This window comes from Amblyomma maculatum, chromosome 9, assembly GCF_055883805.1.
Source record: "Amblyomma maculatum isolate TAMU_Amacu chromosome 9, ASM5588380v1, whole genome shotgun sequence".
Lineage (NCBI taxonomy): Eukaryota > Metazoa > Arthropoda > Arachnida > Ixodida > Ixodidae > Amblyomma > Amblyomma maculatum.
In genome coordinates, this window is record NC_139352.1 from 41,668,528 (window position 1) to 41,812,706 (window position 144,179).

The window sequence follows — 144,179 nt, forward strand, 5'->3', positions numbered from 1 at the left end:
TAAGAGTGAAATTTATACCGTCGTTAGCACACCGGGACAAGAAGGCATGCTGCCTCATTGATGTAGCCTGCGTTTTCAAGCATATGACACCGCCGTGATCTCCAGTACGGGGATAAGGGAATGGCTGCGTACGAGTATGCAAGGAAGTGACGTGCACTAGAGGTCGAATAACAGTGAAGGAGTACACAGTCACAGTACCCAGCATGAACACCACTTGGCTATCCAGTTTGCCCTTACGTGCACAGAAAAGTCAGCCCTGCTCGCAAGATGACGCTAGTTGCAGGTGCAGTGTCGGTCAAAGTAGAGTGCGGTTCGACGAGCGCCCGAGCTCTGAGAGGGAACCAGAGTGGTCAGGAGGGCCCATGTAGAATCCTTGGAGCCTCAACTGAGGAGTGAGGAGGCTGCGCTTTAGCAGTAGGCCTCCACGTCGACAGGATGAGGCGGATGCGAACCGCGGTCGAGAAAGCGATGCGGTGGTTGACGCTAGAAGACCCGCCAGAGCGAAGGCTTGTCGAGGCCCACGTGCACGAGGATGACGAGAATGCTGGCCGCAGCCAACAGCAATGGGTGACGCTTAGTTACCGCTAGGAAGGTGGCGCGTCGGAGGCCTATGAAAGTAAAGGTCCGCAGGAGGGACTGGCCGAGGCCGGCGGGACAGGTGAGCTTGGAGTCGGCCGCCACATGAAACTCGGAATCCACTGAAGCAGGGGGGAGAGCCTCTGGCGATGCATTGGCAACGGCTGTTCACAGGATCGCGGGTAGGGGGGCCGGGGCGGCAGGGGTGTGTCACTCACGGAGCAGAAGCACAAAGTGCTGGCAAGAGCCAGCGTGAAGGGGCAACGAAGGCCAGGAGGTTGCGCCACAGTAGGTCGGGGCACAGGAAGGACTGCGCTTCAAGAAGCAGCGAGTAGTAGGCATCATGGTGACGCAGGGAGGCAGCACAGGAGCTGAAGCACGAGCGGCGAGAGCGGGCGCACGCCAGCTCGCCGGAGCGAGCACCACGTACACCCGCACCCACGAGCGTTGAGAGGCGACTCTAGGAACTAGTCCACAGAGGCACAAGAGAGAGCGAACGCGTGCGTCCGCTCTCTTGAATGGTTTATGCAACACCAACACGCAGACTCCTAACAAGAGCGCCTCATTCATTTAAGGACACGTCGTCCTTACCGTTAGGGTGCCGCGTTGTCATCGACGCACGCTTGATACCATATTCCTCTACTTCCTCCCTGACAGAGATTCTGGGTTCGTTGTGATTTATTTACATGCTGTTGAAGACGGAAAGTGGCTAGATAGGCAGCTCGCAAAGTTATGCATCGCTAGAGTGGTCAAAGGCTGCTGTTTCACTATCGGCTGTCGCCAAGCTACTAGCGGCCGTTGTATGTTCGCCTCGCTTTGATGTTACATTATGAAGGGCTGCTTCAGTAAGGAAATGCCCATGAACTACAAAGGACACTACATTGTCACCAAGTCTTTATAATTTCAAAACTAATCCGGCAATTCTCTAAAATTATTGTTAAGGATAAGCTGCCAAGATTTGCCCTTAGATTTGCTCGTTAGGTAATGAACTCTTGAGAGTTCTAGAACTTGTGCCTATATTTAGTATTAACTCATCTTCCGCCTTCATGAGAGTCTGTTATTTCAGTCGTCTTACGGGTTGTTGAAATAGTAGGATTCCTAATCTGAGCTTATTTTTCGCGAATTAAATGGCTGACGTTTACAAATCCCTGCAACTTAACAGGCGGCTGATACTTGCCGTTATAACCAAAAGTAATCCTGCAAGGGGATGTTTTACTTGTATTTCATGTAGCACTTAGGAGCTCCTGATCTAAATCTGTGTGAGAATATTATAAGAATGTTAGTCGCTTTTTAGTACCTTTCTGTCTTCGTGGGCGCCGAATTGACTACACTTTATGGCTGAAAAAAGTACTTCGCAGAAACGGTAGAATGGGTGAAATAATACCGTACCCAAGTGTTTTTTTCTAGCTCTGTATTTGCGCATTCAGGCACTCATTTAAAATGCAAGCTTTTGACATGCTATAATGACGCGCATACTGTGACACAGAATTTTACATTCCAAGAATATGGTACGCGCACTGTTCGCGCCGTGAAAGCCCTGAACTTTGTGCAGAAGCGACGTCGATTGTACTTCTTCGAAATTTATACTCTAACGCTTTCTTTACCTCTCCACTGTCAAGCATCGCATATACGGCTGAAACGCTGTTGAGGAGACGAACATTTTCGTCTCCTGTACATAACAACATTTATTAATTTATTATTGTGCCAGCATTTCTGTTACGTTCTTGAACGTCCCACATATGGCGAAGGCCCATTGACATCCCGTCCGAAACCCGGTGGCATCGGGCGGCTAGGGTCGAGGCACATTCCGAATTGGTGGTCACCTCTCTCGGGCACACATGAACAACCAATCGGGCAGTAAAGGTCTCCTTGCTCAAGTCTGCACTGTTTTGGGAATAAGAAATAGACCAATGCGCGATAAGCTGATAAGATTGCCTGCGACATAAGCCAAGAATGTAAAGAGCAAGAATCAACAATACGGTTATAAATTAAAAGGTTTTAAATACGAATTCAACGGTTGGAATTATGTACCATTAGAAAAAATTATTACAGGGTACATTTCAGCTACGCCTTTAACACACGCCCCGATAGCGTTAAGTTGCTAAGCTATCACGTTATACAACTACATGTCGTCGACAACCTTTGGACATCCTCTGGACATTCTTCGTAGAACTACGTACTAAACGGAACTACTATTTCCTCGGTATCTTTTTTGAAATATTTAGGTGTCATAATTTCCAGTGTCTTATATGGCATTCTCCCGTTACATCCGTTACTAACGATGCTAACCGCACACTTGGCTTTCTTCGGCGTAACTTAGCTCAGGCACCTTTGCCTGTTAAACATCTAGCTTATGTGACTCTTGTAAGACCCAAATTGGAGTACGCATGCGCATTGTGGGACCCGCATCTTCAAAACCTGACATCTACAATTGAATTAACACAAAACCGTGCAGCTAGATTTATCTTCTGTGACTATTCTCGCAATCATAGCGCCACTAATCTAAAAGCTAATGCCGGTCTCTCAAGCTTGCAAGCACGGCGTAAAACATGTAGACTCGTTTATTTCATAAATTTTATCATGCTTTATAACCTAGCACAGCAGTCATCATGCCGATTCATTGGACACCCTGTCGCATCAGCCACACCTTGGCCGTTTATTCGCCCCATGCCCGAACGACAACGTACCTCAACTCATTTTTTGTAAGCCATCGACTGGAACGACCTTCCCGCTGACATCGTCGCTCACTCTAATACCTTTGTTAGACTGACAGAGTTAACTGCGGTTACCGAACTGAACTGTGGTTATCTCAAATCGCCGTTCATCGTTGTTACTCAGCACTCCGGAGTCCTCGGTTATAGGTAGCCTTACTCGGTTATGGCCTTGGGTGGAAAAGACGAACTGAAGCAACAATTCGGTGGAAGGAAATTCTGTACGCAAATATGTGCGTTATTTAGACGATATTTGTTATGAAACATGATATCGATGAGAAGTATGTTTTATGTCGAAAAATTATTGCTTGGTAAAGTTTGTAACACGGGCGCGGACGCTGTCGGCGCGCTGCCTCCCTCCATGGACGCCGCCATCTTCTCGGTTAACGACGCGAAACCGAGGTCGCCAAGCTCGGTTCTCGATAACCACGGTTAGTGGCGTAACCAAGGTTTGGTCCGCCGTGTAATATGGGCTAACTACGGTTTCGCTTAACCGCGGTTAGCATAACCGCGGTTAACTCTGCTCGTGTAACAAGGGTATAACCCAAGCCATTTCAGAACCGCCATTGAAAAGGTTTTTAATCGCGATAATACTGTCAAGCCTACCCCTCATGTAAAACCCCGCACTCCTGGGGTTATTGAGGTATTAGAAACAAACAAACAAACAAACAAAAAATAATAATAAAAAAATAAAAATAAATAAATATAAAGCCCCGCTATAAGCAAGTATAAACATGTGTTTGTGTGGCTTTGGATTAAAATGCCTGACAGGGCATCCAAGGTCACTGGAGGACTTATTATTTTGCCACCTTCCCACTTCCAAGGAGCATCTGGATTAGGCAGCTCCACCCAGATTGCTGGTATCATTCTATCTCGTTAGATCGCACAACCATTGAATTCTCTAGCAATGTCAGATGTCCCCTGCCAGTTCAGTGCCTATAATTGTTCGCTCACTACGACGACGCCAACACTGACACCGGCATAGAAAAGCCTGAGGTTTTTCTTGAGAACAAGAATATATTTTGAGCCTACCCTTCTTGCACAATGTTCATGTCCATGAAATATGGGACCTCCGTAGCCGGCCCTGAAATGTTATGAGATCAAAACTGGAGCAGCAAGAAAAGGTTAAATCCTAGGAAGCTTTTGAAAACATCAACTATTTGTAGCCCATAAATTGTAAAAAAAAACTGCAAAACTCTTAAAACGCTGCAGCATAATGCAAATGAACGATTCCAGCACGAGGTAGAAAGCAACGTTAGTTAGTGGACAATAACCATGGAGTCATCAGAATCGGTCGATATTATTGTCTGAAGGGTTCTTTTGAGGGGCCACTTCAGCTTTTCGAACCGAGAACTATGCTATTTCAAGCACCAGCTGAGGTCAACCTAGGTACGTCTGTCAACGAGCCTGAGGTCACAGTGTGGCTATGTAGCTTAACCATGGTGCCATCTAAGGTGTACAACAACTAAACTTTTGATGACAGATACAGCATCCTGTGTTTTGTCTTCACTCAAAACGGCGTTTCCACTTCACTTAATTTGGTTTAGCAGGGTTAAAAATCCACGAATTTTCATTAAGGAGAAAACATTTATAGGCTAATGAGTGTTCGTCCGTCTGTACCTCTGGCCGTCTGCTGGTGTCGCACTCAACCTGTCGCCAAATAAAGCCATTACCCGCCAACGAGTGATGTTCTGTTTAACCTTTAAGAAAAAAAAAATGATCCTCCACAGAAAATCGAACACCTACTCCTCCGATCACCAGACGAAATCCTTAACCAATTACGCCACGCCGGGCACGAGCAACATATCATGGCTCCCCTTGTATAGCGTTCATGCCGTCTCCATCGAGACGTAGGGGCGCAACGAGGACACCTTAAGCCAGAGCCACGTAAACTACCTTGTCTAGGTGGCTTTGCTTCACACCGGTCTCCAGGAGGGTGCGTGGCTCACGCCACCTACCCTAGCCACAGAAAACAAGCGCCTCAACTAGCATGCGCCATTGCCATCTAGTGCGGCTGCTGACCGCTAATTCAGCACGGAAGAACTACTGCGTGATCGTCAAGGTTCTGGTAAATAAACGCTTCAGTAGAATCAGCCACAAGATGTTTGTCTTATTGCTTATAAAGGATCTTAACAACATCAATAATATTTCTTTGCCTGGTGATCCATTATATTTAACATTATGAGCAGAGCGAGCCTAAAATGTCCAGATTCGGGCCTCAGTGCTCATAGCATAGCTGATTATGCATTTAGAAGTTTCGTGCATAAATGGTCGTTCAGAGTAAAGTAAAAGCGGTTTACCGCTGAAAAGTCGATAACAGCTAGGTCTTGGCGAAAGCTTGTAATTATCAGACAGTACTTAGAATCTTTGTGGCAATGCTGTCGGACCTCATAAACTCAGGCTGTGAGGCAAGTGCTCAAAGCACTATGACTCCGAAAAACATTTCATATAGCCCGAGTCGAATCGGAAGAGTGCTTTATGGCCTCTGGAAATCTGACGTTATCTTTGCAATAACGTGTGCACAGAACATCATACTGCTGCAGGAGCTCAGCGAAATGTGCATTCGTTGTACTTTCGTTAAATGCACGAAGTTATATATGTCTTGCTCATAACTCAACAGGTAATACTTACTCAACAATCATGGCACACAGCAGTACACAAATTGAGCAGAGTGTACCAAAGTTCATCTCCGTGCAATCAGCGACGCTATTGACGGCGAGAAAGCAATGTGCAGATGCGGCCGCAAGGAAGAGATACGCAAGAATAAATAATTTGCTTTAAATACCTTGGCAACAGCATCGCAACCTCAAATGCATTGGAAAGAAAACAAAGCGGAAAGGCACTCAAGGGAGGCAGGAATGGGTAAGCAGTAATTTTATTGTTACAAAAAATGTCGAAATCTATCCTCAGCACGTATGCCTCGATTTCATCTTTCTGTTATAAGCACTGGTAATTCGGAAAACCTTAAAATATCTAACAGGGTTCACATATATTCGCAAATTGTTGTGCACAGCAGAGTGCAGTTATTAGTGAACGAAATATTCAATGTTACTATTTTCAACACTCCTGCGAACAAAGCAAATTCCAATCGCGAAGTACAGCCTCTATATGTGAAGGGCGCGCATTATTATTGAAATAAATGGCTCTTTAGCTAGAAATTTTGGAAAGCAGCGATAACATCCTATTATCTACGCTATGCCTGAAAATCGGGAATAATTTTTCAAGAGCAGGAAAAAAAAAAGGCAAAAATGACAAGACTAATGAAATGATCAGACTTAATGAACAGTGGCCTTGAAACACATGTTTTTATCCTCTAACGCTGTCGAATGTCGAGGAGGACTAAAATAATAGGAAACGTTACGAGTAGCTTTTCTTGATTGTAGGAAACCTATTAGTTTGCACATATTTCTTTCTTGGCGCATTCTTTTGATGAAATGAATAAAATACGTGTTTTGTCTGAGACTATAAAGGCAAGTTTACAGGAATTATTGAATATAAAGTGAACATTTGTCTTCCTACCTTCAAAAAACAATATGTGGTAACTTGTAACCTTGCAACGCTTTGAGCTTTTCGCTTGATCCTTTTATGTTATAGCAGGGAAACATCTCGATATAAAAACCTACCCAAGATCTCAGTCATTTCTTCAAAATGAGCAAATTATACTTGCAGCGTTGTATTGGTTGTTTACGATTCCCAAAATTGCGATAGTAGTGGAAAAAGGTTGAGTGCAAAAATATACGGAAGAAATTTGGTGTTTTGTTTGTCATCTACAAGGGAGTGCAAAATTAAATAGTTTTCGGTATAGGAGCCTGAGAACATAATTTTGGGCTACTGCATACACTATAAATTCAAGAGAAATATTTTCCTGCATATTAAACTTGTATACTTCTGCTCGTTCTATGAATTACGTATTCGAGAGCGTGTGCTCCAAACGTAAGCGGGCTATGTAGTACTTAGGTACAGCATAATTCAATTCGGTGATGAAATGTAGAGCTCAAAGCAAATGCATTTATTTCTCTAATTGAATGGTCCGTATGGTTTTCGATAGTTCGAAAATTCCTAATTTACATTCCCATTGTTTTGTAATGCCAGCGTATTCTAGGTTTTTATAAAACCTATGCTAGTGTGAAACTTTAAGGCATATCGCCTATTCACGGGTGCCTTTAGAGGCAATAATTTTGTTTCTCGTGGCCACATTTTTGGTAGTTGCGCTCGGTAGGGTATAGACAATGGAGCCGCGTGAGCCACGTTTTGTTAGGCAACAACTGTATGGACCCGAAGCCGAAGTCAGTGGACAATTCAAATCTCACGCCTTCCCCCATGGAAGTATGCGTATCGGTGGCATCGAAAATGACTGCGGTGAAATACGAAAAACAAGGTGCCAAATACACACGAAGTAAAAAATGGTGCGTCACGAAAAAAAAAAAATAAAACCTGCTGCGACACGACCAGCTGTGGTATGATGAAAATTATCGGCTCACTAAATTCCGAATAAGGGATACAACGACGTGTCTTCACATATTTTACCATGTTAATCAATGCAGGATAATGTTTTTCTCGAAATTCATTTTTTTATTAATTTGGAAGGTAAATACATTCGTGATATATGCTGGTGCATTTAATAGCAAGAAAAATATGTAAAATAAGTCTTAAGTACAAATACGACATGAAAACGCGCCTAGAAGTCTAGCTATAATTTTCGGCTTTCTATGTGCACGGTCAGGAATGTATAATTTGATGTTTAGAAAAAAAAGGTCTTCGGCATCGAGGCGCCTTGCTTCTGTTTCGTGATGGGAATTAGAAAGGCGCGTTGGGGTTCTGATTCTCTTTTCGTGTTTGATGATAGAGATTACATACCGCTCTCTGTTTGGAGAGTACGGTAAATGTTCTTTTGCTCAAAGGCGAAATGTTCGTTGTTATGCTTTCTAAGCACTTTAACTTCGCCTTTAGAGGCATAATGCCGCAGCGTTAATCACGCACTGAAGTAGGGCGAAATGTTGGTCATGTTGAAAATATTCACAATGGAAACTAAAGCACAAAAGAAAAGACGGGCACACTAAAGGAAGAGACTGCACAGGACATACGCTTAATGGCAACAAAAACGTTTTATTCCGCGCTCAGAATACGTGGGATTCACGAAAACCACAGAACGAAAAAGGAACACCAAGTAACGAGACAGAAAAGATGATAAGCTGTTATTATCTAAAAAGTCACGTTCTTTCTCAGTTAGCAGAACAGATGGATCGCTAATACATGCTTCAGTCGTAGCGTTATGGTACGCTTCCGTGATCTCTCTTGGGCTCTGGTCGAGATAAACCAAGAATATTGTAGTTTGCTCCAGTTGAGCTTGGCAGGGATTCATCTTGCTCGAGGTGCTTTTTAAGATGGCGTGCAAGGTGCGTGCCCGTTCCATTTTCTAATGACCTGCGCTGTTCAGCGAGGCGCGTGTTAGTGCAGCGACGTGTGTGGCCGATGTACACAGCCCGGCATATTACGGGGATCAAGTATACACAACATAACCTTGGCAGTCGATAAAACAATTTGCACGCCTAATGCCACACTTCTTGCGCGCACAAATATTTTGTTGTTCGGTGTTATGTTCTGCACGACAAATTCTGGTGAGCCCCGCCGGGGTGGCACAGTGGTTACGGCACTGGACTAATGTTCCCAAGGACGCGAGATCGAATCCTGGCCTCGGCGGCCGCTTTTCGTTGGAGCCGAACAGCACAGTGCCCGTGTGCTGTGCGATGTGAGTGCACGTTAAAGAACCCCAGGTAGTCGAAATTTCCGGAGTCCTCCACTACGGCGTCTCTCATAGCCTGAGTCGCTTTGGGACGTTAAACCCCACAAACCAACCAACCAAATTGTAGTGAGCTTGTTTTGCGCTGAAAAAACAACGTCGGCGTTATGACGTGCCGCGTCATTTTTTAGCGTAAAAGATGTGAGATGAATATAGGAAAGAATAGCCATCCCATTGTGTGCCTCTGCTTAGATAAGTCGTTATTGTTTTTTATTTTTTTTTTAAATATTTTGGAATTCACAGGTAAAGACATAGTAAGGATAGCCAGTGGTTACCAGCAGGGTGACTGAGCCTCTAGGCTGTCTTTCACCATGTCATGGCAAGTCTTTAAATATTCATCGACTACATCAACATTCGCAGCTAGGAAAGGGTCAGAAATAGATAGTGTTGACAGCTGCTTTTGCATGTAGGGATATTCAACCTTTTGCCAAGAATTCCTTTCAGTCCCAATGCAGCGAAAAGGAATCTCTAATTTACGTGTCTTGACGGAAAAAAATACTTGCAGACTTTCCCCGGGGCGCTTGTGCTGTATGGTCTCTTCCTTCATTGTGCTCTTTTTTTTGCGCTTTCATTTTTGTTATGCTTAATCCCGCACGTTTGCAGCCATTCATGCCGATGCTCGTCTACGCATACCAACTTTGCAACTTAATTGTTTACTCAACCCTTAACGTGTACTTTCTGATTTGGCTTGTATTCATTAGTGATTATGATGATGATTATGATTTGCCCTGTATTCATCAGTGTACAGGTCTGACTGCCAGGTTATGAGAGAGAGCACATGCTTTAAACAACCCGTGCGGACGGGTGTGCAAGAGAAAGGAGTGTGTGCCTGGATAGTATCCAAGGTTCGCCTTAAGTTCGGTTCGCTTCTCAAACCTGTGACCTATGTTAGCAGCCTATGCCAAGTTAAGCGCTTTCGTGACATCTCACTATCAACTGGCTGCATGGCCACCAACCAAATAAAACTAGCCGGAGGCACGTTGTTACTCTATGGGATCCGTGTATGAATAGGAATCCAAGGGTCCCGTGCTCGGTTACTATCTTACCATAAGTAGAAGTCTCGGCGCATCCTGTGTGTCATACGTTCACACAATGTGAAGTGAAGCCATGTAATATGAAAAATACAAACTTTCATAGGCCTTAACATTGCCCGTTGGGCGAGTTGGAAGTTCATCTTAATGTAGGGATTTTATAGTCCAAACATAGACAATTGTGCGTGTGTCTCGCCTTTCTTGTCCTTGTCTATGTTTTGTTATAAAGTTCTTTCATAGGCATTTTCTTGTTTCCTCGCAATGCAAAATGCAATCCAAAATGCAAGAAAGTCTGAATGATCAAGTTTTGAGGCTCGTTGCAGCAGGGTTCCTAGACCGGTCATCCTCAACTGTAGCTGTAGCTGAGGTCATCCTGCCAAAAAAAAAGAAAGGCACCAGCAAAAAAGAAAAACGGCTGAGCCCCTTTCTTCCAAGGCAGTGCCATATGTACACCGTTTATTCCACAACATTAAAAAAAGCGGGCAAGCACAATGTGCCCCTGGTGTTTACTGCTCGTAACAAGCTCTCGAAGTCTTGCCTATATGCATCACTGGGTGTACTGGCGGGATTTGCAACAAACAACATGGGTTCCCATATGCGAACTGTGTGGTAGGAGTGGTGTTCCGCGCACATTCCCTTCTCATGTGGGGCTTCTCCACCCTTATCGCTATTCTCACCAATCCTCCTGTGTTGGCCCATTTCAACCCGTCTGCCCCAACGGAACTTCGCACCGACGCCAGTGGTCACGGGATTGGTGCCATTCTTGCACAGCGACAACGCGGCCAACATTGCGTTATTGCCTGTCAGTCGTCTCCTGTCACCAGCAGAACAAAACTATTCTATTACGGAACGGGAGTGCCTGGCTCTCGTTTGGGCCGTTGGAAAATTCAGACCCTACTTGTTTGGCCGACTCTTCACTGTAATTACCGATCACCACGCCTTATGTTGGCTCTCTTCCCTCAAGGATCCTGCTGGCCGCCTCGGCCGCTGGGCACTGCGCTGGCAGGAGTATACCTTTTCTGTTGTATACAAATCAGGTCGGCTCCACCAGGATGCAGACTGTCTGTCCCGTTATCCCGTCGATCCCCCTTCCTCTACTGACCATTAGTCGGACCCCTGTGTCTTCTCTATATCGTACTTTTCCCAAATAGCTGACGACCAGCGGTTTGACCCAACCCTCAGTTCTCTTATCGACCGCCTCGGCACACACAGCCGTGACTCCTCCCTCGCCCTGTCCTTCCTTCATGGGAATACGCTATACCGCCGCAACATGCGGCCTGATGGCGCTGAGCACTTGCTGGTCGTTCCCCAACACCTACGCTCTGCCGTTCTCGGACGAATGCAGACACCCCTACAGCTGGTCATCTTGGCTTCTCACGCACATATGACCGCGTGCTTCCGGCGTTTCTTCTGGCCTGGACTCTACCACTCTGTCCAACGTTATGTAGCCGCTTGCGACCTCTGTCAACGCCGGAAGAAACCCTCTGTGCTGCCACCTGGACACCTGCAGCCGATTGCTATCCCGACTGAGCCATTTTCTCGTGTTGGCCTTGACCTCCTAGGGCCCTTCCCCGAGTCCTTGTCAGGAAACAAATGGATCGCTGTGGCCACCGATTATGCCACGCGGTACGTGATCACTCTCGCCATTCCAACCAGCTGCGCCGCAGACGTTGCTGACTTCCATTTGTACGACGTCATAATACACCATGGTGCTCCCCGTCAACTACTTACCGACCATGGCCGCTGTTTCCTTTCCCGAGTTGTTGAGGAAATACTTCGTTCTTGCTCCGTTCGGCACAAGTTCACCACTGCGTATCACCCTCAGACGAACGGCCTTACGGAGCGTCTTAACCGCACACTCACCGATATGCTCGCAATGTACGTATCCGACAGTCATCGCGACTTGGATATTAGTCTGCCATTTGTCCCCTTTGCATATAACTCTTCGCGTCATGACACTGCTGGGTACTCTCCATTCTATCTTCTCTTTGGAAGAGACCCCTTACTGCCTTTCGACACTTTGCTTCCCGCCGCTGGCCCCGTCACAACCTATGCTCGCGATACCATCGCCCGAGCCGACGCTGCTCGCCAGATTGCTCGTAACAATCTCACCATCTCTCAAGAAGCTCAAAAACGCCGCTACGACGCTCACCACCGCGATGTGCACTACCCTCCCGGATCTCTGGTGTTGCTCTGGCTTCCGTGCCGTTGTGTGGGGTTGTGTCAAAAACTTCTGCCCCACTACACAGGTCCTTACCGTGTACAACGCCCAGTGACCGACGTGACCTATGAGATTTCACCGCTCCACACAAAGTCAGCGACTGCTACACCCACTTCCGAAATCGTACATGTCGCCCGCCTAAAGCCATATTACTCCCCCTCCACATCGCACGCCTAATACGCACCGGGACGTTGCCTTTTGCCGAGGGGGGTAGTGTTACCTGGAAACGCGGGACCAAAGTAATGCGCTCACTGACGAAGACGATGACCGAGGAACACGGGCACGACAAAGCGTTGAGAAAGAGGACGACACTGACAGAGTGGACACTGCACGGCTACTGAAGTCTCAGCGTCGAGTTCAGCCCATCACTGTGCTGTTACATTAAGTACATCCCCGTAACAATATGTTCGACAAACTGAACACTGTGTCAATGACCGGCGCGGGAGCAGGCTCTAAATGTTGAGAATCTGGACAAAAAGATGAAAAAGAAGATAAGAATGATCAGAAGGAAATTAGAGACCGAAACGCCAACCTTTCGCTTAACTTCGCATCACGCAAGTGTAGGGGAAGATTTGAGAAGACGATGGTTCAGGGAAAGGTGAAAATAATGAGGCAAGGCCTCTTTAGAGGCATATGTAATACGTATAAGCTATCCGATAGTTGCATTAGCGATACTTCTGCCCACATATACTCAGCGGGGTGTGCCTGCTGCAGCATTTATCTGCTGTAACTACAAAAATTTATGACATTACTACAGAACGGTCTGTTGCCAAACAGGTTTCTCATTAAAAACCGCACAAAAATTTTGTCACAACAGAGAATTTTCTGTAGCTTTTTCCGACTGGGTTTGGACGAAGTGACATGTTTACAGAGAACCAGATTTAGTCCATAGGCTAAATAGGCTTTGGAAGTGTTGCGCGAAGGTGCACATAAGCAACCAAGTTGTGCAGCGAAGCCATACGTCATCTTTGCAGGAAGCCATACTGGATCGATGAGTGAGACTGGAAAGAGTCGAGGAGTGATTACGTCGGCTGTCCCAATGAAAATAAGTTATCGCCGCTGCAGAAGAATCACAAAAATGCCCCTAGTGAAATACTCTAGAAGTCTCTGCACTAGTGTGGTATGGTAGTTTTCCTCAATACAATAAAAAATTATGAATGTGGTGAATTTCTTTCTAGGTAGCAAACAAAGGCTCAAGAGACTATCCTACCTATCATTTCTCCTCTTTAAATGTGCTTTTCGCGGCGTATGCACAACAACCATTGTATTTGGGTGTGAACCACGGGTCGCCGCACGGTATGAAAAAAAAAAAAAAAAAAAAAAAAAAAAACGGTTTGCGCTTTCTGAGCCTTCGGTGGGATCTGAGTGGAATATCATGTCGGGCGTACCACTCAGATCACGCGTTACATTGACGACAGTGGTACCGGCAACAGCAAGATATAAATAAAAAAATCAAAGAACAGATTTGCACAGCATAGCAAACAAAAATGTGACACACTGTCTCCACGAGAAATGACGCAATGAAGCAGTAGTGCCCGTTTGGTTGGCTTCACGGCGGTACACAATTGCTTGGAGGCGAAAGGAACAAAATGCGGAATCAGCTATTGTAATTAACGACTAATTATCGCATTGGCCTAATTATTATTTTCGGACATGACATTAAACGCTGGCAAACATTATATAGTAACTATGTATAACAGAATATTCGCAGCCTGTGCGGAACTGTGTGAGGGGAACTTCCCGCGCAGGACAAGTCGGAGCTCCTCGTCCTGCGCGGGAAGGGGGATACTGCACCGCTGGAAATATCGGTCCATGATACACGTATTCCCGAGGTGGAGACAATGCGGGTTTTGCGACTGCTTATTAACAACAAGGGTATGAACGCAGCAGCGATCACCAAGCTCCGAACAGTATGCGAACAGGTCATCCGTATGCTATCTCGGATCGCAGCCAAGAAGAACGGTATGCAAGAAAAAGATACCCTTAGGCTAATACAGGCCTTTATCACCTGCAGTATAGTGTACGTGGCCCCGTACCTTCGTATGGGCAAAACCGATCTAAACCACCTGGATGTTATCATTAAACTGCTTACAAGAAGGCGCTCAGGTTACCCATGAATGCATCTACGCAGTGTCTGCTACAACTGGGGGTGCACAATACGGCTAATAAACTATTTAGCGCATCTTACAAGCCACGTAATGCGATTGGCCACAACCAAGACTGGTCGCAGTGTCTTAGAAAATTTGAACATTTGCTTTCCACGACAAGTGGCAAGGAGACAAGATATACCTCAAGAGTGGAAGAACAAAGTCCTTACGCTTCCGCTCCTCAAAAACATGCACCCGGAGCATCACCATACTAGACGAGTGGCGAGAAGCAAAAAGTTGAACGAATCTTATTCAGGAGAAGAAGGAGCCTTCTTCGTGGACGCTGCGGGTAATGTAGCGGGGATATCAACAATATCAGTGGTGCACCAAATGCAGGTCGTGGACGGGCTTTCAGTTCGTAACGCAGGCTATGGAGGAAGTGGCGATAGCCCTAGCCGAAACGCACTCCGCATCTAAATACACAGTTACAGATTCCCAGGCAGCTTATAGAAACTATATGCACGGCAGAATCCTGCCGCTAGCATGCAAAATTCTGAGTCAATGTAGGACTTCAGTTGCACAGAAGGAGCTAATATGGGTACTAGGTCACCAGGGAGTTGAAGGAAACGAGAGCGCACACGCTTCGATGCGAGCTTTTCTTCCTCAAAATCCTTCTACGCCCTCCCTTGCTGATTTAGGCTCCCCCTCTCCGTTAACAACGTATTCAGAGACATTACAGTATTTGCGCCTTGAAATGCAGACATTCCCGAATCCCGCTAAGGGGCTTAGTAAATCAGAAGAGTGTCACGTTCGAAGGTTACAAACTATGTCATTTAATAATCCAGCAACACTTCACGCCATTGAGCCATTGAGCCCGAATCTTTTTCGGCGCAGTGCAAAGTTTGTGGCCAGAAGGCAAACTGATACCATATGGTATGGGCTTGTCAACAAAATACCAGTATTGATGTAATAAATCAGCCAACGTGGGAAGACTGGGAGGCAGCCCTGTCCAGCTCGGACCTCGAGGAACAACGAGCCCTCGTCGGAAGAGCACGGACAGCGGCTTTTACCAACGATGTCCCGGACTATAGAGCCGACGAGCCTTCCCTTAATCTAAGCCAATGTCAATAAATGTTTTCATCATTATTATCATCTTCATTTCTCCGACCACAAAGCTTCCTTCGTGGCAGTCAAGAACTGTTAGTGGAGTGTTTCTTGAAGCAATATGTGTGAAAAATAATATAATTGTCTGTAGTTGTGCATGCTTGTCTTGCTCAAAATCGTTGCCTCAATCAATCGACAAGGTTGAAACAACTGATGAGTTGCGCTCAAATTTCGCATTAGGAAGTAACGTAATCGTCGGCAAATTTAAGACACGTTTTTTTAATTCAGGGTAACGATAATGGTGAAACCTTTCCTACCGAACGAGCTGTATACGCTGCCCCAAAAAATAAATTTTTTTATGAAAACGCTTCATTTGGCGCATTCCTCTAATCTTTAACCACGCTGTACTCTCATCCGGTTTGGTGGTCGCAGCCCAATCGCAGCTTGTTGAATTCAGGTATCGGCGGTCGATTCTATATGTTTACCCTAGTATACTTTGCACATACTTATGTTCTGTTCCCACAAGCGTTGAAGTAAGCACGTGTAAAATTTCGATGTATAAATTCTGATGTCAATACTGATTTAATTGTACTCACTCGATTACAGCGGTGGATAGCAGTATACACAATGCCGAAATCGGAACAAAGGTCATCTCAGAAAAATCACGATAGAAAATGATTTTCGAAACTTACTTTAGGCTTCTCTAATATGGTATTACTCTATAAGATATGTATATATGCATTATAGTAGGCTGCTATAATTTTAATGTTCTAGCTTTATTATAAGCGCTTTGAAAACTTGCCATAGTAGCCTGGTTACCGCCGTAACTTCAAACATAGCATGAAAACTAGGATAAAAGCTGTTTATACTATGTGTTCGACAGTTGACAGATTTGCTTATTACTGAATTAACGTGAACATTTGATGAATGATGGTGCGCCCATGATAAATATTCGCGCACTTGAGCTGCTGCGGGTGCGAGCGTACTTTAAAGGGTGTTTCGACTCAACTAAAGATTGAAATAAATGAGGGACACTAAATTTTACATTCAAGTATCTCTGCTTTTCTCTCACATTTAAAACTAAGTGAACTATGCTGCTCTTAAGAAATAAACATTTACAAAAATATATGGTTATGCCAGTTTTCTATAATCATGTGCGTTTGTTACCTAAAGAATATTGAATGACTCAATAAGTCGATTAGCTAAAGAATGAAATAATAAAAATATCATATATCAATACAGATCCTGGTAAATTTGATAGTAGAAGCCCGTTTTCCAGGAACCACTCAGATTCTGCGTAATCGCAGGCCTGGTCAAACAGCCAACGTCGGTCTTCTAGGTTCTTGCTTTGGCAGTGCTACCTTCCGAGCTTACGTATGGTGTTTTATGTGTAACAGGCTGTATGACATGTGATTGTGTGACATGTGATTGTGTGACATGTGATGTGTGACATGTGACATGTGATGTGTGTGTGAAATGCGATTGAAGAAGCTTTCGGTCAATTTCCCCAACAAGGACCGATTGGAAATGCACTTTCTGGTGAATGTTTCTAGCGGATCAATCTCTCCTTCCAATGTTTTGAGGGATATTTTGAGTTGCGTATACGTGTTCTATGTGGATGCTACAGGATTTTGAGATAAGTCTGTAAGACCGGCAGCAGGTTTTAGTTCACCTTCAGCAGCTCACTTAGTGTCTCCCCGAACTACGGCAAGAACAAGGCCGGCAGGATGTGAAACCCACATGATATTACAGCACACCTCCTAAGGTTGGATATAAATTGTTGTAGATATTAGGCATCTTTACCGTCAGATGCTGTGGTGATGGCGACAGATATCCCTGGCTCTTCCTCTTTCAACAGCGCATGTACCGAAGGTGGCGCTGGGGAGCTAATGGCTGTGGCGATCATTATTTTTTGACAACCTTTACACGGGTGCATTTAGGGTGTTCAGCAATGCAGTTTAATACCCTAGCACTGATTGTTCGGAAAGTCAGTTCGCAAACAAGCTCTTTCTATCGTAACACTCCGGCAATGTCACACTGCGCTCGCCAGCCGGTACTGGCAGTCTGGACGACTAGCTGCTTTGCTATCCTTTTGGCTGGCGTGACTAGCAGCAGGGAACAGACCGTCACGCAGAACTAGCAGTTAGACGGCCTTGAGGCCAAAAAAGAAGATTGCTGTTGATAGCATTAGGCTGCGTATTGCTCCAAACTCAGAGATAGCTGTAGCCGCTCTTCAAAGAATAGTTGCTGCTCCGGTATTTTTCACCCCAATTTATTCTTATATTCATGATAAGTACCTAGTTCAAGACGTGCTTATATATCATCATTAAGACCGTGTGTGATTCCATTTTTATTGCATATTCTACTTGACGTTACCGGTGTAGAGGCAATGTTCACGACATTCGAAGACCTAATGGCATATTATATGCAACTGCGATGATTGCAGTGGCTGGATAGTATGTGGAGCTGACATCCTGAATATGGTATAACGTAAAAATTGCCTTGGATCACTACTCAATTTGTGCGCCTGTATTTACTACAGGTCCGAAGTAAAAATGGTACGCGCATTGAATAAAAAAGACGTCATGTTTATTCAGGTCAGAAAAGCGGTAGCAAAGTATACAAAGTAGCAAAAACCAAAATGCAAGAATATGTAACGCCAAACAAAGATGAACAAGACAAGCAAAATTAAATAGTCAAGGATGACGAAACTTAGTAGACATATGCAGAGCTAACCAAGAGGAACACAGCTATGCGATGCGCAGATGTGCTAGCGCATATTAGTACCATTTCATCTCTCAAAAATAAATCAGCAGCTATCTTTGTTTTTCCCTCCGTTTTGCACGGGCTGCTCCTCGTCTTCATGAATGTTATGATGCACAAGTTGGAAAACTACGGAGATCTTCTACCTGCTGTCATATTATCAGGCAACCTGTAGTTTCTTGTATTCTACTTGAGAGCAATGTCCGATTAACAATGTCTCGTGAGAGAAGTTAGTTTTGTCGTCGTTTCGAATAACATCTTCTTGAGGCAGAAGTAAGCCTTCTCTAAAACGAGTGAAGGAATTCAAGATTCCAGGGCATTGTTACTGTTGGATGTGTTGGGCAATAGACATGGAGCTGTCTGGTACTCTTTGCTGCATATATTGGTGTTTACAGATATAGTTCAAATCTGGGAAAATACTTTGGTGAATTTACTAAACACTAAAGCGCTTATCAGTTGCAGATTGTCTTTAAGCCGTCGCATGTAATTGGCATTATGGGACATAGTCCGGGCAACTTGTATGCAGAGTTGTACAAATTTTGAAAGGTGCAGTTTGCTCTCTCATTCAGTGCCTTGACGTTCCCAGAAGCCATAGAATTTGCAGTTTTGGTAAATAAGCATCTTGTTTTTGCGGTGAATTGCATTTGCGTTGTCTTGAAGTAGGTATTGTTTTGCAGCTTGTGTATTTTTATAACACCGACATTTCGCGCGTGTTGGACCAATGTTTATGCTTCCACATTAAGGTTTTCAGCCCTTTCTAGCAGAAGACATGGGGAAAATATGCGTTGTGGCATCAACGGCCAGCAGTTGCCAGACCAGCAAGCTGCTTTTGAAAAAGTAAAAAAAAAAACATCTTAAAATATTTACTTTATAGAGTAAGCTCAAATTTCAGGGCTTCTAATTTCATGCATGTGAAGTAAAATGCAATAATCAGTTTATGTCCAAATGTTAGCTGTCATGACCCCGTTAGGCTCGACCAAACGGCAGAAGTTTTATTTAATTAGTGCCAGACCATGTAATCTGCATGCCCATGACTGTTTACATTTGTTGCAACTTTGTTAGCTTTGTCTTAATTTGCAATAACTGAATATCTCGCGCTGAAGGTACGCTGTAGAAATAAATTATTGCTTCTGATAAAAAGAACACAGGCAGTTAGTGATGTTTACAAAAGTACATGGCGAGTTTATGCATTCTGCCACGAAACCTGGAGAAACATGACTTGGCGGTTCACTTTAGCATGCTCATTTTATCTACGTGGCAGCCGGAAATCGCTGTCGCTTGCAAAACCCATATCACTATATCGTCGACGAGCCGAAGCAGATTTTTTTTAGCTGAGATTGGTTTGTGTCATGTAATGAGATTTCTCTATGTCTCATTATCCGAATTACTTTGTGTGCAGCTACACGTGGTTTCTTCGCTTCTTCTTTATGGCATGCATTCAAGCCTCGAAGTCAGCTCACAAACAATCGAATTGTTTTGTGGGAAGCACGTATATCCCTTCATCAGACTGAGACTTAAAACATAATGCGGCGAGAATGTGCTATTCATATTTATTGTCATGCTTCGCAGTGCCTTTATTAGTTATACAGGGAAATCTGCTTTAGAGTTTTAATTTTTTTTTTATATTTTCCTTAGACATTTCAACATGCTATACATAGGTTACTCATCACAAAAATGCTGAAATGCTCAAGAAAGTAGGAGATTGAACGGACATCGCCGCACCTCAGTGGAAGGGCTCTATATGCGAAATTCCGAGGCCGTGGATTTGTATTACGCCGGCGGTTTGTGATTGTTTGGTCTTGTACTTCTTAATCAGCCATCCTCTATGATTACAATAATAGCTCACATTTATAAACAAAAATATCATTCCACGAATCTTTCTTTCGTGTTGTAGAAGCTCTAGGCTCCCTTTGTATGTGTGTCCTAACGAGGCCCTCATTTCCTTACACTTGTTTGCTGATATTATTCTAACGAATGCCTAAAATCGGCCAGCCTTGAAGTATCGCTCAGGTCAACATTTGCCCTTTATGTCAAGATAGACTTAACGTTCTCCTTAAAACCAGACGTAGGATGTTCCGCTACTATTTACGAGGCTGGCGTTGGCGAACACTGTGATGAATAGGTAACACGTAACGTAAACGCCTTACAAATAGAAAATTGAACAGCCGTGAGCATAGCTCAGGGGTAGAACACGCCACGCAAGATGTGTGGATTGTTGGTTCGCCTCACACGATTGGCATGTGGTTATTTTTATTCTACTTCTTATCAAATACTCTGCACGATTACAATTTGCTTGACCTGGGGTATCTACCTAATGTCTCTGGAGCAACATGTGTCACTATTCATAACTAAAATATTTTAAGGCGCAAAAAACAGTGTTTGTCTGTTTTTTGCGCCCTAAACTATTTTAATTATGGACGAAAACCAACTAGCCCAGCAGCAAGTGCTTTTAGACTATGTGTCACTATTACTCTTAGCAAGGTCTGTGGTGCGTCTCCTATCGCTGTGGGGTAGCACAGGTGGGAGTTTAACGCTGTATTATTAAGGTCTCGTTGCGCCCATAATCCAACGTCAGTGTCGTTTTTGTGAGCGACAATCCATGTTCGTGACGGCGCTGGCAGGTGATCGCTGGCGGTTGGCATGGCCGAGCACAGACTTCGATTTCCTGCTCGCCTTAGAAAAAAAAAACACCAATATCAAAAATATCGGATGAGCTGCCAACTCAGGTGGCCCATTTAAGGTGGGAAAGCGGATTAGGAAACATTTCAGTGCTTTTGGATGCCGAGTCGTACACGCTAATCCTGAGCCACGCAAGTATGTACTTTCATGCGGCCTGGTTAAAGCAGGACTTTATATGCCGGCTGTAGCCTATGCCAGGTTGGCCTTAAAGGCGAACTTCAAGCACCCCCCCCCCCCCCCCCCCTAGCTGGACGTTTCGCTGTTTTCTCCGAAATGAACTGGAATACGTCGATTTAGTATTTCAACGCTGAAGTCGAATGCTCAAGTTCACATTAGCGCAAACGTATTGAGCTCTCCACTAACCAATTTATTAGAACGTGCCTCTAAAGCTTACGATTAGGTCATAAGGGTCCATGTTATAAGGGTTCCAATGAGTTCAGTTTCTTTCTTAACAGAATAGCCGAAGTTACAAAAATGGCAGCTCCTGTCCCTTAGCACCCAGCCATGTCCTCCGCATACTACCACCATGAAGAAAAACTACTGCATAGACACGTAGACAATGGCACAATGACTTTTTGACGGGGTGGAGCAAATGTTACATTGCACTAAGATAGAAGCATGCTTGAAGAATTTTTGCATTCTCTCTAGCTATCTACAAAGAGATATGTTTATTCATTTATTACATCCCCGTCATGTACACATTAAATTATTTTGCTGCACGGGAGGCGGTTAAACAACACTGAAACTTCGCTATAAGCGCGGAGTGTGCTTCGAACCTGGATATCAATTATGTGACGCTACCTACTGGGCAGAACCATTTTATGGCACAGGAAATTAAACTGAAGACATTTTATACAGTAAAATGTTCAAAGTAGCACTAAATATTATGCATGTGTAGTATTAGATGCATGGCACCTGAAACCCTGGTATGTCATGGTGTGACTAAATGTTACCCCAGTATTATTGCATTGTGAGAATACTCAGCCAAGCATACATGCGCGTCAATGTCCTAAATTGAAACTCTCACTGAAGTGCACCCATCCGGTAAAATTGCTTCGCTCGAAGACGCTCCGTGAAGACAACCTCGGGCAGCGTCATGAGGTCGCAAAGATTGGCGCTCGTTTTCTTCACTTCATATATCAGAACCTGCGAAGAATAGTTAAGGCATTTTAGTTTTTCACAGTCTTTCAAAGCACAGCGTTCATTAGAGGTATGCAATTAATTTTTCTCCCTAAAGACAAAATAAGATTTAAATAAAGGAAAAATATCACTATTGTAACAGCCACCTATATACTGTGATTCTTTGAGTCTCCTGCGTTAGGAGGGGTATCACACAAAGAACCTGTGGCACCTTTCGTGTTGCCAAAGTTAGCGCATGTTTTATTGCGTAAGCAATACTACACGAGGTTTTAGCCCGTCGCGTAAATCCGGCCGCTAGCCACGTTTGACTTTTGACCTTTAGAGAAGAAGAAGAAGAAAAAAAAAGAAAGAGAAGAAGAACGAGAAGAACAAGAAAAAGGGACAGAAAAAATTAAAGAAAAGTAGATGAAGAGGAGAAAGAAGAAGAAGAAAAAGGAAAAGAAAAAACAGCAGAGCGGAAGGAGAAGGAGAAGAAGAAAGAACAGAAAGAGAAGCTACGTAGGCTTTGCTTACGCAACCTACGAGGTTTAACTAAAGCTTAAGCCGAGCGAATGTTTTATTTAGAGACACTTCAGATGTTGCCTAGTATCGGATGTTGCCTACTCGCCTTGGAATGGTAGACGTAGAATTTGCCGCTCTTATTGGACTCATTGTCCCGTGCTACACATTGCTGGTACCAGTACTGGGTCCTTCGTTCCAGCAGACGCAGCTCACTTCGCATACGCTCTATCCCGAAGCGCTCCACACGTTGCTCAAAACGCTTGACGAAGTGCTCGTACAGCCGTGCATCGACAGCGTTTAGCTTGCGCAGCTCCGCCGCCAGTTATGCGTGAGGGGGACGCTGGAAGACAGTCTGCGTGCAAGTTGTTGAAACCTTTAGAAGCAACCAGGTTTAATTGGCGTTTATCTGGGTCAGTAGCCATTAATTGATGCTACATAACCACTGCATGTGTGATGTGCAACCGTTACTTCGCTTTGAGAAGCATTGCTATAAACATCAATTTCTTTGTTTTTTGCCCAATTTTCAACACTTATCAGGGGCATAGCACGCCACGTACAAAATATATTAAATGCCAGTGTATCGCGCAATAAGGCTGACTGAACTTTATCGTTTCTAATTGGTCATTTTTGTGTGGCATTAGACGCCTCTAGTGGTATATTAGAACGTTTGACATTTAAACAATACAGAGAAAAGCAGCTTTAGCCTTTACTGCGATGGATGCATATTAAAGAAATTACTTGTACAGCGGTCACAAAAGGAATTCCTTCGAGATCGAAAAAGAAACATGATTTGTGTCTTGGACAGGCTGCTTTTACCTTCAACACCTTCACGGCTGGTTTATCTTGCCTCGCATGGCTGAAATAATGTATAGTCAGAGGACGTACTCTCGAAGACGTCTCAGTTGTAGACTCTCTATTGTTAGCTACAATGAAGTTTCGAAATTTAAAATAAAGCTCGTAAAAAATATAGATCGAAATCTTAACATTTAAAATGGTAAAGCATTCAATTCCCAAAGCTGAAATATAAACATCATGGCATTCATTCTTTTTGACGATGCAGAGTACGTGAATCGTTTACATCAATTACAGATCTACCAGCAACTCTTTACTTCTCGTAAAAACTAGCATAGCAGCCGTAGTGCGAACAACTGTTATCGCTTTTTGCCTGAGTGGAAAGAGCCCCTAATTGCATTGTAGGTCGTTTTACCTGAGTGGAAAGAGCTCCTAATCGCACTGTAGGCCTTCTGATACTTTCTTTGCAATGTTGCTTCTTTCAGTCGGCAGGCAACATAAGAAATTGTTCCAGCTGAAAAAGTGTAGTATCTGAAAAAGGAAGCCTCAGAAATAGCTAAACCTACAAAATTATGTATTGGTGTCAAGAGACAATGTTTTACGCACTTTGCTTCGTTATTTGGGCGCGTAGACAGTACAACCAATATTATAAATATACTGGAAAACATTTTTTTATTTACACTAGAAACCTGGGACTGCAAACAATTATATTCTCAGAGATAACCCGTGCCTGCCATCTGCAGGTTTGAAATAAAGCTGCAGACGCACTTCTATATTTTCCAACCACAAATTGGTTACTGCAGGTTTCCTTCATTTGCAGAAAAAACGTCGTTTGCTTCATCTTGATATCTAGAACACTCTGCGGGCGATTGGCCTCTCTCTCCTACCACCGGTTCTAAGCAAGATTCAAGCACTGCTGCGACTGCACACCTTCCTTTAATGTCAGTCTTATGGATTACGCTTCGATAAGTTCATAGTTTAACGGTCCCGAATAACATACATGTGATGCGTTATCTCGGTTAAATTTGACAATGTGTAGTTGACTGAAGGTACGTCAAATCTCTGTGTTCGGTCAGAGCAGCATCAGTATGGAGACAGGAAGCCTGGCCCGTTTGCAGGAGGCGATTTATTCGAAAGCATTCCTTTAACAGTTGCATCTTGCCTGTACTCACCTATGGGGCTGAAACGTGAAGGCTAACCAAGAGAGTTCTACTTAAGTTGAGGACAATCCAGAGGGCTATGGAACGAAAAATGGTAGGGGTAACATTAGGAGATAAAAATCGTGCAGAGTGGATCAGAGAAATAACTCAAGTTAGCGACATTCTAGTAGAATTTAAGAAGAAGAAATGGACATGGGCAGGACTTGTATTGTGAAGAGAGGATAACCGATGGTCGGTGAGGGTAACAAACTGGATTCGAAGGGAAGGAAAGCGCAGCAGGGGGCGGCAGAAAGTTAGGTGGGCGGATGAGATTAAGAAGTTCGCAGGGGTCAAGTGGATGCACCTAGCACAGAACCGGGTTAAGTGGAGAAATATGGAAGAGGCCTTCGCCCTGCAGTGGGTATAATCAGGCTTATGATGATGATGATTCCTTTAATTGTTCGCTTCGTCTCAGAATTCAGAGCTGTGCTATCTCAGTTATTCCAGCTGAAAAGACAGTGCTTCTTACCTCGCAGTTGATTTGCAGCGATAATTTCTCATGGTACTGATGAATTTCATAGGGCACACAACTCTTAGACTACGTAATGAACGTTCATTTAAACTTCTCTTTGTGTAGTTAGGATACGCGCTTCTATGTTGTACGGGGGAGCAGACTTGAGATGCCTGTTGTACTTTATTGTTCCCGCGAGAGGGTAGAACAATAGAAAGGGAGGGGGGGGTTCTAATAAAGTACAACAATAAAATATGATTTCCCCGAGAGGAGAGAACAATAGAAAGGGGTGGGGGTTCTAATAAAGTACAACAGGCATCTCAAGTCTGCTCATTTGCATTTGGAACTTTCAGTACTCAGTCCCGAAGAATGCGGTCATGCAGCCTCTCTTTCTTCACTTTTGTATGCAGCCTGGCAGCTCTTAAGTCTGCCAGGCTGCATGGTTGGCAATAGTAGACTAGCCGACTACATTAGCCAATAGCCTATAACTTGATTCTTGGTCTACGGGGAGGGATCTAATATTTGTCACCTTAACATCTCATTCATGTCATGCTCTCACAGTCCACTTCAAGCCACTACAGAAGTGCATCTTGTATAGATTACAACTTTCCCCGACACGTAAATGTAACCAACGTGAATAATGCGCTTTAATTCGTTATCCGATGCCGCTACCCGCTGTCTTGCACGGCACCACAGAAGCAAACCCATGGTAAAAACTAAATTTCCTGACAATGTGTACTTTATGTAGCCAAAAGAACACGGCGACAGCGCACGCATGTATTCCTGCAGAGGAATAATCTAGGCCTAGCCCAGATTAGACCGCCAATTTTTAACACGACCGGCTCCCTTCACTGTGCAGAAATTGAGGTGCGTGAGAATTTGTTTTGAGATTTGTATCTCAAACGAGCCAACTAACACGTGCTATTCATGTTAACAAAAAGTGTTAAAGTAAATTTTTTTCCTTTTCGAATAATGGGTGTATTGAAAATAAACTTCCACATTACGCATGCGCAGAATGTCGGTTTCTGCTTCGAGCACACACCTGTAACGTTTTCGCCCCATCAATACTTATTTTATTAGCTAGGTCAATCTATTGTCTTATTACCTCATCTTTTCTTCCCCACTTGCGTCTGTAAAGCGATTCACCGCTTTGCGGAAATACGAGTTTGACTCCAGCAGCGTATCGACGCTGCCGAAACCAAACATGCGCCTTTCTGCTGTGTGCTACACTGCTCCAAGCTAAATAATCCCAGGTGGCCTCGTTGTTTCCGAAGCTTTCCGCTATTGCGCTCTTGAATTATATGACTTCATTCAGGCCGTTAAATTCTGCCATTACAGATTTATTATTCTTTTAAGGTCCACTGGTAATCTGGCCTTTCACCCACTCTATCTAAAAGAATTTGGTAACTGATTTAAAATAAGTCATTACCTCAAATTGGATCACGTTAGGTAGCTGTAATGACCATGATTAATAAGCATTTATTTCGATGCAAGTTAAAGAGTACTCTTGCAGTGTTCCGGCATTTTTGAGCTGGTCGCTGTTTCGAGTTTCCAAGACACTCGTTCTTTAAAATATAAAATTTCTAAACATAAACAGTAAATAGTTTTTAAACCGTTACAATCGTAAATCCGGTACTGAAACCACGAAAACAAGAACATAGGGCCTTTTTGGTGTGACGTTATCTTTGACGTCAAGAAATCGTTCGCCAACCGGATCAAGTCCCCTAGTTTTAGCACAGGCATAATCAGGTTCTAACAACTACGCATGACCAAACAGCGAGCTTTAAGCAAGCTATTTAATGAAATGTTCTCGAACGAATTAGTCGCTCTTAATGCATACAACCCATCGCCAAGAGAGCCAGCCGAGTAGCGTAACAGGCCGTATAGTCTCCACCACTAGCGGCCTATTCAATTCACAGCGGAAATTACTCATGTAATATTTTGCGCATGTAACTGTAATACGACCAACGCAAAAAAGTATATATTCTCCCTCTTAGGGCTGTTACTTCAGCTTTCAAGTTCATCGCGCAGCTGCGTTTTTCCAAGAGCTTTCTACATTACCTACTTTCAATACAGAAGGTCGAGAGAAAACGCCAGCAGTATGTATATTCAAACAGTATGCATGAAGGTACACTGCCAAACGCGACGTGAATAAAATGAATATCGTCATTAAGAAATATCGTCTACTTCTAATAAAGTTGCGGAATGTGAGTGGATATCGCCATTTCGAAATTTTAACAGGAAAAAGAGAACGGGAATATAGGGCGTATGCAAGCATTGCAATATACCTAATTATGGCTTGGTTCACAAATCGAAATTGTTGTATAGCACGCGCGGCGTAGTGGTTTCCACCAGCTCCATTTTTCGGCTTTGCAAGAGAGCATGCATCGTTTCTGCAAGCATGCCTTGGTGAAACTTTACGCCTGGACCTTTCCTTCTGCGCTCTTCGCAGGAAAGCTGACAGTTGTTTGCTTGTGTGTTCTTGTAAATCAATTTAAAAATACTTACCGAATCTGGTTTTGGTTTCCTATGAATCAGTGATCTTGTTACTATTCGAGTGGATTTGTTTCATTTTGCACTCTGATTTTCAGTGTGGTGCGCGGGAAGTAACAAAATTCTTGGTTTGTATATATTTCCTTATCTTGTTTTTCTTGTTTGGTTTATTTCATTTAAATAAAGCCGATTTTTCTCTCCTTGTGTTCTTGCTGCTACCGATTCATGATGAAATATCATTAGTGGGGCTGCATCTATCTATTCAATGTCGCTGTATCGTCTTGTTGTTTTCTTCTCTTTAAAGTAGGCTACGAGTTAAGGACAAGCTTGATCAGTAATTTGTAAAACGTTCTTATTGTGGGGGTAGGTTTCATTTTATCTTGTTTTTGTTATCGTTGGGAGTGTAATGAGTGAGTTTTGGCGACCAAAAAATTGCTCAGGAGATGCAGTTCTAGTTCCGCCTCCTTGTACCATTCAGTAAAGCTGCAACATGGCAATTGGGCCACTTTGATTTAGAATACACTGTGAGGTAGGCTTGTGACGTCAACTGTGCGATTTTTTTTTGTCAAGGTGGGCGCCTGTTTTTGGATGGGAAACGGCGCATGGAAATACGTTGCACTAGATCCTGCGCGGTAAAAGAATCGCATTTCCGGACTGCGAGTTCAGGGTAAGCTGTAATTGTGTTTCCTTCACAGGCAGGGTTTGTATTTAATTGAAGCCGTTAAGTATGTCCACCTGGAGGTATATTTGCAGCTGAAAAATCTTTCGGTGTTATCATGAGAACATCGCCCTATCTCTTCGCATTCCCGTGCTTTGACTAAAGTTCTGGAGCTTATGGGTGAAATGGGAAAGGGAATGCCAAGGCGTGGTGTTGAGCTTATTGCCTATTTTGCACCCTTTTAGATAAGATCAGGTACATGGGTGAGAAATTTTTATACGTATTTAGTGGGGTGAGGTTTGTACTATGGTCATCTTCACTCAGAAAATCACCACTAAAAAGACGCGGACAAGGAGGAGATGACAAGGTAGGGTGCTAATTAGCACTCGTCCTTGTAATTTCGTCTTTGTCCGCGTCTTTTCGTCGCTGCTTTTCAGAAGAATATGTACCAACACGCCCAACTTGCAAAAAACTACGGTCACCAGCGCCCGACCTTGTCGTCTCATTCTTTTCCATTTCTTTTTTGTGCTGCTTTTCAGAAGACTATGTACCAACACGCCCAACTTGAAAATTTAACTATGGTCATCTTGTAACAAGAACGAAATAGAAATGTAGAAAGAAGAAAAAATGTCAAAAACTGTTGCTATGAGACGGTTGCTATTCCGCGGAGGCACAGTCATGCACCTCTCCCCCTCCGACCTCTGCCCTCTTGCAGGCTTAGCGGGTAAAAATAGACATGCGAAAGTGAAAACAAAATCATCCAAAATGATAGAACAGCAAATCCTATGCGCGAAAGCACAATTTACATTATAATTAAGTACCCACCGCCTTTATTTTGGTTTTGCCGACATTGCAGCCTGAAAAAGCGGCATTTCTGAAGAAACAGTCTCCAGAATCCGCGCAAGTAGGAACTCACCCGACGAGCATTAATTTTGAACATGACCATGTCGTCCACTTCCCAGCAGAGAAGGTCTCGAAGAAGCACCAGAGACTCGTTAAAGCGCTCGGCAACCATCACGAGGTCAAACAGGGCATCCACGTGCTTGATGAAAGCCTCCACGGCTGAAGAGTTGTCACCCTGTGTGAGATCAAAGCCAAGGTCGAAGGCCATCTGGTTAAAACCGCGTACACCTCGACGTGGTCCTGGGTGGAAAGTCTGGAGAGGATGCTCTGAGGATACACTTTTCACGGCGGCTGGCAGTTGGTCTAGCTTGATGTGAAGGATTTGCTGTTGGAAGGACAAGAAGTGCATTTCAATCAAGATAATGAGAATAAATTCTCTATTACTCTTCCAAAAAAAGTGAGGACGAAAGAAATAAAACTTTTTTTCTACTGTTGTGTTCGAAGGTGATGAATGGCGCAAGAAAAATTTCGCACGAAACAATTGTTCGGCAAATCTAAAACGTACACTTTGTGAATTTATGGGAATACCCAGTGCTGAGGTCCTGGAGACGCCGAAAGAGCACTTGGTCTCGGGTTAAGGCATGACAGAAGATCGTCCCGTGTTCATCTTCAACAACTCAGCGATTATTTTCTAGCATTTCTGCAGCTATTAATACCTTGGGCAGTAAGATATAACAAAGGCTGCGGACCCAAAGCGTGCAAACAAACTCGCACTGATAACAAATGCTGGTTAGTAAGGCGGCTGCACACAACTGTGCACTAGTTGAATCGAGAGAATATTCTTGCCGCTTTTCAGCCAATAGGGGAATGCCCTTTAAAAGAATGTCCGAACGGCTTGTTTTAAAGTGAAATTGCAAGTGTCGTGGCGGGCGCGGTAGGGAAAATTCCAAGAAAACGCTAAACTTACGCACGCAAGCCAGCATTGTGAGTAGTGAAAAAGAGTGACAGTCGCTGCTTACTTCTTTCTGTGCGCTACAAATTTTCAAGCGCGTTATTCTTGGACACCCCTTTTGAATTTGATTGAAATGTTGATGGAAGCAAGATGAATTGATGAACACATTGCTAGGAATCGCTCAATATTGCAACGTGCAGCAAAATCTTTGTTTTATAGTTCATCTTTAGTTTCTGTGGGGGAGTTTCGAGAACAATAGAAAATAAACCGTGTTTGGTTTTCCTAATAAATTACAGAAATATATAAGCAACCCAGGCAGAGCTCAGCGGATATATTCTTGCAGAGTGCAAAAAACAAAACAAAAACCAAACGCGCTCATAAAAAATAGTGTATATGTATTCAACTTCAACAGAATTCCTAGGAAGACGGGACATTATGCCAACTTGAGCTGTGAAGTTTGCTTCAAGGGCTTGAAGAAAACATTGCAAGGTTTCTTAGCTAATTAGAAAGAGTTGACAATTACACTAGCATATGAAGTTATTTGCCCTGCGCCAGATCTTGTAAACACAAAACAAATCAAATCAGAAAACGCTTCGGTTGTATGCTGGAACCGGATTTGCGTCAATGTCTAAGCAATCTCCGGTGCAGCGTCGTTTATGCTACAAAACCACAGTCACCAGGACAAACAGCGTGACCGGAGCAGCGTTTTTTGTCCCTACCATGTGTCCTGGGGTCTGTACTATCAGCAACAAATAAAACAATGACATAGGAAGTAACATGTTATTTTGAGCTCACAAGCATATGTGTTCTTGGAGACAAAATTTCAGAGTTTGGACACATTTTCGAAGGAGAGTCTGCACGCTTTTGAAATAAAATTAGTTGTTAATATTGAGTTTCCCGCAAAGAGATGTTTTCATTTTAATGTCCGTGGTTCTACTTTAATGTCCGCAGTTAATATCCGCTTCTTTGGGTTCTACTAATTTCGAGCCTTTTTGAAATCAACCGGACTTAATTGACTGTAGGCGTCCACCGAAACCTCAGACAGATACTGCGCCTTGTTTTCCCCTAAAACCAGGTTAAAGACAAATAATAAAACATTGCGAGATGAAAACGCAGTGGAACACTGACCGAGTTAAGAGCAGGTGTCAGCTGAAGAGTGAGACAGATGTTGCCCCTTCCGCTGCCGAAAACCAATTTAAAGACATAAAATAATGGCAGAATAAGAGGCGGTGTTAAAAGTACCAGCGTGTCTGCTATTAAGCAGAATGTTGAGCATGCTCTATATTCTGTCCATGAAAGCGTGTACAACATTGTTAAAATAGCGTAGAATAATAAAGAACACATCTTTCTCTCGTATAACTACGTTGAAGCCATGCGAAAAGACATCACAAGTTTTCTAGGTTCGCGCTCCATTTTTGGATGCAGTGCAGGCGCCCGCAGGCTTCACAAGAAGCGTACAACGCACACCCGTTAGAAAATGTGACATACTCCACGCGAACCGCAACGTTTGTATTTTTTTCTGTATAAAATATGTGCTAGACAAAATTGCTTGAAAAAGATGGCAAGTATATCAAGGAGGGTGCCTTACGCATATCTAAAAAATACCTGCTTCTTGGTCGGAAAAATCTGGCGAGCAGTTTTCTCGCCGCGCGTGCAGTGCTCAGGACTGCACCTCATACTGCTTCCAGCACCCTCTTTAGCTGAACATAGCTAGTGTGCATCTTATTTCGACAGCTTTTTTTTGTCTCCGTCCGTTCACTAAGAAGAAAAAGTGGTCATGTCAATGACTTTTTTCCACAATTTGATTGTGGATAAGGCCTTCATGTTGGGGCAACGCGTCGCGGTCTTCTCATTCCTGGAACTCAGAATTGCACGTTTTATCAAGGGCAGCCTAATGGTTTGAGTAAGAGGCTGCCGATGTAGCAAAATATTGTTACAGGTGAAAATAGAACAGCAAAAGTCCATTCGGCATCCTCCAATCACCAGCGCACTTCTGTCTCATCGTCTTCTCACGAAGGGCTACGCCATGCAGTTACACAATACATGTGGTATTACCCCACATTCTCTGACAACAAACCTTATCGCTTGTTGGAAATGCGCAGAAAAAAACCGACCCACCTGTAGAGTTCGAATGAACTCTACCTAGGCTCCTTATAAACATTCTGCTATGCCCAGTGGCTCTATATCACTTCAATTACTCAATTACTCGTTTGATGAACCCTGGTGTGTGAGGCTATGGAGAGGTGGCACACTCCTTTCGCCACTACTTCTACCCGAGAGGACTGGGAGGCGACCCTGTTCGGATGGCATGATCCATCGGCCCAAAAGGCGTTCGCTCGGCGGATCCGCACAGCGCTCAAGACCCACGGGATCCAAGATTGAGGGACTACGTCCCCACTACCTCTTCTGTCTCGAGCTGCAAACTTATACCGCCATTAAAGTTTAAAACATCTTCTAACATACTAAAGCTGCAGAGCGTCAATGTGAGACCACAGAAAACGAGAGCAGGGTAGACGCGGGTTCAGTGCCGATACTGTGGGTCTCTATATAACCCGTATTTCATTACACATATAACCTGTGAACTATGAGCAACCGCGTGGAAATACCTTCAGTCAAAATCGAAGAAATACAGAACCTCACTTTTGGCAACCAGTCAACCATTCTGAATGAATGTGGCATCAAAACTTACATCGTAAGAGTAGTATGAGTAGAGAGACTCGAACAGCGCAGCCGGCTCACGCACGATGGTTACGAAGATTGGGTCTCGGCGGAGCAAAGCCCTCATTTCGGCTTCCTGGAAGCGAGTGTGATGCGCAAGGAAGTCAAACGGCGGCTTCCCAACGGTGGCCATGGTCCGCACGAAGGGCTGGGGGTATCCCATCATATGGCCCACAGATGGCAGTGCGAACGAGAGGTTGTGTGTATCGCCATAACGCATTAGGATGTTCTGCACCGTGGAGCTTGCGCACTTGTGCATTTTTAGGAAACACACACTGCGTTTCGTGGCGGAACACGGTGGAGGTTGCGTGGATGCTAGAGGTCTGGACTGTAACCTGCGAAGTCAAGGAAGACATTGCCCTCATGATCATGAGTCACTCGAACTCCGTAGAATGGCAAAGGCTTTTTTTAATGGGTTTTTATATTGCTCAACTTTTAGCAAGTCATGCGCAATCCGACACTTTTTTGCATTTTTTTCACTGGTAATGTTATTGTGTGCTTCCGTGTTTTGTTTCTTTACTTATAGAAAGTCTAAGTTTTTGGATCAACTACTTATATTTATAAAAATAATAATGTACTCAAATGTCCCTGGAGGTATTTAAGGGGTCGTGCCCATGCATTTCTTTTCGTCCCTATTATGTAAATGTCAATCATAACGCAGATTTAAGCAGATAAAAATAAGGGGTCAATAAAATGTTTGTGACTTTTCACCTCTTGCCGTGAAACATGCAGCGGTATAAATGTGAAAGAGAACGGCGTCTGTCATGGCGTTGCTGGTTCTTGTGTCTTCTCAAGAAATAAATGTAGAGGTGAAAATTTTCATCACATCAAATGAATCCTTGATTGCTAAAATCTTGAACAAATACATCATTATCACGTTTCAGTTTGAAAAGCAAATCTATTTTCTATGGGCGGATTCTGCAGAGTGTTAAAGAAAGGCTACACGACATGAATATTGATCATTTTAGGCGGAATATAATCAAAGAAGGAGCACGTAGCCAGATCTTATACGTGCTTGAAAACCAGAACTGTTTCAAATTCACGAAGGCTCGAAGGAGTTTCTAATTGGACTTGGTAGTTTTTATACCGGGAATTAATTTTTGTCTATCACACCTCTTTGAACTAGAGTGCGTAGGTTTCCAAAAAAGTGAAAAATTAAAATACACTATGTATTGTACAAACGAAGATAAGTAATCCTGTTTTTCCACAAAAAAGACCTAAGGGTCAGAGGTCGAAAACTTCCTTATAGTCTTAAGGATATTTTTCCTATTATCACCTAAACTTTAATACCAACGGCAGCTGTGACACGAATGTTTTTTGTCTTGTGACAGCTAGTTTAATGTTCTGATTATCCCAAAATTACGCTTTCAAAAAAGCGAAGATAATGCTTGTACACGCATGAAAGCTTTTCTGGAAATGCCATAAGGCCTTTGTAATCTTTTAGACTCGAGAAAACGGTGCATTCATATATATATATATATATATATATATATATATATATATATATATATATATATATATATATGAATGTACCGTTTTCTCGGGTCTAAAATATTACAAAGGCCTTACGGAATTTCCAGAAAAGCTTACATGCGTGTACAAGCATTATCTTCGCTTTATGCTTAAAAAATATCATGCTTAAAAAAAGTCAGACGTGGCGCAGAAATCGCACATATTTATGGCTCGGCCGCGAGATTGACATTCGTCTGCAGAAGCCCGACAAAGAAAGGTCCGTGTTCTCAAAACAGCCCAAAAAATCCCCTTCTATATATATATCCGCGTTGCCTTTGGAATTAACACAATAATTTGAATTCAATAATTGGGTCATAATATAATCTCGAGCGGTAAATTGAGACCCCGAATAGTTATGATAGCTAGTGAAATTAAAGAAATATAATACAAAAACTTTAAAATGTACAAAATAACATTACATGAATAAAAAATAAAACAAGAATGCTAAAACCAAGAAGGATAATAAAATATATAAAAAGAACAAAAGCGAAAGATAAACGACGTTCCCAATGACATATAGATGCTTTAGCCCTTAAAGCAAGTCAGCAGTGGTACAAAGCCTCAGGGACGCCAGCAAAATGAGCAACCTACAATCCCACCTTATCGTCCAGTTCTCCGCCGTCGACCACAGCCACGCCCTTCCGACTCCTGGCGCACACAAGACAACCGACCTATCTGCTACGCCTGTGGAGTCGCCGGCCATGTGGCTCGTTTGTGCCGCAATCGTGGCCCTCGTCCCTACGACTATACACGTGAGGCAATGTAGAACCTTCCTCCGTCCCCCTCGCCTGTGTTCCCTGAGCCTCCTCCGCAGTCCTCTTCAAGTTACGATCGCCGTTCCCACCGCTCGCCTTCTCCTGGCCGTCGTTCCCATTCTCCGATGCTCCGCCGCCAACCAGCCGTTAACACGGAAAACTAACGGCCGCAGTTCCGGAGGCAAGAACTGCGCCATCAGGGACCAACTCAAGACCTGTTCACGTACCAGCCAACATTATTACCATATTCATAGAGGGAGTTCCTGCCGAAGCACTTGTATGCACATGTAGGTTGACTTTAAACCGGAGTGGTACTCACTCTTAGTGATATGCTCTCCATTGTATCTTGTTTCGAGTTTGACTTGGTGTATCAGATTGTGTATATGGTTGATTTCACACTGTTTTTTAAATGCTTTGTATTTAGTTCATGCGTATAGGCCATTGTCTCAGTGTAATAAATACCATGTCTAAAAAAAATTTCGGGGTTTTTCCTTTCTTTACGGAAGTTTTCCCATGCATAATGCAATAAAGAAAGAAAAAGGGGCGTGGCGGAGTTGGTAAAGTGCTTGGCTTGGGATCAAAGGTATGGAGGTTCACTTTCTGGTAAAGACAAGGTTTGTTAATTTATTTTTAACTCTCGCTCTCGAAAGCGTGACATCTCAGCTGACAACCTTCTGTCGACAATCCAACAACTGCTTTTATCAAATAGAAGTTGATGTCGAGTGGTACACGTTGTGTGCAGATAACTAACCTGCTGAGCACAATGCAGGCTTCCTGTCGGTACCCTACCCTATAGCTACCCTAGCTCAAACTCAACTATAAGAAATAACCATTGTCACGTGACCCACAAAACGTTTTGTCGCAGTACGACCAGTTGTTTAGTCGGAATCAGGTTGCATATATGTTTCCTTGAGCTAAAATAAGCACTAGAACTGGTACTTAATTTAGGCCTAAAATGCAATATTTCATTGCTGATAATAAAATACAGCAGTAACTTTAACTCAGCCGTTTAATTCACTACGAATGTCCTACTTCGCACTACATACAGCGTTGGCTACGTAACCAATGAACCACAATCTTCATGGCTGCCAACGCTAGCAAACGTTCAACTCACCCTCATTACTTGGGTCTCGCTTGGTCCGATTTCTTGAAGCTTTAGAATGATGAGCCCGCGAAAAATTTGCAGTCTGCTCTCAAACGGTTTGCGTGGAGTTGTTCTCAAAACTCTCTGCAAAAGCCACTGCTGAGTAATAGCGAAATGGTTAAAAAAAACAGAAATAGAGGCAGAATAAACTTCACTTATATGAAGTAATTACGCGGGCGGATGCTGCATTCTCTGCATCACACTGACAGGGCCTGTACAGAACAGTAGTCTAGGTTTGTGACAACCAGACGGTGCCGCCGGGTCAAGATGTCAGGAGTAATAGAGGTCATTCTCCAGCTGTCCAGTCCAGCCGCTTTGGCTAATGAGGTCGGGATGAGCCTTCGCCACTTAAAGGGTTAAGTGCGGTAGAAACTGGCAAATGGAGGCCTGTACATGTGAAAATTCGGTCAGGGACTAAACGATATTAACAGCACCGGCTGCAGAATAAAAGGGGCGCTATTTAACAATACAAGTACTAATTCGGCCACATCCAAAAGGCGTGCCTTCGCTGATATAAGCCGCCATATCAAGCGCTGTATGTACATAATTGATTTAACACAATTTATTAGGACGCATAGCGCTAAATTTAATAAGATGGAATAAACTTGGTTAAAATACCGAACTGCCAGTGTACGTTCCGCACAGTACGGACAATTTTTATCAAATTAACACCATACTGTGGCGAAACCATAACATACTTCAGAAGGGCAGGCAAGGGGAGCCCTATTGATTGCTTCTGAGTGGGACGGTCATTATCACGTATTTGTTTTTAGATATATTTATAAATTTTACCTTATTGTAATGTTCCAATTTGCAAAGCTATTAGCAAAGCTTTGATAAAGAGGCTTTGCAAATAGCTGAGGAAAGGAGGATGGCAAAAGTTATGGGGAAAAGGGAAGGATAAAAGGTTCTCAATGAGGATTTTTAGAAAATAGCAAGGAGAGATAAGAATGCCTTCCTGAACATACAATGCCAAGCAGTTGAGAACAGCCAATTGAGGAACACAAGAGCTCTGTATAAGACAATCAAAAATATCAAAGGAAGCTTCTGTGCTAAGCTGGGCGTGATAAAGAACGAACGGGGAAGTGACCTCACTGAAGCCTCAGAGATAAAGAAGAGGTGGCAGGAATACACAGAAGAACTGTACAAGAAGGCCCTGGATGTGCAAACCCAACATAAGACAGTTGCGATTGCTGATCTTGAGCCGGGCATCCTGAAGAGTGAAGTTGAATGGGCCTTATCCGGCCTTGCTAGGAATAAAGCTAGCAGAATTGATGGCATTCCAGCTGAGTTGCTTCAAAACCTCAACCATGACGCTGTTAACATTCTGCATACATTATGTCAGAAGATTCGGACAACCCTGCAGTGGCCACAAGATTGAAGGAGGTCAGTTTACATCCCCATTCCAAAGAAAGGCAGTGCCAAAGATTGTTCCAACTACCGCACGATCGCGCTTATTCCGCATGCTAGCAAGGTGATTTTGAAAATCCTCCAAGGTAGGCTGCAGCAGTATGTGGATCGAGAGCTTCCGGATGTGCAAGCTGGGTTTCGCAAGGACAGAGGAACTAGAGGCCAGATTGCCAACCTTCGCTGGATCATGGAAAAAGCAGTTCCAGAAACCCATCTACTTCCGCTTTATTGATTATGCGAAAGCGTTTGACTGCGTAGATCACAGCAGATTGTGGCACGCTCTCCAAGAGATGGGAGTCCGAATTCACCTCATCTGTCTCCCATCGGATTCTTTAACGTGCACTGATGTCACATAGCACATGACGCCTTGCCTTCGTTTCTATCGAAAAGCGGCCGCAGCAGCCAGGATTCCATCTCGCGTCCTTCTGTACAGTAGTCGCGCGCCCTAAACGCTGCACTACTTTGTCGAGTTGATTTCAGTTATAAATTCCGTGTTAGGCGCATTATAGTGTTCGAAAAGGCGCAGCGACCCGTTTGAGGGAATATTACAAAATTTGGAAAACATGAGGAGGCTGAAGAGAAATTGCTCTAAAACAGTTCTCCCAAAGGGCAAGTGTTTTTTATTTATTTATTTTGCAACACTGTGAGCCTTTCTCTCGCTCCGACAGGAGTGATAAAATTCACGTAAAGGGCAAATATTTGTCTTTATGGTATTTATATATTTCACAATACTATGGTGCCTGTCTCAGGCTGTGACAGGAGTGGGAGGAAATTACAAACAACAGCTGTAGTGTTCGAAGGCAAGAGGAAAAAGATGTACAGTAATCATCGTGTCAGAATGCCGATCTGTGGAAGCAAGCATATTATATTAGTTACACAAAAAAGACGGGGGTTCAACAACTTTAGGGATGTGCCATTTCTTTAACAAAATATTCTTCGTTGGTAGAAAAAGCATCAATTGAAATATCACTCATAATTCGGTGGGGAGGTTCATTTTTCAAGGGAACGAGAAAAATAAAAATTTGAACAAGTCACATGCAACACAAAAAGAGTCTTATACCCATGCTAAAAGCTATTTCACTTAAAACAGCCGATAAGGTAGCTTTAGGTATTTCTACGTGTATACAATTGTGATACAGGAGGAAAAGAAATTTCCTGCACGCAGGACATTGCAACGTCGAGAGGCCCGCTCTTTCACGCAGAGTTGTCACGCTACCGTAACGCCAGTAACGGGAATACCTAAAGTGGAGTGACAGGTATTGAATCATTTTTAGTTTTTATTCAGATAAGATTGATAAGGGTTATAATTTGTGGCGCTGTGCTCGACAATGGAACGTACTAGTGTCGTACTAGTGTTAAGGTCTGCATGATTTCACCGGCAGCACTTCTGAAGTTTCATGTGTTTGGAAACGCTGTTTCGAAACTGAAACACATTAAAGGTAGGAGAAATGTAGGAGATATTGAATCCAATCCAGGGCCAAATTGTAGGGGTAGTGTGACAAGCTTTTCGTCTGTTTGCAGGTGTGAACGTAAATGAACAGAGAGAAGTATCGAATATTATTTATCTTGTGGTTATAAAGATAAGCCGAAGCAAAGAGACAAAAAAATTAAAAGCTTAAAAAAAGTTATGCAGATAGCCACGCTAGGGTCTATTTTCGCTTCTCTCTCCTCTCCAAACCGAGCTGCTAATTATGACACACTGATTAACTTGAAAGAACAACTTAAAAAGAGCTACAAAAATTTGATGGTGCTCATAACCGCTCGATCTTATCTGATATCCTGTTTTTTAGCCTCGAAGACAGGGCAGTGCTTGATAATCAAAATTACAGAATACTGCTATGAACCTTCGGCACCGCAGTGATTGGCACTCACTGCTAGTGCGTTCACAGTTTTGGTCGTCCCCCCTCCCCCTCGCCACTTTCAAAACAAACACGCACCAGAAAAGCAATACTGCCGTAGAAAGCAAAATTTTCTCCCTTTCTAAGACAAACAAATATTTTTGACTGGTCATACAAGCTCCACGGTTCTTTATTTTCGGTCGGCAGACTTTTCGTCGCCCACGCGTAAAGATAAGAACGCCTAGTGAATTATGCTGAGGTACAAGCTAATCTCTTCAAATTATTCGTTGACAAACTGTGTGCCAATACTGTGACCTACACCTCGAGCTTCAGACAGATATCGTACTAAATTTTAGAAGGTAGCAGCAAAGTAAAGTTTGAAAGAATGCCCAAAAGAATCCTAAAAACCAGACACTTTGCTTTCGTTATCATTTCTTGATTGGAGACTAAAAAACAAAGTCAGATCTCCACGAAAAATGAGTAACATTCTCATTTTAACACAACTTCCATTGAAACCTGATATACTGGATAAAGAAATTTGCCCTGAGCACAACAATCCGGACGCACAATGGCGAGATCGCGAACACAAAACGCATTGGTTAGACAGTAATTATTTATGAGCCTTTGCGGTTATCTTCGTGCTAAACACTAATACAATATCATTGGATGGGATTAAAGCATTTCCTTTCCGTTTCCAGGACGCCGATGAAATGTACCTTCCAACATGCACTGCCGAGCGAAAACCGTGAAAGAGTATCCATCAGTGTGCGCCAGATTAAAGTCTGGCCACTTGCGGAGTACCTTGAAGTAGGCATGAACGTTGCAAAATCTATCTCTCAGTACTTCAACTAGAGTCCGGGTGGGGAACCGAGCTGGGGGGACGGGGAACCTCAAAAGCGGCTTGATGTAGGGAACCTGTCTCAGAAGCCGGAGACCCGGCAAACGCATTGCGGTGGTGGAATAATCCAAGGGCCGAGGGCCGCATATTCGGCTAAGAGCGAGTGATCGCCCTCTACGGAGGCCCATATGGGAGCTCGACTCGAATTGTCTGACAGTCAAATCCTACGCTGCCCACATTCCCCTCCAACTTCCCATTACCCTATCCTAATTCCTATTTCCCATTACGCTACAACTCATTCCTTCCGCTACTTCCCAGGGGAGATACGTGGGGAGATACGTAATTCAAAGGGTGCTTTCACATGGCACCCTAGATCTAACCGCGTTAAATTCCAGATGGAACTTAGAAAACCTGTCTAATGCTCGTATATTGATTTGTACGGCTTTCACTCTAAACAAACACAGAAAAAGACATCGGCATGGCCCCGATTTGTGCCTAGGGATCTTTCGTGGCGAGCGGGTAGGAACGTCGCCGCTAGTCCCGCAGTAGATTGCCTCACGTATAAACTGCAACCCATTCTCCCGCTGTGCATTGCACGTCATTTGAACAACTTCCATTCATGCGCAAAAGCTTTCACGTATCACTCAGTTTAAAAAAAAGTTACCATTTTCGTTTTTTTTTCTAAAGAAACATTTGTTAATCGAAGCACAAAAAGCTCACAAATGACTGCTGCCTGTTAATAAAACAATCAGAGGACAGTAATGAAACTACAGTCGCCAAACATAGTCAATCACATGGAGCAGATGGAAGTCCGCCCCAGTCCCTATCCCTGCCGGTTCTGCGCGAAACGCAGAGGAAGCACGTAACGCGACTGACATACGCGCACCGTACCTGACAGCAGCCGTGCTGTCACAACGTCTCTACTCACACTAATGAAATAAACTCCTGCTCTTGCAAGCAGATGAGGTCAACGCAGACCTTTCCGAAAAGATGCACCTGCGGGCGTTGGAGCGTTGGAAACATGGATTACTGGAGCCGTTCTTGCAGTGATGCGAGGCCTCTCTATTATCATGAAAGCAACGCTTCGACCTCGAGCAACGTATGTGTAAGCACATCACTCGGTCTGTGCAAGCGCTGAGCCTTGTCGAGAACATAGCCGACAACGGTCTGGAGAATGCCCTTGAAGTTAACGTTAAGTCAAACATTGCGTACACTTTAGTTCCCAAGAGGCCGTATTGCGGGCATCTGAGAGAGAGCGCACACTCCCACGCCACAATACGCCCTCTAGTGGGACAGACCCCAAGCCAGCAGAAGTCATGGACGTTAGGTAGCAAAACGGAAGAAGTCCAGCATACCTGCCCGCTCTGCTACAATTGCTTTGGTGAAGCATAATTTATGGCAAGGAGCTCGGAAACGGGGCAGGCCAGTGTGTGATACTCGTCGACCCCTGGGCAAGGTAGCGCTGAGAGAGTCTAACGTTCGGCATACATACCGAAAGAACTTCGACTGCTGCTCAGTTGTGGGGCACGCACTGAGATCAATAAAGCTAGGCCGCGACGTGCCGACGAGATAGGCGACAAGCCCTCTCCCGGGAAAACCCGTAACTGGGCACGGCGGCATCTCACGTATGTGGTCACTTAATCCATTTGTCTTATTGCCGCATCTGTGTAGCGGCATGCTGTAGGCACAGTCAGCAGCTTTGATAGGCTGTAAATGCTGGAAGATGACAACCTCACCCCGAATATCACCCGCTTTCACGTGAATCCGGTGCGTCTACCGAAATGCTCTGATCAGCCAATAAAAGAGTCAGCGACTAGTCGGACTGATGTCAACGCGCATGACCCAGGAACAGTGCCCGTAGGCGACCTGCCTATAGAAAACCCACTCTGGGCCTGCACATTCTTTGGGCACAGCAGCATTTTAAGCTGTGTGGCACTCCTTCATTTTGTCTTGATTCTGAAGTTGGGGAATGATTATACAAAGTGTATTGTTCTAGTGATGTCTTACTATGTTCGCTGCCCTGTCCAAGGATCTGTTGTTCGTTCTATCAATTTGGCCTCTACTTTGAAGCACTGCTGTGCTGGAGGGGGATATTGAGTCAAATCTCGGACCCAATAATGCACAACTTGAAAAGCAACTGGAAAAAATGGAGCAGATAGCGAAATAAAAGAAGATATACTGAATGACATCGACACCAAATTATATACAGTATCGAGACTGGAAGCTAAAAAACATTCGCTGTTAAAACTAGCAAGCAATAATGAATTGTGTAATTCAAAACCTCGAAAACTGAATAGACAACCTCAGAAACCATGTTTGCTGGTGAAATTTAGCTGCGCGTAGCTTCGAGCAAATTTTGACTTCCGAGGTCTTAGAATGGGCTGTTAAGAAAAGTGAACTCCCATCGATTAACATTGGAAGGGTTCAGCGTCTATGAAAGACTGAAAAAAACTAAACGAGGCCCATTACATTCAAGCTATTATTTTCTTACCAGAATTTGAAAGAAGCGCGTATACTAAAAAGTACTGAGATATTGATTGAGGAAGGCTTTAAATCAGAGATCACAGTCACACCTTAAATCAGAGAGAGATAAATCAAATATCAGTGCCAAGCCAAACCGCGATAAAGACGATAACGTATCACTGGCATTTGTCAGACTGTTTATCAATAGCCAAGCCTATGATGGGACGACTGGAAGAACGAGAAGTAACCACTAAAAAGAAACAAAATTATCCACCCCCCCCCCAAAAAAAAAAAAAAAAAAACCACAAGCCTTCAAGGGCTCAAGCAGCACCTCAGACCTGAAACTTTGGAGCAATCAGAATGCTCCTGCTCCGCAAAACAGGTTTGCCCATCATAAACGTATTCACACCAAAAAGAGAAATACGAAGAATGATAAGCGGCTCTCAATATTTAAGTTAATGCCCGAAGCATTATTAATAAGACTGAGCAGCTTTCAATCCTCCGTCTCTAGTCTCATCCTCCCGTGACCTTTATTGTCGAAACGTGGCTGCCCGATGAAATTCTTGGCGACCTTGTCCACCCCCCTCGAACAGGCCTTCGCTAACGATAGGCCTTCGAGAAGTGGAATAGTAGCAGCGATTATAAAACAACATAAAGGGCGCTTTGCTGGAAGACGTACTTGATTTTGAATGCCTTTGCCTGACGGTGTGTTTGGGGCCATTGCTTTGTTTTGTACGCATTCTACTGGGCTCCTAACGTCGCACATGATTATCTATCTGAGCTACAAATACACCCCCATGCCAGCATACAGAAAAATAACAAAATAATGTTATTTGGTGTCTTAAACTTGCCAGATTTTGACTTGGAGCGGCTGCCGCTGCGTTTAGGCTGCAACAAACATGCGGACCTCATCTTTTGCGAAGTTTTTCGTCAACCCATGCGCCTATTCGCACAAGCAGCTCAGTTATAGTTTTAGCCTTTGTGCCCCATGCCTTTCATGAACGCGCTGTACACTGCCGGTCAGAAATGGGCTTGTTCACGTAGTTGGCATTTCCATAGCGAAAACCCTGCTTTTCAGACCAAGGTAGTGTGCATCACGGTATGTTCGTGCCTGCAGACGTACGGATGACGTCTCAACATCAACGACGTCCACACAGGCTCTACACAGTTTGATTGCACTGATGAATGCGCACTGTTGACTTTGTTTAAGAAAACGTGCCCCTATTGTTTGGGCAATTTCGCATCAGAAAAGTAGATATACATTCCGAAACAGGTTCGAACCCAACCGCGGCGGCTGCGTTTCAATGGAGGCGAAACGAAGTGGCGTCCGTGTGCTGTGCGATGTCAGCGGACGTTAAAGATCCCCAGGTTCCAGCCCCCGTTCCTCAGGCCGCGTGCCAGGAGTGGGGAGTTGGGGGTCTCCTAAACCGGTGGAAAATAAAGTTTTAATTAATCAAATACCCCAGGTGGTCGACATTACTCCGTAGACCTCCATTATGGCTCCCCTTTCTATCTTTCCACTTTAACTTCCACCTTCCTCCCTTCCCTCACGGCGCGGTTCAGGTGTCCACAGAACAAGTGTGACGGATACTGCGCCTTTCCCCTCCTGCGAACAAATTATTATTATTATTATTCCGAAACAGACCCCTTGGAGAACTTTTATTAATATTCAGCTGAAACGCCGTATCTAAAATTCTAAAATAACTAGTGCACAAAAGAGAATATTCTGTAAGACAAGAAAAAAGCTAGCACATTGTGTGCCACTCAAAAGGTTAATACAAGACAACGTTACCACACTTCGTACAATATGACTCCAGTAAATGTCGGCGCCGCATTATCGAAACAAAGACGCCCATATCTAGAACGCGAATCGGCAATACAGGGGCTACAAATCAGGATATTATTGCTGAGAATTTTAAAAGTTATTTCCACAACGTGTTCTAACAATCAAAGCCTTATGATGAGTCAATGCCAACATCAGCATATCCATCTCATTTTCATTTTCTCTCATAAAGCTTTCGTCTCCATGCTATACGAAACTTAAAAGCTACAACTTTACCAGGACCCAATGATTTACCAAATTCATTTCGTAGCTACTACGTGAAATAACTGCTCAAAAATCTGATGAAAGCTGTTCGTTTTTATTTGTTGACAGCAAGAGTACCTGATGACTGGAAAGCAGCCCGGGGTGTGCCTGTGGTTAAAAACGGCGACCGGTGTCGTGCAAAAACTGGACCTGCCTTAACATCCTTTTGTTGCGAAAGATTAGAATACATCGCTACTAGCTTTAACGAGTATTTAGGTTGGTATGAATAATGTTATCACATGTCGGCAACTGTCAGTTTAAAGCGTCATGAAGTTGGCGAAGGTCGACCCGTAGTTATGTCTACTCTGCACTACCCCAGCTGGACCTGTTTGAGATTTGACGTAGGATTACGTTTTGCTAGCGCACCCCGGGCCTGCTGAACGGCTAATATTTGAGTGTCCTTGTCCGTAGACTGCGCTACACTTTGAAGCCTCCTCAACGTCTCTGCGTCTGTGCACTGCACGCTCCTGGCGTTGCCTTGGTGCCGGTTGCCGTCGCAACAACCACCGTCGCAAATACTTCTCGCCTGTATACCGCTGCCTCCACGTATGAGGCGTGCAGGTCTTTAGTGTGTTGCTCGGCGGGGGCCTTGGTCCGCACCTCCGCCGTTCTTGGTTGTACTGGGGTGCACGTTCTTCGGGATGGGGTCCATGTGGATGTGGGCCCTCTCTTACTCGCTCATCTCATACGACTGCGGGTTGGGAGCTGAGGGATTGTAACTCAGGAACGTCATTATACCGCGGCCCATCTTGGTGGTAGAGAGCGCTCCAGTTGCGCGCTGAGCTGCGCCTTGGCTATATTTTATAGGGTTTTATGGACCCCTAGCTGCAGGGGCCGAGTCATACTCGTGGTCTCCATTAAGCCCAGTGCAGTCTTGTAAGCCCGTCTTATCAGCTTGTTAATCTTGGCAATGTCAGTGACCAGCCAGCTGAGGTAGGCCGCAATGTGAGCGATGGGACTGATCACGAACGACTGGACGAGGTGCACGTGACTGTATTCACTGTCCGTCGTGTCGAGACTGGGCGTATTAGCCTGGTGGCGTCCGTTGCCTAGTGGTAAGCTTGTTGGTGGTCTCGTTGTTGCGGCCGCTCTTGTTTAGCAGCAGGCCAAGAAACCTGATCGTGGGAACTTAGGGGATGCGTTGCCGCAGTGCACTCACAATTTGGTGTGATCGCATCGCCATAGGATTTTACACATTGATACAACTGCTTACCTTGTCCGTTCTTTTACCGACACCCTTTGAAAATAACAGCCAAACTTACGCGATGTTTCCACATTTCATTAAAGCATTTAAAAAGTACCGCCTCATAGTCTTATTCTAAATCTAAGGAAACATAGGCATTCCAAGCATCTTTATTTCCTGGGGGAATCATTATTTAAAAACCGTACATAACAATGCACTCGGGCGTTATTCCTTTGGCTGTCTCCCAGGTAATAGGGTGTGCCTCAGAAGAGCGTTCTGGGGCCTTAGGGGTTCTTTGTATATATATAAATGACACTGGCAATGACGGTTTGCCTGGTGTACACATTCGGCTGTATGCAGACGACTGTGTTTTATTTCGGGAAGATAATAACATAAATGTCCAGTCGGACCCTAACACAGCCTTACTGATATTGTATGCTGGTGCAAGCGTTGAGACAAGTCTCCTAAGTGAGAAAAAGGGCTTTCCTTCGTATGACTCAAAAACAAATCCATGTGTATATTTATACAACTTCGTATCATTAAGAGTGCAACAATGGACGTCAGTAAAATACTGAGGTGTAACACTTTTTAGCAACCTTTCTTAGAAATCGCATAGCAATAATATCTGTTCATATCGAGTTCAGAAAAACTATTAGTATCCATACGCTCCCCAACGGTTCCGGTGTTGTTAAGCTTTTAGGTTCTAATACACTAAATACGCCAAACCTCGAACACGCGCGCATATTTTGAGATCCTTACACTAAGTTCAATACCAAAACGCCAGAAAGAATACAAAAAAAAAAAGCCGTTAGCTTTATATATTCGAAGTTTATCCGCACAGACGCCCCATATGAACTAATGTTTGCTCATAGTAATGAACCACCGCAGGTAAGAAGGCAAAGTAATCTTTAAGATTTTGTCTCCATACTTCTGAACAACAAAATCAGACTTCAGCCCTCGCTTTATTTTTTCCCATGCTGACAAGAAATACCCGACACCATATCAAAGCTTTATTAACAGCGTATTTCTCACAGACCAATTTTTGCAGTTTTCGTTTAATCCTCGTACCATTAAGAACCGGAACTCATTACGCAGCCCTAAGCACTGTAACTTGTGTATATTTAGCTATATTTTGAAGTTACATTATTATTATTTGTCGCAATCATTAGTGCATTGGCAAATCATGTCCGCATTTGGTTTTGCGTCATTGTTCTATATTATTGCACTGTTCACTGCTGTTGCCGTTCCTGCTTGGACCTCACCAATTATCTGCATTATGAACACAAATAAATGAAAAAAATTGTCGTGATATTGCGAGGATTTTACTAAATGATGTCGTCGGGCCAGTGATTTGTCGGAGGGTTGCATATTGTCACGACACAAGCGGCATTGCCGAGTTGGAAAGAGCTGGCAACTCAGATCACACTTTTGAAGTGAAAGGGTTAAATGGAAATCAAATCCCTTGCACCCTAAATGTAAGCGTCCTTCAATCGAGAAAAGTGGTGGTGGGTTATCCACGATAATGCCCAAAGGTCGAGATAACTCTGGCTCGGGCTGGACATGGTGTTTGTCGTCACTAAGTAATTAATTGCGATGCAAACGTCGAGGTTTCTCTTCATATACGTTGCTGGGTTTTGGATCACTCTCCAATCAAAAGTTACAACTAAAGTGACAGGAACACGGCTTTATGAGGATCCAGTAACGCTTTATCAGTAACGTCAAAGTCATATAGAAGGGTCAAAGTTAAAAGGCAAATGGTCAGGGGTCAATGTCAAAGGGCATGACGCTATAGCGGATCTAGTCCCCGTGCTCGTGAGGAATAAGATGATCATAGCATTTCCTTGGTCATAGCCTAAACGTTGATATTCTGGCTTAGCAAGCTCAAGCAAGGTACAGGTCATTGCCGACAGAAAAATTGACTTTTGCATATAGTAGAACTATTTTTCGAGAATCACGACAATATTTTTGAGGGGTAGCGTGAAACTTTCAGCTTCTCTAACCGCGAGTATTGATGATCCTATTCGGCTTGAAACTTTGACCTGAAAGTGATCTCGACAACTATAGGGCATCCTATCGGATCCGAGTCAGCTAAAAGGAAGTGGTCCCCGCCCTATGAACGGTTCAGAAGTTAATATTTTATTTATGACCGTTTCTTGCATGGGCGATAGCATAATCATTTAGCGTACTGTGGAATAATAACACTCGTTTATGTCTCAAAATACCTCGTTAATCGTTTGTGAAGATATTAAGTCTACTACCTCATACATACTGCTATATTGTAGTCACACTAGTGTATGGAACACCACCAGATGAAGGTATAAAGCCGCGCTAAAACAATTTGTGCCAACGGATCTGTGCTGTCCATAAGCAGCCTGTGTAACTTGGAATCTAAGGTTCTTGGATTTCAAACCTCAGCCTCTGATCTCATCTGCGAAGCACTAGTTGGAAGTTTTTGCACCTGAGGATAAGACCGTGCCAAGGTATGTGATTTTTCGCTTCAGATGTCGACACTGGCAGCGCCAAATTCAGCCGTGAGGGCATTTAATGGCGTCGTGCTAAAACCTAATGGCGCCCTTACTTAGGCACGATAATACAAGTGACCATGGTGGTGATCAGACCTATGATGCAGTGGAGGGTAGATATAAACTTTGGCTCCAGCTATTGCGAAACTGAGAGCGGCAATATTACCCCTAGAACTTTGTTTAAGATTACTGGATTGCGTGGTGCCCTTTATTCATAGGCATGGCTGATATCCAGTTTGTTACCCTAAGCGACCATCGGTTATCCTCTCTTCGCACTACATCTCCTGGCCACTTCCATTTCTTCTTCTTAATTTTCACTAGAATGTCGGTAAAGTGAGTTATTTCTCTGACCCACTCTGCACGCTTTCTATCTCTTAATGTTACCCCTACCATTTTTCGTTCCATAGCCCTCTGGGTTGTCCTCAACATAAGTAGAACTCTCTTGGTTAGCCTCCCCGTTTCAGCCCCATAGGTAAGTACAGGCAAGATGCAACTAATGTATACTTTCCTCTTGAGCGATACCGGTAAGTTGCTAGTCATAATCTGTGAGTGCTTGCCAAATGCGCTCCATCCCAATCGTATTCTTCTTGTTATTTCCTTTTCGTGGTTCGGATCTGCGGTTACTACCTGTCCTAAGTAGACATATTCGCCTACTACTTCCAGTATTTCGCTACCTAATGTAACCTGTGTTCCTTCCTGAGGCTGTTGAACATTACCTTAGTCTCCTGCATATTGATTTTCAAGCCTACCTTTCTACTTTTCCTGTCTAGGACATCAATCATTATTTGCAGTTCATCCCCCGAGTTGCTTAGCAAGGCAATGTCATCAGCAAATCGCAGATTACTGAGGTATTCTCCACCTACAGTTATCCCTAACTGCTCCCATTCCAAGTCTCTGAATACTTCCTCTAAACAAGCTGTGAATAGTACTGGGGAGATTGTGTCTCCTTGCCTAACACCTTTCTTTATGGGAATTTTGTTACTTTCTTTATGCAGAACTATGGTTGCTGTGCAGCCACTATAAATATCTTCAAGCACTTTCACGTACGGCTCGTCTACCCCCTGATTTCGCAATGCGTGCATCACCGCTGAGGTTTCAACTGAGTCAAATACTTTTTCGTAATCAATGAATGGTATGTATAAGGGCTCGTCATATTCCGAGCATTTTTCTATCACCTGATTGATGGTATGGATATGATCGATAGTAGAGTACCGTTTCCGAAACCCTGCTTGATCCTTTGCTTGATTGCAGTCTAAGGTTGTCCTGATTCTATTAGCGATTACCTTAGTAAATACCTTATACGTAACAGACAGTAAGCTGATTGGTCTGTAATTTTTAAGGGAAGGAAAGCGTAAGGGAAGGAAAGCGTGGCAGGGGGCGGCCGAAAGTTAGGTGGGCGGATGAGATTAAGAAGTTCGTAGGGGTCAAGTGGATGCAGCTAGCACAGAACCGGGTTAAGTGGAGAAATATGGGAGAGGCCTTCGCCCTGCAGTGGGTATAATCAGGCTGATGATGATGATGGCTGATATGGCAGCTTCTTTTGGAAGGGAGTTTGAAGTGGAAATTGGACCGACTGGGTCCTGCGCCTGAGCAACCTGCCCTTAGGCCCCGCAGGCACGGTTTTACAGTGTGGCCAAAGTGAATCTCTATAGCTTCTAGGTGGTATTTTGCACACTATTTAGCTTGCGAATGTATGTTGATGCGTATTATCAATTCAGTGGGCAACAAATTGACCCAGTATTTTATACGCAATAGCAATGCGCAGGAGTATCAGGGACGGACATGTCCGACATGTCGCCAATACAGAAGTGCTCTTACCCCAGAGAGGCAGCTGCTTGAAATAGATACACCGATTTATCCTATATACTTCGTTGGTTTTCGCACTAGCTTTACAAAATACCCACCATAATAAACAATATTCTAGTGTAAAGCGACGCTGCGTCATTGTCTCAAGACGTGCCTCTAAAATAAGAAACATAATTGTACGATTTTAACGTGCTTACACCAAATAGGACGTGCGAAATATTTTGTGCACAGAAAGAAGTTAACGGAGATAACTGCGTTCAATGCACAACGCGAGGTTATGCTGCGATCATTACGCGAGGTGATAGGCTGAGGAAATAACTATGACGTTCCGTACTCGCTTGCATCGGTACTTTCCCGGGTTGAAATGCATTCCCCAACAAAGGTTTATTTTTTTTCGTGAAAAAGCGCTAACGGGCATAAAGGTATAGACGACATGGACGGTGCCATATAACAGAACTGTTTGAGTTACCTTCGCCAAGTCAGTTGTACTTTGACCTCATAATCTGATGGGCTAGTCAGGGATCATGCACAGGCAACATCTTTGCTCGAGTCTGACGATAATAGGGGTGCTTTTACACTGACATCTCGTTTTTTATTCAGTGCTCTCAACCCTGCCGGAAAATATGAGGAATCAACAATCCCGTCGAAAGTATTGTTTAAAATTAATAACTATTTCGTTGCACTTGCATGCAGCGGACCGCGAATTGTTCTCTTGAGCTTGTATTTGTACGCGAAATAATAAATAGACCCGACTGATGCATCTCTAATCCCAAATGGATGCGTCTTGATCGATGCAGCGAAGACTTGCGTTTATCTCAGCGTATGTTTATATGGTATGAAACACCTCAGTCAACTGCGTTGAAGCCCTTGGATCTAACTCAGGAAAGAGATATAAGAGAGGTTGTACCAGCTAAGCGGCTACACGAGGACAGGGATTTTTATCCACGGCCGCGCACTGCTTTACCGCAATTGTCATATATTTAGCGCATGAACCCCCGTGTCGTGATGCTCCATATCCTCGCAAAATTTATTCTGCTACGACTTGCGATGCGTTCGGTTGGCATTAAAATATATTTGGAAACAATATTAAAATAAATGTGCCGGTTTGGAATGATTGCTTGGAAGTTGAAATAATAGCTCGCTGTCCACCAGGAGAATCTCCGCCCTCGCATCCGTTTTCCGCTTAAATATTTCCGTCGTAATCCAGTAAACTCCTCCGAAGAAGTTATTATGTTACACATATAGCAGGTATTGTTATCTTGTTTTATTGTGTCACGATTGCACAGGTGTGAGATGCAGTTACCGCTACATGCTGTTAGTGGTTCATAGCGCCGTGATAAAAATGTTAGCAGTCATAGTATATTATCTGCAAGGCATCAAATAGTTTTATGGCATGCGGTGGATAAGACTGGTGTGGTTATTTTAGAGTCCACAAATAATAACAACCTCAAAAAATTACAATTTTTTGTATTGTAACTTTTCATTACAATTGGACTGATGCTATCCTTTTAAGCTGTTTCTTTCGAAGACGTTCAGTAAAGACGATCTCGGGTAACGTCATGAGGTCGCACAGGGTAGTGCTCCTGTTCTTCACTTCATATGTCAGTACCTGCGAAGAAGTGTTTGGACATTTCGATTTTGAACGAAGACTTTTAAACACAAACATTTCTTGCAGAGAACAGTCTGTAATACCTTTTCCTTAAGAAAACTTAGACTCGACAAACCAAAATCCTTTTTTTTTTATCGATCGGCTATTTTCAGGCATTATTCAAGTCTAAATCCTTCGCCCAATCACCTAACTGCCCGAAGCAAAACATCAGGTATCATTTCTTGTTAAAAAGTTTGGTTTTTAGGTATTTAACAAAAACTTCGGATGTTACCTACAATCAACTTTGTGCGGTACGCACCTGGGAATGGTAGACGTAAAATTTGTCGCTCTTGTCGGACTCGTTATCCCGGGCGACGCATTGTTGGTACCAGTGCCTAGTCCTACTTTCCAGTAGCCGCAGCTCCCTTTGCATACGCTTGGCACCGAAGGTCTCTACACGTTCTTCGAAACGCTTGACGAAGTACTCGTACAGCCGTGTGTCGATAGCGTTAAGCTTGCGAAGCTTCACTGCCAGATTTACGGGAGGTGGACGCTGGAAGACGCTCTGCGCGCAGGGGGTTCAAATTTTTAGTGGAATAAGCTTATATAGTAATATATTTTTATTAGCATGGGATTAATGAGGCACACACCATATCGGCGTATATTTCCTCCATAATGCCACTTATGTACAAGGCACATGAATCTAGGCATTGAATTTTGGTCTATCCTAGTTCCCACACTATTACTCAGCGCCTCGTCGCAGTTTGATAATACATCGAAATTTACAGTCTGGTAATTTGTATTGTATATCTGAATATAGGGCTGTAGGCGACAATATGTGGAGGGTGTTACAAATCACTCCAGGAAAAAGATTATTTAGCCTTCATCAACTTGTGAAGCTTCTTTGCGGATAATCCGCAAAGAAGCTTCACAGGAACGTGGTAATATATATATCAGGCTCCAAATAAGAAAAGAAAACACAGAAGCGATGTATCGCTTCTGTGTTTTCTTTTGTTGTTTGGAGCCTGATATATATATATATATATATATATATATATATATATATATATATATATATATATATATATATTACCACATTCCGAGCAATAAACATCAGTTGCAAGTCAGCGCCTGTCCGTGTTGTCTTCCTTCCGTTCTTGTCCAAGTCGCGCTGTTCTTCAGAAAATGGCATACCAACTCGCCCATGCACCAGTTCTAACATCTAGTTCTTGTCCTAAGAGGGTACAGTCACATAGGGAAATTTAGGTTGGCATGTTTTGAAACATCCAAAACAGCGCTTTCATAGCTTTTTTGCGCAGCAGGGCGCACAAAATAAGCAGGGGACGCTAAACGCTAGGAAAAGGTGTGCCGGCAAGGGTGGTTTTGGGGAGCCCTGTCCCCATACAGGGACGGTAACATTCAAAAGTGTATGCAAGGCCGAATACGCTCGTAACAAGGATGATAGCCAATATTTCACAGTCACGAGCATTTTCTCTGATAAATGAATGCTAATATTTTGGTCAGGCCAGATTCTTAAGGGTCCAAAATGACAAAAAGGAGAAGCTAATTACTGTTAGCTCCGTAGAAAGTAGCCTTGCCCATTTTTCCGCGCTTTTCAGGCAGAATTTCCTTTACTTCCCGTAAGATGATGCCATTTGTCTAATAATGTGGCTTAAGGTGCGTGTTTTGAAAATTTTAATTCTGTGCTTTCATTGCCTTTTTGCCTGGCAGGCTGCGAAACGTTTGTGTCCCCATGCAGGGTCATGGCGCCCGAAGGGGTTATTGAATATCGTAGATGGCCGACAAACTGCTATCTTCCTAATGTTGTTAGGGGGCCGGAACGGTAAGAGCTGGTGTTTCTATATATTTCTCAGTTGTTCCCTTTCGGCATTTCTTTTTAATCGCACAAGCACTTTATGTTGTAGTAAAAGCCTTTTTAGATGCTGCTTGTTTTTGTGCAGCATGTGGGTGAAGAAATGTAGTGTTTTATCAAGAAGTTTATGCAGTTGATAAATACAATTATACTTCAAGAAGACCGCTTTCTTGGGCACTTTATGGTAAGCGGTGTATTCTATTGGATTACATACAAAGTGGGTACACTAGTAGGTGGGATAATGACATAATTAACTTTTATTGTTATGGAGTGTATTGAATTAAAGGCTTCATATCTCTTCTAAATAAAATCCGTATCATTTTATACATTTTGGGAAATATATTGGGAAAAACATTGGGACGGCAGATATGGAGCAAATTCTGCAGCGTCTTAAGAGTAACTTTCTTTTTCAGAGAGTGGCGAAGAGACCATCTTGGCTGCTTCAAGTTACTCTGCATGAAATATGCACCATGCTTGGCTAAAAGAGCAGCTGAAGATGCACTCAACTACTGCATCTCATAGCGAAGCCCACGGTGCTACCGAACAGTATGGTGGCACCCAGAAGCAGACACGTAGTAACCAGTACGACCAAGGCTACCAGATGGCGCTTGTAAGCAGAACTGGATGAACGGAACAATACCTGCGTAAGAATGAAGGCAGAAAATTTGACTGCCAAAGAAGGACACGGCAGATACCTGCTACAAGCCAGGCCACATTAGAACGGAAAAATCAGTACCCTCCCCGCCGTTTTTACACAGTGAGATATTATGGCTATACGAAGAGCTTATAGTTCTTCCAGCGCTGTTGTATGCTGGTTGTCAATGAAAATATTTTTGCTGAATACTTAGTAATCTCTCAGACAGGGTGCTTTTGAATGAAAGCGGATGAAGTTTTTGGCAGTGACCGGATCATTTATACCATAATCAATCAGGCCTTCTACACTACAATAGCGAGAGACGGGCTTGTTGGTGGCTAGTTTTGGAATGCATCATGAAACACTACACATGGTTTTAAGAAAACACTTCGCTAATTTCAGCATGAATGGTCTACCATTTGCTTGCAATATTAGGGCGCTCTTGGACCCTTCGCGTCCTACTATGGATCTCCTATAAACAAATCTTAATACTGTAGGGCTTCATGGATAAAACTTAGCAATACCTTGTCTACCATTTTGGAGTACTGAAATACTGGTAACTGCATTCATGGAGCGCGGCGAATCAGCATACAGATTCAGTTTGATTCTCTACGCCAACGTGATGGACGACCTTGGCTTCTGGTGAAGCATGGTTTTCAGGCAAGATGACAGGCGAGCTCAGTTGTAATATATTAAACCGGGCGCCTGAAATGCCCTAGTCATACCCTATTTCCAGGATATAGAACATCCTTGCTCAAGAGAGACTATTTCCCGTTCATGTTAGCTGAGCGAGAATAGATATACCATTCCAACCTCGCAACTAGCACTATTCACGGCGCCCATTATTCTACTTCCGTCGCTTTTTACCTAACGTTTTTCAGGTGTCTGACAGTGCAAAGTTTAAGAAAATTTTAAAACAAAAACAAAAAAATTGGAGTATAATTTGGTGATGTTACATTTTAACAGTATAGTTTTAAGCAAGGCTCCGTTCACCAAAATCGGGCGTCGACGGCTGTCCTCAGGCACTAGCGTTGTGATCGAGAAATCAGAAGTATGGCGGGTACCGGTAGTAGCTGTTAGAACACATGGCTGGGAACTACCGAACGTAGGGTTGCCTGACATTATATAGGCCGCTCCTTCCACATGGGAGGGTGGTGACAAAATCAGTCTACCAGGACACTTGTAATCACTTCACCCCTGGGCCTCGCAGGGACGTTCATACAGATTGGTTAAAATGAAGATTTATATGCGGGCTAGTAGTTTACGATATCGCGTCATACCCTTAAAAGCCGAGCCTAAGTGTCCTTCATACTTGTTATGCTTACGTATGAGCTAGACTAATAAAATTTCTCTGATGACTGACGGATTACTCGTCTACATTTTAAGAAGTTTTCCTTCAGTGCCTCACGACCTGCGACTAAGTCTGGCGTCATACTAATCAAAAACACCTAACCAATCGACAAAGTATTCAGGATTGTGCTTCCCTATCATTCCTAGTGTCCTTACTTCTCAAGGCCTTATTTAATCTTTGCACTTCGCTCATACGGTGCTGAGAAAGGCGAGAACGTCATGAAAAGCATTGTAACAGACCTACACACGAGTGAAAATTGTGGCGGCGGCACTTAACCTCCGGCTTTATGAAACAAAAGCGCTATTGCCTTCCATTCGCTGATGTCCTTGAAGATGTTTGTTCTCGCACATGCTCTATGTTCCTAGTAAATCACTTACGTTTTATGTCTCTCTCTGGCATCCCAATCTTATTATAGAGTCTACAGGTTCACACTACCTTATATTAGAAAAGACCACCTGTCATAACTTAGATATGAGGCCCTGTTTTGACGAAGCCATATGAACGTCTCTGCGTAGCCTTGAGGTAGGGTGCTAACTCGGAATCCACGGGTCCTGGAAGGCTGGATTAGGTTCTTGGAATCAGAATAAAAAATTTAGGTTTACAAGCTGCAGCCAGATTCTTTATGTATATCGGTAAGCGTTGAAAGCTGGGCCAGTTTGTGCGCTGGAATAACGTCTCAATAATGTAAAGTGCATTATGTTTAATCTCTAGCTCTCCTTTTCAATATCTACCTGCCGAATTACAAAAATTAAACTAATATCATATGCTGAAGCTGTAAAAATGTTGTAATTGCGAGATGTGTTTTCTACACGCGCATCAATTTACAAGCTGAAAGCAGCAACCTGGCATTCATAACAGCTGTTTAATGTAATAAACGATTACACAGCCATGTTATTGGAAGATAAATGTTTGAGTGCTGTAAAGAAAGAGTAGTTAGTCTGTATCCGCACAGTATGGTTTCGTACGCAAATGCGGCTTCATACAACACCTGGTGATAGCTATATAACCAAGCAATGAGAAACTGTGCGGCAGCTTACGCTACAGCAATGCTTCAACTCACCCGCATTGTTAGCACTCAGCTAGGTTCCTGTTTCTGTGCACCTTTCAACAGCAGAGAGCGTGAGAAAACCTCAAAATGATGTTCTTAATATGCTGTGTTAACAGCGCGACCCCGAAAACATAGACAGGTTGCGCACTAAGCAGCTCATGCGCAGAGCAGTGCTCTATGCTCGGCACACCATTCTGGTTTAACCGTGTTAAGGTCTCAAGAGAGGGGGCATCTCTTCCATCTGCACAACTGCGTTTCTGTGGTGAGCGCGCGCAGAGAATTGTCGTGTTAAATATTACGGGCACCTAAGCTGACACGTGTGTGCACGCAGTGAGGAATCGGTCGTGAACTAAACTAGATGAGCTGTGCCAGGTGCTGAAAAGACTGCTGTGTTCCGAGCGTGTATTTATTCTCTTTATACAAACCGTCTGCCACTCCACCACGTCCTTAAATGGTGGCTTCGCTCATGTAAGCTGCTATAATTGCACTGCCAGCCCTTAGGGTATTGTTAATCGGAGGAACACAGTTTAGAATGACGCGCGATGTGTTAATCTGCGCCAATGCTGGTTACTATATTTATCTATAGTATCCTTTGCTGTGCATAGCATTTTTGAAAACTATGTAGTCCATCGCACATTGTCACGGCGCAGTTGCAATCGAGATATATGGCGCCCTTTTTCCCTGAGTAGTTAGGTGTCATCGGGGCACCCTAATCAGTGTTCGCACTGCCAGGGTAAAGAGGAGGAGTGTAAAATGATTCGTACCTCTCTCAGGCAAGGTAGAGTCAATATGGCTTCGGGGTGACAAATGTGGCGCTCGTTTAGGAATTTGTTAACCCGGCCTTTGTCAGGCAGATTCATCATTGCAAACGCATCGATGAAAACAATGCAAAGGATGCAAGTTACCATGTGCGCTGCCATTAAAACCTTGGAAACTGGTTATATCTGGACAAAAGAAGAGCACTCGCTAAGATTCTCGACCTGTTCCATCAAAAAAAAAAAGAAAGTTAACAGGAATTCCAAAAGTTTTAAGAGCGTTTACAGTGAGGCAACAAGCCCTGCACTGCATTTCAATGCTTTCTGGGTTCTTTTATTGGAATTATAATATTATATGGTGTATGATGAAGTTTACAATTTCTTCCTTACCTTCACGCAGCAACTAGTACCAACGTGTTCCTAAATACACTACACTATGTAATGACAGGGAAGGCCGGCACCTCGACGAATCGCATAGGCACAAATTTCTCACAGGTTGTGCAACTGCTCTCAGCGTACCATTTTCCTAGTGTGTTACAGTTCATGCCAATCGCTTCACCCCTCTTGTAGGTGTATCTACTAATAGCGACCTTTGGTGTAAGGTACTGCTACATAGACCTTTAGAACCAATGCTTAGCCTTGTATGTCATCTCCGCAGCCAGGGAAAAAGTACGATGGCGTTTATAAGATTATAGACACCGAAATTTTGGGTTTGTATTTTGTAATTGGTAATGATGCCTACGACATTACTACGCACGGATCACCACGTCACATTCGCTTACGACTGTCGAATAATTTATAATCGAATTTCTCTTCTGACCTGTTTTGGGCTTGGTTTAGAGAGCCGAGCGATGGCTGTGATACCAGAGTTAAGTCTAGGTATGAAAATGCAGAGATATAATCATTCCTGTGTCATTTGATTATGCTACATGATAAAGCCAGCCTGCCCCAAGAACAAGAGTCATTACAAGTGAAGAAGTGAAGAATGCGCGATTATATCACTGCTTTTCAAAGCCATCGCTCTGCTGTTGTAAACGAAATTGGTGAGACAAGAAAACTGAATTTTAAATTATTTAGCGGTGATAGGCGAAAATTGCGTGCGGATGGATATACGGGAATGACTTACGCATTATGAACAAGAAGAAAAATTTCACCAAAATGTGGTGTCTATGGCCCTTTAAGCCACTACTTTGTGGTTGCCTTTTAAAGGCCTTTGGTGGCGGCAAAATACCAATTTCGCTCCCGATCCCGGTAAACGGCACCTCAAGGCTGATCCAACCGGAAAACACAGGCAGTAACATTTCCCTATTCTGCCTATTCATCGTTCATTTCGTATCTGTATTGTCTCTTCCTTTCATCTGGGATTCTTCTTTCTTCGAGGCGGTGAGGTGAGCTTAACCTTTTGTGTATCACTGGTCTGTGTTACGTCAAGTTTGTTTATAGTTAGAGAGCACAACTCGTCTAGGTACGTTTTTTTATACGTTCCCTATTGCGTGCCGTGGTTGGGGTTCATGGTGGGAGGCTTGCAAATTGTTCGAATATGTTTTATATATATATATTTATGCCTTCCCAACTTCTTCCGTATAATAACATCTGCCTTTGTTTTCTGGCATCGCACCGACTTTTTAGCACGCAGTCCCAAGCTGTCATATTCAGCGAGAAACCTCCCAACATAGATATAAAACCCCGCGAAACCAATCAATAAGAACGTGTCTGCTTTGCGCAATGACAGCCTCTCTCGAAGAGCAACGTCCTGAAAAGATATGTGTCTCTCACTCTGCCATCTGAATTGAGAAGTCCAAGTTCGAAACTTCTGTTAGATCGGTCATATGTCACACACGCGTCTGACGTCACCTAAACCTACGACCAATCATTGTCCGGCTATCAGCAACCAGCTGCCGGAGGCATGTCCGTGATTTCCCTCAAAATAGCGAAACCGCGCGATGCCAGAATTGCAGGCAAACGGTTTCTGAACACAAAGAAATAGCGGCAATAAAAGTAACCGGGTAAATAACCTTCCGGGAAGCGCGAAAGACGGTCTCTGTGCAGCTACCGGTTGAAGTATCCGAGGAGTCTTCGACGCCTGTACAGGCCACGCGCAGGCCGCCTAGAGCACAAACTTAGGTACCCCAGGTGAACTGCAGCTATCTCTACTCTGTCAACCCAAAGCACGCTGCGCGCCGCGTCAGATCAAGGGGCCTCAAGGCTTCGTTCCGTGAGATGAGTTCTAAAACAATCCCAACTGTGCATTCTGCATAATCACCACCAATTATGAAGATATGGACACAACTCTCCTTCGCCCCGCTATAGCGGCGGCAAATGTATTTGACGCAAGTGTTAAGATCCCTACCGCATGCCCAGAATTTTGCCAACCTAGTTTTTTTTTAACATACCCTTAAAATTCACTAGCCATGCTGGTGTATGTTCACTTGAAATGTCGTGCGAATGAAAAAGCTACAGAAGCCTAACCAATTTGTGGAATTAGCTCTTCCCTATAGCGCTATCTCCAAGAGCGAACTTTAGAATTAAATGCTAGGGCAGCATGTTCCTTGACGTGTGCACTTGTTCGTAAGAAATGATTAGCAATTTCAAAATGACCTGGTGCGAAATACAGCTGCTGCAGAATATTTGAGGATACCGCAGGGTAGTATGCCTTGATGCAGACATTGGAAAGTCTTCTGTATTCCACACTGTATGTGTTAGTTCAAGATCCAGTGAGCGGACTCTGCTTCAACTCTCGATACCTGGATCTAACTTGAAGTTGGTAACTACAGTTGGCGAGAGGATTCAAGATGTACAGGATTCAAAAGTAGTAGTTTTAAACAGAATAATTAGCGCTAGAAAGGAAAATAGTTTTTGTACAAAACGTGTGAAGCTCATGCTCTATTTAGGGAATGAATACTGAACAAAGAGAATGATCACGCAATATGTGAGTGACTTCAAAAATTATTGGGCGCAGGGGGACTAATCATTAAGTTCTTTTTTTTGCGTATACTTGTTATTTCGTATTTGTTTCAATGTTAAAAATATTTAAGAAGACATCATATGCGCGCCATCTGGTGTGATTTTGTTTACACGGATTTCATCACAGTTAGAAATCCAGTTGACATTTTCAGCGTAGGCATGCTCTCGTAGGAGACAAACTACTCGAAAAATCTTAAGAACGGTCTAGTTTATTTCGTTTGCCAAGCGGTCTAAGCGGCTTCTGAGTCAGTGTAAACATTGCAGACGCAAGAGGCCGGATCCTACATTTCTACTATGAAAAGTTGTTTGGGTGTTTTGTTATTTTTACTAATACGATTGTAACCACCTTCAGTAGCATTACTTGGTCGATAATGCTATGGTTCTTACTTACTAATTTTCCCCTTCCTAGTCCAAACAATCCCGCTAGTATTTAAAATAAACAATAAAATAAAAATTATATTGTCGACAACAGTCCCATTCTAAGAACATGCGAGATCGTAATACTCCACAGAAAACAAAAAGACTGAATATTTAACGATATACCTTGACTGAATTTCTGCCGTCTAAGCTGGTTTTTGAGGTAAGAAAAGCGTTGTGGCGTCGCTGCCTACGCAACGACACACTTCGCAAGTGGCCTTCAACGAGGTAACACTCGAGGCGTATACGGCGTAGGTGGCTTTTGCTGTATGACCTCATAAACTCTTTCTGACAACAAAAAGAGGTGGCTTGCGATACAACTAGCACCTTTAAACATTTGTGGCACTGTATTCATACTAGGCATCTAACTGTCCAACCAATATGCGAAATATGACCGCTGAGTTTCACTTCACAGATACTCTGACGGCTCTTTGTCAGTGCCGTGAGCGAAAGGGATGTATCCGTTATTTCAATGGTACAGTCCCAAAATCTACAGTCCTTCCAGTTGGCCAGCCAGAGTCCATTTACACTCATTTGGAGGGAATAATAAGAAGACGAATCGTAGCGCGATTCCCACGACTTTCGGTCGAGCCTTGGCCGCATGCGGAAATTTATAAAATATTTACTAAAAAAAAAAAACTAGCAACAAATAAGACACTAAACAAATGCCGTACTTTATAAAATGCTGCCAGGGGAAATGTATTTGCACAGCGTTTTTTAAGTTCAAAACCACCAATATGGTTGTTTGTTACTACCGTTTTCTTTATTACACTGCTGCATGCTTTCCTTAAGTTGAAAAACATTGCAAGGATACTTAAGCTTTGCTTTTGAGGGCTGGGCTCAATACCATTCAGTGTTTTCACTATCCGTTCTCTGCTTTTCTCCAAATTGATCGAGACGTCTAGGCAACGCCCCTGAAGCCACGAACTGGACGCTACAAGAAGGTCGCTATATTAAACATGAAACCTGTTTAAATACGGTTGGCAGAGCACGTCACTGCTGAGTATGTTCGTTTTATTCTCCGCCTCGGCTATATGCATCTAAGAGACTATTAAGAGTTGAGTGCCGCCTCTTTTGAGGGAAGTCCATGTTGCGTTATAAGCTTAAGAATTCCGCTGTGTACCTAAGGAAGGATATGTATAAAGTTATAAAAATCTGCTGCATTGGCATATAAAAATAAATTCAGTAAACAGAAAATAAATGCGTACTTTTGGAGCATTCTGCTTTGCGTACGTAATAATAAAACATATTTGGAGGACGCTTAGGCTTCGCCTTTAGGAATGGAACGCGATAGCATTATCGCGCCCCATTCGCATCGTCTACTCATTTGCTTGTCGCGCTTTTGAGTGACACAAAGACGTAGTTCACATAATACAACACTCGTTAACTTGTCCAAAGCATGACTGTTTGGTAATTACTTGTTCTGAAACGTGATTCTAAGCGTTCCTTTGCTTACAATGCGGCTGTTGTTGTTGTTGTGGCTGTAGGAAGAAGGAAACAAAAATGCACGGGCCTGCTACTGGCTCTGTAGCTGAGCCACCTCCACTGTATCGTGCAGACAGAAGAGAAAATAGAGAAGAAAGAAAAGGAAGAGGAAGAGAAAGACGCGCGCCGCAACAACAGCCGTCGTCCACTACCGAAACGGTGGCGAGCGCAATGACGGCCTACAACAGATAAAAATTCTGTGGCAGGCTAGCCCCGACGCAAGGGGCGGTGACTTACCTGTCCCAGCCCCATCAGGGCGAATGCGGCTGAGGCGTGCACTGAGAAGGAAGGCTCTGTTTCGAATTCCTACATAGAGAAACTTGCTATACTCATTTTTATTCATTAATCCTTCCGGGACGTAGAAGCGCTGCCAGCAACCTTGCCGAAACGCGCGGGCCTCAAGTTGCTGTCGTAGTTCGTCGGCAACATCGTTGCCGATCCGAGGCGGCGCGATGAAGATCTCGGAGGCCATGCCCTGTCTATCTTATTCCGTGAGCCACACGAATGATGGCGCTACGTGCACGCCAAGCAAAGAGGAAGTACAGCGGAAAAGTAATTTGCCACTCGCTTAACTGCGTGTTCTGTAATTCTGTAATTTACATGCTCATAGTATTATACGCGACAATACACCTCTCTAAGGGAGATTTCTGAGACGACTCCGCAATCAATAGACGCTCCTTTGTCCACTTCAAACCATTAAGCTGGCGTGGGATATACCATATGATTTGATTATGCTTCTGGGCCTGCACTCAATATGGAAAACGAAGATGCAATTTGAACATGCTGATCTTGTCGTGCGTCCTGTTCGCGAGAATTTTGTTGAAAGTGTCGTTTCACTAAGAGAGTGTTACCAAGCACTCCCTGATCCACCAAAATGGATTACCTTGCTTGATGTTTTGGTGTCGCTGAGAGAATTTTAATCCGTGTTTGCCGAAGCCTGGCTTACGCGTTTTATGCACTGTATTTCTGATTTCACTTTCAAATGTCAAAGTCGGCAATAAAGAAAAGAAAAAAAAAGCTGGCGTGGCAGAAGGGTTAGCGTGTTCCTTTCGCACCCCGGAGACCCACGTTCGATTCCCAGATTGCCGATTTTTCCCTCTCGTTTTGATTTATTAATGCTTCTGGGATATTTCGCTCACGGCGAACGCCGGACGATGCGGGACGGCGCCCTTGGTGACGACAGCGACTTTTCTGCGACATGGGGCCCTTAATTAAAAAGACGCCAATCCGCACGCCTACACCATATGTCGCGGACTCAAAAAAATGACAGCAGTGGTGGTGTTGATTGATGCTGGAGTGCGGGTTATAGATGGCGTCGAGGCAGGCAGCTATTAGACGCTGAGCAGGTGGGCCGCAGCGGTGCGGTGTGCCCTTATGGTACGCACCCAGTGTGGGTCGGATTCAGATTCGGCAGGGATGATAGAGACGGTGTCTACTTGGTAATTCATACCGATGGCATGCAGGAATGCGAAGCGCAGCGGAAATGGCAGGGGCGGTGTGGTGCGGAACGCAGCTGCCCTTTGCGCAGGGGCTCGAAGTCGAGTCCCTGCTTCGCGATGACGACAGGTTGCGTGAACCACATTGACGGCGTTGTAGGACACCAAAAGTAGTCCAATGAGCGGCAACGGCCTTTCAAGGTGACAAACGAATCCTCTCACCTTCACGGTAGCGGTGGTCGAATTTCGTGATAGAAGTGCGGGCCCGTGAAACATGTAAAAAAACGCTGAGCCTCATGCAAAGCACATCCGTACAGCTCCGCGTCTGGAACGCGTCTCCCGCGTAGTCTGCGCAAGCCGCAGAAACTAGAAGCTATGCTGCGTATTACAACCCCGCCGGGGCGGCGCCGTGGTTACGGCGATCGGCTACTTTTCCCAATGACACGGGATTGAATCCCGGCCTCGGCGGCCGCTTTTCGCTGCCGGCGAAAAGCAGGGCGCCCGCCTGCTGTGCGATGTCAGTGCGCGTTAAAGAATAACAGTTCGTCGAAATTTCCGGAGTCCTCCACTACGGCGTCTCTCATAGCCTAAGTTGCTTTGGGACGTTAAACCCCACAAAACGAACCAACCAATTACTATGCTGCGTAGTATATTTGTTACCAACGAAAATATCGTCGAAAAAAATGTGAAGTGGTGCGCAGCACTGCTTACCCCTTTTATACTTTTATGTACATTGTATAGTGCGTCATTATTCATTCTGGTTTAATAAATGAATATCATGCCTATGATTCAAATCTGCACATTGTTTATTTAAATTATATTAAAATTATTTACAGAAAACGAAAGGCGCTGTATATTATGCTTTTTTCGTAGACACCTCAACTGTAAGGGGAGGGATGAAGGTGGGAATGAAATATGAGAGAAGAAATTGGCTGGGGCTTAGTTAAGGCTCAGCCTTGATATCTCGAAGCAAAAAGGTTGGGTGATGCTTATGGTTTAGCCTACGGTTAGGCCTCATGGTTTAGCCTATGCATATGCTTACGATTTAGCTTATGGTTATGGTTTACGATTTAGGCTATGAATATGCTTACGGTTTAGCTTATGGTTATGCTTTAGGCTGTTCAGACTCGGCCTTGCTGCGTCGTTTAGCGAGACGTTCTTCCAGTTATTGGGTATCTCGGACACTCGTTGAGCTTTCAGCCTTTTATTTCTTCGCTCCTTTTGAGCCAACTCCCGTGGTAGCACTTCTGTTCGGGTAGTACGTATCGGTGGTATGTTAAAGACGCTTCGTGTCTACTCTTATTTCAATGTCATGTTTACGGCTAGAACGCCGCTATGTTATCGTGCCTAAAAACTGTGAATACTTGGGAGTGAAAGTGAAAAGAGATACGAAGGAGTCGTAATGGAGGGCTACGGAGGGAAGGAAAAACTTTATTCTGCCCTATATTATTTTGGCGGCTTTTGGGGCGTCTTCCGAGGTTTGTCTCTTTGTTGCATCCCTAGGAGTCTTCACCGTCGACCTCGTCCACTTTTACCCAATGGTCGGTTGCCCTCAGTCCAGGGCTCTACTGGCCACTGCCGCCCGTTGAGCCCGCTGCACCATACCTTGCTGGTCTTCGCAGCGGTCACTGGACAGCAGAGTTTCCCATTGGTCCGCACTCGGGTTTCGAATTGTATTGGCTCCGTCTACGTTTTGATAGGCCCATGTGATTTGGTATGGTGTGGGTTTTTCGTCGCACCACCATTTGTCTGTGTATATGGTAGGGTGTATTTTGTTTAGTATGTGTAGGTTCGGGTATGAACTCGTCTGTAATTGTCTCCAAATGACAGCTTCCTTTCTGTTGAGAGAACTGCGTGGTAGAGGCTGTCGCATTATTCTGCCTCTGTAGGTTTCTTATTATTTATTATTTTTCTATTATTGTCGAGTATACTTTGGTGCTGGCAAAAATTCCGTGTACTCATCGGATGCTCGGAAAGTAGTGTATACTCAAGCTATCCTGTCAGCCTCTTGGTCCCCGCCACCCCATGTGCCTCGGCACACATAATTTTGTGGGTGGTGTTGTTTGCTTTGTGGTTTTAATTTTGTCGCGCGTGACGACAGGCTATTTGAGAGTCCGTGATTATCGCTAGCGTCAGCCCGTTTCTATAGCCCTCCGCTACCGCTAGAGCAACGGCTACTTCTTTGGCCTCTGCTACCGTGCAGTGTCGAATAGAGGCGCTGGTCGTCACTTCACGTAGAGACGAGTCGACCACCGTGGCCACTGCAATTTTGTTGTGCCCTCCTCTCGATGACGTGTCTGCATCCAGGTCCAAATTCTTGATTTCTTTTCAGGAATGTTTTCCTGAATAAATTATTAAGGCTATGGAAGTATTTCACTCATGTCCATGTCTACAAATGATTCGAACAATACAACTATACAGTTAAGAATCTTTAAAAACATTATATGGCGATATCTGCTTAAGCAATTTGCAACTGATACGACATCAGACCTTTTTATGCAACTGAAGTCTTGGAAATGGTTCTTGTTTAAATGAAATACAGATGTCATTGTCCGATACCTAAATCTAACCGGTATGGTGACAAAAATGTCCTCAGTGCTGAGCCTTAACATAGCGATTTAAGGAACTTCTGAAGGGTATATATATATATATATATATATATATATATATATATATATATATATATATATAGACATGGCTTGCTTGTTACTAATGGGCCAGAGTTAAATTCAAACAGGATGTCACACAACTTTCCCGATTATCTATTTTATTCCAACAGTTTCGGACGGTGGACCGTCCTTCTTCAAGGTAGAATTGAGAATGGAGAATAAGTCCGCACATTACGCCACTGTTAGGAGAGGGAGAAGGAATTCTCGCTCTCCATCTTTGGAGAAGCAAACATTACTGAATAGATAGAAAGGGCGAAAAGCTCCAGTTGATTATTGGCTGGTAGTGCAACAAAGACAGAGAGGGAAGAAAAAAAATTAAAAAAAAATAAAAAGGGGGGAGAGAAAGAGAAAAGGGCAAACAGAGAAAGTGGAGAGCCGACGAATGTTACATATGCGTCGTGCTTCCACGAAGACGACACTAAAAGCAAGACAAGTCTCCCTCGAAGGAAGCCAGAAATTGAGCAAAGGTTCAGAATAACATATAAATAATAATAAAAATAATAAAAAAAGAATTGTGAAAACCAGACAACGCGAGCATGCACACCAGGACGGCCCGCTCCCCAGCGGTGCAGGTGTTCAAGAAACCGTTGGGATAAGAGTTATGTGTTCTAGACGGAGTTGTTCTACCCCGCGACACGCCAGCGATCGGAGCCAGGGCGGCGCGCCGCCGCGGCGACGAAAGAGCCGTCGGGCAGACGCGCTCTCCCGAAACCCGAAACCCCATGCCGCAGCCTGGCATTCGCGTCAAGTGGTTCCCGCGAGCGTGTCCTAAGTGAAGACGTTTGTTGCGGGATAGAAAACCGACCCGAGGGGGGAGGCCAAGGAGCTAAATAACGAACAGTATAATTTGCGTGAGAAGGAGGAAATTCTTAGAAGTGGGCAAAGGGGGGGAGATAAAGGCCTCGTCTATTAGTTATGTAGGCTTTTCAGAAAGGCAAAGTTGCCCAATGTTTTATTAATTCCATGGGTTAGAGTCTGAAATTTGTGTATGAAGTACGATTCTCTTTGTTCTCTTTGTCGATTTGTTTGGAAGCCTGATTGAAGGAGAACGACCCGAATGTTTTCGAAAGTGTGGTTTGGAAGGCACAGGTGCTTAGAAAAAGGGAGATTTGGCAGTGTGTGGACGTGGGCCTTGTGGTTATTGAAACGAAACCTGAATGGTGTTTCGGTCTGGCCGACGTATTCCATGCCGCACACACCGCAGCTTAGCAGAGGAGTTATCGTCATAGTCATCATCATAATTATCATAAGCCTGACTTTCCCTCTTGCAGGACAAAGCGTCTCCCACCCCCCTCAAAACTAACATGGTCTTGTGCCAGCTGCACTTGTTTGATCCTTACAATCTTTAGTATCTGATAACCTCGCCTTACTTTCTGGCGTTGCCAGTTACGATTGCATTCTCTTCGAATACAGTCTGTTACCCTTAGTAACCATTAGTTAGCCTCCCCTCGCAATACCTGCAATGCACATGTCAATATCCTCTTGATGTCGGCTAGAATGGCATAACATTCTCCGCTTCTGATCGACTCTGCTAGTTTCCGTCACTTAACGTTGCACCTGTCTTTTTCCGTTGCATAGCTCTGAGCACAGTCATGAACTTAAGAACAACCCTTTTCTTTAGCCTCTATATTTCTGCCCTATAATTAAGATGCGTGCCCAGAATAAGAGAAATGAACTACAAATGCTGTCGTTAAGAATTGGCATTCACGCAGCTACAACCAGCGCCGTAGTTGAGCAACTTAGGAAAACGTCTAGATATCCGTTCACAACAGCATACAGCACAGTTTCGGCCATGACGTCAGACCATGAAGCGGCCAGAGCCAAGCACATTGGTCTACTTAACTCTTGCGGAAGGGCTAGAAAAATTGGTCCTGACTTAAACTGCAGTGTCGGCTTCCAGTGTTTCAATGAGTGGCCGCCTTCAGCAGGACATGCTGCTAACCAATCTCCAGCAGGGTGTAGTCACGTCTTTCTCTTCAGTGGCGCTTGGTGCGCTCGCCACGTCCTCTGGCGGCGGTGAATCTCTTTGGCAGCGGCTTCAGCGTCCCCGATGGCGACTCCATCGGAAGAAGTGCGCCGATGTCGGGCTGGGAAGCACCGCTCCTCTAGCAGGGAGGCCATCAGGGCGATGGGCCTTTCGAACACTGTATGCAACGCGAAGGCCGCCACAAATGAGGAGGCGCAATTTCCGGCGACGACGGTCATCTGGAATAGAACGTTGCGTTCATGTTTCCTTTTACTTCAGAAAGCCTCGCGTCGTGCAAGATCGTACCGCTCATAGTGTCCCTCAGTAGCTTTAATTCTTACGTTTACTCTGCGCAGAACTTTATTTTCTGTCTGTTTTTCCCTGTCTTAAACCCGCCATACTTGACTTGCACGTCAGCGTTGCGGAGCGTCGCCGTGGGGACGGGGTTTATAAATGTCACTGACTACCATAGTTACAATTGCCCACATAGCATGTAGAAAGCTCTCAATATAAAGTGTGGATAAGCGTCTCCAGGAATGATCGTTGGCGGGATGAATTGGAGTGCTCTCATCTCTCCGTGGCAGCAGCAAGACAGCGGCGCTCGTTTCAAAGAGCGCTGTGTTTAAGTGAACGTAGAAGTGTATGCGGTCAGCGGAGAAGACTCCTGTGGATTCAACAAGGAGACACCACTATAGACGCCCCAAAAACAGCCAAAATAGTACAGGGCTAAATATAGTTGTTCCCTCCTTCCTAGCGCGTTTTTGAACTCAACTCCTGGCTTGGTGGGGCAGTGTTATAGAGAGTGAAAATGTCTTATAAACGTCTTGAGGACTTGAAAAGGACTTGATGTTTCTAGGTATCCTTTTATGAAATTTGTTGGGCTTAACAGTTTGGTAGGGTAGCCGCCAGAATGTAGTTAACGGAGTGAATTTGCCGTGCACCGATGGCGCCTAAAATATGAAGGCACACTGCATTCTTTATTTGATAAAGGTCTAGTGAGCGCTGCGTGCAATCTGGTTCGGTAAAGAAGCTTTGATAGGCGCGTGTTGACTCAAGACCAGCGAGCTTCACTTTAGACGATTAGAAAAGTGGTTTAGAAGCTTAGGCTTAAAGATTGGTTCAACTTTCGTTTCTCGACGCGGTACTTGACTGCCTAATTCACGCCCGTGCTACACTGGGTTTTATTGTTGCCTTCCTCATCGTATTAGCTTCAGGCAGTGGGATGCTTAGCCGAACTTCCGCTTAGTTTTTAGAGTGTTTGCTATCAAAGGCACAGATGCTAATTATTTTCGTTTGCGAGCCTGGGTAACTCGTGTCATCCTATCGCGAACGGTCATGGAGTGGTTCTGAATGCATTTGGCGTTATAGCTAACACTGCTAAAAAACGCTGCGCCTGCCGCTGTTTGATATAAAATGCCTTTTCCGCAGTCAAAACTGGCGACTGAGCGCAAAAGCTACACGTGTGCCGGCATATACAGCTTGTCGAATGTGGTTTAACATTCTTGATGGCACCGAACAATGGCGCAATCAACCGGTCAGATACTCGAACCATATCACAAATAGACGAGCTCGAGCTGGCGTTATTTTCATTTTTCAGTGCTCCACTTGAACCTATTGCTCACGGATGGTACGTACAGTTAAGAACCATTTGGTCCCTGAAAAGTACGCTAGTGCTTGTTTTACAAGTGAGAACTGTGCCGAGCGGTCCGGCTCTAATAAAACATTGGGAATAGAATATAAGCAGAGAGCTGACAATCGAGGTTAAAGTTCTTTATCAAGGGCTACTGAAAAAACAAGCAATATTAAAGGTGTTCAGCTGACTGCTTCATCGCAGTTCAATTTTATTTACATGAAACGTAAATGGGAGTTTGGACCTTGTAACGGCACCGGCTACATTTCTGTACATAGTCGAATACATCACTTTACTAAGAACACAGAAGTATACAACACAACTGCTCCTTAAAGAATCTTGAAATATATTTCTGAGCATGATGACCTGCTATGAAAACGCCGTTTAGAATGCATGTTTGCGCTGTTCCTTTGTTCGCTTTCATCCACTGCAGAGCGCACAACACTGGCGTGAACTAAACCGTAGAAAGTGAGAAAATGTCTTAAGAACTGAACTACCTGTCACCTAAATGTAAAGGCGTGTACCAGTTGTCGGGATACGCAGAATGCATGGTCCCTAATGTGCTGCCTGTGTGCTTGGGCATATCAGGTAGCCACAAATATTTCGGCAGAAAAGCAGCGAGGGACGACTGTTCGGCTCGGTAGTGGGCTGGCTGTTCGGGCGAGCCAGTTAGCGCGTTCTGGCCGTTTTACTGACAAATTTCTATCACAAGCCAATACTGGAACACTATACTTTGCACTTGGGGTCAGAATTCTGTGTAAAGCAACGCAATTGCTTTTACTCCATGTGGCCATTTTTATGTCCAGTGCTGCACAGTTAAAGCTACAGTACCAGATTTCTCCTTTTGAGCAGAGTCTGATGTAAACGTCGACTCCTGGTACAGCAAACGAGAGGCAAAGAATCGTCCTGAGCATCTTACAAGGTGCAACGGAGAGCACAGTTCGTCGTTTTCACTGCGTACGATGAACCGAATGTGTTGTTCAGAACCATGACTACTCGAAACTACTCGTGATGTTGTTCTCTATTAAACACTGACTGATAGACGCGTTTGGGAGCTATCTCAGTCGCCAAGTTAGAAGTAGTTTCTTGGGGCTCATCCTGTAGAGACATCTGCGTCCTACAAAAATGTGTTTATTAACGGGCCAGCATATGACTGAGCAGACCCGCCAATTTTACATGGCATCTCCCGTTGTTTTCAAGCCTGTGAACATGTTACGCGACACGCATAAAAACGAAATAGTGAAGGAATAAAAACTTTTACAAGCTTACCATGAAGCTGTAGCCACCGTTAACTGTGTCGGGAATGTTTATCCACTGATAGTAGACTACGAAGTCATGAATAATGAAAATGCAGAACGAAAGCCTGCTCATTGGCGCCCAGCCGGGCCAGGCCAGCACGCTGCTCAGGAATCCTGCACACCAACAAGGAAGGGCATGACATGGAGAAAAGCTTGCTCAACCTCTCTGAAAACAAAGGTGAGGCACTTCACGCCCGGTCTGCAGCAAAACCTGAGTAAAGGATTGTGCAACTGTGGTATTATTTTATTAAATCCTCATCTGTTCATAGCAATGCATCTGTTTGGGATCAGAGAGAGCAGCGGTAAGTGGGATTGCTAATATATACAATTTTGTACACTTGTCGACGCATACACAGGAAGTTGAGGTAGCCAGAGAATCCAGTGGCATAGAGCTGACAACCATCTCGCGCACCGCAGGCAATGTTTTGTTTCGCATGTAACCAGTTAATTTTTTTCTGATTCAATAAATATTGACGTGACAGTAAATGTTATTTGCAAAGTTAGAGATCATCTTTCGAAACCCCATTCCATTCATTTGCGATAGCGAAAGCCTCACGCGTATTTTTTTTCCCGAGCTCCCAAACAAAGCTCGCGAATTACAAAAACAAGTCCGGGACTGGTGCATTCGCGCGCGCCCATTGCCCTGCTCTCAACGGTCACTTGATGTCAGTGCACGTTAAAGATCTCCAGGTGGTCTAAATTTCCGGAGCCCTCCACTGCGGCATCTCTCATAGCCTGAATTGTTTTGCGACGTTAAACTCTATGAACCGAACCGATTTAGTGCCTATATTCCATAGTTCATATTTAAAATTATCTTAGTTACTAATTAAGTAATGACACAATAAAAGAATTGGCCGTGATGCTTCAGACTCCTGGCAGCTGTATACAAGTGGTTTCCCTTGCTGAGCTCAAATGTTCTTTTAACTCTTAGCTAAAATTAGCTTGGATACCATGTATGACTAACTAGCAGTACGGCGTCAGGGAAATTTGTCACTACAGGAACCACATATGCTGGGAACGAAACGTAGACCAATAGTCGCGAGACCACTTGCACATTAATCCTAGAGGTGTTACAGCCGGTGGGGCTTCGGATTCAAAACCCTTATAAAACACAAGTACACACAATTTCTCAAGCGGAGACACACACAAACGAAATTTGGCACTGCCATATATATAAGCTTTCACACCGCAACCCACGTGGATCTTCATTTTTTTTTTCTACGCCTACGGAAGTCTGATGTACGCAGAAAATGTCGGCATTTCGAGGAGGTTTTATCAATCGCAAATATCTTATAATGAGCAGCTGTATGAAGGGAAACATAACATTGCTGAGATCGAACACGGGGGGGGGGGGGGGGCGGGTCAGGATGTCAGCGCCTGAAAACAACCCTGTCATGAGAGAGGGTTGTATAGGAGTGGTTTTGAGTCCGCCTTTCAGGTACCTCCTTTGGGTACACGCCTGTACGGCAGTATTGTCTTAGCATGTATGTCAACTCCCTACACGTGGCACCTTCAAACAACTGCAAGCCAGTGTATTATAAAACGTTGCCTCTGTCGTTTGAAACCATCGATATTTTTCGAGGCCTACCAGCACGATTAGCTGAGTAAGCGGTATAGACTTCCTTCTGTACCAATAAGCTATATTCGCCGCATTAGCAAAGGTCTGAAATTTTTAACGGTTATCGATAAGGCAGGGTGAGCAGCTGCAGCACTGGCATATATAGTTTTTATTTATCCACGCCGTCTGATAATCAGACAGCATATATAACTGGCCATATCATTTCAAGTAGCTGGTATTTGAACGTAGTATGCTGCGCACTGGCGTTTGCACTGACACGTTCGCAGATGAGCCAGGAAGCAAATGGTATGTTTATGAGGAGGAAAATAATTTAAAATAAAGTGCTCCAATCGTTATCGCATAGGATTACGTGCCCAAGCCATGGTAAAGTAAATGATGAGGGATTGCTGCAAATATTCAGTTTTAAAAATACTGAGGAGAGTTTGTATCGGCCAGACAACACAGTATTGTGCAAAGCAGATTAGAGATCCACACTAAGGCAGCGATCCATGGACTGCTTCTGCTGTGCGAGACCTTCACCTTAAGAGGGCAGTGAGTTAGTGTGTGTCCAGTCCGCATTGTATAAGCTGATCGAAGACATCGACATGGAAGGCATAGCGCGATAGGGCACAGTTAAACACGCCGTGTGATCGGCTGCCGCCATAGTTGCTGTGCCTTTTAATTAGTGTAGTCTACGTTTTGGTAGCGAGGGTTACGCTATAGGCTAGTCAGAGCTCAGTTACGCGTGGTCAGCCGCAGCCAGAACTGCGCATGCGCAGTTACCATGGGAACCTGTTCGGTTGGGGCTCCGTTGAGCGGGTGCTTCATAGATGAAGAAGTTGATAGGGAACGCGTGTACTATGCGCGGCATCTTCACCAGCTAGGATTTCGGACGACCTCGAAATCGTTGCTTGGCGTGAAGTGACCCGTCAGAGTAAGAATGAAGCTCCGACGCTTTTCAGGTGTCGGAGATGTCTGAAAAGCAGACAGAACGTCTCGCTAAGTGCTACTTCAAGTCGCGGTTTGAGATAGGTTGCGCCGAAGTCGAAACCTTACGTGAACACGAAGAATGCTTGGAAGAATAACAAGACGCGAAGAGGAGGTGCCGGATGACCGAACACACTATTCTGTGGTGGTCAGCGCATCGTCAACGAGAACGTTCGAGTCTGACTTTGTAAATAGTCAGGTTGGCTCAATGTGTTCCGGTTCCAAATGGTATGACATTGGCCGGACGTGACAACAGTGAGTGCCCCATTCTATCCAACTTTGGAGCTAGCTTTCCTCGAATGGTCTGTCGAAACGCTCCAAGCAGGTAACATTTGCGCTATGTGTAAGAATGCTCTTGCTAAACAGGCTTCCGTTGAGAGCGTTAACCACGGGTATCGGTATCCGCCGATGCCTCCCGGTTTACAAGAGCTCAGCGATGTCGTCGAACGCTACGTATATTCTGGCCTAGCTGACCTAAGTCACCGCAAATTTTATTTCAGTATTTGGTACTTGCACCGATGACAAAAACTGTGCGGAAACTAAGTCGAGAACATGATGCCTTTGCCTCTGTTTGGGATGGCAGACTCGTATGTCCAGGGAAGGATATAATGCAACACGTTAAAACGACGCCCGTAAGGTGTACTGTTAAAATATTTTCCTACGAGATGAATTCTAACACCCTCTTTGTTTTAAGACATGGCTTCAGCAGAAAGCCATCTTCATGCCGTGGACGACTCATTTTTGCCGCGTAAAAAACAAAGAACAGTTCAACATGCGTTCATTTATTGTTACGAGGCCATCTTTCATTGAACTATTCCACAGCCTGTTCTCAAAGATGAACTTTCAATAACCTAGCACGGAATTCAATACCTTCCGTTTTAAAGAGAGGGGGTGTACCTATTGATACGTTTGTAGTTCTCGGCCTCGACAGTTTGCGAACAACGAGGATGGCTGTTCGTAATTCAGATGACAATGTGCTTACGTTAGAACCTTGATAACTTGGTTGAAGATGTCTCATTCATTAGATAAGTGCACTAAGCCAAGGTCAACCCCCTGAGCTGTTGAGCATTATTGATGACTTACCACGCCTTAGGAAATTTTAATATCACCATTATGTTGTTGTGTGGCACTCATGCATCGTAAATGTTTTCACGTAGTCTAACGCTGTCCACTTTACAAATTATCAAAACTGCCTGAAGCTAAGAGTCGAAACAGTATCATTAAGGCAAATTTTAAGCCAGGATTATTCAGCACCTTCTGACGTGTCATACGCACTGTTATGATATGCTTAAGTTCTGTCGCGTCTAAGGGCACTGGTTTGCGCAGGTGTTGTGGATTGTAGTGTTGCGGGAACTTCACTTGGTAGTATCCGCTAAGTTACCCGCTTTGTCTGTGAGGCAGGCGTAGATAATCCATGCGATTCCTCCGGAGAAAAGAGTGCGAGTTGTGGCGGCGTAGATGGCCGTGGCAGTCGTGGACGGCAGCTGGTGCCCCGTCCACATGACAGTGCCGAACAACGAGATGCCGATGCTTGCGAGCGCTATCATCCACAGGAGCACAACCTTGAACTGAAAGGGGCAAACACAACATGTAGTTTTGTCATCAGGGCATGGCCAGTTCAGTGCATAAGTAAGGCTAACGAAGGGTTTCTCGGGAAATGCAAATGTGGCAACACTTCAATAAACACGACATCCTATATGTTAAGAAGTTTTGAACTGGCAGATGTGGGAGAGTTGCAGCTCTGCTCCAAACGTTAGTTTTCTGGCGCTCAACAAATTTTCTTGCAGTCCTCTTCTGTGAAAAATGTGGAAAGGAAGGGAGGGTGACGGGGCGAAGACCGACAGCGCCTATGCAGTTCAAAATTTATTCCAATGGCCTTGGAAGCGTTGTGCGGACACGTCAAAATACCTCAGTTCATATATAGCTAGGAGAAATTGACGCATTCGCAAGAATTAGTCGAGAGGCTGATAAGCAATGCTACTTACCCTGGAAAGTTTTCTTGAAGTATCTTTCGTATAGTAGTAGCCGGCAATAATTCCTGTGCAGTAACTGGGGATGTGCGTGTGTGGCATGTAATAAGTCAGACGACGATTACCGTTCCTGTGAGGCAAGGTAAAATCATTATCAGACGGCATGCCTTTGTTCACTATTACAGAAAACGTAGATGGGCATGGCTGATATGTAAAAAAAAAACATAAACTAGGATGGATTAGTGAGTCATGTACTTGTAATAGCGGCAGTAAACAGCTCTCAAAGGTGCAAAAAAGCATCAGACCCGCATTCCTGCTCAGCTGTCGGAATGCAGTTTCTCTCCCAAGATGTCTCCTTGAGGCGATTATCCTACACTATGTGGGTCGTGATTGTCTTTATCATTTATGACAACGAGAATAATCAACGCATGCGGACAGACGTAAGATAATTTCATCTTGGCCGTTACAAACGGCCGCTAGCCCAATAGCTTGCCCATGCGCAATGCACAGGAAAAGGATTGAGATGGTAAGCAGCTTCCTTCTCAAACAGGCTGCTAGAGCCCTAAAGTTTTTTTAAAAACTTTGGGAAACACGTTTTGAACAGAATGTTTTGCAATGTGTACAACTCTACCATAAATATATGAAAGAGGACTGTACAAGCGTTGAGGAGGAACCTCAATGAGCAAACGTTTCGATATAGAGATTTTGCTTCGTCAGGGCAAGTCTCCTTGCTCAAATATTGGCTGGGCTTTCAAACTCAGGCTGCTCCCAATATTTGTCTGTGTACCTTCATAATGCGTAGCCATCTTCTTCCTCTCGATCTTCTCTCTACCATGACAAGCATGATATCCGCAGATACTCTCCCCTCCTGAAGACTTATGATGCATTGCTCTATTTCAAGAATTTACCCTATTGATTTTATAGCAGTACTAAATTCTCATTGTGAGCGCAACATACTTCAGTATGGAAATTTTGCTAGGCATTCAAAAGTTAAGACGATTTCAGTCGAAAGTTTTGGTAAAACTGTCTAGAAAACTGGATTTGCCTGACACTTATTTAAAAGTGCCCCATACTGATGATAGACTCGATAATTTGTCGTGAGTGCAAGGCAGATTTCAGACACAAACTTTTGCGGTGCGTTGAAAGCTTGAACGCTCCTTTACCGATTTCCATGAACATGTCAGGATATTTCACATTTTCTTGTCAAGGTTTTGAAACCACGTCGCGTTGGTTTTTTTTATAACAGTTATAATTACTTGGTGCCACCCCATGAAAAAGCTTTCAAGTCAAATGTTTGCTTCTCCTCGAAAGCTTAGTCCATTATCTTGAACACCTGCATAGCGGTGTACTACAATATCTCAGAGTTGTTACACTATATAGAGATGAATTGGAAAGTTGGAATTGTATGTATTCATTACGGTCACTGTACTGGTTGAAACGGAAAGGCTAACCTTAAGAAGACACATTCCATGAGTTTTTCAGTATAACCATATGCATTACCATAGTTTGTGTAAATCATTAGGAAAAAATATCATCCGCTTTTTCACAAAATAGAAAGATGTTTTTGACATGCCGTAATATGATGGCAGACACCTGGGCTTTACATATCGCTATCAAAGCAAACAGATTGTTTGGCCTTACCTCCTGAGTGCGGCGCAGTACAGAATTCCGGGGCCGAGATCGTGCATGTAGTTTAGGACGTATGTGAGCAGAGTCGACAAACCCATTATGACAAAAATCGGCTTCAGACTGCCGGTCCTGCTAAACCCAGAACGATAATAAGGCGATCATATTCAAGCACCTGGAGCCAATAATGCACAATTTTGGTTAGGCATACAGGCAAACTCCGAGTGCTTAACGCAGTGCAACAACGCCAAGAACAGCTGTCAACATATTTTAACAGCTCCCCTGGAGGAGATCTTTTAACTGCCTGCTTCTAATTTTTCACTGCTTGTTTTATAACAAAGCACTTCTTTGCCGTTAGGCCTTCATCTGATTTCGTGCCGATACTTGCAATATTCGCAATATTCGCAATACTTGCTGTGCAATGTTTTGAGCATAATCGCATTAAAATGGCTACCTCAGGGAAATGATTTTTTTCCTTTGTGAACCATACTTTTCGTTTGCTTCTAACACACAACATCGTGTGAACGAAGCTCGAACGAAGCAAAGGTTTGCCGGTTCTTGTATAGCAGCAACCTGTCATTATGGCCTGGGAATTCTAGTTACTGTGGTAATGCTGAAATATCTGCTGATTTACAGAGCTCAGTGGTTTCTAAATTTCCTTTTAGCTGCTCTTGCGGCTAATGGGCTGTGTAAATTGGATAGTTTAACAATACGCAAATGAAAATTTGAGGAAAGTTTTGTATGTCGCTTGCATTGCTTCAGACATTTTTGCACAGCCGTACCATAGTCGAACCCGTGGAAAGTCTTTGTTAGTTCTCGCGATTGTTTGAATAAATATTGATGCTTGCTTTCAAGTTCTGTACAGTTCTGTACGGAGTACTCGTCTTTAAAACGGCTTTGTGGCCAAACGGCGGGGAACAGTGTCTTCTTTTCTTTTTTCTGTTGTCCCGGAAATTATGTAATCAGACAACGACGTTGAATTTTTCTAATGCATCTAAAGAACACCATTGGGGGAATATCAAAAAAGTTACTTGCCTTTTCAGCTGTCGTGAGAAGTATAACATTATAGTGAACAGTTGAAAATCTGCCCCTGTATACCAGTGCTGAGGGCTGCACTATTATAGGAGAACATCAAACAGTAATTACTTCAACTGCACAAGCTCATTACTTCGACTACAGACGCCCAATACTTCAGAAACACCTGTGCCTTATACGCGTTGCTAAGCTTTTGCATCTTTATTTTCTAGACCTAGCGCTCATTTGTTGCCGCAATTTTAACGCTTCTACGTAAACTACACAACACCGTTAAATAGTAGAGATACGTCATACCACAACAACGCGGTGAGTAGATTTATGACAATTTTATCCGTCTTTACATCCGTGCGATGTGTAAAACGCGGGGATATTTTTTTTGGCGTCCGTAATCTTGGCTTACATATATTATTGCATGTGGTGTACTAGTTCGCTCAAATTAAAACGGAGCACACTAACGAACAAAAAGAAAATAAACAGAACACTTTTTTCATAGACACGACCTCCGTTTTATTTTCGAGGTACTAGCGTCGATTATAGAACTGTTAAGCAAGTGCTTGGGTTCAAGTTTATTTGTTGTGTTGTTTCGCTGTTTTCTTTATTTCCCCTTTTATTGACGCAAAGAGGACGCGTATGTAATTCCTTTTTTTGGTTAGAATTTCATTCGAACTATTTCGAGACAAAAATATTATTTTTCTTGCTTCTGAATCAGTGCTCATCACTCGCCCTGTGAAATATTTGGGACGCTGATAATCTCATGAAATTGTAATTTGAAGAAGCCGCCAATACAAGAAAGCTGTTCTGCTCCTCATTATCTCGCTTCCTATACACTCAAGTATAAGAACTGAAACTTTGCCAGTGTCGTATAGCCGTGGAGAAGGAAATGGAAACTGCTGCTCGGCGGCGCTGCACAGCGGAGAAGCTTAACTCATCGGATCCCGAATTATATGCTAGCAATTGGCTGTTGAGAGTACAAAGAACGAACATAAAGAGACTAAACGTGCTGGGAAAGGCAAGAATAACCACATAACGCTACGTATATCCTGGCATGAGCTAAGCCACTGCTAGATTTTTTTTCGTTGCGTGTGTGTGTGTGTTTGTGTGTGTGTGTGTGTGTGTGTGTGTGTGTGTGTGTGTGTGTGTGTGTGTGTGTGTGTGTGTGTGTGTGTGTGTGTGTGTGTGTGTGTGTGCGTGTGCGTGTGCGTGTGCGTGTGCGTGCGCTCACGCGTTTTCTTCCTTGGTCGCTTTTCGGAAAGCGGTCATAGTGGTGCTCGCCTGAATGTTTGGAAGGAAGGAAGAAGCTAGCAAGAGTAGTGCTCGCCGTGGTAACTCACTATTGCGTCTCGATGTAAAAAGTTTATCATTCCCAGGAGGTAGAACGGCCAGTTTTGGAGGAAAGCTTTTCTGCGGAGCGCACTCACATCGGCCCAGGCAGGGCCATATCCCGACACGGGTGCCATTTGATGGAAGCACGCCACCACTATTACGAGCGGGAATAATCTGCAAAGTATCCGTGCCACATATAAAAAAAGATAAACAACTCCGGTAATTCTGAGCTTGTATGAAGAAGTATCAAAAGTTGCAGAAGATCTTTGAAAAACATGACGAGCAGAAGATGTTTATCATTATTTTTTTTTTTGCGGGGGGGGGGGGGGGGGGGGGGGGGATTTACATCTGCATACATTAGTTTCGAGGTTGGCGTGTGGCAGCGGCGCGGAATATTCCATTTTTCAAATAGCCAAGAACCACTTGTTATGATGCTGTAAAGGTCGGCAAAACAAAACATATTTACAGTGTTGCAGTTCACAGCACACAACTCTACACAACCCACCTTTCAGGAGAAATGACTTTAAAATTGTAACCGCATGATGCGACATACCTTAGCCATGTGTCGCGCGACACTGAGGTCATTGCCTGTCATTGCCTCTGGTGCACCCCGTACTTGGTGACGGGACTCGTTCGTTACCGCCTCCTCATCGTTCGACCAAGGGGAATGGTTGGTTGGTTGGTTTGTAGAGTTTAACGTCCCAAAGCGACTCAGGCTATGAGAGACGCCGTAGTGGAGGACTCCGGAAATTTCGACCACCTTGGGGATCGATAACAGGCTCTTGCACTTTGCTGTCAGACACTACTGAAGAGGCTTCATCAATGGGGATGCGTGGGGTGCAGCTCAAGGATTCCTAGCTGAATTATCTACTTCGTTTTTTTTGTTTTTTGAGTATTGTCACATAGGTTGTAGATTTGAAAACCCGTGTTTTGTAAAGGTGCAATCGATTCTGGTGAACTGGATTCACTGTCTTCAGAAAAGAAGGGGGCCAATTTTTTAAATACGGCTAGCCGTAGTATCACACGTAGTTGAAGAATTGGAGACGCTGTGTGTTGCGCGTAAACTCGAGAATGGAGCTGCGCAGTCGCCACTACGTTCGCACGCTCAGGTTGAAGCAAACATTTACACTAGATGTTCTCGCTACTCTCCGCACAAATCCTGCACCGCCATGAATCACGGGTGTTCTTTGTTTTGCATCTGATTCGCCGACACTTGAAGCATCGAAGTGCTGGTCTAAGGCGCTCTTTCACAGAATGGCTGCGGATGCCCAGGTTAACTCTTTCAGGCATAAAATGATCTTCCCTGAGTGTGTATGGCGGACTAAGTCCACCGTTGCATGATTTATGGACTTGAACCTTGACTGTCGGCGTGGCAAGATAGCTATTAACTGAAGAATACTAGCAGTTGCTTATCGTTATAGTAAATAAAATCATGGTGCATTTTCGTAGATTTTCGTTGTGTTCACCTTAGCTATGAATGGTATGAAGCCTAAGTCAGCCACATTAGGCAGCAACAGGCGGTGCTCATCTAAGGCTAAAAGGGAAACATAGAGAAGCACTAGCGTTTATTCACTTTCAACTATGTATCGTTCCTTTTTGCAACAGGAACGACTTTTGACGAGGCACCTGTTGGATTTAGCTGTCAAATTGTATTGCACTTATTGCGACGTACTCCAAAAATAATTGCCGCATTCCTGATGCCGACACTTTTGCTATGCGCTTCAGTTATGTCACTCACTGCTTAAGATTATGTTGACGCTGACGTAGCTACCGCTCAATCCGAGGCCAAAAAAAAAATGTAGCTTAAAGATGCTACTCTTCACATGAGGCCCAACAGCATGTCTCTTCACTTGCTCGCTACACCTAGGAATGACATTTTAATTATGAAAAAACACACATAGACGCACGAGGATCAGGCGAACAATTCCAGCCCCCAAAGCGCAGTACGCCAAACGCAAAACGCAAAAGTTTGAGCAGTCAAGACCCTCGCACTGTTTACACGACATTCATTGCACCGCAATCACGCTGAAACACGTCTCGGCCTCACGAGATTCAGAGGGCTTACAAAAAGGCTACAAGGCGCCGAAAAGGCTCATAAACATGTCAGAACAGAGAATTAGGAGATGCGTTTAGTCTTTTTTCTTCCTTCTGCGTGCAGCACCTTTGTCGTAGTTGAGTGTTTTCCCTTCGTGAGCTCCATGAAGAGAACTATTAACACGAATTTTAGTATTTAGAGATTCTGGAGTCATTCTGTCCCTATACTGCATGAATAAATGTACGTATGACTGTGCAACTTATTTTCAGTGTAAACGCAATGCCACGAAAGCTCAGCGGCTAAGCAAGCACAGCGTGATGGTTCTGAATTTCGAAGGATTGGATAGCCGCGTCTGGTGCAAAGCAGGCAAAGTTAAAGGCCACTCAGAAAACATTTTTTTTTCGTTCAATATACCGCACCTCTGCTGCCGAAAGTCTTTCACTTGTGCGCTTATGATGTGCGGGGTTCCCGCTATAGGCACCCTGAGCATCTAACTTTGGCGCAACAAGCGCGCTACTCGCGGTGGAAAGCGCTTCCCGGTCAGGAAGACTGGAGCAGACGACGGTGACCGCAGTGCTGTGCAGTGCTGTACGTGTCGTCGTGAATGAGCACTGAGCTTCTCTCTCAATCACAAACAGCGTGTAAAAACAGGCGGGTGCATTGGTATATTGTAGACTGCAGCAATACATATATGAAATTGCCTGCTGGAACAATTATATGCCTTCCCAAAACGGCATTGGGAGACGGCACAACGGCCACATTAGATTTGGCTTGTTCGTCGCGAAGAGTATGTTCGAGCTCAATTTTTTTACCCACATCATGCTGTAGTAGTAGGCTCTTAGTGGAGTAATAGAATGGTAAAAAAAAACGATGTTTCTGGACATGTGTCTTGATGTTGCAAATACATGACTTTGGATAAAGGCGCCGCATTTTTGTTCTTTGCATGTGCGCAGCAAAGTGAGATGCTTACGTTACCTCTGCACAAAGATGGCACAGATTAGGTGCCTTCAGTGAAATCCAAGATACGTAGCAGGCATTTTGTAGGAAATGCGAAATAGAACGAAGAAGAGCAGCCGTTCTACGACCCATGTATTTTTCCCTGAGCTTACAAAGAAGGAAGTGCAAGTGGCTGTTCTGGACGCTACACTTTAAGTTCCAAGAATGTAGCGGTAATCCGGGCCTGTTGATAAACAGCATAAAACTAACGGCGCCACAGTCAGGATGCTAAATCTCCAGCAGATAAATATATTGCTTGCCATTAGTTTGACGCTTTCTGAAGGGGCACTGTTGGTTCTCTGCACAATGCACAGGGCTTTTAGTTCGACATCATCACACGATATTATCCATTTCCCGTCGTGCACATAGTCAGCTTCAAAAAGCTTTGTTCCCCTCCGGACGCTTGCACCTCTAAAGAATTATTCACCTCAATTCAAAATCCCGCCTCTACAGTGAGTGGCACACCGTTAGCAGACGCCATGGCTGCGGAGACGTAGGGGGAGCCTTCCTGACAGGGACGTGGAACCTGTCGCGTGGGGCGCTGAACGCAGCCTCTACTGTGGCGGCGCCTGTCGGGTGCACTGCGCCTATGGTATATCGGTTTCGTTGCCAACCAAATAGGTTCACAAGGATGTTTCTTTTCATAATTTTTTAATTGGCTTATCAGGAAATTAAAGCTCACCTGAGATACCGCCGGAGCACTAGGGCGATGTAGGGGGCTTTTCCATGCTTGTCACTAGATCGTTTAGAAACAGTTCTCCAGTGCATGAAACCGCTGCAAATGTATCAGAATCGCACGCTCCGTATTCTGAAACTCTCATCTTCAAGAGCCACGAACCAATAATTCTCAGTGTTCGTGAGCTAAACAAAAACAAATAGAGGCACGTCAAAATGTTTAACTGAATAACAATTCTTAATAAGAAAGAAAAACGTGCATATGTTAAACAGGAGGCGCGATTTTTCTTGTGGACAAAATGGTCAATGAAATTAAAATAGAAATAAAGAGTGTGCAGCCTGCATGTCTAAAATGCAATAATCACCGTAATTTTTACCTCAGCGAAGAAAGTATATGAATCAATCAATAAAATAAAACGTCAAGCAAAGCATCACGAGCTGAATAATTAGAACAAGTAGCGGCGTATCTAGCTGGTAATTCTTCTTCAGAATCGTCTGGCCGCTTCGTGTGATGCTGACTATCACGTCTAATTGATATAGCATTTCGTAAAGAGAACCACATATCGCATATGGAAGTCTGAGGTCTTCTCATCGCAAGATCCTTAATGCAACTCTCACTTCGGCGTGCCAGACATTGGCTTTCGTTTTCTCTTTTCACCCATTGCCGTAATTGATGAGTGCACGCAGGCCAGGCGGAGGGCCGCAAGAACATAGAATGAAATGTTCGTCTAGACTAACCTCACGTTCATAAATATTCCAACGCTCATGGTTGCGTTCACAAGGAATTGGCGGCCAAGGGTTCTTGACATTTTGTACATTTCATTGGTGTTGTCTGTGGAGGAGAAAAATAGGAACAGATAAAAGAGGCGACTAAAAGCTACGTAAAAGGGGCGTATAGAGCGGGCTCGCATTATGCAGCCCGGCGATGGTAGGCATTAACGGTTCGAGTTGCTTTTTTTTTTCCTCTTTCCACACACTAAAGAAGGAAGCAAAAAAAAACAATGGCGATGCCTTAATTTCTTAATGCAGCGGACAAGGAAGCTGCCCTGCAGGCTTAATCGTGCGTTCGAACCGCTTTGTCGGCCGAATGCTGTTTGTTTTATTTTTATTTTCTCATCACAGAGTGCGTGACGTCACACTGTAATGACAACAGATTGGCTTCAATGCCTCATTGCTTTACAGACCAGCAGCGTGTTTACAAAGAGAGCGTTCACGACGCCGCAGCAGTCTGGGTGTAAAAAGTAGGCTTCGCGCCCTGAGGAATACATGGAAGCAAAAGGTTTCGAAGCAGTTTTCTAATTTCACGGGGCACCCGTGTTATCGTTTTTTGTACAGAGCACCGATGAACATCTGAGCAGGTTGGGAGGGAGAACAGGAAAGGCCATTTCACAACACATTCTTTTTAAAACACCGCGCAATGTTTGGGGGAGGGAGGGGGGGAGGAAGGCCCCTACCCATACAAAAATGGTCTATGTCCTTCAATGGAAAGTTTATAGTCAGCTATGTCTATCTATAGACTTTTATAGTCGGCTATAAAGTGCCATTGAAATATTTATAGGTAGCTATAGAAAATTCTATAGCACTGTCTATAGCTTCTGGACCATACAAAATCTATTTAGCTAACCATAAAAAACCATATGTCCATGAAGCTATAGACTTTTAGTCATAGAGTTATCTTTAGCTGTCTATAGAAATTTGAATGGCTCTAAAGCTACAGACTGCAAGCCATAGAATCAGTTTTAGCAAGCTATAGAAAAGTTTATGCTCCTGAAGCTATAGAATATTAGTAATACCGATATCTTTAGATGTCTTTATAAATTTGAATGCCTCTAAAACTACAGACTACAAGTCATATAAGCTGCTTTAGCTGGTTATAGAAAAGTGTATGTTCCTGAAGCTATAGACTACTAGTCATACAGTTACCTTTAGCGGTCTATAGAAATGTGAATGTCTCTAAAGCTACAGACTACCAGCCATATAAGCTGCTTAGCTGGCTATGGAACAGTGTATGCTCCTAAAGCTATATACTATTTGTCATACAGTTATCTTTAGCTGGCTATAGAAAAGTGTATGCTCCTGAAGCTATCTAGACTAGTAGTCATAAAGTTATATTTAGCTGTCTATAGAAATGTCAATGCCTCTAAAGCTACAGACTGCAAGTCATATAAGTTGCTTTAACTGGCTATAGAAAAGTGCATGCTCTCGAAGCTATAAACTAATAGCCATACAGTTATCTTTAGCCGTCTATAAAAATGTCAATGGTTCTAAAGCTACAGACTGCAAGTCATATAACCTTTTTCAGCTGGCTATAGAATATTGTATATACCAAAAGCTATAGACCAGTAGGCGTACACCCTTATATGAAAGTACATATATCGTCGGTTCGAATCCCTCGCGCGACTTGTACTCTAGCTTGATTAAGAGTTGCGTGCTGTATGCAACGAGAAACCGTATGTCATCAACTACAACGCTGTACGACAAATGAATTACGTCACAATCTTGATATAACTGGTGGGAGCACTGTCACCGCATGGAAGTACGCCTACAGTGAGTACCTCCGACCCATGATGGTTTTAGTTGTGGGGACTGCTGGCCAATTTTCAGTTATTTATTCATCGAACTGAAAATAAAACCGAAGATATAGAGCATGACACACATACACGCTTGTGCATACACAAACACACGCACGAACATACATACACGCGCGCGCGTGCGCGAATTTTCTATAGCTGACCATAGAAAATGCTAAAGACTGCAAATACTTAAATTAGGACACCAGAATTAGTCCATAGGTTATAGACTTCTATAGCAGGCTATAGCTTTTTGGGCCAAATATCTATAGCCGACGATACACAGGATATTCTATAGCTGGCCATAAACGTTTGTATGCGACCATAGAAAATGCTAAAGACTGCAGTACATAGGAAGCCATAAGTTTATAGAATAGGTTAAAGACTTCTATAGAATAGATTATAGAAAACCTGAAGACTACCATAGGAACGGCTATAGCTTTTTGGGCCAAATATCTGCAGCCGACCATACGAAGAATTTTCTACAGCTGACCATAAAAAATGCTAAAGACTGTAGTAAATAGGGAGCCATAAGTCCATAGAACAGGTTAAAGACTTTTATAGAACAGACTATAGAAATATCTAAAGACAGCCATAGAAGCGGCTATAGATATTTGGGCCAAATTTCTATAGCCGACCATACAAAGGATTTTCTATAGCTGACCATAGGAAATTTTTGTATGGGTTAATCACATCAGAACACAACTTACCGCAATATTTCTCTCATTTTGGATTGCAGAAGAAGAAGTGACCGGTCGCTAAATGTTGGCGAGAGGTTCGAAGAAATTCAAATTATGATGCGTTATTCTGGAAGCAATCTATCTTTAAAACGCCACTTTGTGAAGCCGTATGTACCGTTGACACACTCGCTATGCGCTAGTGTTTCTGCGAATCCAGCAGCTTCTTTTGTAGCCTAACATGATACCATATGCAGTGAATTTATTAATTGTAACGGTCGTTCAAGGTGTGCAAACCCCGAAAAAGTGCATTCAAAAACGCTTCCGAAACATCATGTCAGCGGAACGATAAAGAACGGCCCATCGCAACACCCGGTGGTGCAGATGACGCTCTATTGCAGCGCGGACAACGCCGATGACTGGAACGTGTGTAAGCCTAATGTGGGATTACTGTCTGAGTGGGCCCACTTTCTGCTTCGCCTCTGCATTCGACACAGAATGTATATACTGTCGCACAATTTCCCAAGACCCTATTGGCACGTAAGTGCATACGGGATTATCATCATCATCATCAGCCTGATTATACCCACTGCAGGGCGAAGGCCTCTCCCATATTTCTCCACTTAACCCGGTTCTGTGCTAGCTGCATCCACTTGACCCCTGCGAACTTCTTAATCTCATCCGCCCACCTAACTTTCTGCCGCCCCCTGCTACGCTTTCCTTCCCTTGGAATCCAGTTTGTTGCTCTCAGCGACCATCGGTTATCCTCTGTTCGCACTACATGTCCTGCCCATGTCCATTTCTTCTTCTTAATTTCCACTAGAATGTCGGTAACTTGAGTTATTTCTCTGACCCACTCTGCACGCTTTCTATCTCTTAATGTTACCCCTACCATGTTTCGTTCCATAGCCCTCTTATGGGATTATGATCCCAGACAAAAGAATCGCGGCCTCGGCGGCGGCGTTTTGATGGAGGCGAAACGGAGTGGCGTCCGTGTGCTGTGCGATGTCAGTGCACGTTAAAGAACCCCAATTAGCCGAACGTACCGGAGGCCTCCACTACGGCGTCTCTCATTGCCTGAGTCGCTTTGGGACGCTAAACCCACAAACCAACCAAGCAACCAGACAAAAAATTGCGATAGAAGGATGGCGATTCTAATTCTAGTTGAGAAACACAACCAGCATCATGTTCAACATTTCTGGCAGGGTGCTTTGTTCACTCTTTTAAGTGCTCCTTATGAAAAAATAAAGAAACGTTATTTAAAACAATGTAGACGCAAGAAAAGGCGGGCAGCCTCTCACCGATGTGCGAGCTGTCCATAGAGATGTGAGTATTAAAGGTGACGACCCACACAACTGCCAGCACCCGCAAGCCGTTGAAGATGTCGAGGCGGTCGCCTTGTCCGCCGTCCATGCGGAACGTGGAACGCGCTGCCTCAATCGCGGACAGCTTCTGGAACTGCGCCATAGCCTTGTTCTCTGACACTGCGTAGGGAAGGAAGAAGGGGATGCAGACTGTCTGAAGAACTTTATTGAGCAGAGATAAGGAAGGGGGATGTGTAGGTGGGGTCCCTAGTCCGGGACTCCAGTGGCTGCTGCTGCTGCTATCCGCGCGCGTGTCACGAGGGCACGTTGGGCCTCTAGTCCAGAGCTGGATAGGGCAGCCTCCCACCTCTCAATAGTTGTCACTGCATATGGGTCATCAGGTGGATTGTTGGATTGTGTGGGCAGGTGTATACCATGTGGTAAAGGCCTGCCTTCTTCCCGCAATATTTAAATTTGGGGTCGCAGAACTCGGGGTGTGTTGCCTTTAAACGGGCTGCTGGGTTATATGTAGCTGTCTGTAGGCGTCGCCATCTAACTTCCTCTGCTTTGGAGAGACCCTGGCCTCGGCGTAGGAATGTTTTGCGAGAGACTCTTCAGTGCTGTAGCCTCTTCGCGTACGTCGCTAGAGAGTCGGGATAAGGGGTGTGGGAGGTGAAGGGGTCGAGTCCCGGAAGAGAGCTCGGGTAGTGGCATGAGCTCACTCGTTTCCTTTCACGCCTTTATGTCCCGGTGTCCAGATGAGGCATCTGTCTTGTTCGGACTGTCCATGATTTTATAATATACTGGCAGCCTGGGGACATATTCGCCCTTTGATGTAGTTGCGGTTGGCAGCCATAGAAGTTGTGATTATATATTCGCAGGTGGTATGCGTGGCGACTAAAGAAATGGCCACCTCCTCCGCGCTTTCTACTTTGTCATCGGAGAGGGTGAGGGCATCAACCGGTTATTGTTGGTGAAACACGACCGCTACCCTGTACCCCGATTCTGACCTTGCTTCGTCTATACAGTAGGACTCAGTATATGTCCCGTATTTTTCCTGGATGTATTTGGCCCGCGCCTTCGGGCGCTTTTGGTGGAACAGATTGTGCATATTGCGGAGGGGGGAATAGGCTTTGAACGTGTTGGATCGCCCAGACGGTCTAGCTCGTTTTTGTACGAAACCTCGCTGGCTAGTCAAGGTAAGGTCCATAAGAACGGTCTGGCTCATGCGGGTTGAAGCTAGTCGATTCATCCGGGCGACGCGTTGGGCGGCAAGGAGTTTTTCGGCTGTATTGTGCACCCCTAATTGCAAAATTCGCTTTGTGGAAGTTCTTTGGGAAAAGCCCAGCGCCTTTAAACAGGCCATCTTTAGCGACGCGCATTTGCAGCTCTGAAGGTTATGAATTCACACGCGGCCTTTTTCTGATCGGCACAAAGTTCTTGCCCTCTGTCACTGTCTTATGCAATTGCATGATGCAAGATAATACCACAAATATTCGTGTTCATAAGAGGGTCGCAAGGAGCGAAAGGCAGAAAACAAGTAGAGGGGACTTACTTCCTTGGACGAAGAATATAACATAAAGAGGAAGAAAAAAAAATGACACTTCGAGGAACTTTAGCAAGGGTTTCCAGGTCTGTGCGGATCTTTTCGGCCTTTTGGCCTGGCTGCATCTGAGATCAGGGCTCGCGTTATATGTTGCAATTTAATCCATTCATTTTTCTATTTATTTCCAAGGGCACAATTATATTTGCGATCAATAATTTCTGAAAAATACAATCAAAAGTGTTACATTTGGAAATACCTGCTTACGCCGAGCTCAAAAGCAACAAAATAGCAGCTCGTTTCAGTTTATAACAAAATGGCCGTAATGGACAGAACACACATAAGAAGCATACGCATAATAATATTTTTTTTCTCTGTCGATTAGCTATTCCTTCAGCCTATTCAATTATTTCCGCAATTTTTCGCTCTCTCTTATTCTAACTCCTCATTACTGCCATGTTTTATTCTATTTGAGGAGCGTATGTGTTTAAACGGAATCGTTATTATCTTGTACAATTTTTGACAATAAATCAATATTATTATCAATGCTGTACTCACTGGCTTTGAAGTGGATGGTTATCTGTTTCTTACCACTGCCTGTGTCGCTGGAAGCGTCATTCATAAGATGCAGGTTTAGTCGGCTAATGATGTCCAGAGCTGTGGCCACGACCACAGCAGCAACGAAGGCTCCCAAGATGATGCTGTTGAGGAAAGTAGATGTAAGCGCCATATTCTTCAGTCACCGCTGTATACTCCTGCACTGGGTTTCATTTAAGACTCCCGAACGTTCTGGTGGCTGCATTTATTCGCTGCCTCGGTGGCTCCGTGGTTACGGCGTTCGACTACTGAAACCAAGGGCGCGGGGTCAAATCCTTGTCGAAGCAGCAGCTTTTCGATGGAGGCGAAATTCAAGGCGCCCATCTACTGCATGACATCATTGTACAAGGACCTCATGGTAGAATTTTCCTGAACCCTCCACTCCGTAATCTTTTATAGCCTTATTCGCTTTGGGACATTAAACGCTGGAAACCACTCTTCTCTATCCTCCCTTTTAATCTGATTAAAGGTGATCTGTTTCGCAGAGGGTATGTTGGACATAAGTTAATGACGTACCTAATTTAAATGCTGTTCTATAATAAACAATATGGAATGGCTTAAGGAGCCTTCAAATGAAAAGGAACTCAGCTGTTACTTGCACATTAAAAGTAGCGATGCAATGAGAACACAAAAAGGCGAAGGGGAAAAGGTAGGGAATCGTTCTTTTCTGGTTATATCTGTTACTGAAGCATTTGCCGAGAGGACGCGCACTTTAATCATACGGAAACTAAGTGTTGATCAGCATGTATAAAGCACACCAGTTGGGCGACGTAGTCGACTAACTCACATGATGAAGACGGACGGCTCCTCGTTTGGCTGGTTGTGGTCGCAGAGGGAAACGTAAGTTGACGTATTCCACTCTGAAAGAACTGTGCAGCAAGGGCGCCGCACGGGTTGAAATTTGCAGGGCCAGGTTCGGGAGAGCGCTCATACAAAGCTTGAAAGTCTGGTCCTGCCCATCGCCTCTTCCACTCATCCTTATTACTCTCCAAAAAAAAAAAAAAGAGGAAGATGTCGAAAATGGACTACAATTGGGGCTGAATGGTTGACTATTCCAAACGAGAGTATCGTTTAGCTCATATCTTCATTGTTCAGTGTTTTTTTATTTCTGTTGTATTTAGGTATCGGAAGCAGAAATATCAAATATGTATATTTTTTATTCGCCGATGACTTATTGTCTTCCCAAGCCTTGAATCACGCCGCATTATATCACGTCTCTGCCTCCTTTATTCTTTTTTTTACCATCCTCACAACCGGCACCCTCTCCTGCAACCTCCTTCAAGAATGTCCCGTCGACTTAATCACAGTCACCCGTTAAATCTAATTTTTGGCTGCACTGCAGCAATGAATAACTCTTTTTTTTCCAGATGCAATATAGCCCAATGGAATGCTCTACCGGACATTATTGCTTCAGGCAAAGATCGTGAAATTTTCCGAGCAAAACTAACGAGTCACCTTCAGTGTTCTATTTGACAATGCACACTAGTCTTCTCTTGTATTTTTTTTAATGTTTATTTGTTGGTTTCGTTTTATTTCTTTGTTTTTGTTTCTTTAACTGGTGTTCGTATACTGTTATACAATGTTATTGCCCCCGCCTTATGTAATACCCTCGGCCCTTTAAGGCTTCAATAAATGAAATGAAACTGAAAATTTATTTCAAAAAGCTGCAGTCCTGTAATGTGTCTAGCAGATGTTTTTTTAGGGGGTGGGGGGCATACAATATTGAATTGTTCATGCCTTCTTATAGATGCGAAACAATGTATACACACCTGCGCAACATAAATTCCTGGGAATAATGTAAATGAGCTGACAAGATATGTTCATTACATGTCTTGTTCTATCCATGAACTTCAAAACGCGTTTTCGTTACGCGCTAGGATATGTAAACATTAGGCAACGTATTCACGTGCACGACGTTTTTCTCCCATTCAAGCCCAGCCCACCGAACACGGTGCGCTTCTTCGGCCGATGAGCAGAAAAAGCCGGCTCACTCGCCACCGTGATGAAGTCTGACATTCAACTATTTAGTGCTTTTATTTCTTTTTTTTTTTAATTTTGTGTTTCTAAATTTATCTTTGCGTTTTGTTTATTCTTCTTTTCATGTTCAGTTTGCTTTTTATTCTTTTATCAGGCTAATTACTATGAAGCATTAGTTTATTAGTGTTTGTTGCTAATTATCATCACCATCATCACTATTTATCTTTTACGTACCCTACTAATGCTTTCGTTGGTAAACGGTTTACAGGAAAGGAAAGACGCAGTGCCTGTTGCGCACATCCTGAAGGCCCGATTTTATTTCGTTAAATAGTGCATTCGCACAAAATGCCTTTTGGACTTCGCCGGTGGTACAATCTTCGTCCGATAAAGTTAAGTTTATTTTAGAGTGCCGAACATAGTAAGAGTTGAGTGTGCATGCATTAGGCTTTTTCTAGTTTGCCAGGGACAGTTACGTAGAAAATAGAAAAGCTCGCTGCAACATGGTTAAACTTTAACGGTACTCGTAAAGAGAAATTTCGGCACTTTTTGTTTATTTTAATTTTTAGTTTGACAACTCTTTTAACAAGAAGAATTGAAAAAGCAGTGTTGCTCCGCACCGCTAAAATTTAGTTATTTTTAAGGTTACGCGGGATGTGTTATTTGGGGTCCTTAACGCGAAAGCCATGCAGGGGTGCCAAACGTGTATACACTGCAAAGAGCGAATAAGGCCCTTGGTAAAATTTACGAGCGACGGACCCTTTTTAAGAGGCAAGAGAAGCGTCCCCTTTCCGACCTCATCAATTATATCACCCAGGGGCCGTGAAAAAACTTCTGGAAGACGCTGCAGAGAGTGCTGTGTAACGTCAACATGTCACCTGGGTTCAGCACGTTCGAGATGTCTCCATCTTTGCACGAGGACGGGAGGCAGGCGCCGATGTACAGCCTCGACTGTTCGAAGGCGAAAACCTTGGCTTTCTTTTGCTGCAGCATGAGGTAAACAATGTATATGATGCAGCTTGAGTACAAAAGGTGTTCACTGTGCGAGAGAAAAAACAATTATTTCTCCAACCACTTGTACGCATCCAAGGGTGCACATGATGCGTCTAAATGTTTTGTTTGGCTCAGTACTGTTTATGGCCTGCAAACCGTTACTCGATTCACAGCGCTCCTCTGTTATCATCTGCAATATACTGGAATTGTAGTCACGCCTTTATATAGAAATCTATTAGTTATGGCAGCTAACGAAAATGTTTTTATTGTGATTATTAAGAGCACTGCTTCGTTGGCCAACCATGACAGCGAATGATAAAGCGGTGGATACGTGTGTGCAAATGTAGCTGCGGCACATAAAAATTATTGTTCTTGCCGCCATTATCATTTTAGGCCTTACACATCTATCTGTTTAAAGCCTGATTAGGTAATCATTTTAATGATCAATCAGTTTTAAGTGGCACGTTGTGGTCCCCAACGCTCATGAATTACTCATGAATGCATGATTCCAGTGCTCCTCCTTTCATAGAAGGCACTTGCAGCCGTTTCGTCCCTTTGATTCCCTCTTATACCGGGTTGCTGCGCTTACCTCCTTCTTGGCCACTTCAGGGAATTCTGGCAGACCGGCGGCGTGATACACCACAATGGAGCAGAACTTCTTTGCAATGGGGTCTCCGTTCTTGTCCGTAAGCGCAGCAGCGAAGCACTGCTTGTGCGAACCAATCTCCCCCGAGGAGCCGTGCAGTATCGCAGTGGGGAATGATCCTTGGGAGTCCAGTACTGCAGACACAAGATATGCGAAATAAGTAGCGACCGTTAGGGAACAGCTTGCAGGGCAACGCTCTGGGATTGATTCAGTAATATCCCTTCCCACCCCACAGTGCCTCGCTCTGTGCTTGTAGATGCTCCTCACTAAACAATTTTACAACCATAAAGGTGTAACGCCGCCCCCGGGATAACACCCTCTGATTCGAGCAGCATTGCGTCACCTTGAAACTTCCTTCGTTGTGCATATATTTATTTTGCGTTGGAAAGCAAATGTTGTGTTTTCTTTAGACCGCAGCGCGCGGCAGCCATCATTGTGCTCAGAAAAGGGCTTCAGCGGTTTTTGTCTTCTAGACCGCATTTCTGTCTTTCGCTTTTTTATATGCCCCTCTTCCATTTTACATTGTTACCGCCGTACCTTATCCCCGCCTTGCAGTTTTTCACGTAGGGTGTTAGCCCGGTAGAACGCGGACACAGCTTTTACAGCCAAAATGTCGTATTAATGCTTTTGATTTGGACGAAACGCGTGAATGCTTGAGGGAAATGTTTACAATCGGGCACAGTAGTTTAATAGAACCTTTGTGGCGTTTTGAGTGGCAGTTGTTGGAACAGAAGAGGGCCATGCATGCAGTGGTGATGCCGCAGCTGGCAACTCACCAGCGTTTCATAAACTGTTACCTAGATCAAGTTTTTGCTTGGCGCGTTGTCGCGATGCCGCTGATTTTGCACCTCCATACTTGCCTTCTTAAAAATATCCAACTGCCCCAAACCGGCCTGCCAAGACGGCCACTAGATTATGGCGTAGGCTGGGCTACACTTTCTAAACTATCCACGTTATTTACACCCTAATTTGAGGCCTATTCTTTGGTCTGTTTCACGCTAGTAGTTTTTATTACTGATAACAACAGTTGTCATAAAACGTTTCGACGTTGGTCATTACGTCAATCTTTTTTCGGTGAAACTCCTTGTTATCGTCCATCTTTCTTGATGTATTGTTCCGTACACATTGCGACAGGCACCACCAATCCAATTCCCCTGAGCACCCTGAAATTTGTTGAAAGGCTTCTGGGGTTGAAATATCGTTTTCCCTTATATGTGGAAGAAAATAAAATTAAGAGAAATATTTGACGTTAACGGGTGATGAAGGAAAGAGTAATTAGAAGTGCTCTTGTGGTAGAAAAAGCAAGCGACTTTGGCTGAGAGAGTACCGGAGAGGGGCTAGAGTGAAGTTATAAAAAGCTTTCAAAGTTCTCGACTGCAACAAAGGCGCTCGGTTCTCTCCGTGCCATCGCTCACTCTAAGCTGCATAGCGAACAGTCAAGTCCCTTGCTTCCATGAGCGGGAGAAAGCTGCCAGGCGATCACATAATCCTTACGTAGATGGCTCACACTCTCTGTCGCTCCTTCGTTCATGCTGAAGGAGCTTGTGTAAGCTTGTGAAAAAAACAAGGGAGTTATAGATCCTTCGCTATGCGCCTCAGTCCATGCAACGTGATCTGAGTTGTTGAGCTGTAGAAATGATTAGGTAAAACATCTCCTTGTTTTCATATATTTGCTTTGGTGAATACATCATATCTTCTTTCACATTAAATAAAAAGTTTACAGTCGATCCCTTAGGAAAGAATTTTAAATGCCTTGTTTATTCCGCTATGGAAAGACTTCAGGTAACACCAAAAATATTTGCACTGCTGCCAGTGCAAATATCTTCCTCTTAATGCTCCGATAATAAGAGACTAAGCATACGCCTTCCCATGGAGAAACTTAGTGCCCCGAGAGCGTCGCTCGGAGCGCGAGAAAATAATCAGTTTCTCAATGAGTGGGTGAAGAAATGGGATCAATGCAGCCCCTTTACCGAGTCCTCACCTTAAATTAGTAGGATGATCTTAGCCTTAGAGCGGAGAGGTAGGTCTGATTCATATAATCGCGAATAGAGCTTTACATGATTATATGGGGCATGCGAACCGGCATTCTACTTTTCGGTTGATAAAGCTTCACACTAAACAGTTTTACACCTTTTTGGGTGCAAAAACGGTGCTCGTGAGTCTTTGGGCTAACACCCTCAGTGAAAAACGGAAAGACAGGGGTAAGGCAAGGCGATTAACAATCAGGGGTTTCCGGTTGGCCACCCTGAGTTGTGTAAAAGGGAATAGGGGCATAAGAAAAAGCGAGAGAGAAATCTGATATGAACCCCAAATAAACGGGCTGCAGCAGTGTCTTTAACACTGTGGGGGTTGCCGCTCGCAGCGGCATCAACACACCACAACATTCGCTTATAGATGCCAAAGAAATGACGTTTACACAATGAAGAATGTTTCATGGTGAAACAGTGTTCATTACCCATAGGGTGGTAACCAGGGGACAACGTTACACCTTTAAAGGTGTAAAAATGTTTAATGCGAAATGGATATGCAAACTAACTACTTTGTTTATGGTCCTGAATAATGCGCTGTTGCGAGCGGATAGTTTGCGTCAGTGCGTGTTGTCGAGGGCAGAAGGTGAGGTTGGCAAAAATGTGTTCATGTTTCAACAAGTATGTACAGTGTGCTGAGCCAAGAAGTATAGGTCGCGAGCACTCGTTCAAGATTGCCTGAGCGGGTGTTCTGTGACAATGCGAGCCAATATATGTGTTTATGTTGACGATGAAAGTTATGTTGACCAGCACTGGATCGTAATCCTGCGTTTATGCGACCCAACATTCTAAGGTTGCATAATCACAAGCATTGTGGCTAGGTTATCACATACTATGTGTATAAGAAGTCAAGCTTCATTAGTTACATCAACTAAGTTTTGAAGTAAGATTGTGCTGTCCTGTGAAACAAAATTGAAAATTTTACGGTTAATTCTACTGAAGGGAATGGGCTCACTGTTTAGTTTGTAGTTAAAAGCGTTTATTTTGATGGAATAGTACCTTAACGCCCCCCAGAAGCTTTCAAGGGTGTAAATATTTGGCTACCACTGTCAATGCGATTATATGTCGACGCCGTTTTCCGCAGATACACGCTATCGAAACAACTTTCGACGGTACGTATGTAGCGTAGCCCTTTAATCCTTTCTTCCTAAATGTTGTAATAGATACAAAGATTTTAGGCAGGAGCGCAAATGTAAAAGCTCGGCTTGTGCTAGCGGCCGTCTATTTTAAAACAATTATCTGATCGCTGTGCGAGTGATGCATCTTTGCAGATTTATGGCGTTTAGTGTGCCTTTCTTCATTCTTTTTTTGCCATAATAAATCGCAGTTGCGTGACGTGAATGCCTGTACGGTCTGCGCATGCTCACATTTTCTTTTATAGTCCTTGTGTTCAAACGCCAATAAATATTTGGTAGTAGCGTATGCCAACCATCGTGTCTGTTTTGTTCTGTCCCCGTCCAAGTAATACCGCAAATTTTTTCTTAAATATGCAGAACTAACTAACCCGACAACAAGCACTCCATCTAGCTTAAGTGCTCACAAATCTTTGGTGAATGGTGGCGAGGATACGAAGCATCACTGAGAATGATAACGCAGCACCACTCTCACTACGTCTTCTTGGCACTTTGACTACACGGGACGTCACCCGTAGACTGATCAGCTGGGTCAGGTATCTGCAAGCTACCAGTATTTTCTGAACTGTTCAGGGCTATAAAGCGCGTACTGTTCATGTTTTGCTGCTTCAACGCCAGCTGTCCTCTCATTAATCATCGCAAGGTCATCTTTACCGGACATCGCCTCGTGTTAGGCATCCTGAGCCATAGTGATAGTCAAACTAGCAGCATCCTCTCCGTCGCTATCTGATTCGTTTTTGCTATATCAATTGTTATTCAAGCTTCCATCGCCGCACAAGAATTTCTCGAGCCTCACGTTCCAGGCCCGCAGCTTCCCGCTGGAGCATGGCGTCGAGGAATCGCTGCATGTGTGCGCGACACTTAGCGTTGAGGTCCCTCTGCTTGTTCAGAGTGGCGTTGAGACTGAGCAGGAACGGCTCCCACTGCACAGCTTTGAACTTGACCAGGTCCAGCCGCCGATCCCTGATGACGGTGTCAACTGAGAAGAAAATTCGGTAGAGACAATAAGGAAGCTTACATCTGGATTATGACTAGCAGCTTACCGGTATCGCTCAAGAGGAAAGTATGCAACAGTTGCATCTTACCTGTACTCACCTATGGGGCTGAAACGTGGAGGCTAACCAAGAGGGTTCTACTTAAGTTCAGGACAACCCAGAGGGCTATGGAACCAAAAAGGGTAGGGGTAACATTAGAAGATAGAAAGCGTGCTGAGTGGGTCAGAGAAATAACTCAAGTTACCGACATTCTGGTGGAAATTAAGAAGAATAAATGGGCATAGACAGGACATGTAGCGCGAAGAGAGGATAACCGATGGTCGCTTAGGGTAACAAACTGGATTCCAAGGGAAGGAAAGCGTAGCAGGGGGCGGCAGAAAGGTAGGTGGGCGGATGTTCGCGGGCGGATGCAGCTGGCACAGAACCGGGTTAAGGGGAGAAATATGGGAGAGGCCTTCGCCCTGCAGTGGGTATAGTCAGGCTGATGATGCTGATGATGATGACATCTGGGAATACGAAGGAATTGCTGTTTTTGGCTGCAATGTAATTTCTAATGGGTCGCCCTGGCGAAGACAACAAAGATGTTTTGTTAGCACCGAGCGCTTCTTTTTTCGTATATCTGATCGCAGTCTTGTCGTCACTTGTTTCTGGGCACAGTCACTGTGCCTCTTCAGAATCGATGCATTTACGAGGCCTGCCACACAGATCCTTGCTCGTTTGGCAGTTCACTGTCCATAGCACAGGTTTACATGTACCCGGCTGCTTAATTAGAGTCTGCAGACGGCTGAAATTGCAGAGGAGATGCCTCGACGCCCGCTCTCCACGCGCCTTTCTGTGGAACGTGCGTCACCACGTGACCGGAAGCGCGATGACCTTTGTACTTTTAATGCTTCACTGGCGGCGCCCCCTCTACTATTTTTTTTGGTCGATATTTATTGCCTCAGGGCATCAGTAGGGTGTGAGATGAAGGATGAACGAATGTAATAAATGAATGGAAAAAGGTTGGCTGATTTTATGAAGTCCAGAAGTGAGCGATGATGAGGTCCCTACGTCCAAGTGACGTATGAGGCAGGATTTATAGCTGATAGGCCAGCTATGCTCAGGGGCCGGATTCGTGTTGGCTTGAGTGCTGGGCAGTCCCACAGCAAGTGGTGGATGTCGGCCTCGACATCTTCGTTGTTACGAATTGGGCATTTCTCCTCTGACAGATCCCACTGCGCTAGGGCACGTGGTGTGAGGTTATTAAAGCATAGCAGTCTAGCCGCCGTCGGCCGAGCGTCAGCGCATCCGGCGTGGCCGTGCATAAAAGCCAAGTGGCGTAAGAGCTCTGAGGCCTAGAGGCGCTGCTTCATGTCGTCTGCTGCAGCGCGGAAGCGTACCGTGCTTGCAGTGCTACAGTGTGTTTATCACTGAAGCCACATAATTATTAAGCAACAAAGAAGTAGTGGCATCTGTACACTTAAAATTGATAGCTTGTCGTCACACGACTAACATAAATAATGTGTGATGGATCGAGCTTTCAAAAATCATTCTAGGATCGCTCAGTAGGACAGAACAGCAGCTTAGCTTGGTACTCATTTGCAGTAGCTTATCAGCCTTGCCAGCTGATAAGAGATTGATGTCTCTAACCTAGCATGGTCTGCCAGGAAATAACTTTCCACACGACTAATAACACGTTGCAGTGAATGAAACGCGAATATGACATCTCGGTGTGTTTGACCGCTACCAGCAAACAGGTGCACTCAGTAAAGAAACAGTGCGCGCCCGCGCTGTAGCAGACAACATAAAGCACCTGTGCGCCTGAGACACTTTACGTTGATGTGTGGCCGTGCTGGATAAGCTAACGCTCCGCGGAGCGCGGCCATACTGAGCCCTGTTGGCCCATATTTTTGACAGCCTTGTCCATATGTCGTCTATTGGAATCCCTATCGCAGTCTAGTTTAATTTTCCTGCCAGACGCATGCTAAATGGACAGTAAATTGGCATGAAAACAACCGGAATGCTCTACGAAGAAAGGTTGCTTCACAACAGCGACACGAATTGCGAAAAACCTGCCACCACCTGAGCGCACCTTATTGATGTCCCCATTCGCAGCCGTGTTTATTCGTCCAATATTGACAACAACAACACTGGAAAGAGTTCCGCGTAATGATTTTAGTCTATCAGGTTTTCGTATTAAAATAAGGGAAGAATAAGGCTTGGCTATATAACAAAAGGATGAGATGTTACTGCTGGACATATTGTAGCAATCCTGAAGAAGATAGGAAAAAGCACGCTGAGAAAGACAAGGAGCCTCTCGCGCCCGTGCCGGACTCGCAGCCGTTCACCAGCTGAGCTCCCTGCCCTCTCCACCTTTTGTTGAGCGCTCCGACGTCAAACCCCCGTCGTAACAAATTGGCGGTCGGGTGCTGGGTACGACTGCTCTCACGACGCCTCCTCAACCGCCGGAGATTCATCGGAGCCATCGCCTCGCTGGTCTGCCGGCCGTATCAGTAATAATGCAACAGACTACCGAGCAGTCCTGAACGTCAACACGGGAGCCTCTGCCCCCGTGTGGCGATGTGCCGCCGACCACTATAAATGCGACGCTACCGTGTCGTGAGCCTCGTTCCTTTGCCGGTCAAGCAGGGGAAGATGTTGATGACTGGCTCACTCATTACGAACGTGTGAGCCGCTACGACGGCTGGGATTCGGTGGCTAAACTGGCCAATGTTGTCTTCTTTTTGACGCAAACCACGTTTATGTGGTATGAGAAGCGCGAGGACACCCTGACCACTTGGGACAGTTTTGTTGAAGCATTCAGGGAATGTTTCGGTGACCTAGCTGCAAAGAAGAACCAGGCCAAACAGACACTTGCACAGAGGGCCCAGGCAGCTGGGGAAACTTGAACCATCTACATCGAGGCCATATTGATGTTGTGCAAGACCGTCGACAGCATGATGACTGAGGAAGATAAAGTAGGCCATCTGCTCAAGGGCATTGCGGAGGAAGTCTACCACTTCCTCATTGCCAAAGACAACTTGTGTTCGGTCTCTGACGTTATCGACACTTCCGGACATTCGAGACCCTGAACACACGCCGAAAAACACCGAAGTTTGGACGGCTCGCGAATGTCACTACAGTGGCTAGTATCGAAGATTCGCCATCTCAAAGCCTCCTATGCGCCATCCGCGAAATTGTTAGCGATGCGATGTCACGACGTGAGCAGCTTTCTCGGCCTAATGGCTTCGCAGGTGACACATATGGTCTTTAAACCTATGGAGGTGCGTGCCCACCGTTGTCAGTGAATGTAACCAACTTCGCCTGTCGCGACGACCTGTACACCCCGCGACCAAGGCCAGACGAGAGTTACCAACACTTTCCTTACCATCAGCGCCGAGACCCTCGCTCTTACTACAATCGTACATAACGCCGACCGCTGAACAGCTACATCATCCCAGAACCATCATCTAGATATTCGTCGCGTCCTACCACGCAGGAGCCAGCCGATGCACCCCTTTTTGATCAACCTGTTCTGGTGTGCTACGAGTCTGATGTCACGAGCCACATTTCCCGCTACTGCAATCGGCGCGCATTATTCAGAAATCCCCCGACAGCATCACAGCCTTGGTAAAGAGACTTCAATTTGCCGTGATTTACATGGTTTTCTGCTGCAGGAATATTTCAGCTGCAGGTAGTCATACGATATTAAAATAGATCCAGTATGCGTGCTTAATAAAGAGTGCCTGCGAAATCTCACTGGTGTCATGTGCGCTGTAGCCGGGAGGATAGGCAACACAGAGCTATGAGAGACTTTTTAGCTAGTCTATCAGAAACCTCACTGACTGTCACATTGCTGTGACCTGGTACCCAAACGATATGTATGTGGCTCAAATGTGAAGGGAGTAATGAAAGGAAGGTGCTGAAGGTTGGCGAATCCATATTTAAAGAAAGTGACGAGCACTAGGAATAATAGGGCAATTATATCCACCACTGTGCTGAGTACGGTGGGTCTAGTTTGCGCAGAGCAAGCATCACCGCCAGAAACTCCGCCTGGAAACGTAGGATGAAATCCGGAAGTCGAACAGAAAAAATCCAGTCTAGATGCGGACAGTATATTTCAATGCCTGCCTTTTCATGACATTGAGAGGCATCAGTTGCTATCATCGTGCTTATGGGAAGACTGTAAATGATCTTGTATTCCTAATAAATTGCGAGGTGATAAATTGTTTACGTTATTGGGGAAATGTCATTGCAGACAATTTGAACCGAAGATCCACTGACATTTGTAGGAAGGATGTTAGAGAAAGTACATTTAAAGGTTTTAACAAAATTTGTGCTAGTACACCTGCGTGGTATGGAAGCGAGGCCAGTTGACTCCAAACAAAAAGAGGCCGGCTGACAACAAAAAACAAAAAACTGTCTGGGAGCGGTGGATTTGTGAATCATATATCTTTAGATGCTGCTGGATGGTCAAACATTTTAGTCTAGCTAACAACGGTGGTATTCAGGCTTCAAGGTAATGTATATTGCTAGACACAAGTTTGGGAAGCCCAAGACATACTCAAAGGGCTAGCCGCTCCGAAATAACGAGCGGACGAATTTTATTGGCAGGCCAACCAGAATACAACACAGATCCAAATTCTAAAATTGGCCGGACATAACATAATCATTAAAGGCGCAAGACCGAGGATTGCTTAACCTGCGCAACATATTCACAGCACGAGCCCCTTTCGCTTCAACATGGTCCAATGTGATTCCTAGATGTCAGATTATTATCATAAATGACACCCAGATACTTCAAAGACATAACTCCAGGAATCATTTCTTGCTGAAATTTTACAGAGATTCACAGGATTCTTAATGTGAAAACCAAGGACAGCGCAATTTTTATATTTAATGTAAACCGTAAGTCACACAACCAATACTGAAGGAAGCTCAGGTACGCTTTCAGGCGCACGTTGAAGGTTTGAGTGGCAGGTGCAGCCGTAAAAGACGCAATGTCATCCGCGTTCACGTGCGTGCGAATTCCTTGGTGAGTGGCGAGGGAGCTCAATAGAATGTTAAAGAGCACAGGCGGGAGAATTGCCCAGTGAGGAACACCTCTGATTTGTTGACATCTGCGAGAATAAATGTCATTCAATGCAAAATAAAATTGTCTGTTTTTAAGGAATACTCATATTTATGCAACTAAATATTGCGTGAACCGCAGGGTGTGTAATCACTGCAATAAAATTCTGGGCTCCTTACTGGCATAAACCTTTGCTATTTACAGTATCACCAAAGCAGCATGCATTTTCTGGCGCCGAGCAAGAAGAATTCGACTCTCCAGGTCGGTATGCGCATTTCATATTGAACATTTTCAGCAAAAATGTATTGGACAGGGACTAGGAATATGTTCTTGCTCCAGAAACTCTGTGAAACGTAGGAGTACGACACATTCAATCAATATTAGCAAGCTTGAAGTTAATGATATTGGTCTAATATTGTTCAAAGTATAGCCGCCATTATTATGTCACTTTGGCTAGTGTGCATTCAAGTATGCTGAACTGACTAATTTACCAGCTCTGTGTCATTCGACACGCTGCCCAAAACCCCCTCCTCGACATCCCTCATCTCTGCTACACACCGTAACATTATTAGCACTTCTTCATCCACTTCTGATCCGTTGCTGTTGAAGCGTCACATAAGCCCAATCAAGTCAATTAAAACCAGACAGTTGAGTTTAAATGGATGCAAAGGCTCATATCCTAACCAAAACAGAGGCAGCTAAGAAAAGCTCGAGCACTTTTTGGCCGTCTCAAAGTTAATACTAGTGGCTACAAGGTGGCGACATGCATACAAGGTGGCGACATGCCTATGCATTCAGAAGCCACGCAAGTCGGAGTGCTTGATAAGGCGTATACATTAAGTATTCAGCCCTCAGTTTCAATACATGTAGGCAAACTCATTTTAATTCTTAGATAAGGAGTGTGAATCGGAATGATGTAGCGATCGTAATAATGAAATAACAGAGACCAAATCAAAATCTGTTGCTTCAGTTAGAAGAAAATGTAACGGTAGATAAATTTTCCTATTTCTACCATCTATTTCTCTTTGGGATAGATATGAGGGTGGGTATATCAGACAATAGTTTACATAATTGTAGTAAGAAGCGACTAAGTTAAAATAACCTATCAGGCAGAATGACTTATGTATCTTATGAATTTAGTTTTATGTTCGGAACTGTATTTCATTTGGATGTCAACAGTTACAATTCTTATGGCTTATTTTTTGAACTGCAATTTGTATCGCTAATTTTTCTCGCAACTTCTTTCTTCCTTATTGAATTTGCTTCATGATTGAAAATTTCTACTCCTTGAGGGTCTTCGTCTTTGTATTGTTGTGTCTTTAACTGCTGACTCACATCAGTGTATAGAGGTCTCTTTCATCCACTTGAACTTTCATTTGCTTGATATCTTGTACGCCCTATAAATCCCTAATCCATGGCAACAACGACCAGTTACACATGAGGCTAATTGTCAAGCGAAACATTTAATTTCCTCAAATTTGCGGCGCTTAATCAAAATACTTCTGTCATAGATTAGATAAATGAAATTAGAGGATACTTTCATAGCAAGAGTGGATGTTTATTAGTTCCTTTTTTACTCTGTCTGGTTTGAAGCTGAATTATGTCTACAATTATGAGTGTCTACCATATTGCTTGTATCAGCAGCAGTGACTTATCTTCTACTTCATTCGGTAACCACGATTTAAATTATAATTTGCGCAAGAAATTTCAAATTACAAGTTCTTTCCGTTTTTTTTTTTGCAAGAAAATGAACCTATGTTGTCAGCATGCAAGGTGATTAAAGAGAGTATATTGGCGAGCCAGTAGAGTAGTGGCGAACTGGTTGCTTTTCTCTGGGGATGCGGTCTTTTGCGCTACTCTCAGTCTAAACACATGTACTTACTCCTGATATGCTGGACCGGCTTGGACCCCCATTTACGGACTCCCCGAAATTCATAAACCTGGTATTTCGCTGCGCCCCATTATGACTTCACCTCTTCTCCGCTCCGAGCCTTCTCGAGCTATCTCCATCGAATCCATTCTCCCCTGGCAGGCAAAACATCGACGCACGTACGCAACTCCCGCCATCTCGTCGAACATCTTTCTCACGTACAACTGGATGGTGGTGGTACAAACTTTATTCATTGAAGGCCAAAAAATTAAAAAAAGTAAAATTATGTTGCCGCCGTTCCGTGGGTGGCCTTCCGGCTGCTGGTCGTGGCCTCCAGGTCACGCCTGGCGGCGACTTCCGCTGCCCAGGTCGTAAGCCGCTGTTGAATATGCGGCTCCGAGCTGGCCAAAGCAGCCTCCCACAGCTGCGGGCTGTTTATTTGCCAGGAGACGGGGGGAAAGTGCGCCGGACAAGAGTAAAGAATGTGAGCATAGTCTGCTCGGGGAGAGCTGCAAAGCGTGCATTGGGGCGAGAAGGCACCAGGGTGAATAAGGGCAAGGCGTGCAGGGGAGAGGAAAGTGTGGGCCTGTAAATGGCGCCACGTATTCTGTTCGATTTTAGATAGGGACTTGTGAGGGGGAGGGAGGGATAATCGGGAGTTGCGGTAGTGGAGGGTGATGTCATGGAAGGTGAGGAGGGAGTCACGCGTGTCCATCCCGGGGTGGAGGGGGCCAGCTCGGTCGGTCATTTCGCGAGCGATAGAATTTGCCGCCTCATTTCCAGGGTGCCCCGCGTGAGCCGGAACCCAAAATAGTTGGATAGATCGGGAAGGGGGGGAGGAGTGCTTAAGGATATTGAGCGCAGAGGAAGAGATTCTACCCTTTGCAAAGTTGCGGACTGCGGTCTTAGAGTCGCTAAATATGAAAAGGGCTGGTGTGCTGGCAATGGCGAGGGCGATGGCTGCTTCCTCTGCGGCAGTGGAAGTGAGAGCATGGATAGTGGCGACGGAGAGGGGGGCTCGTGTATTAGAGACAGTGGCCAGGGCATAGGCGGGATGCGAGAGGTAGGGTGCCGCATCAACATACACGGCGTCAGACCGTGTACCGTACTGGCACCAGAGGGTGGAGGCGCGGGCAGATCGGCGAGCGGCATGATGCTCAGGGTGCATGTTCTTGGGAAGGGGCTTGACAGTGAGCATGGAGAAGAGGGAGCTGGGCAAGGGATGGGTGACAGAGATAGGGGAGACAGGGGTCAAGCGAAGGGAAGTAAGAAGGGCTCTACCAGGGGTGGTGCGAGATAAACGATCGAGTTGTGCCACGCGATGGGCATCCACAAGTTCTGAAAGAGTATTGTGGACGCCCATCGCCAGTAGACGAGAAGTGGGGGTGGAAGTGGGAAGCCCGAGAGCCGACTTATAAGTTTGGCGGATGAGACAGTTGACCTTGTCTTCCTCGGTACGAGACAGAAAGAGGTAGGGGAGGGAGTAGACAAGGCGGCTTAGCACAAAGGCCTGAACAAGACGACGGAGGTCGTGCTCGCGCATGCCGTAGTGTCGGTTAGCGACCCGTCGGATCAGCCGTACCGTCTGCTGGACGGTGGTAGTAAGGCGGGAAAGGACAGTAGTGTGTTTACCATTGGATTGCAGAAAGAGACCGAGAATACGGATGCAAGAGACAGAAGGGATGGGATGTCCGTCGATAGTGACGTTAAGGTTAGGAGATGAGGTTGGAGCTATGCCTCGAGCCAGGAGGAGCAGGAGCTCCGACTTGGACGGGGAACAAGCTAGCCCGACCGTGCGAGCATAATCGGCGACCGTTTTAGCGCCTGCCTGGAGAGCGGCTTCCATCTCACCAAGATTGCCGGTAGTCACCCAGAGGGTGATATCATCAGCGTAGAAAGCATGGGAGAGGTTAGGAATGCTAGCTAGAGCACGTGCCATCGGAAAAAGGGTGATGTTGAAGAGAAGGGGAGAGAGAACAGAACCCTGGGGGGTACCTCGATTTCCAAGAGGGAAAGTAGGAGAGGAGAGGGTGCCGAATGAGATCTCAGCCGTGCGATGGGCAAGAAAAGCCTTGATGTAACTATGGATTCGGGAGCCCACGTTAAGGGTAGAAAGGGCGTCTAGGATGGCGGTATGGAAGACATTATCAAATGCTTTTGTCAAGTCCAGTGCCATGATCGCGCGAGTGCGCTTGGCGTGAAGAGGGTGAAGGACCTCTTCGGAGAGCTGGAGCATGACATCCTGTGTAGAGAGGGATGGGCGAAAGCCGAACATCGAATCGGGGAAGAGATGGTTGTCCTCGAGGGAGCTCTGTAAGCGGTCTAGAACGACGTGCTCAAAGAGCTTACCGAGACAAGAGGTGAGGGAAATAGGACGGAGATTTTGAATGTCTATGGGTTTGCCGGGCTTGGGGATGAAGGTCACCTTAGCGTGGGTCCACTCAGAAGGCAGGGTGCCTTCGTGCCAATGTTTGTTAAAGAGGTCCGTAATGGCCTCTAGGGATGATGTGTCCAGGTTACGGAGGGCCTTATTAGAAATTTGGTCTGCTCCTGGTGCGGAAGTGGTGCGGAGCTTATGTAGCGCCGCACAAACCTCCCCCAAAGTGATATCTGCGTCAAGCGCAGAATTAATGGTGCCGAAGTAAGAAGGGAGGGGGGACGGAGGGGAAGTGCAAAGATAGCGATCTCGGAGTGCAAGAAGGAAATCGGAATCGGATAGCGGTGAGGATTGCAGGAGGCGCGTCACATCCCTGCGTTGCGTGGCCTTGACATGCGACGGGTCAAGGAGGGCACGTAGGAGCGCCCACGTATCCCTCAGCCCGAGATTACCGGCCATGCGGTCGCATGTCTGGCCCCACTGCTGCCTGGTGAGGTATGAGCAGTGCTCCTCAATTTCCATACCCAGGCGGGCAAGGCGGAGGCGTAGTGAGCGATTGTGTTTTTGTGAAAGCCAGCGGCGGTGCAGGGAATGATGCGCCTCCCATAGGTGCAGGAGGCGGCTGTCAGCCGTGGAGGAGTGAGGAGGGGTAGGGACGGTAGAGGTGGCGGATGAAACATCTTTGAGCAAGGTGGCAGTCCATTGAGAAAGGTCTGAGATGGAGGTGGGGGCATGTTGCCGTGAGTGGCGGAACCGATCCCAATCGACTACCTGGCTCAGACGCTGGCGGGAGGATAGGCTAGGAAGAGAGAAAGAGATGGACAGGATATAGTGGTCGCTGCCGAGAAAGACCCAGGTGTTCGTCCACGCTGCATCCACGACGTTTTTGCAGATGGAAAGGTCCGGATTAGTGTTGCGTTGGACGCTGGAGCCGATGCGGGTTGGGTCAGAAAAATCATTAAGGACGGATAACTGTTCGTTCTGGATGAATGTCCACAGCGCGAGACCTTTCCTACTGTTCCCGGGATAACCCCAGCTGACGTGATGTGCATTGAAATCCCCAAGAATGAGGAGCGCGTTGCGATGTGCGCGAGAAAGGGCTTTGCGTAGAAGGAGGAGGAGAGGAGCTGAAGGTGTGCGAGGAGGGCTGTAGACATTAAGAACAAAGAGACTGGCATCCTGTCGCCGCCGGGGGAGGAGTTCTAGGAAAAGGTGCGTGCACTCTGGAACGTCGAGAGGATGCTCTATCGCCGTGTAGTTGCGGTGAACCAGAGTGGCAATGTTCGGGGGGGATGAGGAAGAAGGATGGAAAGCAGTGAAGTCGCGCAGCTTAACTGGGGAGAAAGTTTCTTGGAGAGCGATTAAAGCGGGGAGCTCGGAGGGAGGGATGTTCTGGAGGTGGAGCTGCAGCGCGTTCCGCTTTCCGCGGAAACCACGGCAGTTCCACTGCCAGAAATTAAGGCGTGAGGGGTGTCTGGCCATCACGAGGCCTGGGTGCCCCTGCTGGTGCAGGGGGATTGGGAGATGAGGAGGAGGGGAGGAGGGATGACACCATTAGGGTCGTCTGGGCAAGTTCGGCTTCGTGGGCACTCTGGCGGGCCTCAATTCTGGCTACGCGTTCGTTAATTTGTTCCATCCATTTCTGCGTGTCGGTACGCAGCGTAGAAATTGCGGCCATGAGGCGTTGCTCATGGGCTTCAAGAAACGAGGCTGTGTGGTGGATGACGGCCTCCACCTCCGGGATGGATGTGGGCTGGTTGGTGGATCGCCTCTTTTGTGGAGGGGTGCGGGAAGGGGAGGTGGCGCGGGAGGAAGCATTGGAGGAGATGGACATGGGGGCGGGTAGGGGCGGCTGGGGCTTTTGAGTGACAGGTGGTGGGGGGCATTGTGAAGAAGGGCTGGGGAGTTGGGGGTGCCCCAACAACGCCTGCAGCTGTTGTTTTAGCAGGGTAATCTCCCTGTTTTGGGCAGCGACTTGAGCTTTGAGCTCTTCTTTTTCGGGGTCGGGGGTGGGAGGCTGCAAAGGCCGGCTCACCTGGGAAGAAGTCGATGAGGTGTCTTGACTCGGCAGTGGCGGAAAAGAGACGGAGCGGCGGCGGGGGCTGCGTCCTTGGCGGGTCCCGGAGTTGGACCGCTGGCTGGGTCTAGATGGGCGGGAGTCTTCGGTGGACGGTTTTGATTGCGGTGGGGTGGATGACGTTGACTTAAGGCTGGAGTTGGTTGGAGAGGGACCGGTCCGCGCGTAGCGAAGTCCACACGGGCGGGATCCCGTGACATGTGTGCCTTGGCACAAGATGCATTTAGGTGTGCAGTCGGGGGGCTCCCGAATCTCGTGTACGGCTCCGCAGCGAGTGCAGCGTCCGGATCTGGGCTGGGTGCATACGTCGGAGCGATGGCCGTAGCTCCAACAATTGGTGCAGGCTTCGGCCTTGCGGCGGAAAGGGTGGCAGATAAAAAGGCCGCAGTTGAATATCACGGTGCGGGGTAGTTCTTTTGTACCGACGAAGGTGATCAGGATGGACCGCGTACGCCCCATCTGTCTTGCATCGGCAATGGCGTAGGTATTGCTGGGGTTCATAGCTTGAAGGTCTGCTATGATCTCCTCTTGGCTCTGTTGGTCCACGGCGTTGTAGATTACACCGCGGAGAGCGTTGTCAGGAGCGGCAACGTAAGCGCGCAGGGGGTACGAATTGGTTCCGAGACGCAGCTCAGAGGTTTGGACATATAACCGGGTGCGTTGGTCTGAGGGTGAACTAACAGTGAATGAGTTGTTGTATGGGTTGATACGTACGCGATCCTTGGCACGGGCGGTGGCATAGTCAACTTTGGCGATGGCACAAAGTAAGGTCAGGAGGGCCCCATTGGTAGTGGTGCGGAGGTCGAGGCCACCGCCGGGGCGGAACACGATCTTGTAGTCTTCTTGTGGAAGTCGAGGTAGAGGGACATGGTGACGTAATCTGGGAGTCTTCAGTGATGGCGGGGACGCTATTCCGGACTTGAGGGGGTCGCTTTGAGGAGTAGCGTCTCCTCTAGGGTAGGCCGAACGCTGGGCCTTAACAATTCGGGTCCAGCGGGGGTCGTCGTCAAATTCTTCTGGAGTGATGGGCGTACCGTCGACTTGGTTCTCCATGTCGACGTCTTTGAGGCTACAGCAGCTGCGGCGATGGCTCAGCGGCCGCAGGGATGGCGTGAGACGCAGCTCTGCGCTGCGGACAAAGCGGTGCCACGCCGAGCGTTAGGCTTAGCTCGGCTGCTTCGTGGCGGGTCAAAGATGAGGTCCTAGTCAACCGGCGGTCGGTCGGATGAGGGCAAATAAGGTGTCAGGTGAATCCTTACACCTTCACGGGCTCGCTCACAAAAATGGGTGAGTATCCGAGGCGAAATATGAAATCCACGCACTGAAGAATACGGATCCCATGCGAGGTACGTTCGCACGCGTTCCCTGGTGAGCGCGATTCCCGTACAACTGGAAGCAGATGCGTGCATGGTTACTTTCGACGTGGTCTCGCTCTTTACCAGCGTTCCTGTTGCCTGTGCCGTCTCCGCAACGAAACAAGCCCTCGAAGCGGACGCTGACCATAGTGCCAGGACAGGCTTGAACTCGGAAGAACGTTACCGGCTCTTAGCATTTTGCCTGAACAGCAGGGCCTTTTCCTTCAAAGGGAATTCTACAAACAAACAAGTGGCAAGACTATGGGCTCCGCGGTCTCAGTCACTGCTGCCAACCTAACGATGGAGGCCATTAAAAAGAAAGCTCTCCAATCTTTCTAAGAAAGGCCGAAGGATTTCATTCGGTACGTCGACGACTGCTTGTGCATCATAAAACAAGCAGAAATTGAAAACCTCCTTGCATACCTGAACGCGGTAGAGCCCTCTATCCAGTTCACTTTATAACGGGAAAAGGACAATCAGTTATCATTCCTTGATAACTAATTTCCTTATTTCAAGACAAGGGGGAGACCTAAAATTCAGTGTGTACAGGAAGCCCACTCATACCGGCCGCTACTGAAATTTCAATTCAAACCACCCCGCTGAATACAAGTTCTCCTTAGTTGAGTACATTTGCTCCTCCGAGGCGGAGAGGAAAACGGAAGAGGCCTCCGTTTTCGCCGATCTGAAGAATAACGGATAAAATGGAATAAAGGCGCGTGCCTTTATTCAACGTGCTACCCGCCGTCGGGCTCGCAGGAGAAGAGGGTCGGTCAGCACGGCAACGACGAAGCGCCCTCGCATTGTGCTCCCATACTTGGCCAGCACCAGTGAGGCGCTGGCGCGCATCCTGCGAAAACGCGTCTGTGTGTCTCACAAACCTGCCTCAACAGTCGGCCTTTTTCTACCGCTACCAAAAGACCGCATACCCAGAGAAAAACAACCAGGCGTTGACTATAAGATGCCGTGCTCCGAGTGACCGGGCGGCGTATTTGGGTTTGCTCGGTACGGTGGCTCCGCAAGGGACAGAACGACAGAAGAGACGAAGGAAGCGGGCTGTTCCGACTAACATCTACCGCCCCCAGGAGCCGAGCAGCCTAGCGATTAGCGGCGCATGCTTTTTCAATGGGCTTCATGTTGGACGCGGCACTAGCTTGAGAAAGCTTATAATACTACTACTACTATTACTACTACTATTACTACTCCTATTATATTATTATTATTATTATTATTATTATTATTATTATTATTATTATTATTATTATTATTATTATTATTATTAGCAGTAGTAGTAGTAGTAGTAGTATTGAGGAAGACTCGTTTCACTAAGTTGCCACATAATTATCTGTAGGTAATGGCCGAATTAACTGGCTAAATATTATCTTCACAGTTTTAATTATTAATAATAATAATAATTGGTTCACAGGAAGGCAAAGGCGCAGTATCTGTCACACTTGTGTCTGTGGACACCAATGGATGAAGGTGTGCACAAACAAAAGGGAGGAAAAGAGAGAGGAGAGCCGTAGCGGAGGGCTACGGAGTAGTTCAGGTGTCCACAGACAAATGTGACAGATACTGCGCCTTTCCCTTCCTGTAACCAATTATTATTATTATTATTATTATTATTATTATTATTATTATTATTATTATTATTATTATTATTATTATTAATATTATCATTATTAATTAAAACTGTGAAGATAATATTTAGCCAGTTAATTCGGCCGTTACCTACAGACAATTCAGTGCCAACTTCGTGAAACGAGTCTTCCTCTATACTACTACTACTAATAATAATAATGATATTAATAATAATATTTAGCAGAGAAATATTACTGTGTATTATTATTATTTAGTAGTAGTAGTAGTAGTATCTTCTATACTACTACTGCTACTAATAATAATAATATTATTATTAATAATTAGCAGAGAAATATTACTGTGTATTATTATTATTTCGTAGTAGTAGTAGTAGTAGTAGTAGCAGCAGTATTATAGGCTCTCTCAAGCTAGTGCCGCGTCCAACATGACGCCCATTGAAAAAGCATGCGCCGCTAATCGCTAGGCTGCTCGGCTCCTGGGGGCGGTAGATGCTAGTCGGAACAGCCCGCTTTCTTCGTCTCTTCTGTCGTTTTTTCCCTTGCGGAGCCACCGTACCGAGCAAACCCAAATACGCGCCCGGTCTCGTATATCGGCGAAACAAAAAATCTCCGCAACACAAAAATGATGTCCGGCAAATGTACTCGGAAAGGAACCTCCTCGCCGAGTACTTGAGGAGGTGAGCGTTCTTGCCTTGAAAACCAATCCTTTCAAAAGCCATCACGTCTAGTCGTGGTGGATGCGGCTGGCAGCTGCAGCAGTGAATAGGAAACCGGGGATGCTACCCTCCGCGTACAAAATTGGACTTCGCCACGTACTGGGAAAGGGGAAGCAAAGGCCGCTGCTTCATACTGCGGGCCTCGAAATGAAGTCGGCCCTGAGGAAGGAACAGAGTTGGTCTCGAAACTTCGGGTTCTAATAAATATTTTTGGTTGGTGATAGTGATTCTCAAACTTTTGTTTGAAGAACAAAGCAGGCGGCGTTCCAACAAAGATATTCTCGTTCGAGTCACGTGTGGAACTATTGCTCAGTTTGTAACACTGTAAAATTTTGTAGCCTATAGAAACAATCAATAATTCGTGCGGTGGCATTTGTCACTCATGTAGAATAAACCAGTGGTATGCATAAACTAGTATGGCGACAACATTGCTCAGTTAACGGGGTATTTGGATAGAAACGAAGCTAATATAGCTATGGTACTTCATGCGCCTCCTAATGGTTCTGGTTTGATAGGTAGGCGCTGATCCGTTAGTCATTCGCGATAACCGGAGATTCTGCATCCAAGACCCCTTTTGCATAAGAATAACTACCTCACTAATTTCGGCCCCTGAGAAGCTGACAGCAAGCGTTCTTGCGCGCAAAACTTTAAGACTTTCACTGATTCGTAGCTGCGATGTCTTCGGTGTTTGTAAAGTAAAGGGCAAACACTTACAGATCTCAAGCGGCTTGACGGGCGGCAGTCCGAGCACGAGGTAAAGCAGACCGTAGGCTAGCTGTGCCCATATGCACGTCATGTCTCTCTTCGTGGTCGGCCTCGGCGTCTGATGTAGCGGTCAAATGACGCGACTGCGGGATATGTGCCACATTCCTCAGTTGGCTAAGCTGAGAGGTACATGCGCAGCGCGCATGTTCTGCTTGGTAACCAGAGCCGCCAGCTGCGAGTTCCATGTAGTTCGTCTGCCGCAGCCGGCTAACTGACAGGTGTCCGGCTATGTCTCTTCGTATGCATGGGAAGCTAACTGCTGGCGTGGGATGCCACTGCGATTGAAACCAACTTTGATAGAAAAATAGTACAGTGGTGTAATTGCGGTGCAATTCAAAAAGTTCAGGAGTCCCTGCATGCTTTCAGTGTTTTCTTTAGGTCGCGCTCTGCGCCGTACTTTTGAAAGTATTTGTGGTTGTATTTTGAATACCTACAAAGAATTGCGAACATATCCGATTGCTGAACGAATGACTTGCTTTACTACATGTAAATTGAGACTTGTGGTTTGATAATATTATGCAGATACCTACTGAAGCAAGGGATTTGTGAACTTTATACTCTTGCGAACCGTATATGTGAACAGACATCATCATTTTTGAAGTGTCACTTCTCTAAATGTCCCGCTGTGGCGAACCGTTGAATTTAAGTGACGAACGCTGCGTAAACTCAGACAGATGTGAATAATGTTATACCGCCTTTCGCTAACCAGGGGTGGATCATAACTGACTCTTTTCTCAGGCAGTGTACCCTTTTCACTAGAGGTGCTCCTCTGTTAGGGACCGATACCTCGAATCTTTACTTATTACATTTTATATAAAAACGCATTCACATGAAGTATTTACGCAAGATTGCATAAGTCATAGTAAAGAATGGGAATGGCTGGAACGACTTCTTGGGAGAGACTCCTAGTTCGGCGGAGCTGATAGTGCAGGGCACCAACCTAAGACGGGATCACAGCCAGAACCAGCAATTCCCCGCCGGCAGCCTCCGTTTATAAACTCGGTTCTCCTCTCCTTAGCCTGAACCCTCCAACCAGGGGGCATTAGTAGATTGATTCGGCTAAGCTTATTTCCCTCGTCCTGCAGCCGGTCGCATCACTGCTCTCGCACTCAGAGAAACAAGCAACGAAGATCAGACCAGGGCTATTGCTTGCTTTCCGAAGGACGGCTGCCACCTATGTGTCCATGCGTCACAACCGCCTCTGCTGTCTTGTTACTCTCCCTTGTTCAGGTTCGGGTCATCCAACCAGTGGAAATCCCTGAAGGCGTTCACTCCCATGCGGTTTTAGGCCTAACCCATCTAGCTGTCGTTAAACGATCACCAAGAGTCCCCCCAGGGTACCTGCCCTAGCCGCTACGTTTCTGTGTTGTCTGTGATTCGCTTCCCGTTATGCGGTCCCGATAGGGGAGCTATTAGTGGCGCCTCTTCGCATGTACCACCGCTCGCGCCTTTCTCCAAATACGACCCGGAGGTAGCACCCCTTCCCATTCAAGGACTTGGGAAGGTCAATCGCCCATAATGCATCATCTTCCGCGGCAGCGGGGCCGCGTATGCTGTTCTCTCGCTTTCTATCTTGACCTCAGGAGAGGGTTCCGCATTCTTACGAATGGCCGTCAGAAAGTAGCCTTTAGAATGTTCATTCATAAAATTATGCAAATAAGAGGACATGCTGGACAGAATAGCGTGTCGCGCTTTCGCAGTTAGCAGTAAGAAGAGTTCGAAGCATCTAGCAATTAAATGTTTTAAAAAAGTTGCCTACAATGATTGACTCATCGGCAAACCGTCGTTGATTTACTTCGCTAAAAATACTTGTCTCCAATATTGCCATGTGCCCCGTCGCGGTGGTGCAGCAGTTAGAGCACTCGAGTGCTGTACGCAAAGATGCGAACTCTAATCTGGGCCGCGGCGGCCGCTTTTCGTAAGGAGCGAAAAGCAAGGCGCCTGTGAGCTGTGTCTTGTCAGTTCATGCTAGAGAACTCCAGGTGGTCAACATTTCCTGAGCCCTTCGAAACGGCGTTTATGATAGCCTGAGTCATTTTGGGACGTTAAGCGCCAAGTCCGTGCGATAATAAATATATGTCGTCTATTCGGGTTGTAGCCTCTGTGAGGTTTTTAAGCTGTGAGAGTTTTTGCTGTATGTACATATCATGTATGGTCGTTTCTATGTTTCGCGATAATTTTATCGGTGTCTACCGCATGGAGAAGTGAACAGGGGCGAACCAGACCCGACGAGGAATTAACGGGGCCAACGGGAAGTGAAGGAGGGGGGAGTGGTTGGCGTCCAGTGGCTTCAGCGTCCGCCTCGGCTACGGAAGGGGATTGGTGCGGAACCCTCCTTCGAACAAAGATGGGCACGAGCGTGACCCAGTCAGGTGCCCAACTTTCATCGTGTTCATAGCAGAGAACCTGCGCCCGATGCTGGTTCGCCCGATGCTCACAAGCTCATCACTGTATTAGGGGAGTCGCCTAACTAAAAGCGCAGCAACAATCTTATAGTCGCTATTCAGGAGTATAATTGTTCTCCACAAATTTGGATGTGACGGCGGCTTCCCCCTTGTGCAGCAGCAGCAGCCTGTGCCAAAATAGGCAGGCTTTATCCCAGACTGAACAAGTCCATTAACGATCTCAGGAAGCACGTTCCCGAGGATGTAAAAATATTTGTTGAAATTCCCGTCATTAGACTATCTGGTCCTTGGAAAAAAGCCCGATTCATTGTTTTTAGGGCCTCGTACACCACTCCTAACGTGGCTGGGACTCCAAGTGCTGTCCGACTCCTGATAACTGAAAGAGAGGACCGCGAGAGGCAGCGGCTGTTTCACACAGTCTCTGTCTTTGCACGGATCTTGCGACGCGAAGAGGGCCGCAAAATAGGCGGAAAAGTTTCTCCTCACGATATTGGAATAGACAGATGAAACTGTGTCATCCGCCAATGTTACCATTTCGATGCGCGGTGCCGGAGTGCTTTTGTGGCTCAGAAAACGGGCGTAGCCAAGATCAGTGAAATCTTGTAAAAGCAGGTGCGAGGCTCTTCCCCGTGAGCGATAATTCTCAAGGATGCTGTTATACGGATGCAAGAGAGTTTCGAAGTACACACCTATCGCACGTGGGGGTTCCGCCTTCTTTCACGATGCGCATACGGCGCAAAACGTCATTAGGCATGCTAGTTGCGTACCCGCCGCTTTTTCCGTGCCCGTATCAATGTGTCTCTCCAAGAGGCCTTAAGCATATCTCAGATTTCTGGGAGACATTCTGTTTTCCAATAAGATATGTTGTCATCTCCCGCGGATATCCACAATACAGAAATACATATGAGTCATGTCATGGACCCAGAGATTTTACCAGGCCTAACAGGTAGCGTTACGGCGACTGGATGATGGTTACTAAGACATTGCGGGACTGGCAACATTTCGGATGCTGACAAGGGCACACAAAGATAATTTATTGTGTACATACATACATACAAAAACGCACATTACTAACAGACCACAGCACTACAAAACACTATAGGGTACTTATACATATATAAACTCAAAAACATGATTCCCCAGAGAAAGCAAAACAATACAAAGGGAGGGGTGGAGGGATTTTATAAAGTACGACAGGGATATCATGTCTGCTCCCCCGTACAACATAGAAACGCGTGTACCAGCGTCGCATAAACCGCGCCTCGCCGTCCCTTTCTAACTGTCCAGACAGATACTGCCAGATGACGAGGCACAGCCTCTGCAAGGCTGGGTACACTGCGCGGGTGGGAGTGCGCCGCGCCTCAGCGAGGCACCTGCGATGCCACAACACAAACAGAACTACAGTGAACACAAGTTGTACGAAAAGGGTTGCGCCGGCAATTATTCCGACGTTAAACATCCTATATGCGAGCTGCAACATTTTCTCACAACTACACATTCGAAATAAAATGCGAGAGGCTGTCGGAGCACATCAGTTAGCACACTGGTCATTGGGTACAATACCCCATCTGGGAAGGCGCTGTCTCGTGGGGAGGACGCCACAGCGCCTAAGCTCGGCAAGAACTCGCACTTCATTTGGCAGCCGACAAGCTGCACACGCTTGCCATTTGCGCACATCGGTCTCTCGTTGCTCATCAGCTGAAAGCCTACGAACGGCTACTAATTCGCTGATGCGTATGGCTGGTAAGTCGCCTACATTAGCATCTGACAGGTCAGAATCGAGAGTCGACTTTGTCTCAGCAACCTCGCTGTGAAAAGGCAGATGTCTGTCCCCTTGTCAGTTCAGTTCAGGCGTTCAGTCGTGTCCGACTCTTCGTGACCCTATGGACCATGTCACGCCACGCTTTCCGGTCTCTCACTATCTTCTTAACATCACACAGCTTCATCTGCAATGCCTCGAGAATGCCATCTAACCATCGCGTTCGCTGCCTACCCCTTCTCCGGCGACCCTCAACCTTTCCCAACATCAAATCTTTCTCCAGCGACTCCTCTCTTCTCATCAGATGACCAAAGTAGCTGAGCTTTAACTTTAGAATTTGACCCTCCAATGAGCAGTCAGGGTTTATGGTCGACAATATCGACTGATTTGATCTTCTGGCAGTCCAAGGAACTCTTAAGAGTCTTCGCCAGCACCACAATTCAAACGCGTCAATTCTTCGGCGGTCAGCCTTTTTCACAGTCCAACTCTCGCATCCATACATCACAACTGGAAAGACCATAGCACGGGTTATACGGATCTTGGTTGGCAGACTAATGTCTCTGCTCTTTACTAGGCGGTCAAGGCTAACCATTGCTCTCTTTCCCAGAAGCAGGCGTCTCCTAATTTCATGGCTGCAGTCTCCTTCCGAGGTAATCTTGGCGCCCAAGAACAGAAAATCTGTCACAGCTTCCACTTCTTGTCCATTGATGCTCCAGGACTTGATAGGGCAAGACGCCATGATCTTCGTCTTCTTAATGTTCAGTTTAAGCCCAAACTTCTCACTCTCTTCTTGTACGCGCATCAGAAGTCTCTTGAGTTCCACTTCACTTTCTGCCATTAGAGTGGTATCATCCGCATATCTAAGGTTGTTGATACGTTTTCCAGCAATCTTCACTCCAGCTGAAGACTCGTCCAGACCGGCCTTTCTCATGATGCACTCTGCATATAGGTTAAATAGGCAGGGCGACAGTATGCAGCCTTGCCTCACCCCTTTCTCAATCGGAAACCAATCAGTAAGACCATGCCCAGTTCTGACTGCGGCCTCTTGCCCTTCATAAAGGTTCCTGAGGAGACAGATGAGGTGAATTGGAACTCCCATCTCTTGGAGAGCTTGCCACAATCTGCTGTGATCTACGCAGTCAAACGCTTTCGCATAATCAATAAAGCAGAAGTAAATGGGTTTCTGGAACTCTCTTGCTTTTTCCATGATCCAGCGAAGGTTGGCAATTTGGTCTCTAGTTCCTCTGCCCTTGCGAAACCCAGCTTGCACGTCCGGAAGCTCCCGATCCACATACTGCTGCAGCCTACCTTGCAGGATTTTTAACATCACCTTGCTAGCATGCGAAATAAGCGCGATCGTGCGGTAGTTGGAACAATCTTTGGCACTGCCTTTCTTTGGAATGGGGATGTAAACTGACCTCCTCCAATCCTGTGGCCACTGCAGGGTTGTCCAAATCTTTTGACATAATGTATGCAGTGTGTTAACAGCATCGTGGTTGAGGTTTTGAAGCAACTCAGCTGGAATACCATCAATTCCGCTAGCTTTGTTCTTAGCAAGGCTGGCTAAGGCCCATTCAACTTCACTCTTCAGGATGCCCGGCTCGAGATCAGTAATCACAACCATCCTATGTTGGGTTTGCACATCCGGGTCCTTCTTGTACAGTTCTTCTGTGTATTCCTGCCACCTCTTCTTTATCTCTGAGGCTTCAGTGAGGTCCTTGCCTTGTTTGTCCTTTATCACGCCCAGCTTAGCACAGAAGCTTCCTTTGATATCTTTGATTGTCTTATACAGAGCTCTTGTGTTCCTTAATTGGCTGTTGTCCTCAACTGCTTGACACTGTATGTTCAGGAAGGCATTCTTATCTCTCCTTGCTATTTTCTGAAAATCCGCATTGAGAACCTTGTATCTTTCTCTTTCCCCCATACCTTTTGCCATCCTCCTTTCCTGAGCTATTTGTAAAGCCTCTTCAGATAACCAGTTTGCTTTTTTGCATTTCTTTTGCTTTGGAACTACCTTAGTAGCAACTTCTTGTATTATATCACGAACATCAGTCCACATCTCTTCGGGCTCTTTGTCTTCTAGATCTAATTCTTGAAATCGATTCCTCACTTCCACAGCATATTCTAATGGAATCTGATCCAGATCATACCTGAGAGGCCTTCTAGTTTTCTGCGTTTTCCTCAATCGAAGCTTAATTTTGGCAACAAGAAGCTGATGATCGGTGCCACAATCGGCCCCAGGCCTTGTTTTTACTGCTTGTATAGCGCTTCTCCATCTCTGCCGGCAAATAATATAATCGATCTGATTCCTGTACAGACCGTCCGGTGAAATCCATGTGTACAGGCGCCTCTTGTGCTGTTGAAAATGAGTATTCGCTATGGTCAGGTTGTTTTCTTGACAGAACTCTACTAGCCTCTGCCCAGCTTCATTTGGCTCACCAAGACCGAACTTGCCTGTAATTCCGGATATTTCTTCACTCCCGACCTTAGCATTCCAGTCTCCTATGAGAAAAACGACGTCTGATGATGGGGTGCGGTCTAAAAGGCATTGTAGGTCCGCATAAAATCTCTCAACGTCACCTTCTTCAGCAGCAGTGGCCGGTGCATAGACTTGGATAACTGTTATGTTGAAAGGGTGACCTTGGATCCGAAGTGAAATCATTCGGTCGTTTTTGGGGTTGTACCCTAGCACTGCTTTGCCCATTCTTCTGTTCACTATGAGAGCGACCCCATTCCTTCTCTTGGATTCGTGCCCACAATAAAAGACATAATGGTCGCCGGAGTTAAATTCTCCCATTCCGGTCCACTTGAGCTCGCTGATACCCAAGATATCAATGCTCAATCTGTCCATTTCTCGCTTGACGATATCCAGTTTACCTTCCGGAGCGAGGTAATGTTCGGGTGTAAGCACACGAAGCGCCGTGCTCATCCAGTACAGGATGAGCGAGCGACCAGGGTAAGACTGGTCAGCTAATAGCCTCTCCACCAGCCTTAACTCGAGTATTCGAGCCACTGTCGGGATGCACGGCAGGCCGAGGCCTCCCCTGCTCGTCGAAAGGTGTAGGATGTGAAGGGCGACTAGCGCTGTCTTGCCGTTCCAAATAAAAGTCCCTATAAGGGACGCGAGTCGGTTCGCCAGAGGAGGCGAGATTGTCGCGATGCGCACCAGATAAAGGGTGAAAGCGCCCGCTCGTATCTTGAAGATACTGAGTTTAGCTTTGAGCGTGAGGTTGAAACGGGCTGCGTCAGAAAGGGCATGCGTTGCCCGCGAGAGAACTACGTCTCAGGTGTGTGGAGAAACCCCGCTTGGCTCAAACAGTACGCCAAGCACATGCACTGCGGTACGGCGGCTGCTAAAGGGCCCCTGAACTGACTGAAGCGGAGTGCGTTGCTTTTCATGGTGTTGAGCAGCGCTCCAGATACAGCCGTGTATTCCGAAGATGCTCTGCGCTCAGGGTCAACGGTAACGTTATACCAACGGTGGCAAGCATTACAGTTCTGGACTTATGAATTCAGGCTAACGGCAGTAACACGTAAATAATACAGAGGCTAGACGCTAGCACCAATCAGACTTGTAGACTCATGAAGTGGATCGCAAACAAACATGCGGGCATGAAAAAAGCTAACCTCCTTAAGTTAGTCCAGTCTTTCATAATCAGTAATATAGTCTATGTGGCGCCGTATTTACGGCTTCACAAGCCGGAAAAAGAAAAACTTGGCATTCTCATTAGTAAAGGGGTCGAAGCGGCACTAGGATTACCACCTAATACATCGACAAACAAGAGTTTAAGACTATGGGTTTCCGAAACCCTCGAAGAGCTAATTGAAGCAGCAACAACGTCATAATACCAGAGACTGTTGCGCAGTCGTTCTGCTGGGAGCATTTTAAAGAAACTGAGCTATGAGCCGCAAGCATGCTCCAGACGCACAGTCAAGGTTATTAGGCAGGTTAGGGACAAATTAAAAATACCTCCGCTTCCCAAAAGCATGCACCGTGTTTACCATGAGAGCAGGAAGAGTGATAGAGCAGCAGCGCTGCAAGCCCTTTTTAAAAGGAGACAGGTTGTCTATATACAAATGCCAACCAATGCGCGGATGCTATGGAACGTGTTTCAGTAGCAGCTAGAGAAATACGGGAGCTCGATAGTTTGCTGCAGCACCCGACACTCGACCGCAGCAGTGGCGAAAGAGGTGGCCATTGCGCTAGCTCTAATCCAACAACAGGTCAAAATTATAGTTACAGACTCTAGATCGGCTATTAGAAACTTTGACGCGGGCCGCATTTCGGCCATAGCAGCAAATGTGTTGGCCAGTCGTCCACCACCGGCAGAGCAGGTCACGCTCTTTTTGACACCGGCGCCAAGGGCTTGAGGGGGAACGAGAAAGCGCACGTACTGGCCCGAGGATTAGCTACATTCCGGGATCCCAGTCACGTCTTATGCGCAACGCCGTACCCCTTGCGCGATGGGGAGCCCTTACAGTTCGATGCTGACCTTAATACCTACCAAGATATCCTAAGTCATTACAAATTAGGCAGATCAATATTTTCAAAAGTGTGTAAGCAACTCACCAAGGAGATTATGTGGCGTATGCTAGAAACTCGAGTATTCTCGAACCCCCAGCTTTACAGCAAGTAGCACCAGGAAATGTTTAGCCCCAGGTGCAAACGTTGCAATGGTACAGCGGACATGATCCACATAATATGGAAGTGTCCTAGATTTGGAGACCCTGATAGAACCGATGAGTCCTGGGAGGCACTACTTCTCAAACTGGACGAAAAAGGGTAGCGTGAAGCCATCCGTCTCGCCCTGGCTGCTGCTCAGATACAAAAGATCCAGGTAGACTGCTGAGGGGAAGACATGGCTGGGGCATAGTCTCGTCTCGGATCCTCCCAAACTTTTTGACGAGTGTCAATAAATGTTATTTCTCTCTCTATCTCACACAAAAACAAAGAAACTGTCGTTGTCACGCACGAAGAGTGAAATGTCGTTCGCGTATGCAGATACAACGACCGTCTTCTGTCTTACTGATGAAAAACCTCGAATACTCCTGTCCGCAGCGACCCTACGCAGCAGCGGGTTGAGCGAAAGTATGAAGACCGGCGAGAGCGGGAAACCCCTGAAGCACTCCGCGCGTAATCGGTACGCTGCTGGCAATTTGGCCATTCAGTACTAGTTTGCTGCTAAGGTCTGTGCAAAGGCCGCGTAGGAGCTCAACGAATTCGTCAGGAAAACCAAATGAGCGGAGCACGGCGAACATGACGTTCAACGTAGTCGAAGGCCTTCACATGGGCCAAGGCAACGAAAGCTCCAGTGATCCGTTTGGCACAGGCGTATTCTAAGACGTCTCTTGACAGTGTCAGCGAAGCGAACACCGATCGTCCGGGTACCGCACAGGACTGGTACGGGCTAACCGAATCCTGCAGGTAGATTTGCACCTTTCGGACGAGCAATGTGACTACGATTTTATGGTCGGTGTTAAGGAAGGTAATCGGTCACTACGATGAGGGACTGGACGGTGTCATGCCCTCCTTCGGAATTGGAATGGTACGGCCGACACTAAACGAGGGTTGCTCGGCGCAGATCTCAGAGAGACAATTTACGAGCCTTGCCTTGTCAGATGGAAGGGAGGAGGCACCAGGTGCAGTCCTCCTGTGAGGGTACAGACCTCAACAAGCGACCATCATCATCCTACGGCAACCCCAGGCAAGGCCTCCCGCACAATAAGGGGAAGGAGGGGGTTTTGTCTCGGGGAGCGGGCTTTTCCCAGCCACGGGGCTCATTCAATCTGGCTTATTCCCACCGGGGCGGAGTCGCAGTGCTAATGCACCACGTCCCTGCCACCCCGGCTGGTCAAAGCCTGACGCGAGCAAATATTCTAATATCTGACTTCGATTCTTCCATTTTCTTCTTTGAAAATTATCATAGCCTGGCACCATTCTTCATAAAACTTTTTCTTGCCATGATGGCGTCTTTCCCGTTCAAGATGTAACCACAGCTCCTTCCTTTCTTCTGCACCTCGAAAAGACAGGGTGTTTAGTGCTGTAGACTGCTCGGCAGTTAGCGATCCGGATTTGATAACTTAAGTAAATCACCGACAAAGTAGAGGGAATTTATTGTTTTCCACACACATAAGTACTTGTATATGGGAGGACAACGAAAGGTGCGGTATTAGCAACAACCACATATTCAAACACAAAAAAAGCCTGTACCAAAAAGTGCGCATAATTACGAAGCGGGGTTCTCATACGGCGGCAACATTATTCCATTAAACGCTCTTATTAGCGCGCCAGAAACTGAAATTATTCTTTCCTATGCCTAAAGTTTTCGCATAGAGACCGATTGTAACTTCTACAACGTTGCCTTCCTTAAAGCACACAAAGCTGTTAAGAAAAGTTTATATAAATAACGCCTAAAAAGACGAGGCAAAGTTTTGATGCATCAAAACACTGTATACAAAAAAACCCATTGCCTCATTCTCTTCGGTGTGTGCTCTTTAAAATGACCCAGGCTGTGAAAATTTCCCGGATATTTCTATCAAGGTGCCTCTTATAGACACGTAAACGACACAAACCAAACGGAACCATGTTCCGCAGTGAAGAGTGAGATACAAGTCTGGACTGAATTCCAGTGCTATAGTGAGCAAAAAATTAGGGAAACAAATTTCGCCATACGGCGTATTTTGGCATAGTGTTTGAAGCACACAGACATTTCCTTTTTTACCCGCCGGGGTGGCGCAGTTTTACTGGCAAAGTTCAAGTATGCAATTTTGCAAGACAAAGGGTTATTTCTTCCGTGGGGTGCACATTGCTTAATTTGTAAACAGCCAGAAACGATAGATAATGTATTTCTTCACTGTTGGGAAGGAGGAAGAGGAAGAACATTTATTTCCGCCGAAAATGGCGCGGCAGCCACCTACGGGTCCGAATGCAGGCGTCAGGGGAGGCAGTCTGTCGCACCGCGGCAGAGGACACCCGGCCCCGTCTAGGAGAAGAGGTCTTCAGCCTCGGCCGCCAGGCGGACGGCGAATCGCTGCGTATTCTCATCGGAGCTTCTTAGCGTGGTCTCCCATTCATCACTAGTTTTAATCGCGTTGCGCCCTGGGGCACGAACGCATCTCCATATTATGTGATCTAATGTTTCCACGTGGCCGCAAAATTTACAAATTTCGGTTTCTGCACCGTCCCTCTTCCGCCCTCTGCCACCCGTCCAACTCCTCCACAGGGGCGAAAAGAAATTTCGAGCTTGGAGTCGTCTCCAGTCGTACGATTCCTTTTTACTCAGGGATCTTACCGGTGGCGGATATATCCTCCGGTCTTTCTTCAGGTTGTCGGTTACATCCTTAAACGCACTAATACATTCTTTGGTTTTAGATGTTGTGGAGGCGTCCGCAGCACCCCGAGGTAGCGATGAGCAGGCGAGCATGTGGGCAGCTTCGTTGCCGGCGAGACCGGCGTGTGCTGGCGTCCAGATTATGGTCACGCTTTCGGCGAGAGACGACTCGTTCAGAATTTTTGCAGCACGATTGCTGACTCTACCCTTGCTAAAATTCCTAACCGCCGCTTTGCTATCGCTGATGACGTTTTTCACGCCTGGTCGTGCGATGGCAATGATTATTGCAATCTCCTCCGCCCCTACCGGCGGTAGATCTCGGTTTCTTTCGATTCTTATGGCTATCCCCGTGTCTAATAGGGCGACCGAGGTTACGTCTCCTTCTTTCCCGATCGCTGCATCGGTGTAGGCGACCGATCCCGGCGGGAGTTTGTTCAATTTGTTAGCGAGGTGCTTAGCTCTGCTTTTCCTCCTCCCCTCATCGTGTACGGGGTGCATGTTCTTCGGTATGGGCGAGACGTATAGATGCTTTCTGATTTCTCGATCTATAATTTCTCTGACACTTTCGCCTTGCCCGGGCGCTAGTAGGTTTACCCAGTCGAGGATTTGCCTACCCGCCGCCGTTCCTGCGAGTCGCTCTCTCTGGGGCAGCCTAACCGCCGCAGCTAGCTCTTTCCACTCATTATGCAACATCATTTTCTCTAGAATGTCGTTAGAAGTAGTTATGGGGAGTCCTAGAGCGCACTTCGTACATCTCTTAATTATGGTGTTTAATTCGCGTTCTTCGGTCTTGTTGATATTTAGGAATGGAGTCGCGTAGCACATTCTGCTCGTGACAAAAGCTTGTACGAGTCTGAGTCTACTAGCCTCCGTGAGACCACTCCTTCTGTTGGACGTCTTCTTAAATACTCTGACTACGAGCTCCGCCTGATCTTTTAATTTCTTAATCAGGCTTTTTGTTACTACCCCTGCGATTGATAATCATACCTAATATTCTAATTTCATCTACTTTCGGGACTTCGTTGCCGTTGACTTTAATTTTGATATCTGGAGTTATCTTTCCACTACTGCTGGTCATTACCAGGAGCTCCGATTTTTCTGGCGAACAGCATAGACCTACGTCTTCTGCGTGTTTGCTGATTATATCTGCTGCCTCTTGGAGCCTGGATGTGATGTACGAGTCGTTCCCTTCGCAGATCCAGACGGTCACATCGTCCGCGTAGATGCTTAGTTTTAAGTCATCGAGATGGCCAAGCTTACGGGGGAGCTTCCTCATTACGATTTTAAAAAGGAAAGGTGAGAGCAAAGCCCCCTGCGGAGTGCCTCTGTTACCTGGCGGGAACTCCTCCGAATTTAAGCCCTGAAAGCTGATGATCGCCGTCCTGTCTCGCAGGAATGATCTAATGTAGTTGTAGGTTCGTTCGCCTACTCTTAGCTCAGCGAGCCTGTCGAGAATGGCGTCGTGGCTGACGTTGTCAAAAGCTTTCTTGAGATCAAAGCCTAGAATAGCTTTCGTATTTTTTTTCCTGAAGTCTCTCTACATCGTTATGTAGTCTGAGCATGGTATCTTGCGTACAGAGGCCGGGCCTGAATCCGACCAATTCAGCCGGCCATGCATCATTCTCTTCGGTGTATTTGGTTAGCCTCCTCTGAATGACTTTCTCAAATAGTTTGCCTACGCAGGATTTTACTGATATTGGGCAGAGATTCTCCAAGCCCGGTGGTTTCCCCTGCTTGTGGATTAGGGTGATCTTAGCTCTCTTCCACTCTTGGGATACTTGACCACTCTCCCACACCTGGTTTAAATATTTGGTTAGGGAATTTATCGATTCGTCGTCCAGATTTACAAACATCTTGTTATTAACGAGGTCCGGCCCGGGGGCCGAGCGTCTTTTTAGGCCGTGCAGCTCCGCCCTGACTTCTGCCACTGTTATGGACGCGGCAAGCTCGCTGTTCGCCGGTCCGTTGTAATCTCTGTAATGCGCTGTGGCGGGGGGAGCTACGTACGTGGACTTGAGCTTGTCAATGAGCTGTTTGTCCGTACCCTTAAAGTTATACCTCGCCTTAACCTGTTCTATGTTGGCGGCCGTATTGGACTTACTGGGGTCTATCAGGAACCTGAGCAGTTGCCAGGTCTTGGCCCCATTCATGGTGCCCTCCATCTCGTCGCATTTGTTATCACAACGTTGCGGCTCGAGTTTCCGGGCGTATTTTTCTATTTCGGCGTTGTGTCTGGCTGTCTCTCTCCTGAGATTTCGGTTCCACGTTTGCTTTTTGAGCTTCTTCGTTTGCTCTTCTTTTTTTCTGAACATGCCGAATAGCCTGCTATCCATCGCCTCAGGCAGAGCTTTGCCTTTAATTTCTTCGGTGGCCTCGTTTACATGGGTAATTAATTGGGCGGCCCAATTTTGAATGCACTCTATATCTCCAATTTCTTCCCGTTCTCTGATCTGTCTGAATTTATCCCAATCCACTTGAGTTTCCGTCCGATACACAGCGGGCTTAACGCTCACTTTCCTGCTTAATTCTACCTCTAGCACGTAGTGGTCGCTACCTTGATCCTGATGCTTGTTCGTCCACTTGACTATGCCAGTTCTATGGCAGAGAGTCAAGTCCGGGTTTGTGTCCGCTGACACACTGTTGCCCACCCTCGTCGGGCATCTAATGTCGTTAGCGATGTAGAGGTTTGACTCATTGATATCTTCCAGCAGCGTTTGACCCTTCGGGCTGCTGGTCGTGTAACCCCATTCTCGATGTCTGGTATTAAAATCGCCGGCTATTATTAGTGGGTTCTTACCTGCCAGGCTAATCGCTCTCTTAAATATCGGGGTTTATTTTTGGGACGTACTTCAAAGAACCATAAAGATTTACCTATTATTCCTTATGGAATACAGTACTTACCCCCGCAAAATGAGGACAGCCTCCACAGTATATGCCTCCACAGTATATGCCTCCACAAGCCTCCACAGTATATGGCGTTCACGCATGGCAGGATATCACTGTCATCCTGATGCGCGTTCTGCACGAAGTTTTTTTCGCGAGGCTCTCCATTGGTTTATGGAGATTGTCAAGTTTGACGATGATAATCCTGAGTGGTTGCCAAAGGTAAAACATGTGATGGGTCCTAAGGAATTTTAGAAAAGCCAGCCCCTGGCAGGTTTATTACATGAATGTCTTGTGTGTGTTTGTTCTGTCTTGCAAAAGTCAGGCAATAAAGAAAAAAAAAGCCGCGGTGGCGCCGTGGTTACGGCGCTCGACCACTGTTCCCAAGGACGCGGGATCGAATCCCGGCCTCGACGGCAGCTTTTCAATGGAGGCGAAAAGCAAGGCTCCCGTGTGCTGTGCGATTTCGGCGCACGGTAAAAAACCCTAGGTGGTCGAAATTTCCGGAGTCCTCCACTACGGCGTATCTCATAGACTGAGTTGCTTTGGGACATTAAGCCCCACAAACCAGACCAAACCAAACCAGCCGATATTTTTACTTCATAACGTTTCAAGTTTTATTTCAATAGTGCTGAAGATGCCGTTCACCGAAAATCCGGTCTCGGTGCCCATCCGCAGCCGTTGATGTTGTGAGTAAAAAGAAACAAACTAGGCTGTGATTTACCTCAGCTAAACCAGGATATACAAAGTGAACGCTTCAGCAATCATGGAAGAGACCAAATATTTTTCTCGCTCTTTGGGAGTTTCCATCGCTCGTTTATCTTTCTCAGCTTCATTTATCCTACCTGCGGCTGCTTCACAGCGTATATCGGCAGGATGAGTAGATTCGGCATTTAGACGAGCGTAGCGAGTGTTCGCAATAAACGATATTGCCTCATCCACGGCATAGCATCGCAGACTCGCCGCAATATTCTCCTTATATACAAGCATTCGCAAGCGAGCGCCCGATCCAAACCTTATAAGCGCCGCTATGGCACAGCAGCGGGGAAAGGCGCATGGCTAAGTGATGACGTCACGCGCGAAGTCGAGAAGCCTGGGAGATGCTGCTGCGCAGCAAGGTCCCCGTCGGCCAGCAACTAACAATCCTCTTGGCGACTGAGGCCGCGGGGAACCAAAGTATGTTCGTCAGTCTTTAGTCGCCGAGCACCCGGCCACTAATCCTCAGGCCTGCGTGCTCGGAGTGGGGAGTGGGGGGCTCTCCTAAATTGGTCTAAAATGCTTTCATCAATCAGTCCACAGAGACCGGCGTATGTTCTGGTACGAATGAAGTTGCCCAGGTGTGTGAAGAAGCAGGTGTGTGATGTAGAATAAGCGAAGCAGCAGCAGAAAGAGAAAGGAGGGTCGCCGGCTCCATGAACCACACGCTCGAAGAAGAAGTGCTGCAGAATCAGAAGTTCAGAAATGTGGGAACATACGGCTTCTGCTGCAAACGGTACAACGCGTGCCACTTGTCGACCACTACCAGAGTTCTATTGAACGCATCAATTGAATTACAGGATAAGAAAGGTGCACTATCTATAGGATAAGAAAGGCGCACTATAGTGAACCAGGAGCCTTCTGTCACACAACATTCAATGGCTTGCTGTATGCCAGAGCAGACTTGTTAGCAATAAGAGGCTTTTTTACCCGCGCATAGTTACCAGGATGAAAGGTTATAGTCTTTGCACCCCTCTTTCTGTCAAAGTACTCCTTGCTGTGATGCTGTTTTACTCTCATTCGTTCCCGCAGTGTCGTCGCTCGGGCTGTGCAAAGGTCTAACTGCACACCGCTCATCCTGCAGCAAGTTTAGGAATAGTCAGCATAGGTTTGTTTTAGAGGTTTTAATGGTTGAGTAAGTGTTTTAGACTATATTCTACGAATGCACAGAAATGTTGTTCATAAAAGTCATTGATATTTTATTCGAAATAATCAGACTTCTTTTTTCTTCTAATTGCACTCAGGAAATTATATACTCTCCACTCCTGCTTCAATAATTAAGAGGAAAATAGAAGGCATTTCTTGTTCACAAACTGAAAAACATTGCAACCAGAAGGACTAAATATCTCTAAAGTAAAATTAAAATATCCGAAATATATACATTTTGGTCTATAGTAATCTTGAAGGCAAATGCATGCGAGCATCATATCTACACTTTATGCAGAATTCGGCCCATATCTATTTATGACGGGTATGTGTTTTTCGCAACACATTCGTTATTCATTTTTGCTTTTTTGTTAAATTTATATCTTCTTGAATTCTTTTCTTTCATTTTTTCTCTTTTGCATATGTGGTACCCATACTTTACCTCTTTGCAGTCTCTCCCCTTTCTTGTATATATTTTTTCTTACTGTCTTTCCTTGAGCACTCAGCGCCAATCCCTTCCTAGAACTTCTAGTTCAAAAATATTCCCTCTCATAACTGAAAAAGTTGTAGCGAAACCTACACTGGTCACGAACTTGCGATTTCGTTGTGGCGGTGCTCCGAGGAGGCATAGACAGAGGCGTTGCCTAGCAACCGGAGCCGCTGGTGGACTCCGCGCCATCTGGCAATTGGAAGTAACCAGAAGAAGACGTCTTTAATGCAACAACATAGCTAGACAACCAGACTAGCCAGGACTTGCAATCCAGATTCAGATGACATACCCGAGCTGTGTTCCAGCTACTTTTATGCTGAGTCGGTCTTCTCGTCAAAAAGTAACATCATCTCCACCCGGAATCGAACATCTATCCCTCGGATCCCCAGCCGAATGCTTTAACCAAATGCGCCACGCCCGGGATGTGAGCGGGGCATCTTAATTTTCCTTCTGTGGTAGTGTTCATGATAGGCGAGTCAGCAGCGCATTTAGGGCGAGCGTGTACTCAGCATTGAACTGGACTGAATTAGCCTAGATTAGATTAGCTTGGATGGGATTGGACTCGATTGAACTGGTTTGGATTGTACAAGATTGGATTGGATTGGATTTGACTTTGATGAACTGTACTTGATTGCACTGGGTTTCACGAGAGTATTGGTTTGCAATAAATGAAATTAGACTAAATTGAATCAGATTACACTGGATTGGCGGGGTCTAGATTGGATTGGAGATAAGTGGCAGCACAGCGCCAGGCACACATGCGCTCGCTACGTATATTCTGGTCTAGCTCAGCTAATCCTCGACCAGTTTTTCGTAGCACTTGACTTGGTATTTTCATCCAGGTTTTCATGGTTATTTTTCATCTGGTACCTAGTCCTCCTCTATTCTACTGCACGGCCGTTTCTTACTAAGTCACCAGCCACCTTCTATTTATCTTTTGTTATTGGCATTAACATTCTAGCACATTCTATGCTAACATGTCTCCATTTCTGGCTCACTATCAAATATTCTGCTGGAGATTTCTTTTTATCAGGCTTCGCTGAAAGTACCTATCCTCGCCAAAAAGTAGATGCCAACATCCAACCCGCTTTTGGTTGCATGTGGCAAGGTGGTGGACGATGGCTGTGGTGGCGCGTCTCTCTTCCTCCTCTTTTCGTTTCTTCTCTACTTTCTCTCTTCTGTCCGCACGAGGCAGCGGAGGTGACTCAGCTACAGAGCCAGTAGCAAGCCCTTGCATTTTGGTTTCCTTCTTCCTACAGCCACAACAACAACCAACAACATTATTTGACACACAGCACCGAAATATACTTTCAAGCCAACATTTAGGGGACAATATGGGTCAGCCAATATTATTGTAATATTGGGAATAAATTTTTTTTATAATGCTGAGTATAGAATAGAAGGTAAAGAAATGGTGCTCAATGTTTCACAGTTGATGGTTAGTGGAACTTGAGCGGCCCCGAAAACGCCAGATGCAACCCATCAGGGAAACATGTGAGCCAGCCCAAATCGAGCTGGCCTCCGTAAGCCCGCGCCTGACCAATTAGGTTATTGTAGGCATTAACAGACATGAAAAACATGGATCAATGAGACGGCACTGGCCTTTACAAAAGTAAGGCGTATTAGTGATTTTGGCTTGCTGTCCACATTTTATTATCTGGACGGAATGCGCGCAGCCCTATTTGAGCTGCCAACAGTAGTACCAATTGAGACCAACCGTGGCAATTTTGAGCAGCCCCGCAGTGCCCCTGAGCACGAGTTGCAAATCCCGCATGGGGCCCGTATGGGCTGCCCGCACGGGACCAGCATGGGCCCCCACACCATAGCCTAATTTGTGCTACTTGGGTATAGGTAGCCGAGGAGTTCCATATACGGACATCTACAGTAACCAAATAAGTCAGGACAAAAAATAAATTGGCTGTTGTGAAGAGCAAGGAGGCGCTTCGCCAGTAACGAAGGACGCGGTTAAGAAGGTCTTAGAAGCTATGAAAAGGGGGAAAGCAGCTGGTGAGGCTAAGATAGCTACAGATTTGTTAAAGGACCAAGGGGATATTATAGAATGCCTGATGACTTCGAAAGTACCGGAATCATGAAAGATCGCTACCATTATCTTAGTTCATAGGAAAGGGGACGCTAAGGATTTCAAAAATTACTCACCAATCGGCTCATATCTGTCACGTACAAGATGCGGTACTAAGGAAATCACTAATAGGTTCAGTACAACCTGACACTTTAATCAACCAAAATATCAAGCAGTATTTTTTAACGGGTACTGTTCCATCTATCACATCCAAACTATCAACCAGTCAATAGAAAATTGTTCTGAATATAACCAGCCTCCGCAGCCATGCCGGAATTGCGAGATGAGGATGTATGTGAGCCAGAGATGCGAAAGTACTGCAAGATATTTGTAGTGGCTGCACAGCAAACATAGTTATGCATAAAAATAGTGATAAAATTCTAATTCAGAAAGGTGTTAGGCAAGGAGACACAATCTGCTCAGTGTTATTTACAGCTTGCTTAGAGGGTGCATTCAAAGACGTGGAATACGAGAAGTTAAGCACCAGGGTCGACGGAGAATATCTGAGTAATCGGCGATTCGCTGTTGACATTGCCTTGTTAAGTGATTCAAGGGACCATTTTCATCTAATGATTTTTTATCTATACAGAAGAAGCAGAGCGATATGCCTAAAATTAATATGAAGACTAAAGTAATGTTGAACACCTTAGAAAATGGAAAGCTGCGGAAAAAGAAAATTGAAACATTATGACCAGCAGCTTACTGGTATCACTCAAGAAGAAAGTGTATCACAGTTGCATCCTACCAGTACTCGCCTATGGGGCTGAAACATGGAAGTTTCCGTAAAGAATTTTACTTAAGTTGATGAAATGCGAGGGCATTAGAGTGAAACATTTTAGGGGTAATGCTAAAATCTAGGAAGCATGCAGAGTAAGTCAGATAAATAACTCATGTTACTGTCATTCTTGTAGCAATTATGAATAAATGAGCACGACCAGGATACATAGCAGAAAAAGAGGAGAACCGCTGATCTCTAAGAGTGACCAATAGGATTCCAAGGGAAGGTAATCATATAGGGGGGCGCAAACAATTAGTGGGTGTATGAGGTTAAGAAATTCGCAGGGGTCAAGTTGATGCAGCTAGCACAGGACTGGGTTATTTGGAGAAAATGGGAGATACCTTCGCCCTACATTTGGTATATTCCGGATGCTGCTGCTGATCAATATTGACTATAAAACACTTCCCATATTTCTGCATGGACATGTTCGCATTCCGATAAATATTTTTATAGCTGCACAGAGCCTGACAGCCAAAATGAAGAGCTCCTGTAATGAAGTTACGTTCATTAACCAGGTAATAAAAACAAACTTCACAAAACGCTTAAGGAAACACCAAAAGGTGCACAAATTCTGACACCGATGCACGCTTTTTTTCGCATCGGGTAGGCATGTAAGCAACGCTAATCTGTCCCATTACCTCCAGGTTACGTGTATTCAATTTTGAGGTTTTTATATCGTGAAATATCCGGCTGGAAAGATGCATTGGAACGTCAAATACGCCTGCAAGCAGGGTGCAAGGGTCGGAGTTATAGACACCTAAAAGCCGCCACAAAGGTGTTGCATGTATTTTCTTTGCAACGAATGCCGCCTTCTTAACCTCATAGTGTATTGTGTTATACGTTTGAACCTGCAAGATGCAGTTCTATCTGGTTTCGTCTCTAGGAATGCTGGGGAATTATCATGGCAGACAGAATGACGTGTACTGATTACTGCGACTAAGTTTCCGGGCAGATTTTCTCCTGTGCCACATATAACCGAAATTACGCAGGTTATCGCTGCAAGGTTTAACGCCCGAGGAAAGATTGATGCTAATGTTATAGATCATGCCAAAGCATGTCACATATATAGGCCATTAAAAACTGATGATTAATTTGAATACTTTTATAATGATTGTAACTTTCTTGGTTAGTTTACTGACGACGTTATGTTAGAAGATTGTTTGTTTTAGCAAGGTGAATTCATTTAGCATCAGCGTAACTTAGAGGGTGCCACATTGGGCTGTTTAAGGCCACTTTTATTTATTATCTATATCTTAGATGTCATTGCAGCTATTGGCGACCTTCAAATAAAAATTCGAATATATGTCTGTGTATTCTGGAATCTCTGTTTTTCTGGGTAAGCTGAGGCGAAACATTGCATTTTCAATGTTCTGTAATAGGAGTGGGAATTGGAAAATGGCTATTTTCAGAAAAACTGTTTTGATGACATTAACAAACAAAAGAGAGCCAGTTAAGTGTATCTAAAGAATAAATCCAATCACAAATTACAGGTAGTTCAGTTTAAGCATTTAAGAGTGCTGTTTACACCGAATAAAAAATGGCGTAAGCACATAATTTAATCGGCCCAAAAGAGTCGAAGAAACATTGGTTTATGGAGCGTAGATGGAACATTGCACCACAACAGTACAAGCTTGCAGCATACAAACCTTCGGTGAGACAACGCTTCCAATATGCACATACTGTTTGGTCTCCTCATCATGCATGCGGTATAAAGCAACTTAAACTCGTTAAAACAAAAGTGCAAATATTTATTTATCTTCGTTATGACCATAATTTCTGGCCCTCGAATTATGAACCATTTTATCATCATCATCATCATCATCATCCTGCCCTGTTAATGCTGTTTGTTTTCACGTTTTTTCTTCCGTTAGTGTGCCGTAGAGCGCTGAGAACGAATATGCAGAACCAACTGGCCCAACTGATGAACGGGGCAAGCATGCCATTATTATATTTACAAGATCATACATGGCTCATTGTTAATGCAAACACCAATTCAGTTCACCAATCCTTCATCACAAACGCGACAAATTAGCTCGCTCAATTTAGTTCCACTACAAGCATCAATTGATTCTTATTAGTATTAATTGCTTCCACACACCTTAGCAAAATGGAATTCACTGGACGGTTCATTTATTGCGCTGACGAGTGACGATTTAGCCAGTTAATTGGTGAATGGAATATTTTAATTTTTTCTAAGTATTTTGCAGCGATATCGTTGCTGTATCCCTGTGCAAAGTTGTTTGTCGTTTTTTTTTTCGCATGCTTATTGCTGCATTGTTATCATTGTTTGCGCGCCACTCCTGTAATGCTCGCTCTGCGTGACAATAGTATATGTAAATGAATAAGTAACTCAATTTTTAGTGCCACCATGCCAAGTCTGTATACTTCGTAAGTAAGCGATGAATATCACCGAAGGCGGCACTTTTTGCCTAGCACAGTTCATTATAGGAACTCTGCTACTTTATAGAGAGCTATATATTTGCTGCCTAGCTCGTTTAGATATTTTCAGCATTCGGATTGCAATGAAAGTGTATAATATACAGCACTTTAATGTAACGTCTTTTTCTTAACATTCGCGCAGGAATAAATTGATCAAACGCAGCTGCACGGAGACAATGGAGACAACTACGTTTGATAGAAGCACTATTGTCCGCAATGTCCTGGTAATGCATGTTTTTCTGGAGTTAAGGCAGATTGAGTTGTGAGATAATTGAACAGTATTGAATGATCCATGGAGCATGTGGATTTTATCTAGGTTATTTTAACTGAAACAGAACATTTTTCCGTGCATCCGATCGTAAAGATTATTCGGAGGCTCCTTTTTGAGATGTGAAAATAGAAGTATCATCCTGAGTAATGTGAAAATTTGGATATAGTTGTCTAGCTTAGGCCTTGAATGGTTAAAGCCGGCTATAAAATGATAACTATTTTACGTAGTCATTCACTGCCCAAACTACGAATCGCTGCAGGATTATAGCAGGTCGGAAACGCACCTTGGGGCCCAGTCGAGCAATTGAGCTGTACTTGGGCGGTGGCCCGTCGATATTTGGAGGTTGACATTGAGTTGATCATGGTCGAATTGTGTTAACATCAAATTTGGTCATGGCAAGTTTCGGAGCTCCAGGGGGCAAATTTTCGATGTTGGAATGGACGGTTCCTGTGCACACCTTTAACTAATAGTTTGTGCAGAAACCTTCTGCAAGCGCTTTTTGCACCATGGGCATGATAACGCTTGCGCATTAAAGTATTTCCATTGTTCCCCGTCAACGAGCACGGATACGTTGAAGAGCTGGACCTTGGATAAAGCAAATGTCAGTCGTCCTCTTCACATTCACAAATATACCCAATGATTCAGTGCTGAATTCTTCTTACGCTTTTAGGGGAGACATGTGGTTTGCATGCAGTGTGTGGGGGGTTCATTGCACACCACCCAAGCCTTGTATGCTGTGTAAGGAGCCGCCGTACAAACTAGACGCACTATACAAACCATGTGTACATCATACATGCAACGTATGGACGGCAACACTATAAAGCTGCCACATTATTAAATGTGTACCCCAGCTGTTAAATGCTGTCACGCGCTCACAGTATTGTGAACGGCGGGGGGGGGGGGGGGGGGGGGGCTAATGAAACGAGAGCGCATCAGACGAAGACAGACAAAGATGATACATACGTAACTGCGCTCAAGACTATATGCTCTCCTCGTTTTGTTTCCTCACTTGCAGAACTCCACTGTTCTAAAATTACTGACAGAAGGCAAGTGGCCCAGACAAGCATAGCCAACACAGGATAACTATACGGGACACAAAGGTTTTCCTTGCTTCGGAAAACACCCAGTTTCAAATGAATCGCTCTATTAGCAAACGTAGTGCCGCAATTTTCCAGCACGTATTCTTGCTGCTCACCTATAACCTGTGCTCACGGAGGCTGTAATCTGTAAACGACGACAGAACACTTGCCATATGAGCTAGAGAGTGGTGGTAACCTGTCGGACTGAGAGTTTTGAGTCTTTCGGCTGAACCTTAAACCAGGGTTGCTTGGGAATAATAGCGTTGTGGTGGGCGCGTCGTCGTTGCTGTAGGAAAGACAGGAATATAGACTTCAAAGCGTTCGTGTTTGTTTAGATTTGGGAAACCATGGAATGAACGGGTCGCAGGCGTCTGATGATCGTAATCTTTCGCTGGCAACTACCAGTCCGCTCTCGTTGTCTGATTCGCCAAGCCGTAAAGTGAAGCTTTAGGAATTTTTGTATTACCCCTTACGATTCTTTTTTTCACATTGTTTGGCATGCGAGATTAGCACCTTGGACATTTGGTAGAATTTGATGTTGCAAATTATATTTTACCTAGATCAGTCTAAAGGGCTCTCGGCTAGAAATATTCCGTGCTGAAAATATGTAGGCATGCTTGAAACAGGGAAATTTACGCTTAATATATACTCTTTCCATTGTTGTAATATATTGTGAATGCGTCCCTTTTCTATATTTAATCATTCCTTATTACTGTTATTACAATACAAAATAAAACGCTTTTGCTGAAAACTAAGCGTTCAAAAAAAAAAAAAAAGATGTGCGATCGCACATATTCTCTAAACGAGAACTTTATTCGCCACGTACATTTGTTACCGCTTTTTTTTATCTTGCTGCAACTGGCGGCCAGCCGCCTTCCACTGGTCCCAAAAACCTTGGGTTGAAGTCGAAAGGAAAAGGCCCCTGAGGGCTATAACAGAGCCCACGCCACTGGCTGTTTCGCTCTCTATAGCACGCACAGCCATTAGGGCAGCCGCTGGGGAGCCTCCGTGGATTGCACTGTATAAACAGAAATGAACAACAAACAGTTGTACATAAGTTAAGCAATTTCACCTCCAAACGTATGACACACGGAGAAAGAAACGTCGATTTTTTAAAGTAAATGACCTGTATCACACCGCGAAGCTAAATTTTTATTTTGAATGTCATTGTGCAACTGCATTGAATAAAGTTCAGATAAAGACAAAGTTTATATCTGGGGTAAATAACACTACGAATTTCTGGGAATACATCTAGGTTGCCTCTTTACCTCTAATTAGCTTTAAATATAAACCATAACGAGCAGTCGGAAACAATGCCAGTGTTAACGTAATGCTTCAAGCTTTTCTTTAGGCTAACGCATTGTGCAAGAAGCACAAATTTTCGTCTTTTGTATTAGGTTTCCTCTTGTCGTTCGAAATAAAAGTCAATCTACCATTTTAGGAATACATTTTCAGAACCATGAACTGAATAAAATTTAGACATAGATAAAACACGTATGTGAGGAAAATAACACTGAGAATAACCGGGGTTGCATTTAGGCTATCTCTGCGCCACTAATTAGCTTTCAACATTAACCATAACGAGCAGTCGGAAACAATGGAAGTGGATAAGTAATGCTTAAAGCTTTCTTATTCTTAAGTTTAAAGTTTTATGCGATAAGTAAAACTTTTCCTCTGTTTTTATTAGGTTTATTTTTTGTAGTTCGAAATGAATGCCACTCTTCTATTCAAGGATGAAATTTTCAGAACAATAAATTTGTTGAAAATGTTCGTTTCTTCTTTTGTTGGTCCCGACACTACCATATAGTGCCATAAGCCTCCTAATATTCGGCATTGAGGGGGTCTAACCCAGAGGTTGCGCCAATATTAACACTACCAAGAATATAGACAATACTGTTTTTATATATAGTATGCAGTGCGCCTGCTGAGTAAGGTTAATTAGCAGGCGATGAAGTCAAGCCTTGTGCTAGCTGTTTTATCCGTAATGCTTCTGCGCTTACTGTCTTTATGTGCATGAGAACCTGAAACCGCCGCACATGGCGCAGAAGGCGAAATTGCTAGGCTTGTTAATATCATGATATGAGTGTTTTATGATCCACAATCTATTCAGCAAAACTGAACTCCGTGCATCCATAGTAGTATGCCATTTATTAAGGTGGCATGTCACACCATTGCTGTGTTATAAACACACCGCTCACATTATCACATGATGTTGGCATGCATATTTGGCTGTGCATGAAGCTCCCAGCACGGTGTTTCTCAACAAAACGCATAAGATGTATAAATCTCTAACCAGTAATTTTCAGGGAACTGTAACAATGAATAAAATACAATTGCTTCCTCTGATGCCCTCTATAGCGGTGTACGCCGCGAATAGGGCACCACTGCCTTCATATTCAGATTAAAATGTCGAAGAGTCTACAAATATCTTCGGACCCACGTAGGCGCAAGGGAATCAGACTCCGACGTTGACTGCAAGAACAGTATTGATTTTTTATTTTTAATAGGTATGCAGATTGCAGACAAGGTGTGAATACAGTGATAGTTCTTCCATGTACTAACGACAGTTGATTCATCATGGGTAGCAATGTTACAGAGTCCCATCAAGAATTCTGGTGGTTTCCTGTAGGCTAATGATTTTAGACTGGGTTAGAGTCTGTGTGTTGGCATTTATGCGGCGAACTCAATCATATTAATTAGGCCTACGTACATCCGCCAGAATAAAGTTGGATTTTGCCTGATTTCAGATGTTCAGAGTTGACTGAAATGAATTAAGTCGTAAATATAGCCGATATTATAGATCAGTCGTAGGCGAAATGTGACGTGATGATCCGTGTACTGTAATGTCTTAAGCATCATTAAAAAGGACGATACATACACTCCTCCAATGTTACACTCCTCCTGTGTTACACTCCTACACTCCTCCAATGTTACACTCCTCCAATGTTACACCCCTCCAATGTTCCCGTCGAGCGGGAAACTGCGTCAGCGTTGTAAAGCGGATAGGGTGAGATTGGGATGCTCACATGATTACTCTGGTAGATGGTGGGGGTTAAGCCTTGATTAAATTGGCATAAGCTGGATTACTGCGGGCTGCTGTAGATTAGTGGTCAGTGTGACTCATATCTGTAGGTTAACTACTGGGGTGCGCCGTATTTCTTTTGACTACTGGGAATGGTTACAGGTTTATGCCATATGAATTCATATTCGTTATATTAAGAGGAAATACTGGTTTATTGATATAAATTGAGTATAATGGCCGCAATGTGCATGCGTAGTCAGGGAGAGGCAGTAGAATAAAACACTGATGGCCTCGTATGCGGTTCTCTTTACGAATGCTTGTCCACATACACACTCTTTGCAACTACTTTGATGAATAATTCTCTAGTTTGTATCTCATTCACCTCATACATACCCACGAGTATAAAGCCGCAAACTTCCGTTTCATGCGAATGCCCACTCGACCTTAACATCATGCCCCATCGTAATGAAGCCACAGCAACGTGCCAGCGTGGCATACAAGCGACGTGTTTGACGCGGGTTGAGGGTCCTGGAATATTACATTTCCTTCATCCTTCCATTTGAATTAAAAAACCATAGTTGAAAGCTCATAAGAACTTGGTCGTGTCACGTTAGAACGCCACAACCCATGATTTCACATCTACAGGCCAGCTGCCACCTTCCAGTTCTATGCACCTAATGTTGCTCACTGCGCCGACTCCAGAGCTTCTTCAGTAAGCAGTTATTAACTTTGTCGCGTTAAACAACTAAGTTTAGCATGTAAGCATTCGAGGTTTTCTGTATTTTTCTTAAGCTAGTTTCATCTATTGAGTGTCAGGTCTTGCAGAAGATGAGTGCGAGCAGTCGCGGGCACCCTTATCGTCAATTCACCCTCGCCTCGTAAGGCAGGTCCCAGTGCTAGCAGTCGTAGTAAGCCCCAAGGCCACTCACCATAAAGGAACATATGTTTCTACTTTCAGACACGTGCATGCTTTGGATGCGCTGGGCTTTGAGATGACTGGGCTGAAGCTGCGGCAATGGCGCATGCTGTCGTGCGCTGGCCATAGCCAGATTGAAGATAGTTTTGCAGCAATGCTTTATCAGCCGAGAATAATTGTTCGACTAACACATGCATATAACAGCAAGTCATGAGGTGCCGCTTGTTTCAAAAGTTTTCTCTGCTCCTCTAATGTCGAAAGGTGTTCTCTTGCATAAGCGGATGTATGTTCGGTTTTCCTTTTAGTTTTTGGATCCAAAGAATGATGGGGAATAGCTCAGCAATCAGCAACACAACGCTAACTCCTGACAATTTGGGCTTGCCCGCTTGATCCCTAAAGGGGGTCCTCATGGGTGTTATTGTGGTTGCCCAAACACAACTTGCCCATACGGGCCCCAGGTGGGCCACGTAATGTGTGCTACATGGGTAAGGTTTTCACTCAGTATTTTTCTTCAGGACCACAATTAATATCTCTCTAACAGATCTTGGCTACCGAGACATTTTCTCTTTTGTCATCCAACTGCTATCGCTTACTGACCACTTGCACTTCTATTTGGAGTCCACGTTTTCCAGCGATTACACATATTTCTTGATTTTGCTAAATCATCTATTAAAATGAACCACGCACTGCTTTTTCAGTTCAGTTCAGGCGTTCAGTCGTGTCCGACTCTTCGTGACCCTATGGACCATGTCACGCCACGCTTTCCGGTCTCTCACTATCTTCTTAACAACACATAGCTTCATCTGCAATGCCTCGAGAATGCCATCTAACCATCGCGATCGCTGCCTACCCCTTCTCCGGCGACCCTCAACCTTTCCCAACATCAAATCTTTCTCCAGCGACTCCTCTCTTCTCATCAGATGACCAAAGTAGCTGAGCTTTAACTTTAGAATTTGACCCTCCAATGAGCAGTCAGGGTTTATGGTCGACAATATCGACTGATTTGATCTTCTGGCAGTCCAAGGAACTCTTAAGAGTCTTCGCCAGCACCACAATTCAAACGCGTCAATTCTTCGGCGGTCAGCCTTTTTCACAGTCCAACTCTCGCATCCATACATCACAACTGGAAAGACCATAGCACGGGTTATACGGATCTTGGTTGGCAGACTAATGTCTCTGCTCTTTACTAGGCGGTCAAGGCTAACCATTGCTCTCTTTCCCAGAAGCAGGCGTCTCCTAATTTCATGGCTGCAGTCTCCTTCCGAGGTAATCTTGGCGCCCAAGAACAGAAAATCTGTCACAGCTTCCACTTCTTGTCCATTGATGCTCCAGGACTTGATAGGGCAAGACGCCATGATCTTCGTCTTTTTAATGTTCAGTTTAAGCCCAAACTTCTCACTCTCTTCTTGTACGCGCATCAGAAGTCTCTTGAGATCCAATTCACTTTCTGCCATTAAAGTGGTATCATCCGCATATCTAAGGTTGTTGATGCGTTTTCCAGCGATCTTCACTCCAGCTGAAGACTCGTCCAGACCGGCCTTCCTCATGATGCACTCTGCATATAGGTTAAATAGGCAGGGCGACAGTATGCAGCCTTGCCTCACCCCTTTCTCAATCGGAAACCAATCAGTAAGACCATGCCCAGTTCTGACTGTGGCCTCTTGCCCTTCATAAAGGTTCCTGAGGAGACAGATGAGGTGAATTGGAACTCCCATCTCTTGGAGAGCTTGCCACAATCTGCTGTGATCTACGCAGTCAAACGCTTTCGCATAATCAATAAAGCAGAAGTAAATGGGTTTCTGGAACTCTCTTGCTTTTTCCATGATCCAGCGAAGGTTGGCAATTTGGTCTCTAGTTCCTCTGCCCTTGCGAAACCCAGCTTGCACGTCCGGAAGCTCCCGATCCACATACTGCTGCAGCCTACCTTGCAGGATTTTTAACATCACCTTGCTAGCATGCGAAATAAGCGCGATCGTGCGGTAGTTGGAACAATCTTTGGCACTGCCTTTCTGTGGAATGGGGATGTAAACTGACCTCCTCCAATCTTGTGGCCACTGCAGGGTTGTCCAAATCTTTTGACATAATGTATGCAGTGTGTTAACAGCGTCGTGGTTGAGGTTTTGAAGCAACTCAGCTGGAATACCATCAATTCCGCTAGCTTTGTTCTTAGCAAGGCTGGCTAAGGCCCATTCAACTTCACTCTTCAGGATGCCCGGCTCGAGATCAGTAATCACAACCGTCCTATGTTGGGTTTGCACATCCGGGTCCTTCTTGTACAGTTCTTCTGTGTATTCCTGCCACCTCTTCTTTATCTCTGAGGCTTCAGTGAGGTCCTTGCCTCGTTTGTCCTTTATCACGCCCAGCTTAGCACAGAAGCTTCCTTTGATATCTCTGATTGTCTTATACAGAGCTCTTGTGTTCCTTAATTGGCTGTTGTCCTCAACTGCTTGACACTGTATGTTCAAGAAGGCATTCTTATCTCTCCTTGCTATTTTCTGAAAATCCGCATTGAGAACCTTGTATCTTTCTCTTTCCCCCATACCTTTTGCCATCCTCCTTTCCTCAGCTATTTGCAAAGCCTCTTCAGATAACCAGTTTGCTTTTTTGCATTTCTTTTGCTTTGGAACTACCTTAGTAGCAACTTCTTGTATTATATCACGAACATCAGTCCACATCTCTTCGGGCTCTTTGTCTTCTAGATCTAATTCTTGAAATCGATTGCTCACTTCCACAGCATATTCTAATGGAATCTGATCCAGATCATACCTGAAAGGCCTTCTAGTTTTCTGCGTTTTCCTCAATCGAAGCTTAATTTTGGCAACAAGAAGCTGATGATCGGTGCCACAATCGGCCCCAGGCCTTGTTTTTACTGTTTGTATAGCGCTTCTCCATCTCTGCCGGCAAATAATATAATCGATCTGATTCCTGTACCGACCGTCCGCTGAAATCCATGTGTACAGGC

At 45.0% G+C, this 144,179-nt stretch overlaps 1 protein-coding gene and 1 pseudogene across 1 annotated transcript; both read right to left on the reverse strand.

Moving 5' to 3' along the window:
* Window positions 1–21,995: 21,995 nt before the first annotated feature.
* LOC146178924 (galactose-3-O-sulfotransferase 3-like) lies at window positions 21,996–62,643 on the reverse strand (annotated as a pseudogene).
* Window positions 62,644–68,458: 5,815 nt separating this feature from the next.
* LOC146178925 (nose resistant to fluoxetine protein 6-like) lies at window positions 68,459–103,649 on the reverse strand. Its single transcript, XM_084580071.1, has 17 exons — window positions 103,596–103,649; window positions 100,874–100,928; window positions 97,856–98,038; window positions 93,843–94,033; window positions 93,139–93,244; window positions 91,074–91,155; window positions 90,284–90,390; window positions 88,144–88,326; window positions 84,334–84,427; window positions 83,603–83,695; window positions 79,898–80,063; window positions 78,567–78,646; window positions 77,547–77,663; window positions 75,921–76,035; window positions 75,317–75,503; window positions 71,362–71,504; window positions 68,459–68,701 (listed from the first exon to the last, which is right to left on the reverse strand). The coding sequence occupies exons 1-17, from the start codon at window positions 103,647–103,649 to the stop codon at window positions 68,459–68,461; spliced, it is 2,199 nt and encodes a 732-aa protein (XP_084436197.1).
* Between the last annotated feature and the right edge of the window lie 40,530 nt (window positions 103,650–144,179).

Bases quoted from the DNA above. Each gene is read 5' to 3' on its own strand.
- LOC146178925 (XM_084580071.1), bottom strand. From the start codon at position 103,649: ATGAGGGATGTCGAGGAGGGGGTTTTGGGCAGCGTGTCGAATGACACA. The intron at 98,039-100,873 runs GTCACCGAAACA...TTTTCTTCTCAG, and splicing joins TGGTTCTTCTTTGCAGCTAG to TTGACACCGTCATCAGGGAT. The intron at 71,505-75,316 runs GTAACTTAGCGG...GTTGGTGTGCAG, and splicing joins CTGCCTCACAGACAAAGCGG to GATTCCTGAGCAGCGTGCTG.